This window comes from Chlorocebus sabaeus, chromosome 17 (genome assembly GCF_047675955.1).
Source record: "Chlorocebus sabaeus isolate Y175 chromosome 17, mChlSab1.0.hap1, whole genome shotgun sequence".
Taxonomy (NCBI): Eukaryota; Metazoa; Chordata; class Mammalia; order Primates; family Cercopithecidae; genus Chlorocebus; species Chlorocebus sabaeus.
This window is the reverse complement of record NC_132920.1, coordinates 103214-236340: the sequence shown is the minus strand read 5'-3', so window position 1 is coordinate 236340 and position 133127 is coordinate 103214. Positions and strand designations below refer to the sequence as shown.

Below are 133127 nucleotides of genomic sequence, written 5' to 3'. Positions count from 1 at the left end.
GCGTCACAGCAAGCTTGGTATCTAACGTGCAATCCTTACACGGACTCTGTGGAACCCACCGGCATGCCTGTGCCAAATTTATACACGGACAGTCGAAAGCCAGGCGGTGAACCGCTCCGGCCCCCAAGAGCAGGGGCCACCAACGGTAACGTGAGAAGCATCCGCGCTGCTGAACGTGCCACTCACCTCTCCCAGGATAAAGCACTCGGAGAATCTCCTGATTCTTATCACGGGCAAAGCATTCTCACTGAACTTTTCAAAACTACAGTTTGAATGACACGAGTTTAATGACCCTTTGATGTGCCCCTTTGCATTGGCAAAGCAGGACCACGTGTGGCATGGATTCTCAGATTCATGAAATGTGGCATCATAAACTGTAAAGACCAGTCCTTTCCACTTTCTGGGGGCAGGTCAGCCTCTTGCCGAGCTGTAAAATGCCAGTCCTGGCTCCCGGCTGTCTTTGGGATGTGAGAACAAGGAATCCAATTGAGTTTTCCTCACCTTTGGGAGACAGTCAGAAAAAAGCAAAGTTTAAAGCCAGCTGCAGAGTTCCAACTCTGATCCTGACCGCTTCCCTCGGGCACCAGCGGACCTTCTGGCCGCCACCCTCGCCTGGCACACATCCACTGCCTTCACGCCACTGTTCTTTACGAAGCACCTGCGATGCTGTGTTCCCTGCGAGGGCCTGGAGGGGCACAACAGCGGGTGGTGGGCAAGGCAGACGAACGTGCTCCTCTCGCTGAGTTTGCACTTTCTGTATCAATATGGGCTTGTGGGTGTTTATTTTGCTCTGGGGGTGAGAATGTAATGCTACATCTTTTTTTCTCAGCCTGCTCCAGCTCTTGCCTTGGGCTCCCTCAGGTGGCACTGGCGCCCCTCTATGGGCCCTGTCCTTTCCCAAGCACACCCTTCTTTTCTGGACGGGGAAATAAAGGACTGAGCCGCAATGACAGTAACAGGGAACCAGCATGTCTGAGCTGCAGGAGCCTTCACCACGCATGACTTAACCTGAGGTCCATGGAGGTGAGGGAGACAGGCCAGTGGGGTCGGGGTGGAAAGTGCAGAGGGGAGAGGGCACGGAGCCTTTGAGGAAGTGAAAGGAGGATGCAGGCTGCGTGCTGGTGGGGCATGCGGCCAGAGGAGGGCTGAGCAGTGGGCAGGCACCACGGCCAGGGGTTCCTGTGAGGCCAGTGAAGGGGGCTCAAATGCCATGGGGAACGGAAGCCATGAAGAGTGTTCAACAGGGCTCCTTCTAGTACTGAATGAAATAACACCTACTACAGTGTTTGCCACATAGGAGGTGCTCACAAAAGGGTGGCTGCTCCTGTTACTATTATTATTATTACTGCTGCTGCTGAGGCTCTACTGCTGCTGCGGCTATAGCCCTGCTCCTGCTCCTGCTCCTGCTCCTGCTACCTCGGCTGCTCCTGCTACCTCGGCTGCTCCTGCTACCTCGGCTGCTCCTGCTCCTGCTCCTGCTCCTGCTCCCTCGGCTGCTTCTGCTACTGCTACTGCTACTGCTCCTGCTCCTGCTCCTGCTACTGCTACCTCGGCTGCTCCTGCTCCTGCTCCTGCTACTGCTCCTGCTCCCTCGGCTGCTACTGCTCCTGCTACTGCTCCTGCTCCTGCTCCTGCTACTGCTCCTGCTACTGCTACTGCTCCTGCTACTGCTCCTGCTACTGCTACTGCTCCTGCTACTGCTCCTGCTCCTGCTCCTGCTACTGCTACTGCTCCTGCTACTGCTACTGCTCCTGCTACTGCTACTGCTCCTGCTACTGCTCCTGCTCCTGCTACTGCTACTGCTACTGCTCCTGCTACTGCTACTGCTACTGCTACTGCTCCTGCTACTGCTACTGCTCCTGCTACTGCTCCTGCTCCTGCTACTGCTCCTGCTACTGCTCCTGCTCCTGCTACTGCTACTGCTCCTGCTACTGCTACCTCGGCTGCTCCTGCTACTGCTCCTGCTCCTGCTCCTGCTCCTGCTCCTGCTCCTGCTCCTGCTACTGCTACTGCTACTGCTCCTGCTCCTCCTACTGCTACCTCGGCTGCTATTGCTACTGCTACTGCTACTGCTACTGCTCCTGCTCCTGCTACCTCGGCTGCTACTGCTCCTGCTCCTGCTACTGCTACTGCTACCTCGGCTGCTACTGCTACTGCTACTGCTACTGCTACTGCTACCACTACTATGGCAACCACTGGGACTACTCTTACCACTACTACTGCAACTGCTGCTGCTGCTACTACTGCAACTGCTGGTGCTGCTACTCCTCCTAACAATACTATGGCAACCGCTGGGACTACTCCTACCGAAGCTACTGCAACTGCTGATGCTACTCCTATCACCACTACGGCAACCGCTGGGACTACTCCTACCTCTACGAGTACACCTGCAACCGCTACTACTGCAACCACTGCTACAACCACTACTACTCCTGCCACTGCTCCTGCACTGCTGCTACTGCTACTGCTGTGACTTCTAATATGAGTACTACAGCTACTACTACTACAGCACTACTGCTGTTACTGCCACTGCTATTGCTACTGCTCTTGTAACTATTGCTATTACTACTTCTCTGTATCTTTGTCATTAACTCCCATTTGGGAAGCTATCATCAAAGTTCTTTTTTCAGTGAGCTCTTGACATATCTGAGGACCCCCAAACTGGATCCTGGCCCCTCCATAACCCTTCTGTTAATCTACAGCAAAGTTGTTCAGACTCGATGGATGTAGCGTGCCAGGGGGTCTGGGGCACTTCTCTGAGGCCCATCTGACCTGTAGGAAACTCCAGCATGGAGAGGACAGGCTCGGATGCACAGCCAACCATGAGTCTGTGACTCTGCATGTGTTTATTCCCTGCCACTGTGTCAGCCTTGGGTTCATGAGAAGGTGATTTCAACCCAAATGGCCTTGCTCCCTCTAAAGGCATATGCAGAGTGCCCACCCCGTGCCAAGCACTGCTCTGGGGTAAGCAGGGTAATGTGGCTCCAGGGTCCCCTCAGAGCCTACATTGGGGCAGGCAGAGCACGAGAAGGGTCTCCAAAATAACATGTCAGAACATCCGTCTTTACGTGTTTGCATCTAGAATATCAAAAATGAGCTGAAGCCACACTAAGCCCAGAGTGCCAGCCAGCAATGCTCATGTTATCACAAGTCACAGCAGCATGTGGGGAACCTCTCCGGTCGCTGCCACAGCCCATTGTGGGGAAACCCTTTACGTGGATGTGTAGGTTCTGGTTTTAAGCAGAAAACCCCCAAAAGAACTTTTAGCAACAAAACTGAAAGAAATATAATACAATAAAGAGCCAGCCAAAAAATGGTGAGCCAGGCCCCGGCCCAGCTCGGGTCTGGTCGGCTGCCTGTCCAGGCCCAGACCACGAAGTGCTAACCAGATCTGACCAGACATCAGCTTGTGCAGCAGAAATCCTCAGAATGGCTATTTGAATATGGATTTCTATCTTCAGTCCTCAATGCTGAGCCCCATGCTGGTGTGTTTCACCCTAAGGTCTTAGCCAATGCTATCAACCCTATCTCAGGGGATGGGTGCTCCCTGCCCACATGGAGGTGCGGTGTGTAGATGTTCGGAGGACAGGGACTCAGAGTCACCCAAACCCCACGCTCCCAGAATGAATCACTCCTTCAACAACATTTATGCGGCAGCATTTTGGAAGCTGACAGTCCTCCCCCGCAGTCTGCTCCCTTCACATCCCAGAGCCCGCAACCCAGAACTCTCTGCACCAGCCCCTCTGGGGAGGGCTTCCAGGGGCCCTCACGGCGCAGCAAGCCACAGAAAACCTGGGGTCTGCCAGGCAGGATCACACCGACAGCTTCAGGACCAGGGCTCTGTTTGCGACCTGGCAAGGCCGTTTCTAACTCCGTGACCCTCAGCAAGTTTCCCAGCAGTCTGAGGATGGAACTCGCAGCTTCAGCCTGACGCTGAAGGACATGAAGCTTGAAAGATCCTTGGCGAGTGGGCAGGCAGGGAGAGGGAGGTGGTAGCTGCTGCCCGCTTCTTCTAGTGGCCATCCTGCCCTCTGGAGTAAAAATGAGGCATATCTCCTTTTCCTTTCAGAAGCTGTGAAAAGCACTTCTTCCTAAGGACAACAGGATGAGGGTTAAAAAACTCATCAAAATGCTTCATGCAATGGTTAAATCAAGCTAATTAACATATTCATTGCCACACATACTTATATTTTAGTGGTGAGAATACTTCAAGTCCACTATTTTAGTAACTTGCAAGCATACAATACATTGTTATTGATTATACTCACTGCACTGCACAATGGATGCCTTGTACTTATTCTACAATGTTTACGCATTTCCAAAATATGTTGTACACCATAAACATATGCAATTTTTGTCCTTTAAAATCTGTTGACCTTAAGAAGAAATGAAATGCTTCGCGTTCATTGGTAGAGAAGGTGGCCAGTAAGTGTGGAATAGACTCACAGTTCAGTCACTCGGCCGTGCAGGAAGCCAGCGTCTGGCAAGGGCTGAGTGGCCTGAGGAATTTCACTGTTTTTAGGGCTGATGTCACTTTTCCCTGGCTGCACGCTAGGTCATAGCATGTCTCCAAAGTTGGGATAAACACTTCCTGAGTGCCAGAGTCCCCATTTAAAAAATAATAGTAATGGCCAGGCACGGTGCCTCACGCCTATAATCCCAGCACTTTGGGAGGTTGAGGCGGGCAGATCACGAGGTCAGGAGATCGAGACTATCCTGGCCAACATGGTGAAACCCCGTCTCTACTAAAAATGCAAAAATTAGGTTGGCGGTGGCACACGCCTGTGATCCCAGCTACTCGGGAGGCTGAGGCAGGAGAATCGCTTGAGCCAGGGAGTTGGAGGTTGCAGTGAGCAGAGATCATGACACTGCACTCCAGCCTGGCAACAGAGCGAGACTTCATCTCAAAGTAATAATAATAATAGCAATTGAAATCCTCAAATTTACAAAATAAAATGTCTCCAAAGAAGACCCAAGGATGAGAAGGCAATCACAGAAACAAAGAGAAGGGAAGTCCTGGGGGCTGTGAGCCCAGCTCTGCCCAGGGAGCCTGTGTGGGTTCAGGGAGCAGAGCTTGGGCGTTGAGTTCTCATAGGTAACAGCTTCTCACCGAGCTGGCGCTTCCTGCTCCTGGAGAGTCCGCAGGCCTCCATGAGCCGCAGACATTTCTGGGGGACAGAAAGTCACCTTCAGGGAAGAACACACACACTCCTGAGGGGACTGTAACAGCAACCACTTTCCACTCTCCTCCCTGGGATTCGCAGAGCTTCATCCGATCACCAGTTCTGGAGACAAAGATGTGCACAGAGAATTCAGAGCCCCTCCCATTGCCACCACCTCCAACAGCCAAAATGCAAACCGCTTATTCCTGGGATGGTTTAGAGAGACATGGTGTGGGGCGGGGGCTTCGCTTATGTCTCCTTTTCGGGGGGATGGATGGGGAAGAGAGAGAGGTTACGTCTATTATCACACTCCTGCGCTTCACGTTCAGGTGGAATTCCATGCCCTCGCTGAGTACAGCTGAGTGGTGCTCAGTGGTGCTGGGATGACTGGGCTGGAATACCCACATCTTTTTAAAGGGAATACTTCCTTTGTGCTGCTTCTCTTCGGAGTTCAGATTTGGAGAGAACGTGGTTTCGACCCAGGCTCTATCACTTACCTGCCGTGTGGCTCAGAGCAAATTATTTAACCGCTTTTAGCATCAGCTTCCTCCTCTGTAACACAGGACACAATATTGGTCTGGCAGTGATGAATAAAGAATGTGTCCAAGTGCCTGCAGTAACTCTGAAGAGTGTGTGTGTGTATGAGTCCTGTGTTAGTGTGCATACACACTCTGTATGTGTATGTGCATGAATTGTGTCTGCATGCATGGCATATATGTACATACGTGCACATGTTGTGTATGTGTAGGCATGCATCATGTATGTCGGCCTGCATGTACATGCACACGTATGTGGGTATGCATGTGTGGTGTGTGCACATGCTGTAAGTGTATGCATTCTGTGCATGTGGATGTATCTGTGCATATGTGTATCTGCGTGTATCGTGTCTGCGTGTGCATAGGCACACGTTGTATTGTATATGCATGTGTTGTGTGTACGTGTATATGTGCATGTGCGCACGTGTTTATGCATGCGTGCTGTGTGTGTGTGTGCGCTTTGCCCTCAGTTTACTCTCACCATATATTTTTGGTGCAGTTATTCTTTGTGTCAAAACAAAGAGGAGATGAGGGACCCGACGCTGCAGCAGAGCCCCTGGGGCAGGTCCCACGACCTCCCCGTGTCCTCGCAGGGCCGAGGCAGAGTTGCCCACTGGAGCAAAAGAGGGGTCAGGGAGCGGAGACTGCCTGGGCAGTTGAAACGCTGCCATTGTTTATTCGTCAAATCCCCAAAGGTACCCTCTGCCAGCTACAGTTTACCGACTACATCACAGCAGTCTCCTTTTACGTTATTAAGCTCCAAACAGAGTGCTTTGTTTCTGATTTATCAACACACAGAGCTCCAAAGAACTGAGAGATGGAATTTCATGTCTTGGCATCTCAGCCACCCCAGAGAAAAAGAAGTGAGCGGCCAGCGAGTCCCTGGTCTCAGATAAAACAAAGTGTTTTAATTCAGGCTGATTTCTTCTTGCTCCTAAAGGGATTTTATGCTGTGCCAAGTGCTGGATGATAAGAACTTCTTTAGTTTTGTTTCTTTAGATCTGTTTCCTTTTCACCTCTACTCCACTGTGAACTTTATTCCTTCATACGAACAGTGGAACCAGAATGTGGAACACTGGTCCTCACACCACAAAAACAAACGAAATGCAACTTGTTGCTGAATAAACTGAATGTGCTTTATTATATGATTTTACCGTAAGCTTCCCACCTGTTTCTGCAGCTTCATGGGATCTTAGCCTGCATCAGCCAAACCACTTGAGATTTTTCTACTTCTAAAACCAGGTTGTGTGGATGTCTCAACCAGGAGCCAAGGGTTGTACTGTTTTTCTCCTCATCTTCCTCTCGTGGACAGCGCACACTACCCCTAATATTTTAGGAGATTCCAGAATTTACCCAAATGGTAAGAAAAGTCATCAATTCCACAAGAGTTTATTTCAAATCTACGTAAAAATTAAACAAAAACTCCAGGACAGTGGCATGCAGCACTGTCAACGGGAAGGAGGCTGATGTCATGGACCACTGGGTTCTAGACAGGCGCCTGGATGGTGAGTGAAAATTCGGTGAGTCTAACACAGGATCCTCCACCTTGGCGCTCGTGATACTCGGGCGGGGTAACTCCCGGTGCGGAGCTGCCCTGTGCCTGGCAGGGGCTTAGCAGCGTCCCCATCTTCTTGATGTCAGGAGCGGCCCCCACCCCAGGTGTGGCAGCCAAAAATGTCTCCAGACAAATGCCCTGGGGGCACTCGGCCCCGGGGGAACCACTGGTCCGACTCACTGGCGATCGGTCCTGCACTCCAATAAGAAAGAAACCAGGCTGTTCAACCAAAAAGAAAGAACCGCCCAGACGTGCCCTGGGGGCTGAATCTGGGTGAAGAAAGCCAGACGTGAAAGGTTGCATGATTCTTTTATATGAAATGTCCTAAGAAGGCAAACTGGTAGAGACAAAAAGGAGACTGGCGGTTGTCAGTATGGGGAGCGGGAACGGGAAGCACACAGGCCGGGGATGTCACTGGGCAATGAAAATATTCTGAAACCGGATGGAGGAGATGGCTGCACACCACAGGAGAGTCACCAAACATCCTTGTACGCTGTAGATGGGTGATTTTTTTTTTTTTTTTTTGGAGATGGAGTTTCGCTCTTGTCACCCAGGCTGGAGTGCAATGACTTGATCTCGGCTCACTGCAACCTCTGCCTCCGGGGTTCAAGCAATTCTCCTGCCTCAGCCTCCCGAGTGGCTGGGACTACAGATGCCTGCCACCACGCCCAGCTAATTTTGTATTTTTCAGTAGAGACGGGGTTTCTCCTTGTTGGTCAGGCTGGTCTCGAACTCCTGACCTCAGGTGAATTTTATGATAGGTGAATCTTACCTCAATAAAGCTGCTTTCAAAAAGCGTGAAAAAAATTAGGAGAGGATGGTGTTCTGTAGGAGAAGAAAATCCAAATAGGAGTTAAAACCAATCCCAGTGACTTCCTTTAACTACGGGAAATAATCCTAAAAACAGAGAGATCAGATTCCCCACATTCTACCTAGCCACATGACCGTTACTGCAAGCCCACAATATTTTTGCTGGTCAGACAGCTGCAGTGTCTGTTAGCACCTGATGCAGCCCAGTGGGCTGTCTAATGAGCTCTGGTGTGTATCTTTCTGTGGAAAATAATGTGTATGCATGATCACCCAAGTTCAACACGGCCGGGGCGGGGCCGGGGTCAGCATGGGCGTGTCTCGGAAGGCAGTCTGCGTTGCCTGTTAGGATATAAAACAATTGGTATCAGCGATGAAACAGGCGCAGTGTGACCTGCTATCTAAAGAGGAAAAAGGCTTGAAACCACTCAGACACCCAGAATTCCCCATTGCCCACTCAAAACTCTACCATGGTAAAAAAAACAAAAAAAAAAAGGTTCTCTGTCCTTTGGTTTGCATTACAGGACAGCTGCTGTTGCCATTCAAAGAAATTCTGAGGACCCTTAGTGTAAATGGGGTAACCCATGTCTTCTTGGAGAATTAGCTGCTGTTAATTTACTGTAAAAAATATCCACTCTTTTAGAGACCTAGAGATTTTCAGGGGGTTCATGACCTGTCTGGAGAGCCACGAGGTGGGCATCTGTCTGCTCCTGGAGAGCCCTTTCCTGCCACATCATAAACACGAGGGAGGCGGCACGCACGGCCCGAGGGAGGCGGCACGCACGGCCCGAGGGAGGCGGCACGCACGGCCCGAGGGAGGAGGCACGCACGGCCCGAGGGAGGCGGCACGCACGGCCCGAGGGAGGAGGCACACACGGCCCGAGGGAGGCGGCACGCACGGCCCGAGGGAGGCGGCACGCACGGCCGGAGGGAGGAGGCACGCACGGCCGGAGGGAGGAGGCACGCACGGCCCGAGGGAGGCGGCACGCACGGCCGGAGGGAGGAGGCACGCACGGCCGGAGGGAGGAGGCACGCACGGCCCGAGGGAGGAGGCACGCACGGCCGGAGGGAGGAGGCACACACGGCCGGAGGGAGGCGGCACGCACAGCCGGAGGGAGGCGGCACGCACGGCCGGAGGGAGGAGGCACGCACGGCCCGAGGGAGGAGGCACACACGGCCGGAGGGAGGCGGCACGCACAGCCGGAGGGAGGCGGCATGCACGGCCGGAGGGAGGAGGCACGCACGGCCCCGAGGGAGGAGGCACGCACGGCCGGAGGGAGGCGGCACACACGGCCCAAGGGAGGCGGCACGCACGGCCCCAAGGGAGGCGGCACCTGCCATTCAAGGAATCCTCAGCTCTTCAGAGCCAAGCAATGCGAGAAATGGGCTAGAAACTGGGGTTTTGGGATAAATTATTCTGGGACCCCAATCTGGCAAAGTTTTGGATAAAGAAAGGTGACAATGGAAAATTCTATCATTTTCTAGACGTGTTGGCTGTGGCAACATTGAGGAGTGGAAACAGTTTTCATGATTCCAATTTCTCCCAAAGGCCACACATCGAAAAGACACTTCTTTTAATGACTCTCCATCTGATAGTTACAGAAGAGCAAACCTCCGAGAAATCCGGCTCCTACTCTACGGACTGGGACACTGTGGACTGGAGAGGCTGCGCTGAGCCTGAGTAGGAGGGCAGTGAAGCCGGTGACGAGTCCAGCAGCACCTGGCAACACTGCAGGAAGAGCCACCGAAGCTGTAAATCATTCTGAGTGGGAAGTCAGGATCCACCTGATCAAATCCCACTCATTTCCTAGAAAACGGCGTGCAGAACATTCTCTTTGGTTTTTGTTGGCCAGCAGGCACTGAAGCATCACAGGACAGCAGTGTGGTCCCTGCCTGTTCTGTGAAATACACATCGGGAATTTTACAGTGAGGTCTCCTTGAGTGAGATTTGAGCAACAAGCACACTAAGAACAAGGGTCCCATAAAATATGGAAATAAGAAAAAGGTGATGTCACTACAGAAGATAGTTTTTTGTTTGTTTTTACCTTAAATCTCACCTGCTTCCTTTTGGCACATAGATAAATAAAAATAAGCTTCAGAGGTCGTTTTGAGAAGTTTTCTTTCCACACATGAACATTTGTCTAGTGCTAGTATCAGATCACAAAGTATACAGCTGGGACAAAAGAAAATCTTTGCCACCCAAGTGATGCCAGTCAGGCTAATTTCCCAAATCTCAGGTTGTTTTTCACTTCCGAAGAATGTCACGGTTTTCTGCTTCCTAACCTTTGAGTCTGAACCTGGTAGACGTCGAAGAGGGTGGTGGTGGTGCTGACTCAGTTTAGTCCGGCTCAGAAAGTCAGGACACCCACCATCCCACTGAATCATCGTCTCTTTACACGGGTGGTTGTCACGGCCACTTTTTTTTTTTTTTTTTTGAGATGGAGTCTCGCTCTGTTGCCCAGGCTGGAGTGCAGTGGCCAGACCTCAGCTCACTGCAAGCTCTGCCTCCTGGGTTCACGCCATTCTCCTGCCTCAGCCTCCTGAGTAGCTGGGACTACAGGCGCCCGCCACCTCGCCCGGCTAGTTTTTTGTATTTTTTAGTAGAGACAGGGTTTCACCGTGTTCGCCAGGATGGTCTCGATCTCCTGACCTCATGATCCGCCCGCCTCGGCCTCCCAAAGTGCTGGGATTACAGGCTTGAGCCACCGCGCCCACACAGACACTTTTTAATCACCCCATTGCTTCTCTTCCCACTGAGATTTTTCTTTTTAAGATCATTCTTTTCCAAGGACTTGCAGGCTTTTTTTTTTTTTTTTTTTTTTTTTTGTAAAAGTTTTGGGGCAAAACAATTCTTACCTCTGGAGCAAGAGGACGTTGGTTGAACCACCTCAAAAGGATATTCGTTTGTGTTTGATGGTTTGAATTAGGCTGAGTAGCAGTCACTGGGTCAGAATTGCATTTCTTAGAACACATAATTCAGTGCTCAGTCTGTCCAACTATGGATGAAGCAACTCTGCCCACCTCAAGTGCTCCCCAGAGTGTGCCCTTCTGTTGAAGCACCTGCCCCTGCTCCCAGTCACCCAGGTCCAATTTCCTCCTCCCTGCTTGCTCAGTGCTTGAGCCACTAGCCTCATCCGCCCTCCCATGAAGCTTCTGGGGGCCTCTTGCTTCTTTTTGGTACCTTTGTCTTTCTTGAATCTTCCAAGAATTTGGGAGACTTTGGAATTGTCTTTGCCTCTTCCAGCAATGTCTCTTCCTGACAAATCCATGTCTACTCACTGCCATCTAATCACGATGGCGCCCAGCTGTGTGTCCAGACGTCCTCGATGGGATCCTACACACAGAGTCCACGCCTACTACTGGCCTCAAAGATGACTTCAAAGTCCTATAGCCTCAAGGCATATCCTCAAGGAAACCCATTTTCCTGCATGACTGTATTGAGTGGTGGCAACACTGTCCTGTAGATTGGGTAACTGTGGTCCCCTCCACTAGTTGTCTTTATTAACTTAAAAACAAATCCATTTCAAATCAATTATGTCATTTGTTTAGGCTATCTTGACATTTGCTTCTAACTTATTCTGAAAGGGCTTTGTTTTGCTACTTGGCGAGCTCGTTGTCCCTGGGTTCCAATGCGGTATAGGGCAGAGCCTTGGACCCAGAGTCGGGCCGCAGTGGTAGATTAGGCTCTGCTAATCTCAGAGCTAAATGTGTGCTAGTTATTTTACAGGTTTGTTGGGAAAAAGAGTTAATTTTTGTGAAAGTGCTCTGTAAGCGGAAAACATTTTGAAAGCATTCTAGAATTGGCCAAATACAAGTAGTTTCTGGATTCTGACATAGATGAAGGAACAATACTTTTTTTTTGTAATCTCAGAAAGAAACTACTGGACAGAAAATCTAAAGAATCTGTTTTTTTTTTTTTCCCTAAGAAACTACATAGAAGATGTTGCAAACTAAAACAGATTTGTAAACCTGGATGCCATGTGTGGTCCTGAAGTGTTCACAAAGGCACTGTGAAGTCCAGGCCGGGAGCCCACAGCAGGGATGTGGGGTGGTGGTCAGTCCAGTGGCTCGGGATTGATGGCTCAAGTCGTTCAGTGTTAACTTGGGCATTTTACAGAGCAGTGTGGGAGTCTGGTATCAGAAGCTGTGCATCTTTCAAAGAAAAGTTGCTTTAAACAACCGTTTCAACTGCTACAGTGAACTTTGTTCAGAGCTAGTTTCACAGCAAACAGTCAACATCAAACTCTTCCAAGAAATGAGCATTGTGAGAAAGGTAGTGAATGAAAAAATCCAGGAAATAGAGCAAGGCTATCAGATAGTAAGTGCAGGGATTTGAGTGAAAGGTGACAAGAATCAGGTCAATGATACGCTCAGAAAGAGATAATAATTTAAAGACCCAAACCAGAAGGTGAGTGAAGCTGGAGGGTGGAGCTGCAGGAGCAGTTCACACAGGCGGAGACGAAGGTGCTGGGCGCCAGGCTTCCCTTGCCTCCAAGTGCAGCCCCTCCCTCTCAGGTGGGTGCCTGGCGTCAGCTGGGTGGGGGCAGAGTGGGGCAACCGTAATTTTATCATCTGATTTAAATGCAGAAAAGGGAATGAACGTGTCAGAATGATTTTTTTTTAAGCTTAAGGAAGCAAAAAACAAAGCTTAAGAGGCTGAGAGTCAATTCCTCATTCTTCTTTTTTAACAGAAAGGCCCAGAAACAAATGACGTCGACACGTGGAGAAGCCTATGACGCTCCAGGTGGCCTAACGCTGGCCCTGCCTGTTCCACAAGCGTTCGAGGGTCCGTGGTGGGAGGTGACCCAGCGCCTAGTTGGGTCACCTACACTAGTAGAAGGGACTAGTGTCCCTTCTACGTAGCGGAAAAGCCCCAGGCCCTGCCCTCAAGAAGCTTAAGGTCTCTTGGCAGGAAGGCTGGAGCCCCACCTTAGAGAAATGCACATGGGGATTCTCTGCACAGAAAGAGGCACTGGCATGACTGGACCTCATCAAAAATTCATAAATACTTAAATTAGATCACATCATCAATAGAGGTGTTCTGGTTTTTTGTTTTTGGTTTTTTTTTTTTTGGTGCAGTAGAGGTAGTCTTAACAAGTTGTATCTACATAAAATGACTACAAATCTGACTCTGAAATGCACTCAGGGAAATGGTAATTTCAAGACACCCTAAAGGGTTTCTTTGACAAAGAGAAAGGGGGAAGCTTCTGCCTCTATCGGCCTCCGGTGAGATGTCGACTCTCCCAGGCCGAGTCTCTTAGTGGGAGGGATGCTACAGAACACACTCAGGAAAACAAAGCAGCTTTCTCATCCAGGGTCCTCAACAATCCCGGTCATCTTCAGTTACCTTTGAAGAAAGGACTAGAAAGAATGAAAGAAGCTGTGAAAAGTCAGATAATTTTCAAGACCTTTTCACTTCTGCTTCTGTAGAAAAAATGAAATGGAACCAGTTGGCAAGTGTCAGGTGTTAGGGAAATCTGATTAATGTCAGCCTTCTATGTGACAATCATTCATAATCATGGGATAAAATAAATAAGGGACAGAAAAAAGGCATGCAGCAAAACTTTTCTTTTATTGGACTTTATATTTATTGTATCAGTAAAAAAAATAGAAAATAAATATTACAGTAAAATAGGGGTATGAACGTGGTGATTCTTGGCACAGAAAGGGCACGCTGCATGACAAGTATTTCAATCAGATCACATTGCTAAACAGAGGTGCACTGTGGCTGCTTTTTGTTTTTGCAGTAGAGGTAGTGTGAGAGCGTGGTGGGTGCCCCTGAGCTCTGGCCTCTGCTGGCAGTACGTGCTACTCTGGTCACACCCAGGTGAGGTGGGGGCACAGGGCCGGGCACCTCTGCACCCTTCCCCAATCCTGGCTCCTCAGAAGGGCAGTCCCTGCCAGCAGCACCCATGGGGCAGGTGGAGATGAGGCGAGACTGAGCTGTAGTTGGAGGACCCAGTGGCCTCCTCCTCTTGTCACAGGTGTAAACCCCACAGTGTGCCGTCTGCACCCCTAATGCTGCTTCCGCTTCTGGAGAACCCAAAAGCTACCACAGCCAGTCACAACAAGGAGACGATGGCGATGGCCCCCACATGGTTGCCTCATTTGTTCAATCCTTCCATGGAGAGGCCCCTGAGGCATCCAGTCCAGGCAGTGGCTCCTGCCCACTTCCCTCCCAGCCACTAGCCCAGCCTCACCAGGCCTCAATCAAGCCCCAGGGCCTTCCACAGCCGCCCACAGCTCACAGCACAGGAGCCTCCTGGGCAGGCACCTGGAAACCAGCCCTTCCTGCTTCCAGTCTCTGGCCTCCCCAGGACAGGTCCTCAGCGTTTGCAAGTGAGATGCCAAGGCCATGCCAGTCCCGGGCCTTTCCCTGTAGGCCATTCACGCCCCCGTGCCGTCACCCCTCCTCCCAGACCCCCATCCCCGCCCAGGGTACCCCCTACTGCACACACAGGCAGTTCTATATTCCTGCGGCGGGCATCCCCGGGCCCAGGACACCCCCCACCACTGCACACACAGGCAGTTCTATATTCCTGCGGCGGGCATTCCCGGGGCCCAGGACACCCAGGGCCCAGGCGGCTAAAGCAGAAAGGTCTGGGCAGAGGCGTGCATCGTCGTCCTACTGCACACGCAACAAGCACCCTTTGGCTGCAAGAAGCAAGAAGTGAATCACGCTCTGCCACTCCCTACCTTCCTCCTTTACCTCCCCACACTCGACAAGGCCTCTAATCGAATGCACGCCCATCCTCGGAGAAGAACATGGTGGCATGATTGCCAGCAGTGCACGGGTTTCACCCTCCTCACCGTACTGGCACTTCAAAGGCACTGGGGTGACGTAGGCGCACCTTGCCTGTGACTGGGGTCAGACTGCTTGCATTCCAGTCCTGACCTGGCTGCCTCCTGGCTGACAGACTAGAGTTCAGTGTCTTCATCTGAAAGCAGGATCAGAGTAAAACCTGTCTCACAAGTTGGTCATGAGGACGTGATTTCAAAAGCAAAGGTCCTCTGCCGGTTCTCACCACGAATCAGTGCCCAACGGCTACTGGCCATGCCCAGGTCGACCACCCTGCCGTCTAATGGGAGGTCTTTGGGGAGAGAAGCGGCCTTCTCAGACACATCAAATGCCACCCAGAGAGGCTGGCTCTGGCCACATCAAATGCCACGAGACAGGGTGCTGTCTGCACCCCTCATCCCTTTAGGGAGTTTTTTTCATGGCAGTGGAGGGGAGAAGTTCCCCACATGAGTGTGTTGCCTCCTCGGGGACTTCCCCAAGGTATTCCAGAGAATCAGCATCCAACTGAACCTCAGGCAGGTCCGCCTGGCCCCAGCCACTTCAAGGCTTTCATCTGCTGATGCCACCTCCGCCCCAACCTGTGCACCTGGTGGTCCTGGGAGCTGGAGGGTCACGGTGATGGGAGGGCCTGGCAAGGCAGGGAGCGGGTTTCTTGCTGTGGAAGTGGCTTTCCAGGCATGAAACGATGGCAGCCCCCCCGCCACACCTGAACCTGCAAACAGCCGCTGCAACCAGCCAAGATTCGGCTCCTCTCCTCTCACGCCTTCCTGGCTCTCCCTGTGTCACCACACGGGCCCGGCCGAACACAAAACCCAGGAGAATCCCAGCAGCTGCCCCTGGCACATGACAGGCCTCTCCCAGGACACTGGCTCTGAGGAAGCTCTGTGGGGCTGGGCCCGTTGCCAGAAAGGGCACACCCTTTGTAAAGCAGAAGGTGGCATTTCTTGGGTGCATGTGTTGGAGTCTTCTGATTCTTGTTTTCCAAAAAGGCTGCCCATCAGTGTCTGGGGAAACCCAGCGCCGACTGAGAAGCAGCAAACCTGCTCACCAGCAAGGTGCACTCCTGTCTGAGCCGACGGGGCCACTGCTGGGGGTGGGTGCCCACGGCCCAGCGCAGAACGATGGACAATGTGCCTCTGAGGGAGAGAGGGGCCAACCCTTCCGCCACTGCTGGGCATCGTGGGGGCTGCTGTGTGGTGACGTGGCTCCTCGGGCCAAGCTGGGAAGGTGGCTCTTGCTGGGATTAGCACTTTTCCGTGCCCTGTCCTCCGTAACATTATTCCTTGAAGGAATTATTAACCCAAAAAGCATCTCCCTAACCTCACCCTCATCATCTAGCTTTTTTTTTTTCTTTCAGACGGAGTTTGGCTCTTATTGCCGAGGCTGGAGTACAATGGCGTGATCTCCGCTCACTGCAACCTCCACTTCCTGGGTTCAAGCGATTCTCCTGCCTCAGCTTCCCAAGTAGCTGGGATTACAGGCATGAGCCACCACACCTGGCTAAGTTTTTGTATTTTTAGTGGAGACAGGGTTTCACCATGTTGGCCAGGCTGGTCACGAACTCCTGACCTCAAGTGATCCACCCACCTCGGCCTCCCAAATTGCCGGGATTACAGGCGTGAGCCGCTGCACCCGGCCTATATGGCTTTTAAAATCAGGCCTGTGTACCCAGGACACGCACAGAAACGACCCCTTCCAAATGTCTTCTCTGCTAAACCTACCTCTAAACCAACAGCCGCCACCACACGCAATTAGAATATTGAACTCCCCGTACTTTCAGGCACCTGCTGAAATACATTTCTTCCAACACCAAGCTCTAAAAACTGAACTAGAAGCTTCAGGAAGGTTTGCTGTGAACTTCTACCTCTTTATGACCAACAGTTTGCATACAGATTTGGAGCCAAAATAAACCCAAACTTGCAGATGTTCAAACGCACACTGGCAAATCTTTCCCCCAATGGAAAGAAACGCATGCAGACCCAGCACTCGCACCCTTCAGTCAGATGGTAATTTAAGCTGGTTAAGTCCAAGCCACAAGAGAACAGTAATTGTGATACTGCAAGTCTCAAAGCAAGCTGGGCCTGAGGGCGGGAGGAGACCCGCTACAGGTAAGAAGGGAATTCAGCCTCCAAGTGGCAAGTCAGATGCAGGCTTGTTTCTTTTTCTCCCTTTCTCTGGGCGACGAAAAGGAAAGGGAAGAGGAACTGCCCGCTGCAGTCTTGGTGATTTCTTTTTAAGTACATATATAAATACAGCGTGTTGAAAGCATATTCTTAATAAAATTATTAATAACTCAGGATGGGAGGAGACATCTGATGTGGGATCACAGGGGTGTGATTCTTAGTGTGTTCCTTATTTTTATGACTAGAGGCTGGTGTGCGGAGCAGCACCGTGACCAGCTCTGGCTGCACGATCAGGGCTTGGCCATTTCCTTGAGCGTTTTCAGGTACCTGCTGCCTGAGCTACCTGAATGGCCAAGTACCTGAACTCAGCACGCTCCGAGACGCTGCACATCCTGGAGGCTAAGGTGTTCTTTGAAATAAAAATAAATAAAATTGAAACAATACAATACACATGGCCCACACACGCACACCCCAGTCAGCAGTATTTATGGCTGTCTTGTGTCCAAATAACATAAGGCAGCTCCAGAAGTTGGAAACAGGATTCTCTGCTGAGACTGAAACTAGAAAGAGCTGGCACCCAACAAACAAGAAAAGCCACTAGCAGGAACCCAGGGAAAGGCACAAATGGCGCTGAGATCTGGAAACACTCAAGTTTAAGGAAGGTGATCTGAGAAAAGAATCGCCTGGGGCAGACCAGGCGCAATGGCTCACACCTGCAATCCCAGCACTTTGGGAGGCTGAGGCAGGCAGATCATTTGCGGTCAGGCGTTCGAGACCAGCCTGGCCAACATGGTGAAACCCTGTCTCTACTGAAAATATAAAAATTAGCCAGGCATGGTGGCACACGCCTGATGTTCCAGTTACTTGGGAAGCCGAGGCAGGACAGTCACTTGAACCCGGGAGGCAGACGCTGCAGTGAGTTGAGACTGCGCCTCTGCACTCTGGCCTGGGCAACAGAGTGAGACTCTGTCACACACACAAAATAATCGTCATCATCACCATGGGCAGAGAGAGCAGGTGGCAGCAGGGGTCTGCCTGGGACCCAGAACGGCAGCCTCAGGAGCAGCAGCCCTGCTCTCGGACCACATGTGCCTCACCTGCTGCCCTCGCAGCGCCCCAGCCCGGGGACACGGCAGGCATGGACAGAGCCTTGGCTGCCAGCTTCAGGTCCTGACCACTCGTGCTCACCACACAATGCTCCGGAACTAAGGTAATCTCCCCAGATCTTGCTAACGACAGAAACAGAGCCAGCCTGACCAGGAGATAACATTAGTCTTTGGAGAACCAATATTTTATCCTTCACAGTAAAACAGGAAATTGGAAATTTGAATTCAACCTTCATTTTCATGAGTCTGGTCCCTGGGAATGTGTCCTGGATGATGTACAAACATGAGTATCTCACTCGCAGAGCCACGTTACACCCAAGCACAGCCCCACTTAAAGGCCCCTGATCTGGGATCCAGTCGGCCCCTTCTGTAGCATCTTCCTTAAACCCTTTTGCAGAGGCACGCACACCACACAGTCCAGGAAGATGCTGGGACAAAAGGGCCACTGCAGTTAGCAAGATCCCAGGGAGCGGGCAGGGCACTGGGCCCCCACTCCCCAACATGCAGTCAGTCACCCAGAAGAGCTGCGTGTCCTTCCCCGCCCTCCATCAAGCCCATGCTGGGCCCCTCTTCACCTCCACCACCATGACCCGTGGCAGGTTTGTTCTCACTGGGGTAGCCCTAGCAGCAGCCTCCTGACTGGCCCCACATGCAGCCCCACCCCACGTGGGCACCCGAGTAAGCCGCCTGCACCCCGTCACGTGTCTGGCTGGCTCAGCACCCTTCCGCAAGTTCCCCACTCCCCCACCATCGGCAGCACTTACAAGGCTACGGGCTCAGGAGTCAGACCTCTGAGAACATGGTAAGGTGCTGCCCCTCTGAGCCTGCCTCGCTCCAAGGGCTGGCCTAAAAAGCAAACCTGACTGGTCAGGCGTTGGCTGTGCTCACAGCCTTGCCGGCACGATTCCACTACTGCCCGGTCCTGGGAAGGCTGCTCTAGTCCTGCAGAGTGGCTGTCGTTCCTGACACCAAGGTCTTTCGTGCCCACATGCTGGGCCAGGCCTCCACCCGAACTCTCCCTCCTTCCCACCATGCCCAGCTCATTCCATGGCTTACGCTGCAGGTCTTAAATTAGGTACTGCGTTTTCTAAGACACTTCCCTTAAATGCGCCCACCTCCTCCAACTGGAACGTGTCTTCTCGCCCCTTTCCCCACACGTGGCACCAGGGCAGCTGCAATAGTCCTCACCACGCCGTACTGGAAGCCAGCGGTCCCCAAGCTTTTTGGTACCAGGGACCAGTTTCGTGGAGGACAATTGTTCCATGGACCGGAGTGGGGAAGTGGTGATTTCGAGAAACTGTTCCACCTCAGATCACTGGGCATTAATTAAATCATCAAGAGCTTGCAACCTGGATCCCTCGTGTGCGTAGCTCACGATAGGGTCTGTGCTCCTAGGAGCATCTGATGCGGATCTGACAGGAGGCGGGACTCAGGGGCGTGGACTCGCTCGCCCACGGCTCACCTCCTGCTGCGGCTCAGTTTGTAACAGGCCATGCACCAGTACCAGTCTGTGACCCAGGGGCTGGGGACCCCTGCTGTGACAGCTTTCCTAACCGCCAACCCCACCAGGCCACAGTCCTTCTGAGAATCAGGGGTGTGTCTGAGACCTGGCTGGGTCCCAGAGTGCCTGTTACGATGAATATAAATTTGTCAAGCGAATGAATGAATGAATGAACGAATGAATGAATGGAGAGGCAGCTGACCCAGTTAAGGCTCCTCTGCCTGTAGGTTGTAGTTCTGAGTTTCAGGCTAGAAAAGACCCGTGTTCAAAGAGATCGAAGGAAAAACAGCGTAACGGAAAGAGCCATGGCCCTCAGCCCACCTCACTGCACACGCCCAGGTCTCCACGGGGCTCAGAGGTGGCCAATTCCCATCTCCAGGGTGACCCACACAGCCTGGCCGGGTCGTGAACAGACCGGAATCTCGGGCCCTCAGCCCACCTCACTGCACACGCCCAGGTCTCCACGGGGCTCAGAGGTGGCCAATTCCCATCTCCAGGGTGACCCACACGGCCTGGCCGGGTCGTGAACAGACCGGAATCTCGGGCTCGTAACATCTAAGATGTTCAACACCACCTCGGCATGGCCCTGAGTTTCCAGACAGAGGTCCGGAATTGGCTGCCCCTGCTCGATGGACCAAAACAAAGTCTCAGAGTCTAGAGGGGGGCAGGCAAGGAGAGGTTCCTGATTTCAACACTTGTGCCAACAAGTGTTGGCATCTGGGGCCTGGGCCTGCCTCAGTGGAACCCTCCGGAGCCTATGAGGGACTCTGCTGAGCTTCTCCCAGCTGCTCCAGCAACAGCTGCCCTCGTGCCCACATTCCTTCCCTCCCCGCCCACCGATTTGGGACCAAAAGATCCAGCAGGTTCCAGTCCCAGCAACGTGGACATCTTCAGGCGCATCTCACGGCCCCTCTGAGCCTCAGGCGAGTGAAACACCTTCTCTGTCGGTTTACAAAGCTTAGGGGCAACAGTTCGTGACCTGCAGACCAGCTCGCCGTTATGAGATGGCGGGTGCTGGTGTCAGATAAATCCTGCGGTAAGACACGGCAGTGGGAAGTGGCACTGGCTGAGAGCCGGGTGACCCTGCAGACGGGCGCTGTTGCATGAAAACCTGTTTTCCTGCCTCACACTCCAGGAGACACACACAGGTCTTCCCGGGACTGTGCTGGGGCCTGGCTGCTGCCTCCCGAGCGGGCCCCACAGGAGACACATCCAGGGTTCGCTGGTCTGGCCCATGAAAACACTCAGAGGCACCGAGGACAGAGCTGCCTGTGCCACACCAGGTACGCACGCTGCTTCAGGATAAGCATCGTCACACCCGAGGTGTTTCTGTTGCCTGAAACTGCTCAGAGGGTCCCCTCACGCTCCTCGGGACTGCTCAGAGGCTACAAGCTCAGGAGTCAGACCTCTGGGAACCTGGCAAGGTGCCTCACCTCGCTTTGCCTCTCCTGTGGCCCCCAGCCGTTCCCCCAGCCACTGCCAGGAGCTTCCAGGCATCAGAATCTACATAAAGTCTGCCACCTACAGTCAATCAGCTCGTGAGTTCACTTGCCTTTAGATCAAGCCAAACTTCCCCTTGTAGAGTTAAATTTCCCTTTTCTCCCAACAAATCAGAGAAGGAAAATGTTACAAACTGACTTAAACTTCTCTTCAAGTCAGGTGACATTCCTTCAGATTAAGAGCTGAATATGGAATCAGAGTAACTGTATTCAGTGCTGTGCAGCCGACGTACACGGCAGGGCTGGCTGCACACTCCTGTGCACACACAACTCATTCCAGGCGCCAAACGTGCAGTTCCCACTCCGTGCAGGCAAAACCTAACTCTCACGTCCAAATTTCTTTCACCTCACAATGATGGGCCTTTTTTCCTTCTTGGAGACATGAATCCACCTTTTGTGGCATCTGCTTTAGCGCCTTCTGGAGGAAAACAAGAGCCTCTAAAATAAAACCAGGAGCTTCGATCGCGCAGGCCGAGGGGAGCGTGGTGGCTGCCCCTTGGCTCGGGAAGAACGCATTGCACATGACCTTAAACGTGGCTAAGTTGCCCTTTATTCATAAAAACATCGAGCTTTCGGTTAATTCCACCACGGAGAACACAAACCAGAGATAAAACCCACACCAAGGGCTACTTCCCAAGCCGGGGAATTGGAGAACACGCGGGCAGAGTTCACGCCACACAAGCACACGCGGCTGTCCCTGGGGGGCGTTCACAGGAAGGAATCACGAGCGCGCAGCCATCCACACGGCAGTGCAGCAAGGCTCCCGGGGTCCTCACAGGCATCCAAGCCGGGGACAGAAACCTCCACAGCAGTGGGGATAAGGGAAAAACATTTTCTCTTGCTAAAGAATATCCTTAGTTCTCAGCATAAACATGACTACATATATATTCAGCTTCAAATGAAAAACAAGTTTACAAATCACTACTGGATACTTAAAAATACAAACTCTACGTTGCTTTTCTTTTTGGCAGCACCAGCCTAAACTCTGCGGGTTTGCAACATTTCAGACACTTCAGGTACATTACAGTCTTCTCAGAAAGGCCCAGGACTTCAGAATTCCCGGAGCGGCTGTGAAGAAAGAACATTACTGGCAACAAATATTCAAACAACACTTCAAGAACTCCAAGAATACACTGAGAGGCTTGTAAAGATGCACATATTTAAGCGTTCAAGCTAATATCCTAAATCATTTTTCAGTTAACATATTTGTATCTATTTTTGGCTTAGGAAAAACATGTACTTTATTGGCAAATTGTTTAGCTGCAGCTGGACGGATGGTTCTACAGCCACATGCCCCTTTCTGGGTGTCCACCCAGGGCCTGCGCACGTGCGCGGAGTCCCCAGAACGCTCACCGCTGACACACCCTCCACGTGCGCGGGAAAACCGCTCTTCTCGTGCGGGGCTCTTTTTGGGGTGGAATTCAGAGAAACTGGGCCGCACCATCTTTTTAGGGAGAGGCCGAGTATGTTTTTCATCTGAGTGACTGCCTGCTTAAGGAATTTGAGTCGGTGTAAAGGACTAGACCACCGAATTGGGTGCAGCGTCCCAGGATGCCCGCAGCCCCCAAGTACAAACTGTAGATGCTCTCGTGGCCTGAATGTGGAATTTTACCCACCAGAAAGCATTGCTGGAGCCCAAACTGGCAACTTTAAATAGCTCAATGATATCGGTACCTTCTCCTCTGGTTTCAAACGCAATCATGACCAAACATTTTCAACTGTGAGGCAAAGGTGACTTGCACACCAAAACACCTTTCCAAAAACATTCAATGAGGTAGCTCAGGTCAATTATCAAACCCAAGTGAACACCAAGAAGCTTAATAAATGCTCAGGCATTTTAAAATGCAAATTGCTACAGTGCCTAATAAATGCTCTTTCTTCCCAGTTCTTGCAGGTGCGTGCAAACCTTGAGGAGGAACCCCTGCAACGTGAGCACAGCAAGAGGCTGGGAGTGAATGAAGCTGGCAAGGAGCAGAGAGCAGGGGCGCCCTGGTGCAGCCACCTTAGGCTAGTGCACCTGCCCACCACAGAGCTCAAGTGCAGTCAGTTCCAGAGAACAAACACCAAGGAGAACTCAGAGTTCGACGGGCTGGAAAGTGGCCCTGACTCGAGGTGCCAGGGAACGCTTAGCCTGGCGTATTCACACTGAGACTGCGGCAATCCAAGACACTTCCCTTAACTGCTGAGTTGGTGTAAAGTTCTGGCCCACCGGACCAGCTCAGGGCGGTCTCTCTCACTTTCCAGGGCCCCAGAGCCACCCTCCATCTAGGGGAGTCTGGCCCCTGCTGCCCCCACCACACCACCCTGGGCGGGTTCTGGGAGAGGCCACGCTTTCAGCCACTCGTCCCCTGAGTTCTCACGGTCTGCCCACAAGCACAGACTGCTCTTTGCTGGGTAGTTTTTCAGAGGTCGAGCTCCAATGCCTTCCATGTGGAGTCCTGGACAAAAGGAAAGGTGGCCACACCAACCCAGGCAGCAATATGCATTCTGTGACTTCCAGCAGTGAGAGAGTTCACACACACACATTCATGTGCACATACACACGTTCACAATGTACACACAGGTACACACTTAGGGTGCACAAACCCTCACACAGGCACACACATGCATCCATTCACTTACACTCACCCACGTGCACTCACACACCCACGTGCACTCACACACACCCACGTGCACTCACACCCACGTGCACTCACACACACCCACGTGCACTCACACCCACGTGCACTCACACCCACGTGCACTCACACACCCACATGCACTCACACCCACGTGCACTCACACACGTGCACTCACACACACCCACGTGCACTCACACACACACTCACGTGCACTCACACACACACACGTGCACAGCCACTGGGCGGCATCCCGGGGGCAGCAAGCTCAGGTGCACCAGGGTGGGGGTGGGCGGCGTGAAGCGGCCTCGAGCAGGCCTGGGCAGTGTTGCTTGGGAAGGAGCCCTGAGTGCCCCACCTCACCCTGGCGATCTCCCTCTCCTGTCCCCAGCGGCCACCACCACCGTATGGCCGCCCAGCCGGGCACACTGAAGACAAGCAGTGGGAAGGAAGGCAGCAGGTCCCTCGCGTTAGGTTTCCGTCGTGTAATTATCGTGGGCCAGCGGAGCCAGTGCCGGAAAACTGCTCCACCGCCTGGCGCCGGGCTGGGGCTCCACGCGCCCTTGCTCCTTATATTTACCCAGAATGTTTTTGGCTTCTTCTGCATCCTGCAAAGGGCTCTCTCCGTACTCTTCTCTCAGCCACTGCCGATACTGGAGAGGATGAAACAAACCCGACACGTCACACAGGTGCACACACAACCAGGGAAACAGCCGCGGGAGTCGGAGCTCTGTGGTTGGCTAGCCAGGGTCAAGCAAGAGAAGTAACTGCTCCTTCAAGGTGCCGGCCTCGGACATGAAAATAGGCCAGACCAAGGAAATGGTACGTCACCCAAAGGGAGAGAAACAAGCTAGTGGGGGTACCAGGCACAAGGAAAACAACAAAAGGTAGGCGCCTGTGGCTTCAGCAGGTGCACAAGGGATGTGTGATGACTTCTGAGGGGGCGCAGCTGGGCGCGCTGGGAGCCGATGTCCTCCGTGGGCCTTTCAACTCCAAACGCCATGATGCTGGCTGTGTACGGAGACTGTGGGCACTGCCCAGGGGCACCGGCCTGAATCTCTGATGTCCCCTAGGAATTGCTTACCTGATGGACCTCATGCTTCTCAAACTCCTGGAGCTGTCTCTGGAAGCCCACGTTGGGGTTGGCACAGGATCTCCCAGCACGCACGGTGTGCAGGGCGTCCTCCCAGCCAAAGTCGGTGACGGTCATGATGTACGCGATCACCAGCGTCACGCTCCTGGAGACCCCGGCCAGGCTGCGGGGCCAAGAGAAGCACACGTGTGAGGGCAGTTTCAGATCCCCGGGTCCATCGCCCAATCCACGTGGAGCGGGGGATTCTAAGGACCTTGTTTAGGAAGCCTTCCTGCCTTGGATGATATGTGGACAGCAAGCTCACCACCAGTAAGCCACTCAGCACTCAGCGCACCAGCTTCCTCTCCTTCCTGGCACCAGAATCGCACGCTTTCTTCCGCTGCCTGAGCTTTGTTTATTGGTTTTCTATGGGCTGTGGCTCCAGATGCCCCCCTGCTCCGAAGCCCCTCCTCAGGTCTCCCCATTTCCCCAGACAGATGACATAACTGAGGTATTCCAAGGGAACTTGAGGCTTCCAGGGTCTACACGACAAACCCATTTATAACCTACGTTTGTTTAGGGTGCTTCATGTTCCTTAGAGTCTAGTTTTCTTAGCTACACGACGGCTAGATCTGTAGTTTTTAAAGCCCACGACATACAGAAGCCCTTACCCAATCTTACTTTTGTGCTCTTTTTGACACAAACATGCAGAGCACACAGCAGGCACACTGTGTCTGCAGGGTGGGCGCGAGGCATCCTGCAGGCAGCAACGGTTAGGGTCAGTTACCTGGAGCGGCCGAGGGAGGCCCGTTTTACATGTACATGCAAATGAGGGTGGTCACAAGAAGGCTGTGCTTCATCAGACTTGGAGAGTTCTAGCAACAGGTTAAGATGGGGAAGTTTAGCAAATGTCTCGCTTTTAGAAAAACCTATCTTTAGAGGTACATAACTGTATGAAATATTAATTCCTAGAATATCAGGCCGACACATATTCAAATATAAACAATAATTTGAAAACCCCACTCTCAAGTAGTGGCTGTTCACTAGGGTTTTATAGCAGAACTGCTAGGAGAGATTTTAGAAGACAGATCCTCCTGGGCTGCAACCCTGGAGATTCACATTCACCAGGAGCCAGGAGAGGCCCAGCAGTGGGAGCTCCAGAATTCTGCTTTTACTGGCTCCCTGAACCCCCAAGGTATGTTAAAGCCAAACAGAAATGAACGTTAAAATCCTGCCATCTGTATTTATTACACTTTCTACTCTTAAACAAGATGAAAAATCATGTGATTTCAAGAACTGTAAGAAACTGCAGACACCATTCTGAAAACAACTGAACTATCAGCGTCCTCCCATGTCATGGGTTATTGGCCCTCAGAACACACTGCAGTTTACACAGGTGGCTTCTCTGGATGTCATGCGCTGGGTCCCTGCGTCCCCTCTGTCCTGGCAGGGCTGCCACCGACCTCAGCAGCAATATTCCCCAGGAGTTACCACTTCACAGACCTAACGAGCTTACAGTGCAAGAGTAACTGTTTCGGGGAATGTCAAAAGATTGTTAGGTTTTCAGTTAATTAATAACACACTTCATTCAAGACAGAGAGGGGACATGTCCGGCCCAGCACTTACAAAACAGAGCCTTGGCTCCAGAATTTTGGCTACTGGTTCCGTGAACAAATTAGCCATGTTATTAGTATGATTACGAGTGGTAATAAAAATGCCATCCCACTTTCACTAAGAACTCTCTCTGTGCCAGGCGCACGGCCAAGAGCTTCAAATGCATCATCCTCGGGTTAAATGTGATACAGCAGCTTTCCTTTCACTGTGTGTGTGTGTGTGTGTGTGTGTATCTACACAAAACATAGCAGAATGCAAACAGACACAAAACATAGCAGAATGCAAACAGACACAAAACAGCGGAATGCAAACAGACAGCTGTCACTGAACTGGGTCATTTTGGCGATACTGAAAATCCACGTTTACCATCAAGTCTCCTAAAGAAAAAACAGTGTCTCCAAAAAGCCACTGAGGTTTCAGGGATGAGCCTAGAGAATCTGTGTCATCTGTAAGAGGCTGTTCTGATGAAATGCTGGAGGCAAGCCAGCAAAGGGAAGTTTCTGTTGTCCAGTAACCTTCACAGTGCCTACAGAAATCCTAACAGTGGAAATGGAAAAAATAAAAACAAAAGCAAAATGAGTTAGGCTTCTCCTTCAACAGAAGGCAGCGGTGACTAACACACAGCACTGGACACGCGGAGCACACATGTGAGACTGAGTTTGCAGCAAACTGTTGGGAGGTGAAACCATTATTCACACACAGAAAAACACTTGACAGGAGGCCGAGCCGACCAGAACACGCTAAAGCGAGACACACGCACCAGTGTACGAGGCAGCTCTCACCACGCAGCCGGCACTCGTGAATGAATTTAATACTTTCTTTGAAATGTCTTGTCCTGGGAAAAGAAAAAAGAGAAACGACATTGTCTACTTTACTCAATATATGATGAAAAGAAATTTCTACCTGAGGCTTCTTTCTTAAAATGTTAATTGATTTTTATGTAAAATTGACACAAAATTCTACATATTTATGGGCTACAGTGTGACGCTTCAATGCGTGTATACATTGTATAAATGATCAAATCAGGATAATTACCTGATAAATGTTTAATCACTTTAAACATTTATCACTTTGTAGTGCTAACATTCAAAAGCTTCTCTTGTAGCTCTCTTGAAACACATCCAACATTATTATTTGCTATAACCAAATAATCCACCATGTAATGGAAACCATAACACGGCTGGGTGCGGTCGCTCACGCCTGTAATCCCAGCAACTTGGGAGGCTGAGGCAGGTGCATAACTTGAGGTCAGGAGTTCGAGACCTGCCTGGCCATCGTGGTGAAACCCCATCTCTACTAAACATACAAAAATTAGCTGGGTGTGGTGGCGCACCTGCAATCCCAGCTACCGGGGAGGCTGAGGCAGGAGAATTTCCTGAACCAGGAGGCACAGATTACAGTGAGCCGAGATCACGCGACTGCACTCCAGCCTGGGCAACAGAGCCAAAAAAAGAAACCAGAATTTATTCTTCCTGTAGTTTACTGAAAGCTCTCCCAGTCCCATACCATCCAAACCCGGTCATACTGTCTGCGGCTGGAGCGTCTCAGCCTTAGAAGCCGCCATTTACAATGCTGAGGCCTAGGGAAGGCTGTGGGTTGTTTGGAATTTCTCTGTAAGAAATCCCTGAAACTCACAGTGACCACGGACTGGGGTTGGGAGAGGTTCTGGGCAGCCCCCCCATGTTCAATCTGAGCCCCTCAAAGCCCCAGCAGCACACAGGGACCCTCACACTGGCTGTGGGTGGTGCAGGCCACCGTGACACGGGTGAGGAAGGTGCCCATGTCGTGTGGGCTTTCCAAGTCCTAAAAGCTAATTTACTCCTGGCACTCTGGAAAATCGAAAAGCATTCTCTCAGACTGGTCTCCCTGGACTTTGGTAGTCCTGTCTGCAGCTCAGTGGAGAGCTGTGGGGAGATGGAAATTCTGGCTCTAATCCCTCTTTGCCATTTACTGGACCATGTGGCCCTGGACAAGCCACTTATCTTCTCAGTTATCAAGTGGGGCTGGCATCTCACAGGGCGGATGAGGTAATACGTGCCAATATGCTCTGCAAACTAAGGTCCTAAATGGCCGGAATGCAGGGGCACACCTATCATCCCAGCACTTGGAGAGGCTGAGGTGGGCAGATCACTTGAGCTCAGGAATTCGAGACCAGCCTGGGCAAAATGTCGAAACTCATCTCTACAGAAAATACCAAAAAAAAAAAAAAAAAAAATTAGCTGGGTGTGGTGGTGCATGCCTGCAGTCCCGGCTACTTGGGAGGCTGAGGTGGGAGGATCTCTTGAGCCCAGGAGGTTGAGGCTGCAGTGAGCCGAGATCATGCCACTGCACTCCAGCCCGAGCGACAGAGCGAGGCCCTGTCTCAATAAATAATAAATAAATAATAGAAATAAGCTCTAAATGACGACGCATGCCTTAATCCTTTCTTCTTCTAACTCTTAGCTCTTCAGACTGCCCTTTTCTCTTGTCACTCAATCAGCCCCCAGCTGTCACTCATTCAGCAAGTAGTTCAGGGACTGCCTACTTGCACGGCCGTGTGCCAAGCCCGAGACACAAGGCCAGGCAGGACTCAAGCCCCACTTTGGTGCGCTCCCAAGCGGCATGTGTGTCCCGCGCCACTCAGACCTCATTCTGGACTGGTCTGTGGGTTAAGTGCAGATACCTCAGGGGACGGAGAGCACATGTACCTCTCCAGTGTCTTCTACCTTTGAATGGTTTATGAAGCAGCAAAAGTTGCCCATGGACTAAACTGACTTCTCTCTAAACACTGATTGAATATGGACAATTTGCCAGGGACTCTGATAAACTAAGACATTCAGAACGCCAGGGCACATGAATGTCGTAAGAATGAGAAATTCAGGCACGGCCCAACAAACTCAGCCAGTACCGACCGCAGAAGAAACTCAGCGGCCCCACGGTAGATGCTCAGCGAGATGAGGACAGCCGGGGAGCAGACGCAATTGTCCACGCGCAAACATGCACGCGCATGTTCTGCAACAACTCCAAGTGTCAGCAAAGCGCAAATCCCTAGGGGGCCAAATCAAGGACTCCAGACTCTGACCTGACATCCCTAACTAGCACATCTGCTTCTGTTAGCTGTTCCAGGGATAACTGCTCCCAGACGTAAACTCATAAGGTGGCTTGGTACACAGCAGGCAAGAAAGGATTCTTGCTTTCTTGCTGTAATCCCGAAATCTAAGGTATCAGTGCTGAAGGAGACTTCAGAGCAGACACCCACTACAGCCAGGCCGTGAAGCCAAGTACACAGCAGAGTGGGGCACCAAGGCGACTTCTTGGGCAGGAGCCTGGCCCCAGCAAAGAGCCAGGCAGCCAGGTGGGAGCTCCCCACCCCTTCAGCAGGACTAGCCACGTGGGGTTGGCAGGGAAGTCTGTGGTCTGCAGGTACTGGAACGGGAGCAACACACGTCCGTTGCACTGAGTTTGTCTGGGAAGGACATCCTCTCTTCCTGCAGCTCTGTCCACGCTGAAGTAACGGAAAGGCTGCGGGTAAGGACTTCTGGAAAACCTTTCCCTTCCTGAAGAGAGGAAAGTGGTTTATCTCTGCCCCTGACTTCCCGCCACGGAGCCGGGAGCGAGTGCCGTGCTCAGACCTGCACCACCTGCTGCCGAGTGTATCTCCCTTAGGACGCCGTGTGTCAGCCAGACGCTGTCCCGCCACTCGTGGCCAAATTCCTGCTACCTGATACTACGAACTAATTCAACAATGTTGAAAACCTTGAGCCAACTCATCTGGCCCAGACGTGGCTCCAGACTGCTGGTCTGCAACTTGCCTGGTGGTTCACACCAGGGGCCTCCCTCCTTGCAGGCCACTGCACACAGTAGACAGGCCAGGGCACAGGCTGGGGCAGCTGACTGGCTGGCTGCAGGGGTGCAGCTGGACGGCGCCCTCCTTGATGCCCCAGGCTGCTCACACTGCTGTGGCCCCCCAGGACGCCAAGACGCTGCCCCTGCGGCAGGACCTGCTCTGGTCTGTTCTGGGTGGGTCTCTTTCTGCTCAGAAGGAGCTGTGTCTGCAGGCACAGCAGCCAAAAAAGCAAAAGCAAATCTAGAAATGAATGACGACCGCCCGAGTAAATGAAAAACCACAGAGCACCTCAGAACACACGGCAAAGACCACACGGCAACATGAAAGCCAGCAGTGCCCCTCTGACTAGGGACAGGACCGGGTCACATTCAGTTCTGTGAACCTCACCAAGGTCTTGTAAAGATGACAACTGAATCCCTCCACTGAAACCTTGGAGTGGGAACCACTTCTTATATCTGGCTTTGACATCTGCACGTCCCCAACCACAAACACAGTGAAACCCGGCTTCTTACATATTGAGGGGTTGAACCTGGGTCCAAGAGGCAGCCTTGCCACATCTCAAAATAAAAGAGGGGTGTGTGCTCAGCCTGGCACCATCCAAATCCATCCGTGCCCAGGCAGCCGAGTGGGCACGGGAAGGAGCTGGGGAGGTTACGGAGAGGTGACCCCACTCGGCACCACCACCCCCGGTAGCTCGTTCCGTCTGTAGTAAGTTAGTCCAGTAGAGCCCACAGGACATAGCTCCTATCCACCACCGCGTTAGGGGCCTGGGCTGCAGAGCCCGTGCGGGCATCACGACAGGGCTACTCACGGCGCCACGCCAGGAGCCGGAAGGATGCCAACAAGGCGGCTGCTCAGAGCCCCACCGCGAAACCTGACTCATGGACACGATTCGGCACAAGGCCAAGCCAGAGGGATATTCCTAGAAATGCCTTTTCCAAGGAAAGCCCAGAGGCAGGCGAGCACTCTGCCACTCTGGGGCAGGACTGTGTGGGGTGTTATTTCCAGGGAAGCTGATGGCAGAAGCCCCAGCTCTGGTCATTAAACTCCCTCCTCCACAGCGGGAAACACCCACGGTCCCGGTCCTCCTATTGCTCAACTGCAGTGAGAAGCAGAAGCGCGCGTCTGAAGCACTAACCCACCGCAGGCTGTTTCGATGAACACAAGTTCCCTGTTCCGTCTCACTGGCGGTTCACCTTGACGTCCACGCACAGCCGTGTGGCACAGGCTCTGTCCACAGAGAGCCAGGGAAGGCACAGGAAGCACGGACCGGACCGCACTTGGTTAGAAACGCACCAAACAGCGCCTGGGGCTATCACGCCCGCTCCTGCCCCCGGTCCTTGGAGCACACCTCGGGCAGCAGGGGCACCTCCAGGGAGAGGGAGCTCGCAAACAGCCCAGGCACCCGCAGCTGTCTCCCTCCCTCCTCACGGACCAGCACCCTCTGCCTGGTTCCTTTCCTTTCTGCATCGAAGGCCAAGAGCCAGTGCCCAGACGGGCCCTACTGACCTACAGAGTCTAAGAAAAGATGGTGGGTGAGCCTGTAAGTCACACCACGTGGTGGTCACTTTTGAGGCTGGACAACGACTTCTCACTCCAGAACTGCAAGATCTGCAGGCCTCGATTCCCACTGTAGGATCTAAGGTGGCCCTGTCCTGCTCAAAAGGACCTTGCCTGTTGGAGTGGGAGCCCAGAGATCTGGCTGAGCACCCTGAATGGCAGCCGGTCCTACCCCGAAAGCCCGTGGGACCAGACCAGGCTGTAACAGCAGCCGAGGCCACAGGACCCCGGGGGGCTCCTCCTTCCTTCAAGTGATGCAAAAGTGTGTGTGCAAATGAAAGCAAAGGAGAAATCCAAAAAAGGCAAGCACCCTTATATATAAAAAAAAGTATATTTTTATACATTACGTATGTAAATATGTATGTTTTTGCTCAGAAAAAAATGTTTTTGTTTGTTTGTTTTCTAACAGCAAATGAGTAGAGTATTCTCTCTGGGTCCAGGCTCTGGAAGGTGGCTTCGCATCAGAGAGCTGCTTCCTCCCAGGGCAGAATCTGGCCGCAGCCCCCCACCCACAGGCCCTGCCCCAGCAGCTCTGCAGCAAAAGGCTGCCGGTGATGCCCCCGCTCCACCCCGAGGTAAGTGGGAAGGGCGTCCTCACCAGACAGGCACGGAGGAGCTGCCCCGTGAGCGCACAGCACTACACACAAAACCAGCCCACATTTCTATCAGTGATTCCCAACTTCGGTATTTCATGCACTGTCAACATTAAAAATAAAATTGGGGGACACATATATTGTACTTTTCGTTTTGCCAGACAAGGTCTTCTTAAAAGCAAACTAAAACAAGGAAAGACCTGTCTACTATTTACTGCAGCATCATCCCCCAGAAGAATATTTCAATATCAAAAAAGGACACAGTCTGATCGATAGTTCTTTAAGTTGAATAAATGAAGTCTTTAAAACTGAATGCCACTTTCAGCTCTCATTTCTTTCTCCTTGAGCAGGAGAACATCGCCACGGGCTGGCAGAGCCCTCAGGAACGGTCCGGAAGCAGGACCACAGTAGTCCAAGGGCCCATCTAGCTCTAATCTTGCAAAAGTGCTCCTTTATAATAAAATAAAGAAAAACATAAATGAGAGAAAAAGAGAGTTGAAAGTACAGAAGGTGTCAGTTAAAGAAAATACAGACAAAAAGATAGGGAGATAGAATAAGGCACGGACGTTTCACCGATGTTTTCAATACAGGCTCTCTGTATTGCTAATGCTGCTTCTCCCCACAAAAACCTCAAGAAATTTACAGACCTGCTAGATTCTAAAACCACTGAATGTCACGAAGGCGTTACTGCAATGATGCAGGCCCACCGACTCCACAGCCTGGCAGAGATCAAATGCCCTTGGACCTCACAGAAAAAGAAAAAAAAATCTATGATTACTTGCTTCATGATGTCAAACTACAAAATGCCAATGTAATATATTAAAACAGGATGAGTAAATAAGTTAATATGCATCTAACCATTCACTTTCAAAATACATTAATACTCTGTACTTGAATAGACAGAAAACACAATCATATTTTCAGAAATGCTTAGTGTTCATAAAAAACAATTTCACCGATATCATCCCACCTAACACTATAAAAGCCCCGTGAGACAGACGTTTCAGATAAGAGAAGAAAGGTTAAAATGACTTGCCTAAGAAATCCCAGAGAGAAAGCAAAAGCAAGTAAGTATTTCTAAAGCCCTTAATTCACTAACCCACACCACGCTGGCCACTCAGGGAACATGCAGTGTGCGTCTGATACAAACTCTAGGATGCCTCTAATTACAACAAAATCATGCAAAACACACCACAATAGGTCTGTGGGGTTATCACAACTCTGAGAACTTGAACTTTTACATTTCCTGACTTGGCAAGGCTAGCTGGTTGGGGAACTGTGAGCTGAAGTTCTAACGTGTTAATGTTATCTCAAACCAGGTTTCTGCATTTTAAGTTCCTGGAAGACCAGAGAGGGAGATTTGAGAGGATTAAGGCCAAGACAGAAAACTGACCTTTCTGGGCCGTTTGCAGCAGCTGAATGTCAAGTGACAACAGCTAGTCTCAAAGGTCACAAATCTCTTCCTAAGCATAAGTAGCCGGAATTCCTGTTAGTGCAGGGATTTGTGGGGAAAATTTAAGACATAAAGTGTGAAGTTACATCAAAACTGCCATTCCTTTTTAACATCTGTACGTAAGTTTAAAACAATGAGCAACATAGGCTTCCGGAATCTATTTTATCATTGTACAGAGAAACTCCGAGGCATCAAGAATTTTTAAGTGGCTAAAGAGCTACGATTTCTAGTCGTTTAGGTCCCGCAGAACACATTTTCCAAGTGGCAGGTAAGACTTCTTTCGCTTTTGTTAACTAGAGAATAACGAACATTTGCCATCTGACCATCCTCATTGGTTGACGATACAGAAAGCAAAAGTGGGTCGTCAGCACCTGATACTTGGTGAGTAATAAACACCCTAATAAATGCTGTGAGAGAGGTGGGTGATCTGCCTGCCAGCCTGAGGTGAATCACTTGATTACACTGTGAAAATACGCTCCCCATTAGAAAGTTCACTACGGCTTCCAGCAGAGCACCGTAACCAGTGAAAAGAAACGCAAGCTGCTCCATCGCCTGCCTCTTCACAAGCTGAGTCACGCCAAGTTCCAAAGTCAACTCCACCATTTCCACATCACTAGTACAGCAAGCAATATTTAGGGTTAGGGACACATGTGTGCTGAAGCCTGACTTATTCATAAGCTTTGCTGTTACTAATGGATTAAAAATAAACGTTTCCCCAAAACATCACACAAGAGCACGACTCCCAATAGCGGAGTGTCCACCTCTCCCCGCCTTTTCACGAGCTACGGTCCCGACTTCCTCCTCCAGTTGAAACAGAAGTCCTACTGTTGTAGCTTCACTGGGAAGTGCCGGGCACATCCTCCACACGTAGGCCCCACACACGGCACTGCTACACCTACCTAACCCCTAAGCCCACCTACCTTTATAGTTTGCCTTTGTAACTCTTTCTTTGTCATCCAGATACAAAGAACGAGTTACAAAGGCAAACCATAAACTTAACAGAACCTCTTTACATATTTGGGATGGGAGAGAAATAATTAAAAGGGTAGGAGGGAGGTGGGGGATGAAAAATTGCTTACAGAGTAAAACATTCACTATTCGGGTGATGGATGCACTAAAAGTCCAGACTTCGCCATTAAGCAATATATTCATGGAACAAAACTGCACCTGCACCCCCTAAATCTATGCGTATTTTAAAAAGAAAAAGTACGGGCTAGTCCTTCGGCACCAAAGGTGACTGCAACTAGGCTGGTTTTGACAGATGATCTGAACTGACCCACGAGACCTGGAACTCAGAAAAGAAGCTGGCGTATCTCTGTCTCCCCGTCCTTCCACGTCAGCACGTCTCTCAAGTAACGGAAGCTTCCTGGGCACCAAAGCTTGTTATCGCAAGATACGTTAATATACGCTGAGGAAAAACAGACTCACTCTTACAAGTGCCCAGAGTTCACAGAGAACACCTTCACATACATGACCTTGCCTCCCAAAATCCTGAGGGCAGGCATTTTCAGATGAGAGAACAGAGGTGTAGATGGTTAAAATGCCCAAGGTAGGGGTAACTGGCTTTACAGTTGAGCCTTTTTAACATCTATGTCGACTGCTTACGTGTCTATAGTGCGAGGGGCCACTCCACGCTTAGATCAGGTCACTGTCACAGACAAAGACGGCACTCAGCTCCAAGCAAAGCTGAGAAGCACTAGGGGCAGCTCAAGGACACGTAGCCACCTGCACTGACAACAGGTGTCCAGGTCACATCTGAGTTTTTCTTCTACAGAATCAAATTGCCAATCAGGTACTGACAAGTTCAACAGCATGTCAGAATCTCGGTTTGAGATAAGAGCAAAGCAACCATTCTAAAAATAGCCACCAAAACACGGGCAGAAGATTGCTATGGTCTTCAGAGAAAGGCAGTGGCTCACTTCCTTCCGTGTGCACCCTGCCTTCCAACCACTTCTGTTTCTTGACACGACTAGGAACCAAGGAAGTTCTCTAATGCTGCTTCTCCTCCTTCCAGGCCTAGAGCGCTACTCTGTTTTCCTAGGAAAACCCCTCCTCCACCATCCTCAATCTTAAAGGTCCACCTTTCTGTGAAGTATCAAGAGTGCATGTGGAAACACAGCCCCCGGGTAGCACACAGTGGCTCCAGCTTCCCACCTCCCATTCCCCTCCTCATCTACCACCTCACTTTTCCCATGTCAACCCATCTTACTCTAGCTCTATCTTTTTTCCCAAAAAGGTAGATCCCACAAAATTATTGCATAAACTGTGATTTCTCTGCTCTGCCCCAGTGAAGACTCAAGGTCGGCTGATGGCCAGCGTTTAGTAATTCCCAGAGTGGTGGAACACCTGGGATCCTGAACATCGGGGCACACGGCCTGCACTCCTGATTCGTAGGGTATGCATGCACCAGTGCTTGGGGCAGAAAAGGTGAATCCAGACAAGCCTGGGGACTCTCAAGTTCACAAACTTCACCACAGCCTACAACTTCCCTGTGAAATGCAGTAACACGTGGTTCCAGGAGGGTTGCTGTGTCTTTGACCTGTGTCGTACGGCACTGGGCCAACCTGAGAACCAGAGGCCGGACTCAGCGGCACAGGCTAAGTACTTCACTTCCAGCCCCAGCCTCTCAGCCTGCAAAAGTCACATTCGTGCTTCAGGAAAACTGTCATCTACTCCACACCATGGTACTTCCGGGTTCCTTCCAGACAGCCACGAGTGACTGCTAAAGCTGTAGCTGCCGTGGGTCTCCAGGGCTCTGCCCCTCTCTTGCCAAAACCTAATCCTACCCGTCTCCACAGGATTTCTTCAATACGGAAAAGGGGGCAATTACGAATCTCTCTCTAGGTGCAAACAGAGTTAAAACGACATCAAAGGTTTATTCGGCTATGAAGAAATAGAGGACCGGACTTTCCTAAGCCAGAACGACCTATTCGTTCAATCAGCCAGGCTTCAGCAGCCTGCTGTCCCACAAGGCAGCTGCCGGCCTCCTGGGGATCTCCAGCCCTGGAAATGCAGCTGGTCTGACCTGAGACGTGCGAAGTATGAAACAGCACACCAGAGTCCCCAGACTTTGTATGAAAGAAGGACATAAACTTGCTCATTAACTTTTTATACTGAGTACATATCAAAATAGTATTTTAGATATACTGGATTAAGTAAAATATATTATTAGAATTAATGTTGCCTGTTTCTGTTTGCTGTTTAAAATGTGGCTCCTAGAAAATTTAAAACTGCCCATTTGTGGCTTACTATCTACTTCTATTGGATGGTGCTGCTTTAGACAAAACCCAACAAATCCCTTACGGTTTTATTTCTAGAGGAAAGATGTGCACACTAAAGGTTTAAGGTACCCTTTTTAAACATCAGACCCTTCTTGTGGACATGCCGTGAGTCTCTCTGCATAACGGAAGGACCGCAAGGAGCCTCCTGCCACAGCTCATCCCAGCGTGCCCAGCATCGACTTCGCAGGCTCACAGCCTCTTCCCTGGGGCACCAGGCCTGCAGGGTCCACAAGGGTCCCACGGGCTCTGACGACTTCACAATCTTCTACTTCTTTGACTTTACAATCCTCTATTCATTTTTTTAAATGTCTCCAAATAAGACAGAAAAAAGAAACTTACAGGTTTTGAGATGGTGAATCCGCTGCTGGGATGCACAGGTATTTAACTCCCTGCAGAATAATAAAAAGTAAAAACATAAAAATAAAAACATGAAACTCAGTGGAGAAAAGTATTTAAGGAACTATTTACTCAGGTCAAAAAATAAAAAAATAAAAAGGAGAAGTTTTTCACTCATCTTTTGTTGCCAAGGAACTGCAGAAAAACTAATTAAAGTTCCTGGTTATTTTCCGTGACCGTGCGTACAAATAATCCTGCTTTGGTCTGCAAACAGCTTGTAGGTTTAGGCAAAACTCAAAGGACACGTCAAACAAGTGAAATACTGGAGTACTTTTCAGTAAGTTTCCATTACTTTCAAAACCAGCATCTCAGATGCTAGTTTATATATTCCCAATTTTTTATATATTTCATTTAGGAATCTGAATGTTCAAAAAGGAAGCACTATTTGTAAAAGCCTTAACATAATAAGTGAAAACTATAATGTCACATTACAGCTTTCTACATCAATTTTAGTATCATGACAGCTACAATTTCACGGATGCACCAACATGAGCTTTACCCTAGGGATTTGTTTCATTCTGCTTGCTTTTCAGGACAATAAAGGTTTATATATCAAACAAACATACTTTTTTCTTTTTTAAAGAATGACCAAATTTGAAAAAAATAAACTTCATATACTCCTCTATAACACTCAGAAAAAAGGTTTATGTAAATCCATGCTATAACAGGCATGCTAAATTTGAGATTTATTTTTTTAAAAAACTGGCTGTTTCTCTTTCGGAGGGACTGAAAGAATGTTTCAAAAGCTCTGCCAAGTAGAAACACAAAACATAAAAATCTGATATTCTCTTTGTAAGAGATTATAGCCTGATGAAGAATTAGATGAATTATTTTAAATTATTCCTCTCTTAATTGCCTAATCTCACAGAATCCTGCCACCACGTTACAAACAATACTAGGGGTGAGGGGAGCACATCGGAAACTGGAAAAGTAACCAACCCTGAAAAATAAAAGCACAGAGAGGGAGAAGAGTGACACAGACAAACAAGCTCAGGTTCCTCGGAAGATGCAGTTACAACGCCGCACATCTTCAATAATTATTCACAAATAATTTTTGCATTTTTAAATTAAACTTTTACCATTAACTCCTATTGTTAGGAATTTCTGTGCTGTATTTGCTAATAGGAACAACTAAATGTGTAGCTGCCCCAATCCTTCCACACCCCTTACACATTTAATAACTCCTGGCATTGTGAGTCCTCCTTTTCCAACACAGGCACCAGACACACTCATGTCCCAACCGCTCTTGTGATGAGGGACTCCCCACCTGGCTTCACGGACCCAAGGGTCCACCCTCAGAGTCAGATGGGGAGCTACCGAGTGGGATCTGGGAAGCACACGTGGGCTTCGCGGGCGCAGGGCGGGGACAGAGCACGTGCGCTTCGCTGGCGCAGGTGGGCACAGGTGGGCACAGGCGGGCACAGGTGGGCCGGCTCGTGGCAAGGTGGGCACGGAGCTTGGGGCCAGTTTTCTGGGAATCGCTCCTGAACTTCAGTCTAAAACCTGTTCTCCTTCCATTCCGAGGGAACCATGAGCTTTGACTCTCTCTTAGTAAGAGCTCAGCTTCCTGCTGAAACTGGGTCAGAGCAGGTCTGTTCACCGCAACTAAGACCTCAGTGAGAGGATCCCTGTGGCTCCTTCCACAGTGATGACGGTCGTAAGTGAGAGGATCTGCGGCCCCTTCCACAGTGACGAGGGGTCAGAAAACACTTTCCCCTCACAGTTTCTGTACAGTGTGAATCAAAAACATTTTTCCCCTCACAGTTTCTGTATATTTTGCTTCCCGCTTTGCATCAATCTTTACACTTTCCAGTAAAGGCCCTTCTGGGTCTTGAAGGAGAGGAGTTTTACTGCTGTTTATCCACATGGGAACATCTCCCTTAAGACCGAATGGGCCTCAGCCACGCCAAGGGTTAACTGAGGATCTGCTGGTGGAAGAGGAAAGTGAAGCAGCAGCTTCTCCCTCCTTTGCCTTCATTCTGTCATCCCCAGGTGCCTCCTCCTGTGTCTGTCCTCATTTCTCCCGGGCCCATGGGCTGTGCTCTGCCGGGAACACTGAGCAATTGTCTGAAACTCTAAAGTATCTTCAAACCCAGAGAGTATTACAGCTGGGACTTAAAGGGAAAGCAAACAGAAAAGGAAATATTGTTGTTAAAAGTAATTTCAGTCCTTTCCTTCATGGAGGTCAGACAAGCTTGTCGGTCTAGGTGCTCATACCTCCTGTAGCCACCGCTGAAATGACTCATTTACTTCTTTCCTTTTACTCTTAAGTGAGAGTTGGCAGTCGCTCAGTCCAGAAGCTTGTGAAATCCATTCCTCCCACGCTCTTCCTCCACCCTCCCTGGAGACCAGGACATCCAGACGGACCAGAAGGCGTCTCAAGTTCCCACCTTCCCTTCTAGTGCCATCTTCAGTGTCAGCGACTCCCATGTGGCAAGGAAGCTTCAGACGCGACGGAAATGCCCGCCTGTCACAGATGCTGACTGACAGCCACTTTATTCTAGCAGAATCTGAAATCAGCCTGGTCTACATATCGAGAGGAAAGAAAGACAAAAAGAAGGACAGGAGGAGAAGGGACAGAGGGTCTGCTGAATAGCTCTTTGCTGGCTGAGAGCATTCACTCTGAGTACCAGCCGTGGGACCGGACTGTGCTGTGCTTCCCACGGCCGTCCCCGTGTGTCGTCGCGTTCCCCTCGTGGACCCGATGCATAAAAGGAGCAAATCAGGTTGGTCCCATGAGGCAGGAGCACCTCGTCAGGTGGGCACGAGAATCTACCCGCAGGAGGACGGCAAAGGCGCTCTCTCCACCTGGGAACACCCTGGATGAGGGGGCAGCTCTTGGCCACGCTGGCCCTGCCCACATTTGCGGGGGTGGGCGTGTGGAGCTGCCGTTTCCCATCTGTGAATCCGCCACAGAGGAACAAAATGGCTCCCAGCCACAATTTGGGGACCCCCTGCAGTTAAGGCAGGACAGATAAAAATATAAAACCTAAGTCAAGATTATATTCTGTGGAAGAGGGAGTAACAACAGCAATGATAACAAACTTCCCTGCAAGGGAGCCCGGCACGTCACAGGCACCCGCTGAAACGTCCGTGGAGTGACGAGCGAGAGGATCAGGGAGCCCGGCACGTCACAGGCACTCGCTGAAACGTCCGTGGAGTGATGAGCGAGAGGATCAGGGTGCCCGGCACGTCGCAGGCACTCGCTGAAACGTCCGTGGAGTGATGAGCGAGAGGATGAGCACAACGAGCACAAAGGCCACACTGCGAGATGAGTGCAAGGAAAGAAAAACACTGCAAAGCACCATCCTCTGTCCTAGTGACCACAGACGAGAGCTGGGCTTCGGCCCACCCCGTGCAAAGGACAAGCCATCCACACATGCTCGAGGGACACCAGCGTCCCTCCCGGCCATGGGAACAGGACGTAGCTGAGAGCCAGTCGGCGTGATCCACAATAAGAACATGCAAAGTCGGTCCAGGAAGGAGTCAAAACTGTCAAAAAGGTCCAGCTGCTCGCCGCCCAGGAACACCTATTTATCTTGGTTTAGTTATTAACAAAGCATGAAAAGTCTCTTCCAAGCCACAGACTACAGAATGTGAGTTGCCTTAAAACAGCTTCAGATACCTGCACATGTGCACAATTCACGACAGTTAATTACTAATTCAGAAAGCAGCATGAGTCCCCCAGTGCCACAAGAAAGCTGGGCCCGCTTAACTACAGAAGTCAAGTTCTGCAAATGTTCTAACGTGATGTGGAATTGATGGTTTCACCACATAGGCCCTAAAGACAGGACCACTCTCCAGTTTTGAAATTTACAGAAATAGAAATAAAGGATATGTTTAGATAAGTTATGGAAAGTATAACAAACTTGGAGGTTTAAAAAAAGCAAAAATTCTAGAACAATCTGAAAAATGTGTAAGTAACAAAAATAGCAGCAATGTTTCCATTAGTACAGTGTTTGCTGTAAGGTGTTCACTCCTTCATGCTACTGCTACTATTTGAAAAAGTCAAGATAAAATGGGTTGTCTTCCTGTTGCAATAAAATTCTCACTAAATAAATAAGAATTCAGCACTTTCCATGATGTTCCAAAAAAGCGGACTGGTGGGAAGCCAATTAACATAAAGTTTTATGAGGCTATTAAATGTCAAGTTACAGGCTTCAATCTCGAGTGCACTGAAGTACAGAAACAGTTCAGAGAAAGGGGCTCTGTGTATGCTTCAAGACCGTCATGATTTCTGTGAGGACAAAGAAAGAGCAGCTGATGACGGCATTTTATGTGGCGTAACATGATGAAGTGAGCACCAGAGAGAGGAAAGGGGGAAGAAGAAACAGTCTCTACCTGTGTTGAGGCGACCACGTGTACACTGAATGTTACTAACGCCAAACAGCAAGTATAAACCATTAGTATAAAACAACTGGTATAAAACCAGGTGATGTCAAAATTAGGAAGATGCAGGCAAGAGGCAGGAGAGATGGGGGGTCTGCTAAGGAAAGCTTTCTAGTGGAGGTTTTGTGTTTAGGTTTTGAAAGAAACAACAGACGTCACTTGGAGGAGAAGAAAGCTCAGAAAGGATTCCAGCAGCTCTTCTGGAACCAGCGCCCAGAGCTGTCTACGTCCATCTTCTCAAAAGTTCTAATACTTCTCAGTTTTCTGTTTCAGCAAGTATAGTAACCACCAAAAGTAAGGTTTTTACCTTTCTTTGGGCCTGAAACTAAAGATTACACTTAAAACGATACGGAGGCAGGTCCCTGAAAAGCAGGGCCAAGGTTCTGATTTCACGACTGGTAAAGAAAGAGATCAAACTCTCGCTTGTTTCAAGTATGATTTCTAACACTCGCTGTTCTCTTCTTTCTGAGGCATCGTAAGGAGGAGAGTCTTCTTCAGAGCCCAGCTGACATTCTACTTTCCACAAGGAAGATAAGCCCTTCAGAAGCCACGTCCCTCTTCCTGCAAAGCCAACAGAACCCAGTTACAGGACAGAACTGGATCCCTGCAGGAGCCTGTTCAAAACACGAGGAGGAGGAAAGCAAGTTTCTAAGGGCCAGGATCAGGAAGTCACGCGATGGAAACGTTATTTTGGCTGCTAACAAGCATGTCACGACTAGAAGCCCCAGTTTCTCATCTCAGCCAGTACGGCAGCCGTGACAGCACGGGCGAGCCCAGGAGGGGTCCTCCTCCAGCAATGGTGTCTGTTATTTGACCGTGAGTCCCGTGAGGGAGGCGTCGGGTGCCCTGCTGCACCGGCCTGTGCACACTGTATTCACATGGACCCTCCACCACAATTAACAACTGAGTGAAACCAGCCAGGGACCCCTCAAGAGCTACTTTCACCACATTCCCAGAAGCTTGACCCCGAAAAAAAATAGAATTAAAAGCCAAATTTAAATTTGAACCACCCTCCCCTGATCAGAAGCAAGGTCACAGCGTATAACACGATGATGAGAACACACAGCAGCAGACTCTCATTGGAGAGAAGCTCTCTCTGCACTATTTTGTGGTAAAATACACGTAAGATTTATCATCGTAGGCTGGGCACTGTGGTGGCTCGTGCCTGTAAACCCAGCACTTTGGGAGGCCAAGGCAGGTGGATCATGAGGTGAGGAGTTTGAGACCAGCCTGGCCAACATGGTAAAACCTCGTCTCTACTAAAAAATACAAAAATTAGCCAGGCGTGGTGGCAGGCACCTGTAATCCCAGCTACTCAGGAGGCTGAGGCAGGAGAATCGCTTGAACCTGGGAGGTGGAGGTTGCAGTGAGCTGAGATCGCACCACTGCACTCCAGCCTGGGACACAGCGAGACTCTGCCTCAAAAAAAAAAAAAAAAGATTTACCATTGTAACCATTTAAGGTATACAGTTCGGTGGCCCTAAGTACACTCACACTGTTGTGCGACCATCACCACCACCCATCTCCGGGACTTTCTCATTCTCCTAAAGTAAAACCCTGCAACTATTAAGTAATAACTCGCCATTCCTCATAGCCCCTGACAACCACCTTTCTCCTTTCTACCGCTACGAACCTGACTACTACACTGTCATATAAACCTGACGGCCAGCAAACTGTGAAAACCGTCTGGCCACACTCGAAGATCGCACACCCAGGAGATGGCAAACATGAACTTGAAATTGCTTTCGATGCACACTGAGGTGGGATGAGCTGTCTCCTCTTTGCAAGGTGTCTTTACTCCACAGAAAGCACGTGAAAATGCTCACTTACGTGTGTGGAAGCCCAACTCGGTGCCTGGCACATGCATTTTGATTATTTCTCCTCCAGGTATTATGTTCACATAGCCCATAACATTTGCAGAAATTACGTAAGGTTAAAGGGAAAAAGCAGAATTGGAGATCCCGTCCCAAGGATGATCACACCTGGAAAAACTCACATGTGCCTGTGGACTAAGTACTGGAAGTCAACACAAAAAAGTAAAATAGGCAAGGTCCAGCAGACAAGACCTCTCCTCTTTTTTGTTTGCATCACAGCAAAAGTTCCAAATAAATTACTGTAGAAAGCTGCCATGGCAGATAAATATGCTCCTTTAGTTAGGCTGCATTACTCATGTTTTAAGTCCGGGTTCTAAGCTGAACATGTATTTTCTTAAAGCACCCATTTGCCACTGATTCTTCCTGCATTCGCTAAATTTAGGAAACGGTACTACAAATAACAACTTCCAAGAACTCTGTGGTACTGATGGGCGGGGAGGGAGGAGGGGGTCAGAGTGGAGAGACAAGATTTAGCCTCTGGTTTGATTCTGTGCGACAACATGCAAATGTGAAACCTCCAACACCTGTGACTTCTTTCAGGTTAGTCAAAAACCGACATACATTTGACTTGTCAGATCAACAGATGAGCACTCAAAAGCTTATTTTTGTTCAAGATATTTCAGTGCAAGGCTAAAGCGGGCACAGTCAGAATGCTGGATTTCCTCCAGCCAGTACGGGCTGGGTTATGGGAAGGCGGCGAGGGAGATTCACTCTAGCTCCATCTCACCACTGAAAGCCCTATCAGGTGCTTTCGGTTCAGCTGGAGGACGTGCTGATGTACACAATTGTGACTCATGAAAACTGGGCCAGTTTCAGCAGTCACTGGCATTCCGTGGCATTACTTAATGAAGGTGAATCCTGAACAACCCATATCAAAAACTTGCCATGAGTGAAAGCTGCTGCTTAGAAATCAGCAGTAGGTATTTCTAGGAGCATTCTCTGTATGTATCATTAGGGAAAAATTTATCTTTTACAAACATTACCTGATCACACATCTCAGCTGCTGAAAAATATTCAGGGGCTCTCTCCGCAAAGTAGAGAAGACCCATTTTCACAGTGTTTCAGCATCTGTCCACCCCCTTCCTGACCTCACATCCACGACATCTCCCGCCTATCACCCCTGCCTCCCCGAACGCCAGCAACCCTGGGCTGCCGTGAGTCTCCCAACACGTTCTGTGCTTTCCTGCCCCCGGCCGTCCTGCCAAAGCCCTGTGGTTTTCTCTCTCTGGAACAGGCTTTCTGTGTGGCTTCTTCTCCCTGACATACCCACCAGGCTCTCTGTGGAGCCTTCCCTCACCTCCTCAGCCTCCCCCTTAGCGGACTTCAGCCCCATGCTGGGCACCCCACACCACCAGCAGCGCACGGCGCACGGCGCTGGCAGAGAGGACTGGCACTGTGTGAAGAGCCAGTCTCTCTCACTAGATCCCCGGATTCCTCCAATGCCCAGGGCTGTGGTCATCATCCATCAGTCTCCTGGCACCTCTCCTGCAAACGGTTCCAAGTGAAGAAAGGAATGCACGAGGAGGGGCATGCCGTTCCAGAATTTTTAACATGGGGCCACCAACCCAATGTGCCCCAACGGCACTGTTCCCAGGCTGGCCACGGCACCTGCAGGCAGCTCCGCAGTCACCGTCCAGTGCAGGCCGACCAGTCCAGGGCGCTGTCAGGCCCGCGCCTCCACCTTCGCTCTCCTCCATCCTGTAAGTGGGGCTCTGCTGCAGCATCTAGGGAGAGCGGTGAGCGTGGAAAACCACGACAGGCAAAGACAAGGCAAAGATGCTGGGCATTTTGGGGGCTGCATTAAACTGGGGGTTACCCAGCCCCAAGCTTCAGACCTGGCTGGGCTCCCGGAAGCCCTTCGTTTCCTCTCAGTAATGCTCCTGCTGCCCAACAGCAAAGCCCAGGGTGGGTGAACTAGGGCCCATGTTCACAGGGGCACAGCTGTGCCTGCCGATGTACGCTATTGTCTGTGGCTCCTCACCTCATGGTGGCGGCTACAGTAGCTGCAGCTGAAGTCCCCAGAGCCCCAGATACTATCTGGGCCTTGACAGACAAAGCGTGCCAAGCCCTGGTCTGGACAGTCCCATTGCACGAGTCACTCTCGTGGCTGACAGCTTGTTTTTCATGTCCCATTTGTCTTCGACATTTAGACGACATCTGCTGCAGCACACTACCTTCTTAGAATTGCAACATTCCTAATCGGCAGTTGAGCTCAGTTCTCCTTTAATGCAGAGAGGGAGAGAAGGATTTCCCTTGAACACAGGACTTGACACAAGGAAAGTCAATGTGACACGTGAAAAATACTGAGTGCGGTGCCAGAACACAGTAGGTGCTCAATAAACGGCAGCTGACAGGACTGTCGCCAGTGACTCTCCCTCAAGGGCAATCCCATCTACACAGTTACCAGCAGATACGGCACTGCACACGCCAGGACGCAGAAGCCCAGGGCAGGTGACTCTCCAGGCCCCAGCAGGGAGAGGACCACACTGCTCTTCAAGCTGTGTGCTGTGCCGACCGCCCTGAGCCAGGCTCCCGCTCCCGGCAGGACGCAGCGGCCGTAGACACAGCTCCCTCGTCGGGGAGGCGCAGAGCACTGCTGGGAACGCTGTGCCTGCTTTGCAGTCGGCTAAGCCAGTGAGCCCTCGGAGCCCCTCGCTGGTGACGGAATGGGTCCATCAGCTGCCGACGGGTTACGGGCGTTGCAGACCGCCGCGTGTCTTCAGGCTTGGGCACAATGTGCAGCATCTAGGAAGCCCTTTTTGAACAGCACGGACGAACCCTCCGGCTGAACCCCACGTCCTCCCTCTGGGATCACACTCTCACACTCTAGAAGCTGTTTGGAAGGAGGCAAACGCTGGCCCAGAGCAGGGTGCTGCCCTCCAGGGCTGGCCAGTTCTGCACAGGCAGGGCTGAGGCTCAGGACGTGCAAAGGCTGGACGTGGTGAGGGCCACGGGAGCTCAGGGCAGAAAGAATGTCCATGGGTTGGGAGAGTGGAGAGAAGTGAGAACAGCAGCTCTTCTGTTTCTCCTCCACACTGGGAGGGACACCCCTCTGTTACGGAGTGAGTGAGTCTGAGAGACGTGCTGCATTCCCGCTCACTGCCTGGTGCTCACACGGCAGGTGCGGGTGGGAGGGCGTCTTCCTTGCTCTGCTTAAGGACCAGCAGCTCACTGCTCCCGGGCCTCCCCTGCCCTTCTCCACGCCCTCCACCCTCTCCATGCCTGCCATTGCTAGCAGTCTGATGGGCAATTTTTATTTGACAGCTGCATCCTCTTGCACCACGGCACAGGAGGAGGCCCTAGGTCACCTCGGTCAGAGCCCACATGTGGAAGCACAGGGAAGAGAGTGCCCCGGTCACCAAGGAGGCCAGAGGACACTCACTGGGGCAGCCGTGCGGCTGGAAGCCCACTGCCGACGTAGGAGCAGCTGCAGAGGGTTCATCAGAAACCTCAGCCTAAAGGACAGTATTAAAAACCAAAAGGCAAAAACCAAACACACTTGGAAACGTTACCCTCCTCTGCTAGCTATGAGATCTTTTTTTCTTCAGGGCATAGGGTGGAGCCATTCCATAATGCAATTTAACTGCAGCCTAGATCTACTCTCACTGACAATCATTTAGAGGAGATTTCGAACTGCTTCCCATTTGGGTGCTGCGGGGCGGATCCGGAACGAGGTATTTCATAAAACAGATATATTTGATTTGTACCTATTCTACCCTGGCTAGGCTCTGCCTCCTCCCAGGTCAGTACAGCTGAAATGATCCTTGAACTACTCTGCTCAGGAATAATTTCCAAGAGGAGGAGTCTCAAGCTAAGGTCTGAGCTCTGCTCTGTTCACCCGAGTTGCAAATTGACAGGGAAGTCTGTGCCTTTGCAGCCATCCTAAGATGGCAAAGGGAAGCCCCACAAGCCACTTCCCCCGCGTCCTCTCCTGGCACCAACAGTGGCTGCGCCTCTCACGGAAGGAGCCAAGGGCCTTGTGGATTAACCTCCACTAGCTGGGGAAAATCTGAGAACGAAAAGTTGGACCTCAAGAGAAAGAGGCTCTAACTCAGATTTCAGATGCACCTACTCCCTTCCCATGCCCAGAACCTTCACCATGCATTTCACTCGCTTTCCCATGGGAAAAGGCGGCCAGAGCTAGCTGGTGATGCCCCTGCCCAGTGATGAATGCTGAAACCTGACGCTGGCAGTAGTTGTGGTGATAACTGAAAGGAGATAAATAATATTTCAGTCCAAACCTAGGGTTTGATACTGTCCACCCCAACACACGCACACATGTGCACGCGCACGCGCACACACACACACGTCTTTAAAACATCCCAGGGAGTCTGGCCACACCGAGGGGAACACATTTTTAAAAGCATGGACAGAGCTCGCTCACAGCCTGTAATAAGGTGATGAAACTAGCTAGGTGCTATTGCTTCACTCTCAGAGTTTTAAAATAAGGTTGGATCACTTCCCTTGCAGGTGTGGGCAGACGCGAGGTCCACCTGCATTGCCTAGCAGGCAACGATTATTCAGGGCACCTGAAAACAGCAGATTTGCTTAAACCAGTCTTTGGTAAACTAGGGCATATTTTCTTATGGCTAAAAACAACAATGGTGTCCAGAGAGCCCTTTAACCCGGCTCTGGGTCTTAGCCAACCCCCCTTTAACTTCCCATTTACACTTCGGACTGCAGACTCGAAGGCCCTCCCCACCAAGCAGCCACAACCCACGGAATCTCCATGGAGTAGGTGTCCTCGTCCATCACCACCACCGCCACGAAGCTTAAGCTTTCTCTCAGCCACACACACACACAGTGCTGTCCTGACCCAGAACCAGCCACACACACACACACACGGTGCTGTCCTGACCCAGAACCAGACACACACACACACACACACGGTGCTGTCCTGACCCAGAACCAGCCACACACACACACACACACACAGTGCTGTCCTGACCCAGAACCAGCCACACACACACACACACGGTGCTGTCCTGACCCAGAACCAGCCACACACACACACACACACGGTGCTGTCCTCACCCAGAACCAGCCACACACACACACACACACGGTGCTGTCCTGACCCAGAACCAGACACACACACGGTGCTGTCCTGACCCAGAACCAGCCGCACCTTTCCCTCCGCGGATGCCCTCCAAGGACATTCCCCTCTGTCGTTTCCAACAAACTGAGCCTGTCTTCTCTTTCAAACTCCTTCCAGAATTGCATCTCCTCTGAAAGCATCCCGGACTTACTATTCATGTCACCTAGCCTCCCCTTTCCAGTGTCCACAGCACCTAAAACAGCCAAACATGAGGGTCTTCTCGGGTTGGGGTCTGTGAAGGAGAAGCTGCAGCATCTCAGCATGGGCGAAGCAAAACACAAGCTCTTCACTGGCGCCAGAGGGCCCCGAGGCACCCCGCAGGGAACCCCAAGGACTGTACTCAGAAGAGCTGAGGCTAAGTAGAACCCACACAGCGGGTCACAGGAGTGACAAAGATGTGTCTGTCTCACAAGGTCATGTGCTCACAGGCTGTGAAGTCCATCACATAACACCACATAAAAGCAAGACGCTGGAGGACGGCCCACCGTCATTCCCGTCATGCTGTCCTAGCATTTTCCTGCATGGTTTTATTCAAGAGCAAGGGCTTAGCTTCCTACGTGCATACATGCGATACTGTGATGCTCAAACCTTCAAGTCCAGCCTAGACCTCTCTCCTGAGCCCTGGACCTGTATTTCTATCCACTGATGAATATCACACGAACATCCCACCCACGGCTGAGCTTGGTCCCTTTCTTCCACCTGGCTCTGCTTCCTGAAGCACTCACATCCCCGGGAGGCAGAGCCACGGGTACTTACGGCTCACTGGCTGTGCCCGCAGGCATCCCTGACTCCCCAGCCTGAGAAATGACTTTCTGTCTGTATTTTGAAGATGTCCGATGAGGTGCCTGAGTTTATGGCTGTTGTAACTTCTTAATGGATTGTTCCTTTATTTATGTAGTTTCCCTCTTTACCCTAATCATTATTAATTTTTCTTTTGCTTTCAATTCCATTTTATCTCATAAAAACTATCGCTATGCCATCTTCCTTTTGCTTGATTCTTGCCAGAGAATCTTTACCCTTCTTTCATTTTCAAGCTTGCTATGTCACTTTATGGAAGATTTTCAGATCAAATCTGATCCTTTCACTTCTAAAAAAAAATCCAGTCCCCAGCATCCCAGTTCAGACCCTCATCACTTCTAACGAGGATTACTTCAAGAGCTTTCGAGGGTCTCTGGGGTACCCACCTCCCTCACTCCACTCCATCCTCGAGGCAACATCCTGCAAAAGAAATCTGAATGTGTCACCTGGCTTCATTCACGAATCTTTGCCAGGTCTCTGCTTACCGCAAGATGAAGTTCAGACTCCACAGCTTAACAAACAGAGTCTCTGCTAATCTGCTCTGAGCCGGCTTTTCCAGGCTGGCCACGCCGGTGAGCTCTCAAGAGTGCCAGGACACACCTTCTCCTTGCACGCCCCATCCCTCAGTGTGCGCTGTGCCTCTGCACGTGCTGCTTTCTCTACCCAGAATCCCACCTCCACTCAACTGCCATCTCCATCACCGCCTAGCAAACCTGTTTTCATTTAGGACCCAATTTTCACCTCTGTTGAAGCCTTGCTGTCTGCCCTGCAGTGTTAGCTGCTTCTCCTGGGTTCGCAGGGCCCTTGCCTCTGGTATGCATTTTTAAGGATTTACACGCCTGTCTCTCCTTAATGCTGGGACACATTCCGCTTCTCTTTGTATTTTATCCCCAATCCCTGCTACGAGGTAGGCGCTCAATAAATGTCTGCTGAGTCTGAAGGGATAACAACTTCCAACGCAGCCAAAAGGAGAACTGAAGACAGCACCACCCTCACCCGTGCTGACCACTGTCGCCACTCTATCATCAGGTGGGGCCCCTCTCCCCGTCCCTGACCTGCCCTGAAGCACTAAAACTACGGAGGACATGCCCCTCGCCCCCTCCCCACTGAGTCAAACCACACCCGTCCTGCGAGGCTGCCTCAACACCCCTCTCCTGACAAAGTGCCATCTACGAGAGGCACTTTGGCTGCAGTGGCGTCTCTGCACTACATGCTTCTCCCAAAACCTGGGTTTGGAGATCCTGGCAGACCTCGCCCCTCACACTTTCCCCACCGTGGACAGGGTGAGATGCAAACCAGGAAACCCACTCCGAGAACGCAGTCCTCCACACACCCGTGCAGGTGATTGCTCAAGCAGAGCGGTCAGGAGGAAACGTTCAGACTCCGGGACTTAACACGAAGGCAAAATCTAGAAAGAGTGTTCTGAAAAGTCTTCAGCTGTAGGGAGAGGCTGGTCAGTGAGTGTGAGCCCGAGAGAGAAGGTTCCCAGCTGAAGGACAGGGTACCTCTAGGAAGCCAGGCCAAAAGAGCTCTTTGATTTAGAAATTTAAAAAACCGTTTCCTCCCTAGACTCAGTTAAGTACCGGAAGATCTCAAGCCCTCTGAGTCCAGCCATGCAGGGGTTCTAGGGCTCCATTTGCAAGTGAGTCTGTGGCAGCAGGACCAGCAGGCCGAGGGGCCGCCCTCACACACCTGACTGCCACACAAGAAACCCAGATGCAGCTTCAAGAAGCAGCGATTACTAGACAGTTTTCGATCCCTGCTATAATCATTTCTATTTGAGTCATATCTATTTAAATCTGGGGTTGGCTTCAAACAAATTTGCCTCAACACATGAAAGCTGCTGTAGCTTCTGGTACAGCAAGTACCACTGATTCTGGGCGGCTTCAAAGAGGTTTTCCTAGAGAGGTGAAACAACTGAGGTGTGCTGGAAACAACTGTCAATCTGAAAACCATTCCAGGTCAAACAGCAACTGGTTTTCAAAAGACTTGGACCTTTCTAGCAACTTGACACCCACGGTGTTTTTCGGTAAGATAGCTGAATTCACCCACGCTGGAAACAATGGCCAACGTGAATAGGAAATCTTGCCCAGTGCTTCAAGCTGTGTCCCCCGGGGATCTGTGAGTCCTGAAAAGGGGCACAGATTCATTCTGTGTCCAATCAATCAGGCAGAAATAGAGCACACAGGAAATAAAGTCTAGACCATTAAAGAAGTATCTTGGGCCATCTTCTCCCTTTGAAGATTAAGATGACTGAAACGAAGTGGATGACATACTTGCTTTGGACCAATTGGCCATGGACAGCAGGATGTAGCCAAACACAGACTGCCTTCCAGTCAGGCCTGAACATTCAAATGAAATCTACCTGTCACTACCAGACACACAGAGCATGGCCCACAGACGCCCTTCCCTTCTCTCTCTCCCTCTCTTCACTCAAATAGATACTTGGACATGATCTTATTTTGACAAATAAATTCAAGAATTTTTTTTCTTTTTTAAATAGAGGAAAAAGTGGGAACCATCCGTTCCTCCCTCCCTTCCCATCCATCCCTCCCTCCCTTCCCATTCTAGTTCTCTAGGAAATAACCATTTTGAGGAGTCTGGCATGCTCCTTTCCGGCCCTTATCTGTGCATCATCATGCATATAAATGTAACAGAGAAATACACCACTGACTTTAAATTTTACATTGATGTGATTATATTATGGGTATCATCCTATAACTTGCTTCTTTTTCTTAACAGTGGACTTAACCCTGTGAACACACCGACGTCTTCCTTTTCTTGTTGAATTGCTGCCAAGTATTCCTGAATACGGATGGCCCATCACTGACCACTCCCCTTTGGCCGAATATGGGGGTTGGCTCCAATCTGTTGCCGTTACCAACAGGGCTGCCATGAAAGGCCGCACACCTGAACGTCCGCACTCATCTGTGTGTACGAGACGTGTGGCTTTGGGGCGTTATCCTACTCGTGCCTGGAGAAGTACAACCTATAGCTTCTGTGACTTGCAGGTTCTGGACAGGAAAGGCCCTGGGGTCCTGAGAGCTGAGGCCTGCTGTGGTCACCTGGTGGAAGGTGGAGCTGGAGGTGACGGCCTGCATGGCAGCCTCAGTGGCCACAGAAAATGAGGCTCTCCCTTGACGAGAACACAAGTCCCTGTGCCCTGAGCGTCCTCTCAGCTTTTCCCAATGATGATAAGCTCTACGAAGTCTGTGACGGCGTTTCCACAGCTGCGTCCCCACCCTGGCATGGGCTTGACCACGGCAAAGCCACTTTAATTGGCTGTCACTGTCTGTGTTTTGGATGCACGGTCCTCCTTGCAGAGCCGAGCTTTTAATGCCAACCAAAGGTAGCTCTCTAGAGATCAGTCAGAAAGTCACAGGAGCTGTGCAGGTGATTATTGGTTGTTAATAACTTAGGAAAGGATCATTCCGAACCAGAGGCCACAGCAGCTCTACAGAGCAGGACATCCGCGGGCACCGCTGCTTACCAGAGAAAGGAGGAACTACACAGACAGCCCAGTTCTAGAAGCCAGGCTGCACTGGACTAACCGATCCTCTGGCTTCACAAACTGCTCATGATAAAGAACTCATTCTTGACCCAACTCTACTTTCATACCCTAATGAACCACCAGTGACCAAAGACACGACAAGACATGATTTCTCACTTTGGAATGGGGCTAAAAAGGTGCACATCTCGCCTTTCATTAGCAGACGTCTGCAGAGGGGCCCGTGTGTGCTGGATCCATGCTGAGTGCTCTAAGGAGAGCAGAGAAACCCCAGCACGGCGGCTGCCTGTGTGGGCTCGCAGGCCAGCTCAGGAGCCCGATGTGGGCCATGAACACTTAGGTCATCAAGCACAGGTTAAATGGATGCTTAATACCCTACAGAAGTAGTGACAGTGCACACATAACTCATGGCCCAACTGAGAGTACAAACTGAAGATATTACAGAAAGGGGGCAGAAGTCCTGAGCTCAGAGGGCCCTGACGGTGTCCCTTTCGGAGGAAGGAGAGCTGGGGCTGAGCTCCAAGGGAGGACCCTGACAGTGTCCCTTTCGGAGGAAGGAGAGCTGGGGCTGAGCTCCGAGGGCCCTGACGGTGTCCCTCTCGGAGGAAGGAGAGCTGGGGCTGACTCAGAGGCAGGGGAGAATTCATGTGGGCAGGAGAGGGTGGGAAGAGAGGAAAGAGAATACACACATGCCTTCTTCAGCTTTAAACACCCTTTATCGTCTTGCTTCTGGCTTGCTTTACATTTGGGGAGCCAACAAAACTTCTGTTCAAGAGAAACAGGTGGATCAGCAAGAGGAACATGTAACAGGAAACCAGGGTCCCCCCAGGAGCCCTCAGCCTCAGGGCCACGTGGCTGCGGGGCAATGACCCAGGGAAAGAGGATGGGGCCATCCAAGCAGACTGGGCATCTCACCTTGGGGAGTTTGCTCATCAGTAAGCAGGTAAATAAAGACAGAAGTACGGGCATACAGGTAACAACCCGAGGCAGACGCCAACCACAAACTAGCACAATTGAAGTCCTGGCACCAACACTTCCAAAACTGTCTTCAGTGTTAAAAGAAATAGAAACAGAATCACCAAGAATAAATGTCTGCATATGAAAACATCCCATTCTTTTAAAAATACCACAAATGGTTCACACTGAAGACAGAAAATACCCAAGCTGAACTCTAGCTCATAAAATCTACCTGGTATACAAACAATCCCCAGTCTTCACGGATGAGTATAAATCACTTTTTCTCCACCTGATCCTCACAATACGTGTTATTTTTAAAAAGGTCAGGTTCTTCACGTTAGAAGCTTAGTGAAGGCGTGATAATATTTCTTAAAACATTTTTTTTGTTAATAGTGAGAAACAGTTTTGTTTCCTGCAGGTGCTCTGGTTAAATACACAAAATGAAAAATGAAACACCGAAATTTTTACATTAGAAAGAGTTCTGTTTCTTTTTTTCAGGGGAAGGGAGAAACCTTTCATTGCCCAATATTATTTTCTCAGCAACTACAAACAATATCGGGTTTCTGATTTGAAAAATCACTGTCTTTGCAACCGGAGTTTTCACCAACCCTCAAACCTGGAACCATCAGCAGATGCTGAAGACGCTGCCCCCGCCCAGCCCCACAAATAAGGAGACACTTCTGAGCAGACACGAGCAACCCCCTGACAAAGTCCGAAGCATGGAAACAGGTGAAGGAGGATTTTGTTTTTTCCTCTTAAACAGGTCTGGGCTTACTTTCTATTGAAATTAATATATGTGGCAATGATTTTCCGCCATTTTACCAGCATCATGTGCTCCAAAGTTTCGATACCAAAAGTGGACTCCTGAAAGGCTATGGCTGGCTGCAAAACCCTTGCCTCTGTAGTGAGAAGGCCTCGGTTCCAGCCCTGGCCCTGCCACTCGCTGACAGATGATGAGAAGTCGCCCAGCCTAGGTGAGCCACAGAGGCACCAAAATAACACCATCCACCTCGCTGGACTCAGCGTTCTCAGAGGAAGTCATGTCCTGGCATTCTCTACCAGCTGGAAGGCCAGGAATCACGTTTTCTGAATTCCTAGGCATTGCCAAAGGCCCAGTCAGATGACTCCGGATTCAGCGGCAGAAGAGGGACCTCATTCTCTGGGCTTCCACCGGTTCCGTTCCTATGGGATTTGCACCTGCTCCAAGCCACGGCTCTTCTCTCACTGTCATTAATGTTTATAAAGCATCTACAACGCTTATCTTGTGCATATACCAAAGGCTCTGCCAGGGAAGATCTTGGGATGAACTCACTTCTGTTACCCACAGTACCTGTCCCAAGGCCTGGAACGTAGTGGGGGCTCAAGAAATGAATAAATTAGTAACCCTTTGTCTTCAAAGGGAAGAACTATCTGGAAAGGGACGAGATGTGTGAAGAAGGTATTTGCAGCAAATAACAGCAAAAATCTTGCTAATTAGAAGTAAAGAAGAGCAAAGCTCTGTGCTGGTGATGGCGTGGGGGGGGAAGGCACTTTCATACATTGCTAGAACAAGCACAAATCGCACAACCTTTTTCAAAGGTGATCTGGTAAGATCTACCAATACCACTAAGGGTATCAGAAACGTCGGTAGTGCCAGGAGAGAACGGAGGCAGCAAGGCACGCCGGGAAAACCCCCGGTCTGAACGAGGACTCCCGGCTTCCATCAGGCTATCCAGACAGCCGTGGGAATGAATCCCAGGCAAGCCCTTTCATGTCTCCCATCGTCCAGGTTTCCAGGTTTCTGTCCACCCAGAGACGGAGCTGGGCTTGCTGATCTCTAGACCCTGCTTAGCTGGGACTTCTGTCTCAGACAGACAGCGGTGGGGCACAGAAACGGGCCAGAGCTCCTCAGAATCTCAGATGTGACTTTAGGGCGGACCAGAAAGCCTGGAAGTCCCCAGGTATCTATTACGTTTCTAAGATCTTCATTCTGGAAGGTCTACTCCTCAGCCACTCTTCTGAAGAGGTAGAAATTGGAGACACAGGCCTTTTTCCCTTGGCTGACCACCTCATCCCTCACGGTCCAGGGGATAAACACACCTTGTCTCATCCACCCAAGATGCATCAGAGACCATCCAGCCGCTCCCTGACCACAGGCAAGGCACAGCCACTCTGAAGGCCTGAGAACAGACCTTCCAGGTTATTTTTCCAGCCAGGCTGGCGGAAGAGTACAAGATGCTGTGAATGCTATTTTGGGAAACCCCAAACCCCAGCAAATTACCCAAATAATGGAGTCTGATCTAATCCAACCAAAAGCAACCAAGTCCCAAGTCCCTCAGTTCCTTCCTACGTAAACTCAGTAAGTGTATAAGGACTAAAACTGTCTTCATCAGATCTCTCGTAGTGGGTGCATTTCATAGACAGTCGTTGGTTGGGAGTTGTGACAGGTGACAGATCATAACCTCCAGAGAGGATGCAACAGGCTCAAAAACTGTATATCCTTCCATTCTGCCTACGGCAGGTTCTCACAACAAACCACGTAAACCAGGATTGAAAGGCAGCAGCCTGTATGGAGGCAGCCTCAGCCAGCAACAAGCCCAGAGTGGCACCCTCCCCTCCCACCCAGGTGCCTCGGCCCAGCTGCTGCGCAAGCAACCCTGTGGACCAGTGCTCACCCCAGAGGCTCCCATGGGGGCCTCCTTATTTGGATCCCCTGGATTTCACAGGAAATATTCCAGGGGGGGTCTCAGTAGGAGGCGCGTCACATAAGCAAGCGCACACAAGGTTTCCCGGCTCACAAAGGCTGATATGTCTGCACAACAGGGCTCTGACTGGGCTCTGACTGGAGACCTCTGACTGGGCCTTTGGCAATGCCTAGGAATTCAGAAAACGTGATCCCTGGCCTTCCAGCTGGTAGAAAATGCCAGGACATGACTTCCTCTGAGAACGCTGAGTCCAGCAAGGTGGATGGTGTTATTTTGGTGCCTCTGTGGCTCACCTAGGCTGGGCGACTTCTCATCATCTGTCAGCGAGTGGCAGGGCCAGGGCTGGAACCGAGGCCTTCTCACTACAGAGGCAAGGGTTTATTCTGACTACACGACCGCAAACCTTCCAGAGGGGAACAAAGTGTGCTAAGTTTTCTAAACTTGCATGACCACATCCAACAACACGAATACCCTCCCTCACGTGGTCTCCATCACAATAAACGTAGAACTAGAGTAGAAACTCTGAGAAAAAAGCCCTTTGTAATGGATGCTAAGTACCCCAGAGCTTTAAACTCACTGAGACGTTCGTTGGAAATGACCCAAAGAAGCATCCACAGCGTAGTGCCCAGTACGCGGCTTCACAGCAGCAGGGCTCGCAGGACACCTGCACGGACGTAGTAAGACCAAAACCCTTCCATTTTAGACAGGAGCTACCCTCCCACTTCCTACCAAGCCCCAGCCCGGGCTGCCCAGAGAAGCTAGCGGCCATCAATAAACACGTGTGGTTTTGACGATCTCAGAAAATAGAGGAGGCCCAGCTTTCTCCTCGCCTACCATTTATCCCGTCACCCTCACTTAGGGGCTCTCACCAACCGGGGGGTCAGCGCACTGCATTTGCTTGGCCCCGCAGTCTCCCCGCTCACCTTCATCCCTGCCCTGTTTCTCTCCCGGGATCAGGGCCGGCAGAACACGGAGCTGCCGAGGCATCAAACCCATCCATTAATTCCCCACCGACTGCAAACACGTCATTTCCCTGACTCATCTCGGGCTGCGTGAGGACACAGCTTCTGGATCTGGATTTGAAACCCAAGACAGAAGGCTGCCTTTATGCCCCAGGCAGACAGCTAAACAAAGATTTGAAACTTCTAAGAGTATAACTTAATGTGGGCACTACCAATTCAAATAACTTTTGGTGCCTCACTTTTCCCCACTGTGCAATCAGAGGCTGTTGTTTTAATTTTTAAAATAAGAATAGATCATGCATTACTTGCGAACTTAAAGATTAATAAAATGCTAAGGGGGCAACACTAAACTACACTATGCTACAAAACAGTGGTATAACACTTAATAAATATAAAATCACATGGAAGTACTTATTATGAAGCTAAGATAGTAACAGCACCCAGAGACCACAACAGGATGTCTCCAAGTAAAAGCCAACCCAGTGAAGAAAAAGGGCAAAAGGGCAGCACTTCTCTCTCTTTTTAATGGCAAAATTTGTCCTTACAGACTGAGCTACAAAGGGAATAAAAAAGCATCTCCAGTGTGTTGTGCTGGGAACACAGTTTGCCCGCAGCTCTGAGGTTTTACACAATCAGTGGGCTTTTTATACCTGAGTTACAACCCCCCCTGCTTCCCTCGCCAGCCTGTGGCTTCCCGAGTGACAAGGGCTGGAGCTTTGATTTCTAACACTGGCAGATCTCCTGTCTACACAGAGGTTACAATGGGAGCAGATTTAAGGGTCATGTGCACACACGACAGTGTGTTCCATTAAATGGAGTATAAAGCAGGGAGGCAGGCCTGGGGGCTGAGGGTGGAGAGGGCATCTCTGCAATTTATTAAAATAAAGGAAACCTCAAGCCTCATCTTGTGATTTAAGAGGAAGTCAATCATGACCAGTTTGCAGTTTAACTTACCATCTTGGCCATAGCTTGGCTGTATTTTAAATACAAACTACTGTTGACAGATTAAAAAATGGCTATTTTCAAAGGAACTGTTAGGCTCCAAAAACTGTTTTGTTGTTGTTGTTATTTCCAATAAAATCACACTGGAACACAAATTACGGCACCTTACCAAAAAAATTTATGAGCTAAACAATACAAGGAAGTAGGAGCTCGGCGATCTGGAGAAATTAATTGAGGTTTGTTCACCATCTATGGTTCTCTGGTACTACAATGTTTAGTAGAATCATTTATTATTCTACATTCTCACTAGTTTTAGCTTGCTTTATACTAACTAAAATCTGGCAGCCCTTATGGCTAAAGAGAATAGATACAATTAAAAAACATTACCTACTCTTGCCTAATAGAAATCTAAATGAAAACAGCCTGAACCAGGATTCTTTCTTTCAGAACAAGTCACCCCTCCCTTTCCAACACCCCACCCTAAAATAGAAAAACACAGACACATCGCAACCACACAGCATTATTTTCTAAAAGGAGGTAACTTGGGCTCTGTCAAGGCCAATAAACATAAATAGATTTTACCTCTAGCCAACAGCTCAAACCGTCCATTAGGGTAAATTTAAAGATGTTTTTGGAATTAGTGCACAAGCAGACACACCCTGTTTACCCTGAAAACCTAAAACACAACAGCTTCTACACGAGAGTCTCCAGGTTACAGGGCCCTGGGAAACCTCCAGGCACAATTTACCTTCTGTTTTCTTTTACCCCTGAATGCCAATGGTGGCTATTTCAGCTTAAATGGGACAAAATCAGGAAATGAGCAGGCTGGAGTGTTTTGGATTTTAAAACCAGAGATAACTCTGAAAGGAACGAAAATGGGCTTTAAATGTCCATAAGGTCCAGTGGGAAATGCAGCATCAGCTTATTGCTAGGCATTTAGCCAAGAAAGCCAAAGTGGCAACGCAGCAGGAGGGTGATCAGAAAAAGCACACCCCCTTGCACCACGCCACAGACAGTGCGGTAACGTAAATACGGCCTGGGCACAATGGGAACACCGTCAGAGACCACAGGAGCAGGTTCGCACGGAGAGAACGTGGTTGCCTTCATGAACGTCACACGCACTCCCACGGAATACAAACGAAGACACCCACACACGCCCCCCGGTGCTCTCTTACCTCCAACAGAGGCCTGGCACTATCGTGGACAGACAGAATATGTGTCACCTTGTTCTTGCTCAACTGTTCCGCATCCCGGGCATCTGTCAGAGAAGAAAGGAGATTGACATTTTGATATCTTTGCAAGTTAATTACTCCTAAACTCTAGCCAGAAAAAAAAAAAAAAAACCACAAAATGACTTGCATATTTCTTTCCTGAAACTTCATAACTGACCATACACGTAGGGAATTTCGGGCTACTGCTTTCATACCTTTTGTCTAGCTTTATTTCTGATTGTCTCATCTTCTGACCCAAAGTGACAAAGAAAAAAACTTTCTATGAGGAACAAGAGTCCCTTGAAATGATCAGGCACAGAAAGGCCTCTGGAATATAACAGCAGCCTCCGCTCACTCCCGCTTGGCTAAATGGCTACCTCGAACCATCTGCTATGTGGTCCCTAGACTGATGCCACGGAGCCGTAAGATGCTGCACATCGCAGTTCAATATCGTCTAGCCAGTCACTAACCAACGTTACTTCCACAAACCAATGAGAATTCCTGCTCAACAAGTTTTTGTAATCACCGCTCTCCTGATTTGCCTTTTTTTCTTTAAAAACTTGAGCCTCTATTTTATTCTCCGGAGCACTCCCCAAGGCACCTTGAAAGTGTGTTTCAGGCGACAGTCCTCAAGCTTGGCCCAAATAAACTCTCTGTATTAATTTTGCCTCAGCTTCTTCCTTTTAGGCAAAAAAAGTATTAATCTAGAACTTGAAGTGCACTTGGATTAATCAACGTTGTAATCATGATGGATTACATCATCAAGAAGCTAAATTTACGAGGCCATTTTGTAGTCAGCATTTGTAAGAGGCGACCTTAGGCCAGTCTTTTTGCATGAGACACACAATATTAAGGATATTTAAAATATATATTTTTTAAATTCAATGACCTCTTAATGATTAGAATTCTTAAAAAGCTAAATACAAAAGAACCACCAACTCTGGACGACAAAGGAACCTGTGCATTACTTCTTTCCCCAGATGTCAAAAGCATGGACAGTTCTGGATTCAGATAGGCCTGGGGTTTACATCATCTATATTCACTTTAAAGCACAATTAGAAAATGAAACTCATTCTGGAAATTCCAAACAGAATTGTCCATCAGCTCTCAGCTGGCTATTAAATTATCTCCACATGAAACTAAGAAGAAAACAAAATTATATTCCCTTCCAATGTTCCCACCTGCAAAAAGAAGACTGAATGGTGTGATCCCCTGAATTGGAACCTTCTACTAATCTAGAAAACGGGGGCCAGCAGGAAATGAGGAGGTCCACTGCCCTGCGCCCCCATCCCAGCCTGGCCAAGCTTTTCAAAATGATACAGGAGAAATGGATTGAAAGGCAAATGTTTAGGCCGGGTGTGGTGACTCGCGCCTGTAATCCTGGAACTTTGGGAGGCCGAGACAGGCGGATCACCTGAGGTCAGGAGTGTGAGACCAGCCTGGCCAACATGACGAAACCACGTCTCTACTAAAATTACAAAAATTATCTGGGCGTGGTGGTGTGCACCTGTAATCCCCACTACTAGGGAGGCTGAAGTAGGAGGATCGCTTGAACTCAGGAGGCGGAGGTTGCCGTGAGCCGAGATCGCCCCACTGAACTCCAGCCTGGTGACAGAGTGAGTCCACCGCAAACAAAACAAAACAACAACAACAAAGAAAGGCAAATGTTTAACTGTCATGGTTCTGGAGACCATTTCATGGCATGGGAAAATGCTCAGGGTATAATGTGAACCATGGATGTGACACAAACCCAATGTAGAAAAGCACAGAGACAAACACAGCAGGGAGCATGGCGGGACTGGTACAAAGGCAGCCCCAGCTCAGAGACGGAATTACAAGTGGTTTTCTCCTTCCTTATCGTTTACGTGTGTGTGTGTGTGTGTGTGTGTGTTCTACATGAGTGGCTCCGAAGTCTAACACCCTGGGAACTACCAAGAGGCTGAGTTAGAAAGGCGGAGGCCAGAGCTTAGTTCCTGATCCAGTCCGGGGCTGAGGAATCTCCATTTCTAACAAGCCTTGATGAGGACGCAGAAATCAAGAAACGTTGTTCTAAACATTCAGCAATGTCAGGAAAAAAATTTAACTAATATCAAAATACCAGTTTCATTTTAAGACTCTTTTCATTGCTCCAACCTCTCAGGCTTCACATTCCAGGCTACTGCTTTCCCAGATTCAAATTCTCGAGCTTCCAATTTACGGCTATTGCTTTCAAGTATGTTCCCTAAGTTTCTCTCTGACCAGCTCATCTTTTGACCCAAAGTGAGAAAGAAAAAACCTTTTTATATGAGGAACACGAGCCCTTTATCAGGCTCAGAAAGGCATCCATCATGTAGGAAGTCACCTCTCACTCCCGCTTGAGCTAAAGAGTTACCTCGAAGCCCCCTGCTATGGATGGAGCCATCTACACAGCACACGCGGACTCACTGCCAACCCCCCACCCCTCACAGGTTGGGGTACCAGCAGCGCTAGCTTAGAATTAATTAGGCAGAAGCTAGAATCGTTTTGGAAGCCACAGGCAGCCAGTCCCACATTCACACCAAAATGGGATTTTCCAATCGCCACCAGCATGGACATTTTAGACAAGCAGTGAAACAGACAAAGCCAGGGCTTCGGCGCTCCCCGAACCCGCAGCAGGTGGGACAGGCACCCAGCAGACGTGGGGCAGCCCGACGGGGCCAGCTCATCTCACCCTCCCACCTGGCTCCTCCAGACACCCATTCCGCCTGGCGTGTGAATTTTAACAATCCGTATTTGTTTCGATCTACTTTTCTCCTTTCACAGCAGCTTTAATGAGAGATAATTCACATACCATAAAATGGACTCTGATCAAGTCCATGATTCAGTGGTTTCATACGTTCACAAGGCTGCGTAACCGTCACAGATCATAACTTTAGAACATTCTCTTCACCCAGGAAAATGCCTTTATAATACAAATACACAGTGAATCTTTTTAAAGTGGCCTGGGGAAAAAAAAAAAGTATACATTTCTGAATACAGAAGACCACTCGGTATCACACAACAGCCAACGGACTGCTGGACTCCAAAGCAAAGGGAAGCACTCCAGGGCCAGCGCTTCTCCTCTTCCTCACTGCACGCTCGCACCATGTCCGCTGATGCATCCCTTCCCATGAGGCACAGGCTCTGCCCACTTACTTGAGTGCATAAAATGCTTAATGAAACCCGCTGGGTGATGACACTGGAACTTTATTTCTTATGGACTTCACATTATTGATTGTCCTGGAAGGCCAGTGAGCAGTGAGGTCACGAGCTGGGAATCCAGCTGTAAGGCCCAGGGTGGCGCTTCCTCGGGGCACAGACACAAGCTTGTAAATTTCCAGCACGCTCCTCCTGAGCACAGACCTACAGGGGCAGAACTTAGCATGCTGGTGCTCAGCACGGGGTCCTCCAACCCGCAGCACAGCATCACCTGGAGCTGACTCCACGCCGGGTCTACTTGATCAGAACGTGCACTTTAGCAAGAACCCCAGAAGGCCACGTGCACCCTAACAGCGAGCCCCAGAGGGAGCGGACTTCAGCCTGGTGCCAGTGGGCCCTCCCCAACTGCCAATCACAAATGCAACAGGCTAATAACTCATAAAGCCAACAGGAAGGTAACCAGTTGGAATTCATGTGGAAAAAATAAGTCTGGACGGACACACGCTGACCTATCGAGCCTGGTTATCTTGTCTCAGCGAGCGGACAGCAGACTACCTCTGACCAGGCTGGCCTTGTCCAAACAGCTGGGTACCCACCAGGACTGTCTGTCTCACTGGCAGACACAAAACACAAGCTCTAGACTGCGAACGTGGTCTCAACGCGCACCACCGGCAAACACACCGTACCGAAGAGCGTTCCCTCTTTTCTAGAATCTGTGGACATCTTCAAACAACGAGGGCTTCCTGTGTCAGCTGACATCCACTGTTGCTGGTGCCCAGTTGGAAGGAAGCCACGGACCCACCCTCTGGCCCAGGGAGGGGCTGCTCTCTCTGGCTTCCTGCCTGGCGTGTGGGCAGCCCCAACAGAGAGGCTCTCACCAAAGCGTCTAACCCAAAGACCGGGCTCAGAGCTGGGTCTGTTTGTGGGTCTTCTCCAGGAGGAAAAGTCACCAGGTGCTGGAAAACCATTTGTTGATTCGTTACAAAGCTTTTTTTTTTTTTTTTTTAAGGGTTGCAGAGTGACATGTGAGGGATCCCACTGAAAGGAAGGAGGGAAGAGGAGAAGGAAGGAAGGGAGGGAGAGGAAAAGGAGGGAAGTGGGGAGGGAAGAGAGGAAATGGGAAGGGGAAGAGAAGGGAGCGGAGGAAGGAGAAGGGACAGAAGAAGGGAGTGATTGTCCACGTTCCTTTCCACTTTACTGGTTCCTGTGTTACAAGAGGTACGTATTACTTGTGATTTTAAAAGAGCAAGATAAATGACTATATGAGATGCCAGGCGAGAGCCCAGATGACAGCTGGATTCACCGCCCAGGAAAAAAGAAAGAGGCCACATTCCACACAGGTTTCCACCCTTGCCAGCTAACGCCACCCAGCTGCCTACTGCAGACCTGGCATCTATCGGGCCCAGGGCAGTAGCAGTGAATATGTGGGTGTTTATTTCTCAGGGCACCAGGTATTGGGCACTGAGCCCACCAAGGGCATCACCCATCGTCTGGGTCAGCCCCGCGACAGCCCTGTGAGGCAGACACCATCTTCCCAGTCCACACCCCCAGGTGTGTAACTCGTCTGAGGACACACACTGGCCCCTGCCTGTTCTGCACCTGCTGTTGGACTCTGACAGCCTGAGGACAGGGACGCTGGTCCACATCCAACTCCCAGCACACTGTGTGCTCCCGACGAGCTTGTGCAATGAACAAGTGAATTCACAGCACAACAGGGGAAAATACTTCCTCTCCTTCCAGCCCTATTGCCAATTCACTGCACTCTCCTTCCTTTCTTTCAGACAAGCCTTGTACCTGGAAAGCGTTTAATAAACGTTTGGCTAACGAGTGAATAAAACACAATCTCAGGCCAACACCAGAATAACTCAAGGTAGTAACACAGCATCCACCCGATGAACAAGGAGAGGAGGTGGGCTGTCCACAGCACTCTCAGAGACTAAACCACAAAGCACGAGACCCAGGAACCCGGAAGGAGTCCTATGTCACGGAATATTTAGAAAACAGGTGTAGCGTGTAGTATGAAAAGAATTTTAAATATTTTCTTAAAGCCATCCTTCCAGAAAAGGTAACCTTTCATGATTAAGGCTGAAACTCTCACATACTATTGTCAGAAGTATTGAATTTGGTTCATATTTATTAAAATGTTCAATTTCAAACCTTTCATCCAGCAATTCTACTTCTAAGAACTTATCCTAAACTCTGTTCTCAAAGACACTCCCTTTCCCCATGAAAACAGTTAATACCTCACTAAATAACTCTGACATTCGCTTCACGAATGTCCCCCGGCCTGCCCCCCACAACGGGTTTGCTGCTTTTTCAGAACTACAACGCTTACTAATTTAGCAAGCCCAGTACTATTTTTAACATGCTGTACAATTAGCAGCTGTCAGCTCTGTGCTTAATTCTCCTGGAGGCCAATGAGTGAGCTGGAGGGAGATGGGGTTGGAGGTGTGTGGAAATAAACATCAGACAGAGTGCAGAGAAATAATAAAGATTATTTGCACAATCAGTTTGAATCTGAACTCGGAAATTTCAGTAGCATCCAGAAAGCCGACAGGAGTGGCCAAGTTCCGGCTTGTGAGGGAAGGGAGGAGCAGGAGCTGCCGACGACACGGTCTGGCTCTGTCCAGCCTAACATGGTGGGGCCTTGTCTGCAAGCTTCCCAAGCCCCTCCCAGCCTATGAAGGGCCCCTCATCTCTATCCTCCCACCTCATCTCAGTGATTCACTTACAGAAACTCTGAATGTCACCTGGGGCAGGCGGACTTGGCCCCTCCCTGGAAGCCGATAGGCCCAGGGACCACCGAGCTCTAGAGCCGAGTGAAAATAGAGTCAGTAGCCGACAGTGAATCAATCAGTACCGAACAAGGGGCAGGAAATGTGTGAGAAGAGCAGCAGCAGCAGACGAGGAGAATCTGCCAGAAATGAAATTGTCACTCTTGTTTCCCGGGTGACTTAAAAAGAACAGGCTTCTGAAAATTTCTCAACAGTAACTAAAAAATGAAAGTGGTCAAAGGTTATAAGTAAGTCACATGATTGCTGAATGTGCCTGTTGTCCACCATCTTTTGATGATAATGTCCCAACGGGTGTGGAGAGTTAAAAGGAGCACCTGAGGCAGAGCTGGAGCCTCACAGCCTCACCCCACTCCATCAGGGGACGGGCAAGGGGTTGGGGTGCACCCAGCAAGGGGCTTGGGTGCAAGTGGTGGCCACTCCCAGAACAGACTGTAGCCTGAGCCTACACTTTGCCTGTCAGTCTCACCCATGAGAATTCTCAAGCTGATCTTTTAGAAAGTGAACTCACTTTTGGTGGAAACAGCCCAAATGTCCACGAACAAATAAATGGAAGCAAAATGAGGCCTATGCACACCATGGAATACTATTCGGCTTTAAGAAGGAAGGCCATTCTGACACTTGCTACGACATGGATGAACTGTGACACTGTACTCAGTAAAATAAGCCCATCTCAAAAGCACAAACACTGTGTGATTCCACTAGGAGGAGGCTCTGAGAGTCGTCAGATTCTTAGAGGCAGAAAGCAGAACGGTGGCTGCCCGGGGCTGGGAGGAGCGGAATGGGGAGTTAGTGTTTAACAGGGACACAGTTTCAGTTTGGGAACGGGAAATGTCCTGCAGAAGGATGTTGGTGACGGCTGCACAGCAATGCAAATTACTTAAAGCCACTGACCTATACACTTTAAAATGGTCAAGATGACACATTTCATGTTATGTGTATTTTACCACAACAATAAAAAAGCAAGAACTCACCTTTGAAGTTGCCGATGTACAGGCCGGGCAGGATCTAGGAGGAAGACAGACACAGACGTGAGCCCGGCAGACTCCAAGTGGGTGGCGTTGCAGAAGGGGCCTCATCCAGAAGCAGGATCCCTGCAAAGGCCAGGCGCTTCCCCAGTACAGCCCCTCCCTGACAGACACGTGGGCGACCCAGCACCCCCAGCAGCCTGTGGAAGGCTGCAGGTGGTGCCCATCGCCTCGCTGGGTTGAGGGCCCGGCTTGGACCCCGTCATCCTCATTTGCAGCCCTGCAGTGCTGGTGGGCATTCTGAGGGCCCAAGTCCCCTGCCCCGCCTGCCCACCCTGGCCCCGCAGCCCCGGCTCTGCTGCACGAGGCCACTGCACACACGGTGCCCACTGCAGGCGGTTACACTCCCGCCCACCTCACCCTTGGCCTGTCCTGAGCCCTGAGTCCAGGGTTGGCCCCCGACTCAGCCCCCGACTCAGTGCTGGCAGCCCTCTGTGTCCCCTGGGTGGCGATGCTGCTGCGAGGGCATGACCAGGTGAAGGCCCATCTGTCTGTCGGGGAAAACTACTTGGGCAGCAAACAAATCGTGTCGCTCACTGCTGCCTCCTGAGCCCCAGGCCAGGACGACAGTCAACAAGGGGTTGTTAAATAACTAAATACATGATCCAACCTGCAAATATATGCAAGTTAATAAGAACACATCTTTGTTGCAAAATGTCCAAGGCAGTGGTTCTCAAACCAAACTCCCCATCCGAACTCCAGACTCTGTTGAAAACACAGATTTCTGGGCAGGCCCCCTCTCCACCTCCAGCCCCCAGATGGAATGATTTAGCAGATCAGCAATGAGAACTGGGGGTGGTTTCTCTCACACCCATGATTTGCGAAATAGGAAGCAAATTCTTGTCTTGCCAGCACTTTGCATGGACACTCTGAAATAAGGACACAGGACCACTCATTAAAATGTGCTCACTGTATCACTCACCATGATTTCCAAGCACGTACAACCAGCGGTTTTGGTGACACTTCACCACAGATCCCCGGATGTCCCAGCCTCACCCTCCTGTCTGCCACTCCCATCCCCGCAGCTCCCCTATCTTCCTTCACTCCCACTGAGAAAGTCGACAGAGCCTGTAGTACGGTTCTTCATGTTTGCTGATTTCTTCAAGAATCTTCCTGACCACCGGCTGCCTCGCTAAAAACTGACGGCTCATGTCTAGTCATTGCAGGGGATCTATCGTGGCTCACATCAGGGCAGCAGTGCTAGGCCCACAGTTAGTCTCTCTGCAGAGGGACAACTAGCCAAGGGGCCACGTCATGTATCAACCAAACTGGGACAGTCCAAGAATGAAAACAGGCTCTGCTAATCATTACTCCAGGACAACAGGCAAAAACCAGCAGTGCCCCGGGCACAGGGCTGTGCAATCACCCTGGCTGACTCAATACCCAGAGCGGTAAGGATGCAAAATTAGCTTGGAGAGTGCCCCATGGGACGGAGCTCGGTTATGTCCATGACTGAAGTCACCGATGGAGGCAGGTCGGGTTAGCCCCGTAACCAGGAGCATGTGAGATGATGTCTCAGAGGACAATGCCAGCACCCACTGCCAGGAGCTGAAACACCTGACAGGTCTTTCTGGAAGCATAATCAGTCTTTAGGATTCTCCTGGGAGGAAGGGTGGAGTCTATACTTTATCATTCCTATTTTGAAACACAGGAACAATGCAAGTTCACCCTGGATGTGGATCCCACTGACGTTCTCCGGCGATGCTTGGCTGCACAGAGCTTTGCTGTGTGTAGTCTCTCATTCCCAAGGGTCTCTCCTGTCTTTTTCAGGATGTGGCAGTAGATACTAAAGAGCATCATTGCCACGTGGCTCCTTTGGCTGGCAATGCAATGACCCCTCCTTGACCAAACTTTAGCCAGGTTCCTGAGTCCTTTTCTCAAGAAGGCCCGGTCCTTGGCGAGCAGAGACCTGCTGAGTGTATCCCCTAAGACCCCACCAAGCGCCCCTTCCTCCACCCCGATGTCTAATCCAGTTCCCCTGAGTGGCGTTCCACCCACTCCCTCACCCTGCCCTCGGCTTTCCATCCACCCTTGTCCCTGCCACACTGGAGTCGAGTCCTCCCCTGTTGCAATAGTCTTGAATGGAGTCTTCCTTGCTGGCTTAAACAAGTGTCAGAAACACTTTCCTTTTACAGCAGTGACTGCAAATGGCTCCATATCTCTACAGTTATAATCACTGGGTGATTTTCTAGATCAAAATGTTTCCAGACCATAAGCATGTTTATCTGCCCAAAGTCAGAGAACATATTGCCGTGGATAAAGTTCCTCGGGCACAACGCTGCACACTCGGGGTACCGGTGTGACTGAGAGACAGGGCCCTGCCCTCACGGAGCAGCTCATGTAGGGAAAGTGGAGGTGACCTGATGACTCTGGGGTCACAGAGGGCTTCCTGGGGACAGTGACACTCAGGGGAACTGCAGCCCAAGAGGAGCGGGCAGTCAGGTTGGGGACAGAACAGTCAGCCTGGAGAAAGGGTCCTGTCTCTACTGGGGAGGAGTGCGAGAGAGGTGGAGAGAAGGCAGGGGCCAGTGCAAGGAGATGGCCCCGCACAGCAGACACTGTGGCCACTGGCCGCTATCCAGACTCCGAGTTATATGCCATGAAATGAAATACTACTAAGATGCCTAAGATGTGTGGGACTGTGAGGAAGACAATCTCATGCATTTTAACTTAATACATCTTGAAAATGGTATGAAAAACAGGAAAGGTACAGCTGTGTGCAGCACACTCCCGTCGTCACCATGCGCACCTCGGTGACGGCGACGGCGATGGCAGGGTCCCGGAGGGGGGCTTCTGCATTTCTCTCTGAGCTTGCCTACACCATCTGACGCTCTAGTCCTGGGCGTGCACTATGCCAATTTATGGTGGTTTTTTTTTTTTTTTTTTTTTTTTAAATCAAGAGGGATTATTTGGAAAACAGATTACGGCCCATTTTTGCTTCTTTTTTTTGTACATCTACTGTCTTTTCTACTAAGCACAAACTAATAAATTTTATATTATCTTTAAAATTAAATGAGGGCATGAGAGTAGACCATCTCCACATTCTAATGTTGTAGAACCATGATTTTCTGACTCCTAAATTCACCGTCTGGAGCCCGGTTTGCTGCAGAACCATCTCGAGCAAACCACTCTTTTCCCACCCCCATGTCGAGTCCTCCTGCCCCGATGATGCCACCTTCTCCCAGTCACCCCGAATGGAAAACCTGGGGCTCCCACCGCTGTGGCACCTCTCTCAATTCTCCGCTCCCCTCCTCCCGGCAATTAGAAGGCCCCTCACAGTATCCCTCCTCGGCCTTGCCCAGAGCCTCAATTCCCACGGGGGTTACAGTAGTAAACACTGAACTCACTCCTCTGCCCTATCAAATTAATTTTCTAAAGTCATATTCTTCCTGGGTGATTTTCTACCTCAAAATGTTCAGTGACAACCCTTTTACTTAAAAAATCAAGGCCAAACATTCAATAAATATTCAGCATGGTTTTCGCACGTTGGCTCCAACGTATCTCTGAAGGGTTCCCCTAACTTCCTTCTCACGTCCAGCCGAGCCAGGTCACCCCCACTCTCCCAATACCCCTTACTGGTCCCACCTTGCAATAGCACTTTCTTTGCCCCAAATAATCGTTCTAAACAGAGAAGAAGTTCCCACTGTGTGGGGTCCTTTATCCCCTGGGTATGCTCGAAAATCACAAACCCTGTAATGGCCATTTATTTTATTGGTTTTCCAGTCTCTGAAACCCTTTCCTAGGTTTGGGGATATCCTGGGCCCAGGGAGTCTGGGTGGGAAGCAGAGCCCGGTTCCTAGTACAGAAGCTGCCAAAGCCGGACACCTGCTCACATGAGCCTTTGCTGCTACACGGGTGCGCCCCGTGTGTGACAAGTCTGCTCGCCGACTGCGGGGACAGCCCGGAGTGTCCTCTTTGGCAACAGAGGCAGCAGGGCTGTTGGCACCTTCAGTGTCCACTGGCTGCAGCATCAGCATCCTGCAGTCGCCCCAGAAATGCTCTCAGTGACCAGTTACAGCGTCTGCTCCTGCCAAGGTTGCCCCGAGTCTGGCTCTCCAGCCACCAGGCTGTCTGCTCTGCTCTTTTCCACCCAAGGTAACCACGTTTGGATGCTGTTGGTTACCACCACGGACCCTGATGTGGGCTTTCAACCTGGAAATCACAAAAATGTTGACCCATCTACTTTCACGATATTTTTGTTGCTGGTAATCCCTGCGTACAGAGAAAGAGAACATGAAATAAAATCGAGTAACCTTCCAGCAGAGGAGACCTGGGAAAAACAAGGTGTGCGTCTGGTACAACCCGGCTGACCAGTCAGCCCATGCAGGAGCTGAGCTCAAGCCAGAAGCAAGAAACTCAGAGAGAAAATGAAATCATGACCATCTGGTAGAAAGCCAGGTCAAGTCGGAAAAAAGAGTTTGTAAACGCAACTCGGGAATGTCCCACTACGCTAAAGTAAAAAGCACAGAATTGATGCTAATCCTCTTCGGGCCTCTGAAACTGTCCTTTCCCTGTGCTGGGGACGCTGGTCCTGAGCAGCCTCCCACAAGATGACCATTTCCAGGGAGGTCTCTCCTGACCACCAAACTCCCCGGCACTCTCGCCTTGTTTTATTTTCTTCACCACAGTTATCAGTGGCTAAATGGCTTTATTCATTTCCTGACTTTCGGATTGATCTTGCAGCAGGGGCTGCATCTGTCTTGTCTCCCAATGTGTCCCTAAAACCTGCCCAGAGTCGAACACACTGAGAGGAAGTCAGTGAACAAACGGTGATGAAACAGCACAGGCCACAGAGGAAGATGGTCTCTGGCATTCTGCAGGTCAGAGATTCCTGTTTTCTGTTACAAGACTGTCTGGGCATAGATAATATAGGCAGAACCCTTCTGCAGAAATGCTTTGAAATCATCCTGAAGATTCCCCATGCTTGATGGTTCCTCTTGACGGACAGCTTCACACCCACAGGTTACACTGTGCTAACTCCAGCTTCACAGAAATGCAAAAACACAAATCCTCAGCCACAAAAACGCACTTAAGCACAAAAGAATACTGCTTCTAAGGCAGGAAATATTTTGAGTTTATTTTTTAAACATTTCTTTTAGTCCTTCAGGATGCATGGAATCTAAGAACCCCACCCAAGCTGATGTTGAGAAGTAAATTCCTGAGCAAGCAGCCGCACAAGGCCGTGTGTGGGGTGGGGTGGCGGTGGAATCTTAATTCTTTCTATGTCAGAAAGGACTTTCTGGGTTTCAAAGCCAGGGATGAAGGGGAAAAACTCTGGTGGATTCCTTGAAGGGTTAAATGTCACCGACACTTTTTAAATGCCATTTGGCCATGGACTTAACCAGTTTGCATATAAAAAGGGAAGAATATGAGGATATTCTCCTGGGCCCTTAGAACACTGCCTTTAACATCTGCTCTTCAACATGAGACAAAAATGTAACATTAAATGGAGAAAAGAGAGCCCTGGGGGGGTGGTGCAGAGGAAAGGAACCAGAGCCCGCCAGCACGTGGCCATCTGTCTGTCAGTCCTGCAGCAGCGGCCGAGAGTTCACTTCCCACGGGAGGCTCCTCTCCAAGCTGCCTGGGACTAATCTGCACGGCAGCGTCTTCGTGTCTTTCATATTAACAACCCACTATAGGATCTAACAAGTGCCTTGACAATAGCAGGTGTTCAATAATAATATCATGAACAGGTGAATGGATGGATGACTGGACTATGCAGGCAACCAAGTCACCTGCCGCCAGGTGGAAACACATGAATTTAGCAGCACAAAAGTGCCTGACCTTCCAGCCCCTTCCTGTATGAAAACACAGCTTCTCAGCCCTGTAGCCCTACTCCACCTTTTGATAACTCTCCAGTTCCAGACCACACAGGCCTCAGGAAATTCTGAGAGGAAGAACCCTCAATAGTGGTTCTCAGCTGGGGATGAGTTCACTCCCCGGGGATATCTGCCAACGTCAGGGACATTTTTGGTTGTCATAGGTGGGGAGCAGGTGCTACTGGCAACTACTGGGTGAAGATCTGAGATCTGCTAAACCTCTCATAATCCACAGGGCAGTCGCACAAGTAATTTTCCTGAAAAGTCTGCAGGAGCAGCCGTTGAGGAACACCGGTCTGTGCCTAGAGGGAACATATTCCCCTTGAGTTATAATCCTTTCCCAACTATACTCCCTCATCTTCCTAACAGGGCAAAAGCCATCCTCAAACAAGTGTCAGTCACATCCAAGAATACTCAAAACAGACTGTATTTGAACTTTACAGTTTGGAAAACTGTGTTCTAATAAATTCCCATTTGCTTCTCCCAATAACTCAAGTAGTAACTGGGGAAGGAATCATTACCCTCATTTTAGAGCCAGGGAGGAGGAGATTGGATTAGCTAACCTCCTAAGGTCTTTCAGTTCTACACATCTACGAATCCAGGAAGGAAAACAATCCTGACACTGAGAAACATCTAAGTGACTTGTTCAAGATCACAGCCGTGAAGCAGCAGGGAGGCGGAGGTTCCCCAGGTCAGGCTTTTTGGTAGCCGGCCCCTCTCAGCAACAGTGGGCTCCCCAAGGGAACAAGACACACCCACTGAAGTGAGGCCTCCCAGCACCATGAGAGGCTTCCCGAGAAGAACAGGACGGCAGCCATTCCCACCAGGCAGGGAGAAGAACAGGACGGCGGCCATTCCCACCAGGCAGGGAGAAGTATGGGATGGCAGCCATTCCCACCAGGCAGGGAGTACAGGACGGCGGCCATTCCCACCAGGCAGGGAGAAGTACGGGATGGCAGCCATTCCCACCAGGCAGGGAGTACAGGACGGCAGCCATTCCCACCAGGCAGGGAGAAGAACAGGACGGCAGCCATTCCCACCAGGCAGGGAGAAGTACAGGACGGCGGCCATTCCCACCAGGCAGGGAGAAGTACGGGATGGCAGCCATTCCCACCAGGCAGGGAGTACAGGACGGCAGCCATTCCCACCAGGCAGGGAGAAGAACAGGACGGCGGCCATTCCCACCAGGCAGGGAGAAGTACAGGACGGCGGCCATTCCCACCAGGCAGGGTGCTTTCAGAGGACACACAGCAGGGAGGAAGGAAGAGGCCACAAGAGCAGGCAGGCCGGATGCTTGATGAGCTGAACGAACCCTGGCAGCCAGTGGAGGGCAAGATGCCAACCAGAGGGTCCTCGTATCCTGCCCCAGAACGCAAGGCTTCAGCCCACTTTGAGGCTGATCAAGATAAAGACTGCTGGCACGTGAGAAGCATTTCGGGCAGCCTCCTCTGACATAATGTTTGGCTAGAGACTAGTCGTTGTTTTGTTTTTAATGGGGTATTGTAGTACTGAAGACTAATAAGTAGACAGTGAGGACAGGAGTTTTGTTTACAGGCTCTCCCCCAAAAGATTTGAGGGTTCAGACTCGAGAGAACTTTGAGTCAACCAGGAGTTTTCAAAGGCTCCACAGGAACACGACATTTGCATGCAACACCCTGCTTAGCTTAACCCTAAACTTACAGAGACATTTACTAGACGAACATCTCAGCAGACGACTATCTCAGAGGCACTCTGCATTGCGGCCGAGCCACTGTGGCTTTGAGTCCCGGCTCTGCTACCCACCAGCTGGGTGACCCTGGCAGTTCCCTAACCTCTGTGTACATCGAGAAAACAGCCACGGAAATAACAGGATCTGCTTCATGGCGTTGTGGCTTACTCTACGTGGTAACGTACTCAAAACACACCATAAACTCACTGGCGATTATAATTTTGGCCAGCGTGGGGCATCTACCTAGGAATTGCACACACAAACAAACAAAAACAATAGCAAAATAGTTTTAGTTTTGCTGCCTTTTACCCCCTTCCTTATCAATGTTAAACATGAAGGAAGAGAGGAGGTGATTTTGGCTATTTGACAAGTAATCGAAGCTATGAGGAGCTTTTCAAATTACTTTTTAGGAACTTTTAAACTGACTTGGGATGAATTGGCACCCAGCTCAAAGGACAGACTTTTCCTATCCTCAAAATCAGTAGAGACTGGGGTCCAAACCCAGTTCCGCCCTGCCTAGCATTGGACCTTATGTTACCTAACCTCTCCAAATCTCCATTCCCCAATCTGGGCAAATATAAGGTCGTTTGACCTTATAGGGCTATTGTGAGGCTGAGATTTTATAAAGTGTTAAAAAAAACAAATGGTTCACAATGGTGTTGCTTTTTTTTTTTTGAAACGGGGTCTCGCTCTGCTGCTCAGGGCTGGGGTGCTGTGGTACAATCACGACTCGCTCCAGCCTAGACTTCCCTGGCTCAGGTGATTCTCCCACCTCAGCCTCCCAAGCAGCTGGGACTACAGATGCGAGCCACCACACACTGAGCTGATTTTGTTTGTTTGTTTGTTTGTATTTTCGAGAGAAACAGGGTTTCGCCATGTTGCCCAGGCTGGTCTTAAACTCCTGGACTCAAGCAGTCCACCTGCCTCAACCTCCCAAAGTGCTATGATTACAGGCACGAGCCACTGCACCCGGTCCTGCCTTCATTTCCTCATCTTTAATTTTCTAGAATACAAAAGCCTTTTTCCCTTCCATCTTCTGATAATCTGCTGTGTATACCTAATGGAAATCGGCACAGTATTTTGCCATACAGGAGACCGGAATGTACTGACAAGAAGAGCCATCATGGGGATGTGAAATGATAGAAGCTGCTCTCCCAAAGCAGTCAGAATGGAGCCTGCACTGTTTAGACCAGAAATGTTCTTTTGCCAAAAATGACCAATGCGTATGAGATTGGAAAGAAACCTTGTCCCAGTAACCTCAGGGCACACACATTCCAAGTTACGTCAGTTCCCGAGGCATTGCACATATTTATAAATGTTCTTAGAAAAGGATTTCTAGGGGTAGCACCTTCCACTGATTCTGCAAATCAACATTCTTCTTTTTTTACAGATGGGAAAAATACAAAGCCTCGTTCCAAGTCACACAGTAATATATGGAAAAGTTCTAGTTAAGGTTCTTAAGTCACTGGCCTCCAGCAATCTACTTTGCCACGAACGAACCTTGTGATTTGGGGTAGTTCCTCCTGATCTCACGGAAACATGTTCCTGCAGCAGGATTCCTGGCCTGGGCTGAAAGCCTCTTCTAGGTCACTTTCATCCCATCTTCTGCTTTCCCCACTTTCCTGAAATTGCCTGTGTTATCCTCCGGAGCCTCTACTCCTCCCCACCTTGTGTTCTCTCTCTCTCTCTCACTCCCACACATACACACCCTGTGTTGTGCAACACAGCAGCCATCAGCCACAGTGACTACTGAGTACTTCAAATGCGGCTAGTCCAAAATGAGACGTGATTTAGGTATAAAACACATGCTAGGCTTTGAATATATAAGTGATCTGGGGATCCCGACATTTTTCCTTTCACAAAGACATAGTAAAAAACATGAAATCTTCCACGAATAACTTTATATATTGGTTACATGTTGAAACAATAGTTTTAACATATTGTTAGATAAAATATATTATTAAAATTAATTTCACCAGTTTATTTTTTAATGTGGCTCCTGGAACATTTTAAGTTATATACATGGCTCGCATCACATCAGTGCTGGACAAGTGTTGATCTATACTGAAGGTTCTGTGAAGGATTTTTGGGTCATTTACCACCGCACTCCCTTTTCCTGCCTCCCCACCCACTAGCACCACACCTGGCTCATAGTATGTACATAATAAACAAGCGTTGAAGCACAGAAGTCTCTAAATCTCTCTATACATATATTTCTTCATTTATACACTGTGAGTCTCTATTCACAAGATATTAAAAGTCAAGCAATTTATTACCCATTTTGAAAGGTAGAAAGTGTATGAATATTACTGCTTTTGTCGAAAAGCATGAAAATAACGTTGATCCCTTAGGCAACCATATGTATTCCTAAATATATTTTTTGAATTGTATTACACAAATAGTATAAATTTAATGCTGAAAACGGTGGAGAGTGAACAGCTCCAGTGGGAAAAACTGTAGAAATAACCAAAGGAAAGCTGAGATACCGCCGTCATCAATGGCAAGGCAAACGGAGCCCACAAACTTACGATGACCATCTTTATTGTTGTTTTAATTTAAAAAGCAGAAGGCTCGTGGTGCCGATGGATTCCAGTGCTCATGGGAATATAATACAGGTATTTATCCGAGAGAGAGAGTCTGTTTCCAAACTTGATCACTCGCCAAAAAAAAAAAGTGAATACAATTCTGTTTATCAAAATACCTCAGTATTGGTATGCAGGCCCCAAACACACAATAGTTCTTTCACAAGCTGAGTAACCAGGACACAATAAACATGACACGGGCACGTGAAGTTAGGTTTTCCCTGGACTGACTCCCCACTGCATCTCCCCTTCCCTACCGGGGATCCGCATTTGCAACACCCCAGCCCAGACTCCCAAACCACTGCCGACCCCGTGTTGAGGGACACGGAAGAAAACACGGCCGCACTGCCATCCCCACCCAGTGTGGACGCCGACAGCGTGCAGAGCTGCGCGTGGGCGGAGCGCAAAGGAAAAGCGAAGCAGAAAGACGACTCATCCAATCCAGGACCGTTCAAAGACCTGCCAAAAGGTACAGTCTTTGTTGTGGGCTCTGCAAAGTCTGGTGACTCCTTCCTTGAAACCAGCCCAGCACCAAGTAACAAAACCCTCAACCTCGTGGTTCACACGGACACACCCCGGCAACTCCCAGCCGCCGGAGCTGGAATCTGGACGCGGACAGGAAAGGGGTCCCACGGGCTGGGACGCGAGGTGCGGGGCCCAGCAGGACACAGGGCGGGGCCCAGACACGGACGGGACGAAGGGAGCAGCGCAGACTTTCCAGAAGGCCCCGTGGGGCAGGTCCCCAGCAACAAGGTGCCCCCGTCGCAGAGTCACACAACCTAACCCGCTCCGAACCTCTCCTCCGCTTCCCACTCATCTAGAAACAGCTCGGGGCTGAGGACTCTGCTAACTTCTCTGTCCACAGATCAACCATCTGCGCCCACGGGCGGCCGCACAGACTCTGAGGGGAAGGAGGAAATGACAGCGGACGCCCGTTTACTAACGACGCGTGGGGGGTGACGCCTCAGGAGCGCAGTTCGGGAGCGAAGAGGAGGGAAAAAGAAACCACATCCACTCGGCTGATCTCCCGGCGGAACAAGTGTCCACGCTCTCGAAGCGCGCGGCTCGCTCCAGCTCAGACACGCACCTGCCAGGCGGCGGCCCGGGCTGCCCACCCGGAAGCCGGGAGGGCGGGGGCGGGCACCCTCCGAACCCCGATCCGCAGCCGCCGCCCCGCCCCTCCCTCCGCGCCCGTCCCCCCGCGGGCAGGGGCGCCCCGGGCTCCAGTCGCCGGGCAGCCAGGACGGGGGGCCGGCACCCGCCGCAGAGGAGGCTGCAGCGCGGAGCACACCCAGCGCGAACGCGGGGAGACGTTACCTTGTTCATCCCATTCCCCATGGTGGCTGAAGGCGAACCCTAGCGCCCTGGCCGTGTGCGCGCGGCTCACTATGGCATGTTACGGGGAGGAGCGGCGGCGGCGGGGAGGAGGCGCGGGCGGGACTGAGCGCGCGCAGTGTCCACAAGTCGGCGGCGGGGACCGGCCGGGCCACCCGGCGCGCTCCCGAGGCCGGCGCGGAAGGCTGGGCTTTCCGTCCGCGGCCTGGAACTTCCCGGCGGGAGCAGCGCAGGGGTCCCGGGGCCTGTGCCGGGCAGTGGTCCCGCCTGGCCGGTCCCCGCCCCGTGCGCACCGGGCAGGCCCAGCGTCCCTCCTCGGTCCGCCCGCCCGCACCCTGGGACTTGTAGTCGGGCTCCCGCTCCGCCTTCGCGGACCCCGGCTCGCGGCCGCCGGGCGGGGGAGGCTCGGGCTCGGGCTCGGGCTCTCGGGCGGCCCCAAGCCCACAGCGCGTGCGCGGCCCGAGCCGCCCGCGGGGCGCCCGAGACCGGGGGCGGGGCCTGGCGGACGCGCAGGCGCTGCCCTGACCCGGCGGCTGCGCTGGCCTCGAGCCCGCTGCAAGGTCGGGGGTGCCCAGAGCCCCTTGGCCTTTTCCCCCGGGGCGACTCCGGGGGCCGGTTACCAGCAGTCGCTACCCTGCCTTGGCTGCCGCCGTGAATCAGGTGCTAATCAGAGGCCTGGTCTCTGGGGGCTCCCCTGCCTGGGTTTTCTGAGGGCGACAGATTTAGGCCGGGGGATTTCCTGCGGCCCTGCCCGGTGCACCGAGAGCGAGAAGGCTCGCGGGTGGGGAGAGGTGGGCTGCGTGACTCACCCCCGGGAGGCCTGACCTCCCTACGCTGGGGGAGCAGATGGCTGGATCTCTGACCGCAGACCCCACGGCCTTGGACGATGTGTGCCCCTGAATGTCTGCATCGTGCTTCTGTCTGGAACGGATCAATTTCTCACCTGTAGCAGAATTGTTCTGGGCATTCTATCAACGTTCGTAAATTCTTAAGTTTCTCTCCGGGGACAGAATCCTTGAGCCAGTATTTTTTCTTTTTAATGTGTGTATCCTCAACAATGTCCTGAACATAGTAGGTGCTTAATAAATATTTGCTGAATGAGTACCTGCATCAATCTGATGTGCCCTGGCTCACTCCTGCTGACCTCATTTTATCTTCTTGCCGAGCGAGTTACAGACATGCTGGTCTCCTGTGTGTTCCTTGAACCTGTCAGGCTTGCTGGGCTGTGCTCCCTATCCAGACACCTGGATCCCCAGGTCTCTGCATAGCTGCCTCTTATCTCTGAGGTATCGGCCCAAATGCCATCTCTCCTAAGAGGCTTTTCCTAACCACCCAGTTCCAGGTGGGTCCTCCAGTCACTATCATATTACTCAGTGTTATTGATCGGAAAATATATGTATTTGCTTTCTTTTTATCTGTCTCACTAGCCAGCAACTTTCAGATTTACAAAGAAAAAAAAAGTTGTCTAAGTCAATACTACAGCCATGTGGCCTGGGACAGAACCTAGCACAAAATAGTGATTTTGTAAATATCTGTGAAATGAATTAATAATTTATCGTGGCCGAGAAAACAGGTGAAGTTCTGAGGAATGTGAACGTTTGGAAAGAGCTTGTAGACTCCATCTGTCGCCATTTCCGTGCTTGTACACCGTATCTTCTGGGCAAGAAATGGTATCAAAACCCTCCGTGGAGAAAGCCCTCACTCAGTATGCTGCTTGCATGTTTTCTGTGGGCGGAATGGACCAGACCCAGAGTGCCCTTTCTGCCTCTTGTTTTGGGAGCGTGTTCCTTCTTCACTGCCTTCACTTCCTCTTCTCCCGCCTGCTTCTCAGTCACCTGGACAGCCTGCTTTCCCCTCTGCCACACACTGCCATTAAGTAACTGTTTTTACCGCCTTCCTGCTTAGAGACAACACCGAGTAGTTAGTGGACTGCCTGGGGAATCCCGTAATCAGCCTCTATTTCTGATTCTTAAGGAGGTCTTGAGCAAGATGATCAACTTTTCTCATCTAGCTTTTTTTTTTCCTCTCTTTAAAACAAGACCATTAAACTGTGAATTTTTGAAGCTTCTATCCAGCAACCAATGAATTACTTCTGCAGCCCTCTGCCCTCCTTGGGCTGTTCATCCAACAGTCAGATGAATGTTTAAGAACACGACCAGTTCATAAACTGGTACTTGACCATGAATGACAAATTCATACCGATTTTTTTCTTCTGTCATCCGCTTGGAATATTTCTTCTCTTATTCATACTCTTCTTATAGATATATTTCTCCAGCTTGGACCATGTGCTTGGCAATTCCCCCTAAACTCAGAACCTGCCATGGCTTCCTCCTTACAGTCAAAATCAGCATTCAGTATGGTCCTAAAAGGTCCAAATGCCCAGAGTTGCTATCAAAATCTCAAATTTTTCTTTTTGGTTAAATGAGAAAAGAGGAGACTGTTAACACCAGAAGTCAGACGAGGAAGATTTTTTTAAAAAAATGTATTGGTTTTGGCTGGGCATGGTGGCTCACGCCTGCAATCCCAGCACTTTGGGAGGCCGAGGTGGGTGGATCACCTAAGGTCAGCAGTTCTCGACCAGCCTGGTCAACATGGCAAAATCCTGTCTCTGCTAAAAATACAAAAATTAGCCAGGCGTGGTGGGGTGTGCCTGTAATCCCAGCTACTCGGGAGGCTGAGGCAGGAGTATCGCTGGAACCCAGGAGGCAGAGGCTGCAGTGAGCCAAGACTGTGCCACTGCACTTCTGTGTGGGCAACAGAGCAAGACTGCGTCTCAAAAAAAAAAAAAAAAAGTTACTGATTTTGTGGGGTTGGGGAGTTTCCCACAAGAGACTCCCTGTACTCTCCTCCACCCTAACCCTGGAACACCTCTCTTTATTATAATAATAATTCCCGATGTTCACGTCTTGCAGTTCTGTAACTTTCACTCTCTAGCTCTTGATGATGGAAAGAAAGGAAGAGAGGAAACTCTTCAACAAAGCCGACATTTTTCACATCCAAAGTAGAATCTTTATTCATTTGTGCTTTATCTCACTCATAAAAATTTTAAGGCATCACAAGCCCAGTGGATTTTCATACTGCGTAAGATTTTTACTTCCACTTTTCTTCTTGTTATTTTCTTCCTCTCAGTACTACCAACATCACAAATTTTGGCAACAACTCCAAAACAGGTAAAGCCTTCATGTGTGCACAATGAGGAATGGTCTACAAAGTGTGTAGGACAGCTGAGTCCGTACTTACACATGGTTAAGGATAACTGGTTAATGGTGTGTTTAGTGAGCAGTAACCTTAAACTTTAAGGTGGTGGTGTATAAAAGCCCACAAACAGAAGCTCAACCATTAGAGTTAGCCAAATCATTGTAGGTGTTAGTGATAATTTCAGAGCATTGAGATTAACCTCTACCCAACAGAGAAGTAATTATGTAATCTTCATTGGCCTCTTGAACATATTGCAGTCCAGGGTTTCTCAACTTTAGCAAAACTGACTTTTGAGGCTGGATAAATTTTTGTTCTAGAAGACTGTCCTGTGCACTGCAGAATATTCAGAAGCATCCCTGACTTCTGCTCATTGCATTCTAGTAGCACCCTCTCAGTCATGACAGTCAGAAATGTCTCCAACCCCCTCTCTTCAATAACCTGCTAAATCTACACTAATAGATCATGTTAGTTCTCTGCAGAATTCTTATTTTTTTTATTTTTTTTTGAGACGGAGTCTCGCTCTGTCGCCCAGGCTGGAGTGCAGTGGCCGGATCTCAGCTCACTGCAAGCTCCGCCTCCCGGGTTCACGCCATTCTCCTGCCTCAGCCTCCCGAGTAGCTGGGACTACAGGCGCCCGCCACCTCACCCGGCTAGGTTTTTTGTATTTTTAGTAGAGACGGGGTTTCACCATGTTAGCCAGGATGGTCTCGATCTTCTGACCTCGTGATCCGCCCGTCTCGGCCTCCCAAAGTGCTGGGATTACAGGCTTGAGCCACCGCGCCCGGCCTAGTTTTTTGTATTTTTTAGTAGAGACGGGGTTTCACCATGTTAACCAGGATGGTCTCGATCTCCTGACCTTGGGATCCGCCCGTCTCAGTCTCCCAAAGTGCTGGGATTACAGGCGTGAGCCACCGCGCCTGGCCTCTGCAGAATTCTTAAGCCACAATTGTTCATTATTAACAAATTCAGAACGAGAAGCTAAAATGAGGAGCTAATCTAGCCAAAGCATGACTAAAAGTAAAAGAAAGCTAGAATCTGATGAATTGTGGAAAGAAGAAAAAAGGTGGAACCTGGAATTACAGAAGCAAAAGCACAAAACATTTTCTCTGTTTCTCCAGCACTGTCCAGACAGAAGCGGCCCAGTTGAATACCTGAGTTCTCAGGGCCATGCAGAGCAGCCTGACCATGAGGATGGGCCCCTGTGGTGTACGACCTCAGCTCTTCAAAGGTCACAATTTCCAGTCTTCCAAGCAGTCTTCTGATTACGAACATGGTTTTTTCCTTTCACTTAAGAGATTTGGGGGGCTCAGATCTCAGCACAGATATCTGGAGAGTGTGGGGTCAGGGAAGAGCAGCAAGAGGAATGGATGTCCAGGTAAGTGAGCAGGAGGGCAGAGAATCTGGGAGAGGTAAAGGGAAAATGTTGTCAGGCATTTAGTTGGGAGTCAACAAAAGTCTGTGGACAGAGTTCCTGGGAGGATTGGCAGAGGCTTGCAGGAATGAAGTTATCAGGCAGATTATAAAACAGTGTCAAGCAAAGGGGAAATAAGACAGAGCCCTGGTTCCTAAAACTTGGAGGTCACATTATCAGCCTGCAGGTCAGAACATGTATGCCTGTGTATTCTCAGGACAACTATTGTTTTCCCCCAAATGGTAGCTGCCTGAGGGCAGGGATAGTTCCTAGTGTGAGGGGAACCATGTAGATGTTTGTCCATTTAGGAAAGAAACACATCTGGGAGGCTGTTGAATTTGTCCAGGCATAAGGATCACAAATAATTCATCCTTTGATATGCCAGAGACTCCATCAATGCTGCCATCTCCTCATGTTTCCTTTTCTTGAGCAATGTAGTTTCCATGTGAGACGGCTCTCTAGGAGAAACCAGAATCCTGTTGTCTTTTGTTTCTGAAACAGATATAGGGCACACTCAACAGAGAGAGAGAGAGAGAGAGACGAGAGAGAGGGAGAGAAGAGAGAGAGAAAGAAGATGAGAAGAGAGAGGAGAGAGAAGATGAGAAGAGAGAGAGAGAGAAGAGAAGAGAGAGGAGAGAGAAGATGAGACGAGAGAGAGAGAGAGAAAGAGAGAGAGAAGATGAGAAGGGAAGAGAGAGGAGAGAGAAGATGAGAAGGGAAGAGAGAGGAGGGAGCCATCGCACAAAATGCTTCCACATATTGCTGTACTCCACCCCTTGGTCTGCAGCCACAGCCGTACTTGGCAGAGCACAATACTCTCTGTGGTTCTGTCTCTTGGCATCATGTTGTTCTTTGATCTTTGGTTAAGAAACCATGCCTGACTTACGCATGGCCATGATGGAAGTTGCTTACATTCATTTTCCATGTGTGGAATGGTGTGACTTGGCCCATGTACTTCCCTGTCTCTACAAAGGAAGCTCTACCTGGGACAACAAACTAGGCCCTTAAAACTTTCCATGGTTTAAAAACGAAACAAAACAAAAACAACATTTTATGGTTAATGACTCCAGTCCAAAACAATTAACAAAAGCTGAACCACGAATGCCTTTTTAATCTCAGGAGAATAACCATCATTTTCATCAGTGTCTGGCAGGACTCCTGTGAGGCAGAGCTTGGGCATTGCTTTCTCAGCCTAACTCGCCTGGGCAGAAGGAGACATGGCCGGAAGGTCTTACCATTTGCCTTGGATGTGGTACTCTTTCTGAGGTCTCCGACTCTCTTAAAATCCTGTTCAAAATGGTCATGTGGACTGCAGTCTCGTGGACAGCAGGAAATGGACCCGAGGGGTCTGCACAGAAAGTCCTAACCATCTGTGCTTGCTGCACCTGCACCGTCAGCCACCCTCCTGAGGCACACTTCTGCTTCTTCAAATGCCTGCAGGGACCAGGGGGCAGTCCAGAAGTGAAGACAGAAGGGAGGACAGCAAGGGAAGCCCCAGCTCAAAGAAGTGACTGGGCTAGGGTGGCCCTCCTCAGAGATGCTTCTGCCTGCCTGCCTGCCGCGTGTCACTGTTGAGCTCTTCCCCAGTGCAGAGCTTTACCCTGCTTTTGTTTGTTTTCGTTATTCACTCTTTCATGCAAAACTGAAATTGAAGTGGGTCTGAAGACACTAAAAAATGTCTGGGTAGGGGGCTGCAGGGAGCAGGGGTTTTCCTGAGAGAATGGAATGTCCCATGAGAAATTTCACTTACCATGAGAGGGGAAGTCCGTTTCGTATGACACGATATAACACTGTCATTATAAACTCTCCATTGGGTTTCATGTGTTAATATTTTTCATTCTTTTGATTAGTTATTCATCAAGAAAACCCTGTGAATTCTGAGAAAATCATCACGTATCGAGGGCCCCTCAGGCTAGATGATGGACCCAGAATCCTTTTCTCTATTCTTTACAACAGAGACCTTGCTGTTTTGTTGTTTTGTTTTGTTTGTACCAAACACCACTTGGCCTGCAGGCGAGGAGCTGTCCTTGCCCAGATGAGACAATCTCATCTGAAGCGACATCCTGGTACCAGGATATCACGTTTCCTCGTGAGAATACCAGTGACCATCGGCCTTCAAGTGAAGGTTGACCTGTGCATTTTTTTTTTTAAGACAGAGTCTCACTCTGTCCCCCAGGCTGGAGTGAAGTGGTACGGTCTTGGTTCACTGCAACCTCTGCCTCCTGGGTTCAAGTGATTCTCGTGCCTCAGTCTCCCCAGTAGCTGGGATTACAGGAGCATGCCAACACTCCCTGCTAATTTTTTATATTTTTAGTAGAGACAGGGTTTCACTATGTTGCCCAGGCTGCTCTCAAACTCCTGAGCTCAGGCAATCCACCCCCCTTGGCCTCCCAAAGTGCTGGGATTACAGATGTGAGCACTGCGCCCAGTCTGACCTGTGCTTTTCACCTTCTCTGCATACCTGTGTGCCCTTTCTGCATGGGGCCTCAACTCCAGACCCTGCAAACAACAACTAACATGAGGACAACTGTGGGAAGAGGCTCAAGCCATTGCAGCATGATCACACAAGGCTGGGATAGATTTATGTCTCATCTCTCATATGCCCCTTGCAAAAAAATAGGGGGGTAGAAAGGTCTGGGGCTAAGCTTGCCCTGTTTCATCCATGCACAGTTCGCATTACTGAAGAGACTACAACAATGTGTCAATCTAAAATCATTTATATTTGGCTTAAATGACAACAGTTTATCTGCCCTCCTTCCCCAAAATACAAAGCAGTACCTATCTTACCTCTGATGTGATTAAAGTGTCCACGATGGTAATTTTTCCCAAGCAAAGCCACAGTCTGTCTTAAAGGTGAGATGAGATCTTTATCTCTACAGACAGAAAACGTAACTTTTAAATGGCAGTTCCCCTCCTGCTTGTCGAGGTTTTTACAGCTTCACAGGTGCAGTGACGGGCAGAGAGAGAACTGACATGTAAAACAGATACGTGGACATCTTACTGTGGTGCTTTTAAAAATATGTACAATTTAAAATAAACGTTTGCTTTCAGAATTTCACTGTTTTTGTTGCTGTGATAACCACCAAGCCAAAGGGGCAGGAAGCTCTCGGCATTGTTGGCGTTTTACCCGAGCCACGGTACGAAGCTTCTTTTTGGTCTAAAAGTATGTTTTTTAGTAATAGCAACTCTAGAACTTCCGAGTCCGTGTGAGTGTTGATTCTAATTGGTAACATTACATATCTGAGTATCACAGGGCCGTGGAAGTAAGACGTCTGATCAAGTGCTCGTAGAACAGCTCCTTGGAAACAGAACATGCTTTCTTCTAGTTGTGGATTAAGTGCGACTCTGTCACGGACTTAACATTCGTAATCCCTTGGCCGCCTTTTTCTGTTTTCTTAAATGTATGGTTTTAGTTGTGTCGGTTACTTTTTTCTTATTTCTAAAATGTTTAGTCACCACATTAAAAGGGGGCATAATTTGGTTCTTCCGTGTGCTATAAAAGCCTCTGTGCTATGGATCACCAACGTGTCCTGGTTTGCCCAGGATTTTCCTGATTCTGAAACTGAAAGTTCTGTGTCTCAGGAACCCCTTTAGTCATGAGCAATCTGGGACAGTTGGTAACCCTATAACTGTGGTATATTTTGGTGAAATATACTTTAGCTTTAACGAGAAAAAGACAGCTATGATTTAAACCCCATCCTCTTTAGGTACAAATAATTCCCTGTGTGAGAGGTTGAAGGAGGGCAGCTGCCTCCCATTGCCTCGCAGGGCCAGGCACCCTCAGCTGCTTGGAACACATGGCAGGAACGAATTTCTACTCAAGGCTTGGACTAGGCAATTGATGCTTTCCAGAAGGGAAATACTGGCTGAGGAAACTTCAATGTCAATATTTCTTCATGGAGAAAAACACATTTTGATCTTTTCCTCAACCGAGTCAATAAGGTATCAGGTTCTATTTGAATATTTTCTCTGGAAAACATCTTACAATAACTATGAGAGTCTAATAACTTTTTCTTATAACATTAAATTGAGTCAATCCCAAGGCTTCAAACAGTATTTATTTAAAAGGAGGTGGACAGCCTCCTAAAAGTTGTTAGATTTTCATAAAATGGAGAGGCTGAGTGCATCAATGCGTTGGTAATTAATCACTTTTAATTTCCCCTCTTAAGTCTCCTCCTCCATACTGTCCCTCAGCCCCGGTAGCTCCCCAGGTAACAGGGTTTCACAAGCCCTGTGCGCATTCTTTATCTCCAAGCGTTAAGGGCCCTTTTTAATTCATTCAACCAACATTTATTGAGAACCTCGTATGTTCTAGGCATTGTGCTAGTAACTGGGGATACAGAAATGAAAACCTGCCCCACTCTTAACTCAGTGTTGCTTTATAACTCCATGGGAAACAAGGACCCACACGTAAATGATTTCCGTGTCATGAAGTCTACTCTGAATTTGTAGCATTTGCTTTGGGAGCTTAGAGGAAGGCATGCTTGGAACTGGCTCAGCTGGCTCTTCCTTTCCGTGAAAACAAGCATCCTTCCCTTTCTGTACTTCCGTGAAGTTATTTCAAACATACATACTTCTGTGTGTTTCCAGATGAACAACTTTTGTTGTTTAGGGCAAAGAATATAAGATTGGCCTGTCTTGGTCAGTTCTGGAGCTCTGGTTTACGAAGCGTCGCCTCCAAAGGGGCCATATGTAAGGAGGGATGCAGGCGCCGTATGCCAAGTGGAAGGGCCGTAGGGCTGTGCTCCTGCTTCTAAGCCACAGCTGATTTGGTGAATTTCTGGCTGTCACTGTCCCCACGCCTTCCCTGCTCTTTTATATGGGGTGCTCACAAGTACCGTTTCTGAGAAAAGCCTTTGAATTTAGAAAGGCTACAAATCTATAAAAGTGGCATAATTCTATGAATACAGGTTTGGGAACGTTTTAGCCCGTGAAAGGAAACCTTTTCTTCTTGAGGAAAACTCAGCATTGCGAGATGGATGGTTGGTAATGAGCTAAATCAGCAAGTCAAAGTTGACGTGTGTTGAAGAAATTCAAACTGTAGAGCTTGAAAGGTCCTTGAGGATCACGAGACGCTAGTCTAAGCTACTGAGCAACTGAGGCATTAGGTGATTTTTCACGGCCACACAAAGTGACAGAATCAGAAAATATGTGCTGTCCAGATTCCCTCCTCTGGGGCTCCCCTACCTTTCCACTGTAAGCAACTAACAGGACCTTAAACCCCACTCCTGCTCCAAGCTGTTTTGTGTTTGGTCGGTGTCCATGGTTTCGTGGTATTTGGAGCATATCCCCCGGAAGGTTGAGTTCAATTCCTGCAGGAGGTGCGGAGAGCAGCCACTGCTTCTGGTGGGAGGAGGGACGTGAGCAGCCACACAAAGGCTGGAGTCCGGGGATGTGCTGGAAAGTGGGAGGTGGTGGTTGCCGTCACAGCAGGAGCAGGAGAAACTGAAGGTGGTTTGAGGCTGAGTCAGGATGCCTTGCTTCGCAGGTCTCTCTGAGCATCATGAGATGAACCGGAGCAGGACTGTAGGGGAAGAAGTGGGAGCAGGAGATCCCCGGGGGCTGTTTCCTAGTCCACAACACTCAGTGCTCAGGAGGCTGGAGAGAGTGCTGGGGAGAGTGGCGCCAGAAACCATCGTCAGTGATGGCATTGAACCAAACACCCGGCACCCACTCTACATACATCAGACCCCGGGCAAGGTCCTGAGGGTGTACAAAGAGCAAGAATGGTTTCTACCCCAAGGAAGTTGCATCTCCACAGGGAGCACAGAGCTGCACGCCTAGGTCTTCAGGGCGGGAGAAAGAAAGTGGCCCAAGGTACTCACGGCCAAGGCACCATCAGGTGTCCCAGCAGCAGCAAACAAAACTCCAGTCAGTCAGTGGAAGCACCTTCAGTGAGAGTCACTTCATGAACAGCATGGCAGGGTGGAGAGAACCCAGAGGAGCCCTGGGCTTGGAGACCAGACAGTGAGAAGCTGTGACCATCGCGGGCCTGAAGGGGTAGAGGAAGAACAGCGTGGTTGGAGCCCAGTGACCACTGGAGCCGCGGCTGAGGGGCCACCTGTGGAGTAGGTGGGAATCACTAGGGGCTGAGTTGGGTCCCCCTTCCCCAAATTCCTATGAAGCCCTGACTCCCAGCACCTCAGAACGTGAGTGCATTTGGAGATCGGGCCTTTCAGAAGGTCAGTCAGGTCAGATGAGGCCATCGGGGTGGCCTGGATCCAATCCCACTAACGTCCTTACAAGAAGAAGACGTGGGGACACAGAGACACAGAGGGAAGCCCATGTGAGGACACCGGGAGAATGAGCCAAGGACAGAGGCCTCAGAGGAAATGCACTCTGTGCACACCTGCATCTTGAGTTTCCAGCGTCCAGTCTCACAGACTGTGCGTAAATAATGGTTGGTTATGCCACCGAGTCTGTAGTGCTTCACCGCAGCCCTCACAAACTAAGACAGGGAGGGACACACCCGCTGCCACAAACACAGCTTGATCTCGGACAGCATGGGGAGGAAACACCCTGAACTTTCTCAACCTTATCCAAACGCCACACCCACCTGGAAGCCAGCAAAGGAGTCCAACTGGTGTGTTCCGTATGCACCAAGCTCCCAGGACACCTGTGGGGCAAAGAGAGAGGGAACGTGAACAGGTAGGGAAAAAGTAATCAGCAAAGGCGTCCAGTCAGGTATTGAGAAATCAAGACAGACTGCACGGAGGAGGTGAATCATGAAGGAAGTCTGGAGTAACGGATGAGTTAATACGAGGAAGACACTCAGAATCCTGCTTGGCCTACAATAAGAGGTATCTGTGTTGTTTTTACCACATACTGATATTTATTACTATTTCTAATTCCTCCTAGAAATACTGGAAGGCTGGTATTATTTTCTCCTTTTACAGATAGGAACGTTAGACTGAGGGAGGCTGAGCAAATGGCTAAGCCGGGATCCACACTCAGGCCTGCCTGGCTCCAGAGCCACCAGTCCAGGCTGCATCCCACGAGGAGAAAGCCCTCAGCCAGAGGAGGAAGCCTGGGTGAAGGGCAGTTCCAGAGCAGGGTGTTGCAGACCGAAAGGCGTGCTGGCGAGAGACGGGCACCTCTGGGGACCCGAGGTGGTGCACCAGGGTGGGGCTGGAGAGTGCAGTGTGGAGAGAGGCAGGAAGCGAGCAGAAGGGAGGCAGGGACAGATGAAGATCGTCCTCTCCTGCCTGGCCAGAAGCTGAGTCTCCTCCCAGGGAGCTTGGGAAGGCTTCCAGGGATTCAGATTTTAGATTGAACATCTCGAGGGCAGTTTAGAGGATGTCATATTCTAGCAGTAAGACTGCTAGTAAGACTGAAGGCGGGGCAATCAGTTAGAAGACTTACAGAAAGCCAGGTGAAAAATAATGAGGAACTTAACCAAAGATGGGCCGTGGGGAAGCAGGGACTGAAGGGTGCTGGTGGGAAAAGCCGCAGACTGTGAGATGTGCAGGACTTGAAACTCATTGGATTTGGGAAATGGGGAGGAGGAAGACGCAAAGGGTGCCTCTGGGTTCCTGGCTTAGGGAACTTCATGGATGGCGGCGCCCTTCCCAAAGGCTGGGAGCAGAGGAGGAGGAACCTGTTCAGTGGGAAAATGATGATTGCTGCCCAGACACCTGAGTTTCAGGTGCCTCTGGGTTACCCAAGCAGAAAAGACAGAGCCAAATTCCATGAGAAAACACAGCAAACCCAACAACTTAAATTTTGTTAAGTATCTTACAGCAAAATCACAAGATTTTGATCACTCTGAAAGTGGTCACTTGTCCCACCTTTGGGAGCAGTGAAAGCACATGCCACCATGAAAGCACATAACACGCTACAAGCATGTTATTTTAATAATTTTAAAAGTAGCTGAGTTCTAATTTTGCAAAAAATACTTAAATAAGCATTGGAAGATAAAAAGGTAAGAGTGAAGGATGAGTAAGACGAGTCTTCCAGGAAGAGCTGATGGTGGAGTCACAAAACTGAAACAAAGGTAGCTAAAGAGGACGGAGTGCTGAGGCCGGGCACGGTGGCTCAGCCTGTAATCCCAGCACTTTAGGAGGCTGAGGCGGGCGGATCACGAAGTCAGGAGATTGAGACCATCCTGGTTAACACGGTGAAACTCCGTCTCTACTAAAAAATACAAAAAAAAAAAAAAAAATTAGCCAGGTGTAGTGGTGGGCACCTGTAGTCTCAGGAGACTGAAGCAGGAGAATGGCATGAACCTGGAAGGCAGAGCTTGCAGTGAGTCGAGATTGCACCACTGCACTCCAGCCTGGGCTACAGAGCGAGACTCCATCTCAAAAAAAAAAAAAAATAGGATGGAGTGCTGAATGCAGAATCAACATGGACATGGTAGATACCGAGGTTCCCACCTGAACACCCATATGATGGTGACGGCTACTTCTGGTAAGTCAGGTCGAATGAGGCCATCAGGGTGGCCTGGATCCAATCTGACTCATCTGACTAATGTCCTTACAAGAAGAAGAGGTGAGGACACAGAGACACAGAGGGAAGCCCATGTGAGGACACAGGGAGAATGAGCCAAGGACAGAGGCCTCAGAGGAAACGCGCTCTGCGCACACCTGCATCTTGAACCTCCAGCCTCCAGCCTCACAGGCCGCCTCTCTGAGAGCCACTGTCAGTCCTGCTGTCAGCAGTGGAAGGTAACGCTGGGCATAAAGGCCGGATGAAGGCAACAACTCTTAAATTTGACTGGCAGAGTGAATCATACATGTCAAGCAGCAGGCCTCTTTCTGATCTATCATTTCAAATTTGTCAGCTTAAATAGGCAACGGATATTGAGGAAGTGAACTATGCAATGTCCTAAATTGTAAAGATAATTTTTAAAAGTCAGTGTGTGCTAAATAAGTAACCTCAAAGATGGTTTTATGAGATCTTAACTTGCAATAATTTATTTTATCATGCACCTCATTTCCAGTCGTTTGGTAGTTCTGGCAACCCCAGTTGTGCTCAGCAGATAGCCTTAGGAATGAAACAGTTTGAAAGAGAGACAAGGTCGTAGAGAGATGGCTCTCAGGCCTCCTGAAAGTTCCTTACAATAACATCCTTGCAGTTATACTGTTGGTCAAATAATGTCCCTAACATATATTTAGAGAATATTAAAGATAAGGCACTATCTTTATTATTTATTACAACAGAGGAACCTATGCGCTTTGCAAGATCAATTAAAGAACATTCTAATGCATACATTTAAAGCTCTGTTTTATGATGTCTTTATTGAGATTTCCACTCATAAAGAAAGACAGATAAGGAGTTGAAAATATACAGAAAGGCAAGAGTATTGCCCCCACTCTAACAAGTAAAAACTAGATATACCATAGAATTACTTTTCCTGAGCTCCGCAAACACCTGAGGTCATAGAGCAATCAAAGAGTTCCAAATCCAAAAAAGACAATTCCTTCCAAGGGTAGAAAGGATTTGAGCGTTTGCCTACCAGTGGTAAATGGGAGATACAGAACCCCAGCTACCATACAAGTAGGCAAGAAGATAAACCTTCAAGACAGATTTCTAGAAACCAAGAATGAGCTAGTATGAGAGAAAGCCACTTCCAGGCTCTCCCCACAGCCTTCCACCAGATTCTCACGAGAGCCACTTCCAGGCTCTTCTCCACGGGCTTCCACCAGATTCTCACGAGAGCCACTTCCAGGCTCTTCTCCACGGGCTTCCACCAGATTCTCACGAGAGCCACTTCCAGGCTCTTCTCCACGGGCTTCCACCAGATTCTCACGAGAGCCACTTCCAGGCTCTTCTCCACGGGCTTCCACCAGATTCCCGTGAGAGCCACTTCCAGGCTCTTCTCCACGGGCTTCCACCAGATTCCCGTGAGAGCCACTTCCAGGCTCTTCTCCACGGGCTTCCACCAGATTCTCATGAGAGCCACTTCCAGGCTCTTCTCCACGGGCTTCCACCAGATTCTCACGAGAGCCACTTCCAGGCTCTTCTCCACGGGCTTCCACCAGATTCCCGTGAGAGCCACTTCCAGGCTCTTCTCCACGGGCTTCCACCAGATTCTCACGAGAGCCACTTCCAGGCTCTTCTCCACGGGCTTCCACCAGATTCCCGTGAGAGCCACTTCCAGGCTCTTCTCCACGGGCTTCCACCAGATTCCCGTGAGAGCCACTTCCAGGCTCTTCTCCACGGGCTTCCACCAGATTCTCATGAGAGCCACTTCCAGGCTCTTCTCCACGGGCTTCCACCAGATTCCCGTGAGAGAGATTTCAGGGCTGCAGCTGGAGGGTTAGAAAGAGCCTCACGGTGGTGCAGATATGGACTGGGAAAGCGCTGTCACTGCAGGATACTCGTGAGTCCCACCCAGACCCTCTCTTCTGTGGAACTAAAGCTTTAATTCACTTTGAGGAGCAGGAAACATTCAGTCCCAGGGCACAGGTGAACATGCATATGTCTGAGGAAGAATTTTTTCAAGAAACCCTCTAACCTTTGCGGAAGAGAAGAAAACAATCCTGGTCCCAGAGCCCTACTGGGCCTCCTACTTCTTGGGGAGGGTAGAAAACACCAAACATCTAGGGTTACCAGATTTAGCAAATAAAAATCCTGTTAAATTTGAATTTTGTGGAACAATAAATAATTTTTACTATAAGTATATTCCAATATTTGGGACATAGTGATGTTAACAAACTCTTCATTGTTTACATGAAATTTAAATTTAAGTGGGAATCCTGTATTTTACCTGACAACCCTAGGCACACAAGCTCTGCCAAAGATATGCAGGATAATTCAGCTCCAAGGGAAGGAGCGGAAACCCCAACCCTTAAGTCCCAGACACACAGGGCCTGCCTGAAGCTGAGAACAAAGAATTCTCCTGCTTCCCACCACAAGGATTGTTTGTAGCAGGTAAGAAGAAACAGTCGAATTTTGTCAAAAGCCTTTTCTGCATCTATTGAGATAATCATGTGGTTCTTGTCTTTGGTTCTGTTTATGTGCTGGATTATGTTTATTGATTTGCGAATGTTGAACCAGCCTTGCATCCCAGGGACGAAGCCCACTTGATCATGGTGGATAAGCTTTTTTGATGTGTTGCTGAATCCGGTTTGCCAGTATTTTATTGAGGATTTTTGCATCGATGTTCATCAGGGATATTGATCTAAAATTCTCTTTTTTTGTTGTGTCTCTGCCAGGCTTTGGTATCAGGATGATGTTGGCCTCATAAAATGAGTTAGGGAGGATTCCCTCTTTTTCTATTGATTGGAATAGTTTCAGAAGGAATAGTACCAAGTCCTCCTTGTACCTCTGGTAGAATTCAGCTGTGAATCCATCTGGTCCTGGACTTTTTTTGGTTGCTAGGCTATAAATTATTGCCTCAATTTCAGAGCCTGCTATTGGTCTATTCAGGGATTCAACTTCTTCCTGGTTTAGTCTTGGAAGAGTGTAAGTGTCCAGGAAATTATCCATTTCTTCTAGATTTTCCAGTTTATTTGCATAGAGGTGTTTATAGTATTCTCTGATGGTAGTTTGTAAACCTAGGTAGTACCATTCAGGACATAGGCGTGGGCAAAGACTTCATGTCTAAAACACCAAAAGCAACGGCAGCAAAAGCCAAAATTGACAAATGGGATCTCATTAAACTAAAGAGCTTCTGCACAGCAAAAGAAACTACCATCAGAGTGAACAGGAAACCTACAGAATGGGAGAAAATTTTTGCAATCTACTCATCTGACAAAGGGCTAATATCCAGAACCTACAAAGAACTCAAACAAATTTACAAGAAAAAAACAAACAACCCCATCAAAAAGTGGGCAAAGAATATGAGCAGACATTTCTCAAAAGAAGACATTCATACAGCCAACAGACACATGAAAAAATGCTCATCATCACTCGCCATCAGAGAAATGCAAATCAAAACCACAATGAGATACCATCTCACACCAGTTAGAATGGCGATCATTCAAAAGTCAGGAAACAACAGGTGCTGGAGACGATGTGGAGAAATAGGAACACTTTTACACTGTTGGTGGGATTGTAAACTAGTTCAACCATTATGGAAAACAGTATGGCGATTCCTCAAGGATCTAGAACTAGATGTACCATATGACCCAGCCATCCCATTACTGGGTATATACCCAAAGGATTATAAAGACACATGCACACGTATGTTTATTGCGGCACTATTCACAATAGCAAAGACTTGGAATCAACCCAAATGTCCATCAGAGACAGACTGGATTAAGAAAATGTGGCACATATACACCATGGAATACTATGCAGCCATAAAAAAGGATGAGTTTGTGTCCTTTGTAGGGACATGGATGCAGCTGGAAACCATCATTCTTAGCAAACTATCACAAGAACAGAAAACCAAACACTGCATGTTCTCACTCATAGGCGGGAACTGAACAATGAGATCACTTGGACTCGGGAAGGGGAACATTACACACCGGGGCCTATCATGGGGAGGGGGGAGGGGGGAGGGATTGCATTGGGAGTTATACCTGATGTAAATGACAAGTTGATGGGTGCTGACGAGTTGATGGGTGCAGCACACCAACATGGCACAAGTATACATATGTAACAAACCTGCACATTATGCACATGTACCCTAGAACTCAAAGTATAATAATAATTTTTTTTTAAAAAGGCACTTATTAAAAAAAAAAAAAGAAGAAGAAGAAACAGTCTACCACTGGGAGGTGGCAAGAGCACAGAGGGAGAAAATGTCTGTGGTGCAGGAGTACCAAGGAGGCCAAAGCTGAGGATGAAGCAGGAACATTGAGGAAAACGCTCCAGGACCTGAGCAGCCATCCTAAGCACAAAGGAACACCGGAGACCACTGAAGCCAGTGGTGCACTGAAGTGAACCAGAGCAGCAACAGACGCCCAGCTGAACTCAACTCCTGACCAAATTGAGTCAAGTTCCCAAATAAACTACCTAGAAGAAGAGTTATAACCATTTCCAGGGATAGATGCTGTATACCTCAGTATATCACAACAAAATTGAAGGCAGGAACTCAAAAAAATACTTCAGGCCAAATTTCCTAGGAGAAAAAGATGGAAGCAATCCAAATGTCTATCAACAGATGAATGGATAGACAAAACATAGACAACATGCAATGGAATATTAATCAGCTTTAAAAACTAATGAAGTTCTGATACTTGAATGAATCTTGAAAACATTATGCCAAGTAAAATAAGCTAGAACAAAAGGAAAATTAGTGTATAATTCCACAGTAATTATCCAAGAGGTACCAAGAGTTGTCAAACTCATATAGACAGAAGTACAATAGAGGTTACCAGGAGCTTGGGGGAGGTAAAAGTGAGGAATTATTATTTGGGGTGATAAAAAGTTATAGAAATGGATGGTGCTTACGGTTGCATGTATTGTGAATGTACTTGATGCCACCGAATTGGACATCTAAAAGTAGTTAAAATGGGCTAGGCACCATGACTCACACCTGTAATCCTAGCAGTTTGGGAGGCTGAAGCAAGTGGATCATTTAAGGTCAGGAGCTTGAGGCCAGCCTGGCCAACGTGGTGAAACCCCATCTCTACTAAAAATACAAAAATTAGCTGGGTGTGGTGACAGGCGCTTATAATCCCAGTTACTTGGGAGGCTGAGGCAGGAGCCACCCAGGAGGTGGAGGTTGCAGTGAGCCGAGATCACACCACTGCACTCCAGTCTGGGCGACAAAGCAAGACTCTGTCTCAAAAAATAAAAATTAAAAAAAATAGTGAAAATGCTAAATTTTATATTATATTACATATGTTTTACAATTTTTAAAATAACATTTTTTAAAGAGTTCATAAAAATCTCCAGGCTCAGATAGCTTCACGGGCAGATATACCAAACATTTAAGAAAGAAATAGTGCCAATTTTACACAAACTTAGCATAGTAATTTTCTTTCACTTAGTGTAATGTTTTCAAGGTTCACTCATGTATCAGAATTTTATTCCTTTTCAAAGCTTTCAGATAATTGAGAAAGAACAGTTATCCATTCATTCTGTGAAGTTAGCATTGCCTTGGTGCCAAAACCAGATGAAAACATTACAAGAAGAGAAATCTACAGGCCAATTCCCATCATTAATATAGGTGCAAAAATCCTCAACAAAGGATTAGCAAGTCAAATAAACAACATATAAAAGTATAATAAATCATGACCAAGTGGAATTTATTCCATGAATGCAATGCTGGTTCAAATATTAGAAAATTAAACAATGTAATTCACCATATCAATAGAGTACAGAAAATAAATTATCATTTGACTAGATTCAGAAAAACCACTTGACAAAATCCAAAATCCATTTTTGATAAAAACTCTCAGCAAACTAGGAATATGAGGGAACTTCCTCCAAGTGAGCGTCTACCAAAACTTTGCCAACATCACACTTAATGGTGAGAAACTAAATGTTTTCCCCTTATGATCAGGAACAAGACAAGGATACCCACTTTCACCAACCCTATTCAACCTCATATTAGAGATCCCAGCCAAAACACTGAAGTGAGGTGGGGAAGAGAATACACATTGAAAGAAAGAGATAAAACTATCTCTATTTGCATATGACATGATTACCTACTTAGAAAATCTCAAATAATACATAAAAATGGCTAGAACTACCAAATGAATTTAATAAGGCCAGAGGATACGAGGTCAGTGCTAAAATATCAATAGTTTTATTATATAATACCAATAAAAAGTAATAATTGAAATTTTAAAAAACTGTATTATTTACAATTGCACCAATAAACAGAAAACACTTAGATATAAACCTAATAGAGTTTATATGAGGTCTATGTGTTTGGAAATAATAAAACACTGAGATGAGAAATCAAAGATCTAAATAAATGGATATATACCACGTATGCCATGTTCATGGATTGAAAGACGCAATATTTCCAAAGTGCCAGTTTTCCCCCAAGTTGATCTGTGGATTCAGTGCTATCCCAGTTATAATCCCTGAAGGATTATTTGTAGAAATCAATAAGCCTGTTCTAAAATTTGTATGGAAGGCAAAGAAACTGTAATCGTTGGGTAAACAATAAATATCATTAAGGCTTAAGTCACATTTAGCTGAGTTTTATGTTGTAGTGAAAAGCATCCTAACCAATAAGAAATCAACTGTTTTGGCAACGATGTTGCTTGATATCTGAAGGTAAAATTCAGAATAATGAATCAGAATAATGAATCAGCCCATTGAAAATACTTGAAATAGCCACTTTAAATGTTCTTCATATTTATTGAATAGTAATAATAATTTTTATTATGATAATAATAGAATATATTAAGCATTTTCTATGGGCCAGAACTCATCTAAGTAATTTAAATACATTAACTCATTTAATACTTACAGTTCTATAAATCAGGTACTATATTTATCCTCATTTCAATGGATCAAAAACTGAAGAGAGGGTAAGCCTTCAAAATGATGTGCTAAGTGGAAAGAGTGGTATTTTCACTCAGGTAGTGTGGCTTCAGAGGAGAACACTTGACTGCTAGTCTGCTACGTGAACTCCCTCCATCTTTCTTATGCACACTCATTCACTATGACGTATTCCACTAGAGATAATCACAGAACAACCCTACCCAAAATCCTAATCATTACTTTTAAAACAAATAATAAAGTTATTTTAATTCTTAATAGCATCATTAAAGTTCCCATAGATTAAACCGATTAGCAGACTCACAGGTGAGAACTTTTTGTTTTTATTTCATATACGTATATTTCTTAACTGCTGTAATTCTAATTCTGCTAAAAGAAGAACATCTGCTAACTATTTGTCTTTGCTTGGCTGAGTTTATCCAAGTTGGTAGAGGAAGCAACAACAATAACAACACAAAACAAAACTTCAGATCTAATTCTGAAGAAAAATCAATGGCAGTGTAGAAATGTCTTTGTCTTCATAGATTATGGACTAACAAAGGGAAGATAACACTGAGCACATCGAGGCACATATCACAGGTTTTAGGAAAACACATTTTCTTTCTAATTCAGGGAATATATGGATTTAATCTTAAATTCTTAAATAACCAAAGATTCTTTTGGTTTTAGCAGAAAGAAATTGAATTTACTAGAATAATACTGGATGTATGTATTAGTTTTCTATTGCTGCTATAATAAATTACCACAATTTTAACAGCATAAAACAACACAAATTTATTAGCTTACAGTTCTGTAACTGTAACATCTGTCAGAAGTCAGACATGGGCTGGGTGCAGTGGCTCACACCTTTAATTCCAGCACTTTGGGAGGCCAACACAGGCATATCACTTGAGGTCAGGAGTTTGAGACCAGCCTGGCCCAAAGTGGTGAAACCTCATCTCTACTGAAAATACAAAATTAGCCATGTGTGGCGGTGCATGCCTGTAATCCCACCTACGTGGGAGGCTGAGCCAGGAGAATCACTTGAACTCAGAGGCAGAGGTTGCCGTGAGCCAAGATTGCACTACTGCACTCCAATCTGAGTTACAGAGTGAGACTCTGTCTCAAAAAACAACAACAACAACAAAAAACCAAAAAGAAGTCAGACATGGGTTTTGTTGGACTAAAATCAAAGTTTCAGCACATTGCATTCCTTTCTGGAGATTGTAGGGGAGAACTTTTCCTCCCCATATGATCTGTTGGAAGAATTCAGTTTCTTGCAGCTCTAGAACATAGGCCCATGTTTTCTTATTTGCTGTAAATTGAGGCCAGAGGTCACAGGATTCCTTGATCATGGCCCCTTTCCTCCATCTTCAAACAATGGTGGCTTGAATCCTTCACACATTGCATCACTCTGACCCACTCTTCTTTCACTGTCTTCCACTTTTAACGACTCATCTTCAGGCTGAGTGTGCATATTACATATACATATACATATATATATACACACACACATATATATATATGCACACATACCTACAGAGGAATGTCAAGGAAGATGGCCAAGTAGGAAGCTCCAAGAATTGTTCTCTCTGCCTAGTCAACAATGGTATTGCCGGAACCTGACTGATGTAATGAGTTTTGGAACTCTGGAGTCTCTTTGAAGGTGTCTAGCTTCCAGAAAGAGGCTTGGCTGAGATTTAAGGATTAGGACATTCAAAAGAAATTGCTTATATGAGGAAATTTAGAAAGTCAGTATGCATGTCTACGGAAAGATACAGACTCAGAAAAGACCTGAGGTATCCTTAAGTTTACATCTCAGACTGATCCCCAGTATAGAATATATATATATATTTAAAAACAGCAAACTCTGGTAAACAGAGATAATTTGATTTCCAAAGCTACTACATTGTAAGCTCCAAATGTCCAGTTTTCAACAATGACAATAACAAAAATCACAAAGCATACAAAGAAATAGGAAATAGTTGCCTATTCAGAGTAACAAACTAAATGGACAGAAACCATACCTGAGGAAGACCAGGTGTCAGACTTACTACACAAAGACTTTAAAACAGCTGTCTTAAAGATGCTCTAAGAGCTAAAGGAAGACATGGACAAATACGTGGACAAATTCATGAAAATTAGGTATGAATGAATAGAAATATCAGTAAAGACAGAAAACAGAAATTATGGAGCTGAAAAGTACAATAACAAATACAAAATTTACTTTGGTGAAGTTTTGAAACTCTAGTTTCAAAAGCAGATTTGAGCAGGCAGAAGAAAGAATCAGCAGACTTGAAGATAGGACAATGGAAATTACTGAATCAGAGAAACAGAAAAAGACTGAAGAAAAGTAAACAGAGTCCAAGGGACCCATGGGATACTGTCAAGCAGACAAACATATGTGTTGTGTCAGTTCAAGAAGAACAGAGAAAGAAAGAGATTTAAATATATAGTGGCTATAAATGTAAAACATGCTAAAGGAAGATTTTCAGGTTGAAATGAAAGGATGCTAGACAGAAACTCAAAGCCATATGAAGAAATAAAGACAGCCAATAGAGGATTTACATGGGCAATTATAAAAGTTAATATAATTGTAATTTTGTGTTGTAACTCCCCTTTTATTTTCTGATTTAAAAGACAAATACATAGAGAAACAATTTTTAGTCATTGTTTTTGATCATGTGTAATTTATGACATCAATAATTAAAAGGTAAAGACAGAACTGTAAGCTTGTGTGAGTTCAAATTAGACTGTTATAAATATGAGATGTTAAATGTAAATCCCATGGAAACCACAAAGAAAATAGCTATTACATTTACACCAAAAGAAATGAAAAAGCAATTAAAATGTTTCACTACAAAAACTCAAACACAAAGTAAGACAGTAATGTAAAAGATGAAAACAAAAGGCAAAATGGAGAACAAATAGCAAAATGGCAGAAATAAGTTTCTCCTTACTAGTGAATATTTTAAATATAAATGAATTCAATCATCAAACAAAAAGACAGAGATTGATGAATAAATTTTTAAAAATAATTCAACTATGTGCTGTCTACAAGAGACTCACTTTAGATCCAAAGACACAAAAAGGTTGAAAGTAAAAGGGTGATAGAAGATACTTCATGCAAATAGTAACCAAAAGAGAGCTGAGGAAGGGATAGAAATATTATACAAAATAGAGTTAAGTTAAAAAAAAATGTTGAAAAGAGACAAGGAAGGACATTAGATAGTAATAAAAGTTTTAATACAGCAAGGTGATGTAACAGTCATAAACATTTACACACCTAATAACAGACCCATGAAATACATGAGACAAATATGGACAGAAGTAAAGAAAGAAATGGACGGTTCTACAATGATAGTTGCAGACTTCCATAATCAATAGAACAACCAGACAGAAAATCAGCAAGGAAATGGAGGACTTGAAAAACACAATAAATCAACTACATCCAACAGACATATAAAACGTCCCACCCCACAAAAACAGAATACATATTCTTCTCAAATGCAGATGGGACATTCTCCAGGATGGAACATATGTTAGGCTACAAAACTAGTGTCTATACATTTTTAAAAGATTCATATTATTTTTATAAAAGTATCTTCTCTGAATATAGCAAGTTGAAGTTAAAAATCAATAACAAAAAGAGAGAAAACTGAAAAATTCACAATATGTGATAATTAAACAACATGTTCTTACACAATCAATGGATCAAAGAAGATATCACAAGGGAAATTAGAAATTACTTATAGATAAGTGAAAATTAAAACAATATACCCAAATTTATAGGATGCAGTGAAAACACTGCTACGAGGGAAATTTAAAGCTGTAAATGCTCACATTAAAAAAGAAGAAAGATCTCAAATCAACAACCTAAATTTACACTTTAAGGAACTTGAAAAAGAAGAACAAACTAACCCCAAAGCTGCAGAAGGAAGGAAATCATAAAGATTAGAGCAGAGATAAATGAAATAGAGAATAGAAAAACAATAGAGAAACTCAGTGAAGCCAAAAGTTGGTTCTTCAAAAAGATCAACAAAATTGAGAAACTTTAGCAAGATTGACTAAGACAAAAAGAGAAACGACTCAGATTACTAAAATCAGAAATGAAAGTGGAGACATTACTACCAATTTTTCAGAAATATGAAGGATTATAAGAGAGTACCGTGAATAATTGTATGCCAATAAATTAGATAACCTAGACAAAATGGCCAAAATTCTAGAGACACAAAATCTACCAAGACTGAGTCATAAAGAAATGAAACATTTTTTGGGAGGCCAAGGCAGGCGGATCAACTGAGGTCAGGAGTTCGAGACCAGCCTGGCCAATATGGTGAAACCTTGTCTCTACTAAAAATACAAAAATTAGCTGGGCGTGGTGGCAGGTGCCTGTAATCCCAGCTACTCTGGAGGCAGAGGCAGGAAAATTGCTTGACCCCGGGAGGCGGAGGTTGCAGTGAGCCGAGATCGCACCACTGCACTCCAGCCTGAGCAACAGAACAAGACTGCATTTCTGGGGGAAAAAAAAAAAAAAAGAAAAAAGAAATAAAACATTTTAGTAGACCTATAACTTGTGAGAAGATTGAATCAATAATAAAAAAACTTAAATAAATAAATAAATAACTTCCAATCAAAGAAAAGCCCAGGACCAGATGGATTTACTGATATATTCTACCAGATATTAAAAGCAGGAAAAGCACCAATCCTTTCCTGACTCTTTCAGAAAATTCAGGAGCAAGAAACATTCCCAACTTATTCAGAAGACAGCAGTGCTCTGATACCAAAACCAGGCAAGAACGTGACACAAAAGCTATAGATGAATATCCATTATAAATATTGATGTAAAAATCATCAAGAAAATACTACCAAACCAAATTCAGCAGCATATTGCAAGGATCATACACAGTGAGCAAATGGAACTGTGTCCTGTAATGCAAAGATGCTTCAACATATGGCAATCAATCATGTAATACATGACATTAACAGAATGAAGGAAATAGAGAATAGAAGTAAGTTATCTTCTTCTTCATCAATAATTTCCATTGATGCAGAAAAAGCATTTGACAAAGTTTAACTCTTTTTCATGGATAAGCAACACCTCTAATTACTATCTCAATTCAGATTAGGGCCTCAACAAATGCATTTGGGGAGGATACAACACTTATTCCATAGCATAGCCACAGAACTTAGGCAGGAAAAAGAAATAAAAAGCATTTAATTTGGAGAGGAATAGGTAAAATTCTTTCTATTTGTAGATGACATGATCTTATATCACATAAAACCTGAAAGATTATACACACACACACACACACAACTAATATAAAAATTCAGTAAAGTTGCAGAATGCAAAATCAACCACAAAAATTATTTGCTTTTCTAAACACAATGAACAATTCAAAATTAATACCTAAAAATTCCATTTATAATAGCGTTTAAAAAAGAATAAAATCTTTAGGAATTAACCAAAGATGTGTACACCAAAAACTATAAAGCTTTGTTGAAAATAAATTAGGGATAAATAAATGGAAAGACATCCCATATTTATGGATTGTGACTTAATATTGTTAAGGTATCAACACTACCCCCAAGTGATAATCCACAGATTTCATGACATCTCTATCAAAATCCTAACATTGTTTTATGTTGAGAAATAGAAAACTCCTACAGTTCATATTGGAACTTAAGGGATCCTGAATAGTCAACAAAAATCTTAAAAAAAAGAAATATCAAGTTGGAGTATTCACACTTCTTGATTTCAAAACTTACTACAAAGCTACGGGTAATCAATACAATGTGGTAGTGACATGAAAACTGACATATAGACCCATGGAGTATAAAGAAAGCCCAGAAACAAACCCTCATACATACAGACATATGATTTTTGTCATGGATGCCAAAAGCATTCAAGGGGAAAATAAATCTTTTCAACAAATGGTGTTGGGACCATGAACATCCGTATTGTAAAAAAATGAAGTTGCACCCTTACCTAACACCATGGGCAAAAATTAACTCAAAATGAATCAAAGACCTAAACATAAAAGCTGAAACTATAAAATTAAGAAAACGTATGGGAAAGATTTCATGACATTGGATTTGGTAAATATTTCTTAGATATGACACCAAAATCATGGGCAACAAAAGAAAAACATAAACATATTTGTTTGAAGTACAAACAAATTGTACTTCATCAAAATTAAAAAACGTTTGCCCAGAAAACACTATAACCACAGTTAAAAGGGCAACCCATTTAATGAGAGAAAATGTTTGCACATCTAATGGTGTTTAATACCCAGACTATATAAAGAACATTAGCAAAAATCACACAGCTCAATTTTAAAATGAGCCAAGGACTAAACAGACATTTCTCCAAAGAAGATATGCAGATGGTTGATAAGCACATAAAAAGATGCTCAACTTCACTAATTATTAGAGAATTTCACTCGAAAACCACAAAGAAACACTATTTCCCACTCAGTATGATGGCTATTATAAAAAATATAAAAGCAATAGACAACAAAAGCAGGTGTTGACAAGGATGCAGAGAAATGAGGATTCTTGTGCGTTGCCGGTGGGAATATAAAATGACGCAGCCGCTGTGGAAAACAGCGTGGCAGTTCCTCAACAAATTACACAGAACATTACCATATGACACAGAAATTCTGCTTCTGCACAGATACACAAAAGGATTGGAAGCAACGACAGAAACAGATATTTTTATAACCATGTTTATAGCAGTATCACTCAAAATTAGTCAAGAATAGAAGTAACCCAAAGGCACATTGATGAATAAATGAGGAAAGAGAACGTGGTGTGCTCTGCATTTTGGGACCAAATCATCCAGCAAAGCCCCACATGCACGAGTGGGCAGAGGCGGGGAGGGAGGACGAAGCACATCTCCTGGAGGGCAAGGTATTACACAAATTATTTGTAATCCTTCCATATGAAAGATTTGTCTGTTCTCATCTATTTACATATTTATTTGTTTATGCAGTTTATATTCGTATAGACTCGTGATGTTTATTTTACACTTTGGGTTATAATTCAATCCTATGTTCGCTATTTTCTTGTTCAAATGGTTTCAGCTTTGGCTGTTGGGAGCTCTTCCAAGTTGGCTCCTGTGTCCCTTGTTCACATCCCAATTGCTTTGTTTCTTGGTACTTCTTTTCTTGCTGGCACTGCAAGACACTCCGGGTCTATGCTGTATTTTCCCTGTCAGTCCCATAGTCAGCCAATTCTCCAAGGAACCCTGGCTCCTTTTGTTGAAGAATGATTAGAAATTAAGACCTTGGTCCTGGGGGTGCCCATTGCCACTGGGGGCTCACTGACTCAAGGCCCTCTCATTGGGCAGACCTAGGATGTACATTGTATACAAACTCACGGACACACGCGGCTAAAATTATTCTATATCCATCTGTATTAAGCTAACCTGAATTCATATTGATGTCTCCAACTCTAATACAGTACCACCAGTACCACAGAGTTCATTCTAGCCTTCCCAAGGAGTGATATGTTGAAACTTTTTCCCCAGAAATATCAGCTTATGAATGCAGTTTTACATTTAATTCCAGAGAGCCCTAAAACATAGCACCATGGGCAAGACCTTCCAGTGGCTCCCCCACTGCAGACAGACTCCGTACCAACTCTTTTTTTTTTTTTTTTTTGAGACAGGATCTCACTCTGTTGCCCAGGCTGGAGTACAATGGCACGGTCTCTAGGCACTGCAGCCTCCGCCTCCTGGGTTCAAGCGATTCTCCTGCCCCAGTCACTCAAGTAGATGGGATTACAGCCATGTGCCGCCATGCCCAGCTAATTTTTTGGGTATTTTTAGTAGAGACAGGTTTTCACCATGTTGCCCAGGCTGGTCTGGAACTCCTAAGCTCAAGTGATCCATCCACCTGGGCCTCCCAAAGTGCTGGGATTACAGGCGTGAGCCATTGCACCCAGCCGACTCCATACCAACTCTTGAGTATTTTGTATTTTCTGGAGTTTATATAAATGGAATAATGTACTTTGTTCACTCTTTTTGTCTGCCTGCTTTTACATAGCATAGTTATTCTGAGATTTATTCATGTTGCTGCATGCATTAATACTTAATTCATTTTTATGGTAGAGCAGTATGAATACTCCTTTGTATGTGTCTGGACATACTACAATTTATTTATCCATGCGGTTGTTAATGGACATTTAAGTAGTTTCTAATTTATGGTGATTACACATAAAGTTGCCATATATATTTATGTACACATTTTATGCTTTTGTTTCTCTTAGGTAAATAACTAGAAGTTCAATGCCTGGATCATGTAGCAGGTTTGTATTTGACTATGTTTAACTTACATTCCCTCCAGTAATCAGTGGGAGTTCCAGCTATTCTACATCCTCACCAATACTTGGCTTGGTCAGCATCTATAATTTGAGATATCCTAATTAGTATCAAGTGGTGTCTTATTCCCCAATGACATATAATGTTGAATATCTTTTTCTGTGCTTATTTGCCATTCATATGATCGTCTTTGTTCATATGTCTGTAAAAACTTACCATTTTTAATGGTTGTTTGTTTTCTTATAAATGGACTTTAAGAGTTCTTTATATATAGCAGATACAAGTTCTTTATCATGTATGTGATTTAAAAATATTTTCTTCTAGATGGGTAGCACATCATAATAGGAATAGAAAACAGACATACAACTCAGTAGATAAATGGTTGATCTTGGGGTGGTCTTACAGCAGATTACGATAGGGCTGCATTCCTCATTCATTAAAAAAAAAAGCAAACCTAATGGCACCTAACAGGTTTTCAAGGCAGTGGCCCACTGAAAGCTGTAAAAAGATACAACATTGAAATGAAGTGCAGATAAAGTCCAGGTTGTAGCAAGCCCATTTCCCAGCCTGGAACAGAAGGTTAAATGGAATATTCAGGAATACTGACTTGTTGACAAATTATCTGCCCTGCTGACCTAGGAACCCTTAGATGTCTTTTCTACTAAGGACAGATTTGGAAACAAAATACGGGACCAGCTGCATTGCCTTACATTAGAAAATTCTCTGGTAAGTGGAAGTCGGCTTCGGCAGATGCAACACATTGTTTTCACAATTAGATCACATCAGAGCTAATTGATCATACCTGTTACTATATAGTTCGGGATAACTAGAAACCCACCCACAGAGGTGAGTGAATAGAGATCCCTCCCTCACACTTCGTATCAGCACACATTCTGAAGAAATTAATAATAGGTAAAAAAAAATGAAAAAAAGAAATGAGAAAAGTACTAAAATCATTTAAGGAAAAATGTTTCAAAACACCCTTTGAATGAAGAATCATTGGCTATTATACAACTCAGAAAACTTGTATAAATTCAGATACATGAAAGTCAAGTATTTCTGCATGGCAAAAGCCATTATGAACAAGTCAAGGAACAAATGGCATACTGGGAAATTAATATTTACAAAGTACATTGGCATTAAGAAGTAACTTTTCTAGTAAATTAAGATAACATAATTATGTTATTATAACAATAGCACAAAATAATTGTTATGTGTAACAATAATTTTAAAATAAAAAATGAGCTAAGGCTATGAGCCTTAAGTTTATAGAAAAAGGAAAAAAATGACTTTTAATCTTGTGAAAAGATGCTCAATTGCACTCAATAATGAAAATTCAAGAACCAAGAACATTAGCAGAGATGCAAATATTTGATAGCAAGACTTGTATTGGGAAAAGTGTAGGCATACATTCATTTAAAAAGATATAGCAATTATAAACACATATGCATAAAAAACAGGGCCTCAAAATCTACGAAGCAAACTAATGGAATTGAAGGGAGACAGAATTCTATAATAACAGTTGGAGATTTTAACACCCACTCTCAGGAATAGATAGAACAAGTTGGCAAAAGATAAACACAGAACTTGAACAACATAATAAACAATTAGATCTACTCGACATGTACAGAGCATTCCACCCAATTCCACCCAACAGAAACAGAATACGAGTCTTCCGAAATGCTGGTGGAACATTTTCCAGGATGGATCATATGTTGAGTCAAAACAAGTTTCAGCAAATTTTAAAAGAAAGTGTACAAAGTATGTCCTTCCACCAGGAACAGAAACTAGGAACAGAAGGAAAAATGGAAAAGTCACAAATATGTGGACATTAGATTACATGCTTTCAAACAACCAATGATCAAAGAAATAATCACAAGGGAAATTAGCAAATATACTGAGATGATTAAAAACTTAAGTATTACATACAAAAACTTATGAATGCAACAAAAGCAATGCTTACAAGGAAATCTACAGCTGTAAATGCTTACCTTTTTTTATTTTTTTGTTTGTTTGTTTATTTTGAGATGGAGTCTCACTCTGTCACCCAGGCTGGAGTGCAGTGGTGTGATCTCGGCTCACTGCAACCACTGCCTCTTGGGTTCAAGCAATTCTCCTGCCTCAGCCTCCTAAGTAGCTGGGATCACAGGTGGACGCCACCATGCCCAGCTAATTTTTGCATTTTTAGTAAAGACAGGGTGTCACCACGTTGGCCAGGCTGGTCATGAACTCCTGACCTCAGGTGATCCTCCCGCCTCAGCCTCCCAAAGTGCTGGGATTACAGGTGTGAGCCACTGTGCCTGGCCAATGCCTACCTTTAAAAGGAAGAAAGATTTCAAATCAATAAACCTAACTTTACATCTTGAGGATCTAAAGAAGAGGAAAACTAAACTTCTTTCTGTAAAGTTGGAAGGAAATAAAGATTAGAATGGAGATAAATATAATTGAGAATGAAAAAAATAAGCTGGGCACGGTGGCTTGCGCCTGTAGTCCCAGCACTTTGGGAGCCAAGGCGGGTGGATCACAAGGTCAAGAAATGGAGACCATCCTGGCCAACACGGTGAAACCCTGTCTCTACTAAAAATATAAAAGTTAGCTAGGTGTGGTGGTGCACACCTGTAGTCCCAGCTACTCAGGAGGCCGAGGCAGGAGAATCGCTTGAACCCAGGAGGCAGAGGTTGCAGTGAGTCAAGATCGCGCCTTTGCACTCCAGCCTGGTGACAGAGCGAGTCTGTTTCAAAAATAAAAATAAAAAATAGAGACTCAATAAACCCAAACGTTGGCTTGTTTAAAAAGTGCAACAAAATTGGCAAGTGTTCAGCTAAAGTAGCAAACCAAAAAGAGAGAAGACACACATAACTAAAATCAGAAATCAAAGTGGAGGCATTCACACAGACTTTACAGAAATAAAAATTATAAGAGAATCCCATGAACAACTGTATGCCAAAAAATTAGATAACCTAGATGGAACTGATGAATTTCTGGAAACACACAAATTACCTGAAGTGACTCATGAAGAAACAGAAAATCTCAACAAAAATAAAACAGGAGATTGAATCAGTAATCAAAACCTCCTAACAAAGATATGTCCAAGACCAGATGGCTTCACTGGTAAATTATACTAAACATTTAAAAAATTAACACCAATTCTCTATGAACTCTTCCTCCCATCCTTGAAATAGAGGAGGGAATACTTTTTATGGGAACTCATATTATAAGGCCATCATCGTAACCCAGATGTCAAACTAGAAAAAGACATCAAAGAAAAGTATAGACCAATATCCCATATGAATAGAGATGCAAAAACTTCAACAAAATACCAGCGAACCAAATCAAAGGACACATTAAAAGAATTATACACCGTGACTCTGTAGGATTTAACCCAGGATGCAAAGGTGGCTCAAAAATTTTTTAAACATCAATGTAACAGATCAATTAAATTACTAGAACAAAGAGAAAAGATGCATGCTCATCTCAATTGATGCAGAAAAGGCATTTTCAATCCCCTTTCATGATTTTTTTTAAGCCCAGAAAACTAGGAATAGAAAGGAGCTGCCTAAATATGATAAAAGGCAATTATAAAAACCCACAGCTGACACCATACTCAATAGTGAAGCTTTTTCTCCTTTAAGATTTTTTAAATTTCCTCCTAACAAGACAAGGATGCCCACTTTCATTCCTTCTGTTCAATATTATAAGTTCTAGCCAGAAAAATTAAACAAGAAAAAGAAGGAAAGGCATTCAAATGAAAAAGGAAAAAGTAGTACTATCTCTATTTGTGAGGACATGATCCTATATATAGAAAATTCCAAAGAGTCGACAGGAATACAAATCCAGCAAAATTACAGGCTACAAGACTAATGCAAAAAATTTAGTTTGTGTTATACCAGAAATATATATATATACATATACACACACATATATAGTATATAATATACTATATGCCAGCAATTAATCAAAAAAAATTAAAATAAAGCAATTCCATTTATAACAACTTCTAAAAGAATAAACACCTAGAGATAAATTTAACTAAGGGGGTGAAAGAATTGTACAGTGAAAACTATAAAACTTTGCTGTAGGAAACTGAAGACAGAAATTAAAGAAATAAATGGAAAGACATTTTGTGTTCACAGATTAGAAGACTTAATACTGTTAAGATGTTAATACTACCTGAAGCAATACACAGATTCAATAAAATCCCTTTCAAAATTCCAACAGCTGTTGCTGCAGAAATGAAAAAGTCAATCCTCAAACTCACAGGCAATTGCAAGGGCCCTGGAATAGTCAAACCAATCTTTAAAAAGAAAAACAAATTTGGAGGAGTCACACTTTCTGATTTCAAAGCTCACAAAGTTACAAAAAGCGAAACAATGTGGTACTGGCCTAGGTATAAACATATAAACCAATGTGACAGAATGAGAGTTCAGAAATAAACCCAGGTATCTATAGCCATTTTGTTTTATTTTATTTTATTTTATTTATTTTTGAGACCGAGTCTTGCTCTGTCACCCAGGCTGGAGTGCCCTGGCGCGATCTCAGCTTGCTGCAAGCTCCACCTCCTGGGTTCACAGAATTCTTCTGCCTCAGCCTCCCAAGTAGCTGGGACTACAGGTGTCCGCTACCACAGTTGGCTAATTTTTTTGTATTTTTAGTAGAGATGGGGTTTCACCGTGTTAGCCAGGATGGTCTCAATCTCCTGACCTCGTGATCTGCTCGCCTCGGCCTCCCAAAGTGCTGGGATTACAGGCGTGAGCCACCGTGCCCAGTATGGCCAATTTATTTTTCACATATATGCCAAGTTCATTCAATGAGGAAGTAATAGTCTTTTCCACAAACAGTGCAAAGACAATTGGATTTCCATATGCAAGAGAATGAAGCTGGACCCCTACCTCACATGATACATAAAAGTTAACTCATGGGTTGATGACCATAAAATCTTTGAAGACACAGAAGATTTTTTTTTAGGGCAGTGAAAAGATTCTGTGAAATACTGCAATGATGGATACATTTGTTCAAACCTGTAGAATATGCAACACGAGAGTTGTATTCTAAGGTGAACTGCGAACTTGGGGTGGTTATGGGGTGACTACGGGGTGTTAAGGTAGGTTCATTAATTGTATGAACAGCTCTCATGAGAGATTTTGATAGTGGGGGAGGCTGTGCATACGTAGGATAAAAGGCACACGGGAAGTTTTTGTATCTTCCACCTAATTTTGCTGTGAACCTAAAACTCCTCTAAAATTATAAAGTCGTAAAACTCTTAGAAGACAACATAGGAATAAGCTGTTATAATCTTGAGATCAGTAGTAGCCACTCAGGACACCAAAAGCACAAGAAACAAAAGAAAGATTAGATCAATTTGTCTTCAGCAATATATTTGTATATCAAAGGACATTACCAAGAAAGTAAAAGACAACTACAGAATGGGAGAAAATATTTGCAAATCATATATCTGGAATGGGATTAATATCCAGAATATATAAACAACTCCTAGAACTCAACAACAAAAATACAAAACATGTAACCCAATAAATAAGAAGGAGAAAGGACCTGAATAGACACTTCTCCAAAGAAGATTTGCAAATAGCACATTGGCCATTAATCTCAACATTATTAATCATTATAAAAATGCCAATCAAAACCACGACAAGACACCAGTTTACAGCTGCTAAGATGACCATAATTTTAAAAACACAAAATAAATGTTTACAAGGGTGTAGAGAAATTGAAACCCTTGTACATTGTTAGCAGGCATTTAAAATGGCGCAGTCATTGTGGAAAACAGTTTGGTTTGGGTCCTTCAAAAGTTAAGTGTAAAATTGCCACATGACCCAGCAATTCCATTCTTACGTGCGTAACCAAAAAACTGAAAGTGGGGACTCAGCTACTTGTATGATAGTGTTTATTGCAGATTTATTCTCAATAGCCAAACGATGGAAACACCCCGTATCCATCGGTATATGAATGTATAAACAAAATGTGGTATACGCATGCAATGGAATATCATTCAGCCTTGAAAAGGAATAAAATTCTGATACATGCTACATATGGTTGAACCTTGAAGACGTTATGCTAAGTGGAATAAACTAGTCACAAAAAGACAAATACTGTACAATTCCTCTTATGTGAGGCACCTGTGTTAGGCAAATTCATAGACAGAAAGCAGAATGGTCATTGTTAGGGGCAAGAATGTGGAGGGAAGGAGGAGTTATTGTTTATTAGTTAGAGTTTCAGTTCAGAAAGATGAAAAAAGTCCTGGCAATGGAGAGTTGTGATGGCTGCACTACAATGTGAATGCAATTAATACCACTGAACTGCACACTTAAAAATTGTTAAAATGGTATATTTTATGTTATGTGTCTTTTACCACAGTAAAATTTATCTAAACTTTCATTTTTGCTTTTTAGCTACCTGGTTAAAACAAAACAAAGATGTGAGTTTGGGGTTTATTTTTGACCATGAAAGAGCAATCAGTTTGTGGTTGTAACATGCTTCCTGCGATGTAGTAAGCCTTAAAATGAAAGTGTCTCTTGCATAGCCTAGATGATCAATAAGTTCTTTGTGTAAATCTTGTTGGTGTCTGTGATTTGTCACCTATGCCCTCTTATATGTCCCCTGAAGAACTGTCTCAATGAGAATCCTCAAAGTAAGTGTAATGTGCCTTATTGATATGTTGATTCATGCAGAAGTGTCCCATCTTTTGACTTCCCTAGACCACACTAGAAGAAGAATTGTCTCGGGGCACACATGAAATACACTAATTATAACTGACGAGCTAAAAAAAAATTGCAAAAAAAATTTAAAATCTCACGATGTTTTAAGAAAGTTTACAAGTTTGTGTTGGGCCACATTGAAAGCCACCCAGGGCCGCACGTGGCCCGTGGGCCGTGGGTTGGACAAGCTGGATTTATGTGGACACACACAAGAGGCAAATGCACACATACGTGAGATTCTCTCCAAAGATTAATTACTTGATCACTGCAGTTTCTTTCCACCAGAATGTACATTCTATTTCGTTTAGTACTGCATGCCTAGCTACTAGAATAGCATATAGTAAGTGCTCAATAAATAACTGTTGAAAGAATTCTAACACTAATTTGAAAGAAATCCTTCTGTCTTCAGCTTCTTAGCCTGTAATTTTGATGTTAGGGACAAGCAGCATGGAAAAACTCCCAAAACAAAAGAGGCACCAGTGTCAGCAGCAGGGAAAGGGAAGAGGGGAGGAGGACGCGATTGCCTGCCCCCATGCCCACAGAGGGGTACTGGGTCCCTGGTCCTGTTCAGCTTTGCTGGTGCCTATCCTGGTCTGAGGTTGGAGCTCAGCTCTTTGCCTCTGTTGGTGGGACCATGCTGGCCGTACTGGGAACAGAGTGTTTACTGAAGAGGTGAGATATAATGGCTTTCACAGAGTTTTCAAACGATCATTTAAAACTTCATCACAGCCCAATTCACAATGGCAAAGACATAGAATCAGCCTAGGTGCCCATCAACTGTGGAGCAGATTTTAAAAATGTGGTACATATACTGTGTGGAGTATTATGTAGCCATAAAAAAGAATGAACTTGGCCAGGTGCAATGGTTCATACCTGTAATCCCAGCATTTTGGGAGGTCAAGGTGAAAGAACCACTTGGGGCCAAGAGCTTGAGAGAAGCCTGGACAACATAGCAAGACCCTGTCACTACAAAAGTAAAAAACAAAAGCTTAGGCAAGTGTGGTGGCATGCACCTGTAGTCTCAGCTACTCAAGAGGCTGAGGCAGGAGAGTTGCTTGAGCCCAGGAGGTCAAGGCTGCAGTGCGCGACAGAGCACAATCTTACCTCTACCAAAAAAAATAAATAAATAAAATGGCCTTTGCAGCTGGAGGTCATTATCCTAAGTGAATTAATTAACACAGGAATAGAAAACCAAACATTGCGTGTTCTCACTTATAGGTGGGAGCTAAGCACTGGTCGTTGGGTACACATGGACATAAGATGGGAACAGTAGACCCTGAGGACTACGAGAGGCAAGAGAGAGGGATGGGGACAAGGCTGAAAAACTAAGTTGGGTACTATGCTCACTACTTGGGTGATGGAATGATTCACACCCCCAAGCCTTAGCATCATGCAATAAACCCGTGTAACAAACATGCACATGTACGTCTTGAATCTAAAATACAAGTTGAAATTATAAAATAAAACTTTTTCTGGGCTTTCAAATTTTGATGCCGTATGGACAAAGCTACTCTTGGCAAAGCCTAGTGTGCATGGCAGCATTTGCAGTGACCCACTGGAGTGGCCAACCACAGGGAGACCTATTCTCTTGTCCCCACCTGCTCCTGCCTCTGCCAAGGAAATGCCTGACCTTTCAGACATCGGAAAGAACTTTTTTCTTCTCCTTACCCCTTTCTAACTCTTCAGTACGGATGACTAATTCTGCTGCTCATTAAGGGTTGGGGTCACTGTGTAAAGTTCACCACTCCTCTCCCCTTGGTGTGCTTTCTCTCTCTCTCTCACCATTTTTTAGAACAGCCTGGTCACAGGATGCACCTGCCCTCCTCCCCTCCATGGGGTGCGCCCAAGGAGCCAGGTGCAGCCCTTGAAGGGGGAGGCCCACAGCTGTCCTGCCTGTGGGTGGGTGGGTCTGGTTAAGTTCATTGGGACCTTGGGTCCAAGTGGAGATTTTTTAACTCAGCCTTGCCAGAAATAAAGCTAATACGCTGACTTGTATCTGCTTTCTGTACCCGGTCTTAAAGCTGTAACTGGCAGAGGTGTAGTAAATTTACCTTCTCAAACCCCAGCAACAATGGGTTTGATTTTCCTTAGGCACGAAAGACGTTTAAAAGTCAGCAAATAAAGATTAGCCAGTACCCTTCCATAATAGTTCGCAGGGCTTTGGCAAGACTGAAATCAAGGTTTAGTTCTGGAGGCGTGGAGCACTCGGATGCTTGTCAGTGCGGGTGTCTTCGTGGAGGCCCTAATTAGCACTTCCCGTTCCCACCTGAGGCTCGAACTAAGCCATCAGCCCAATGAGTAGTGACGAAGGTATTCTGGGCTTCCCTCCTAAGCTTATCAAATCCAGCAGCAGTTTTCATCTTTAAACATTACAAAGTTAACTTCTAAAACTTAAAAACTCCAATTGTGAGGAGATGTTCTTCCAGGGAAGTGATTATCTGTCTGAGGCACTGACTTCCTCTTAAAGAGAAATTGGAAGCTTTCTTTTCCCCATGGAGACAGCGTCAGAATTAGAATTACCGCATCAAGGGGAGATTTCTCATGATTAGTCAACCAAAGGCAGTCAGAAAAAGATAAAATTATTTCAAAAAGGAAACCGCTTCTCCAGGAAGTATTTTTTTCTAGCACACATTTAGTGTTTTAGGGGAAAATGTGTTGACTTTGTAAATGGATATGTTGTCCTTCAATAACATGAGTCATGTTATTGAACATGACAACATCATATAGACAACATCATTGTCATGCTTAGAAATTTCTTACAGACTTTATTCTTCAAGGAATTTTAGATCTAAGTTAAAATTTTAGACTATTGATTTAAGATCATGATCAGCTTACATTTTTTTTAATGTCAAAGATTCCTTTCTTTAAAAAGTCCCCATGAGATATGAAATAGATAAATTATGGAAAGTATAACACTGTCACAAAAGTGTGTATAATGTATGTTAAATATAATTTAATATTGAACAAAATTATGGAATAAATTTATAGAAGTATATGTCAAATAAATACAATCTGACATAAAATATAACAGCTCTTGACCGGGCACGGAGGCTCACGCCTGTAATCCCAGCACTTTGGGAGGCCGAGGTGGGACGATCACCTGAGGTCAGGAGTTTGAGACCAGCCTGGCCAACATGGTGAAACCCCAACTCCACTAAAATACAAAAATTAGTCCGGTGTGACCGTGCACGCCTGTAATCCCAGCAACTTGGGACGCTAAGGCAGGAGAATCGCTTGAACCCGGGAAGCGGACGTTGCGGTGAGCCCAGATCACACCACTGCACTCCAACCTGGGCAACAAGAACAGGACTCTCTCAAAAAAAAAAAAAAAAAAAAAAAAGGCCGCTCTCCCACCACTGTGTCTCCATGTGCTACCTGCTTGGCAGACAGTGTCAGTGTAAACCTGTGACCTCTCTGGGGCCCTGACTCTGGGCTGGCAAGGCTCAGACCCACGCATCCTGACTTTGATGTAGCACGTGTTAGCCAGGCCTGGGAGAATGAGGTGTTCACGCACAAAACAGGCAAAGCTTTCGATGTCATCCACACACGGCTTTGGTGACAACTGAAGCTCGCGATTCTCCAAAACACTGAGCCAGGGGTCCCCTCTGTCTCTAGCTGGCAGAAGGTAGTTTAACCACCTTTGTAAAATTAGGGCAAAGAAAGAGATGCTGGGACAGGCTCACTTTAGCTCTAAAATGCCTCGATTCTCCATTAGAAACGTTCTTTGGATTTCAGGGTCACGGCTACGAGAAGGCAAACGGGCCTCTCTGTCCGCACCGGTCGTTCTTTGTTGATATCAGTATTTTGAAATGGACATGAAAAGCTCTAAGGAAGACTTCTAAGTCGCTGAAAACTCGAAAGAAATGTCATTCCGTCATCACTTCCTACTTGTTTGATACCTCGTAAGAAAACACACTTGCGTTCTCTCTGTTGCACGATAGTAACACGCGGCTGTAAACTGTGAATGCACAGTGTCGCGTGTCAAGTTTCACGCCTTCCAGGAAGCGCTGTTTCAAAATTGTGTGGCTTATTCTCTTCCGCTAATACTCGTTTAACTTCCTTTTAAAGCCAAGAGCGGGGTTCACTTGGCATGTTTTTCTTTACCTGCAATTTCACTCTTAGTTGATTATATTTACACGTTCATTCATTCAGAATGCAGGTTCTGAGTACCCGTTCTGAGCTAGCACCAGGCACAGAGAGATGAGCAAACCAGCCCTGATCACAGGCCCTGCCAGAGCCGGAGGACACGAAACCTTCCCAGGCGTGTCTTTCCCTCCCATCCTCATGGGGGAAGGATGAAAGGCCATTGTTTGACCTTAACCTGCCCAACCTCCCCGCCAGCCAAGGGAACCACAATTATTCCCTAGGAATTCAGAATGGAGACGAGAGAGAGTTTGTCTCCTTCTGTATAAAATACTGCGGTTGTTGAGGCTATTTTCCATGAAGTAGCCACTACGGCGAAAGTGAAGAATGAAGCAGGCTGCCAAAAAGACTTGGAAACGGAAATGGAGGGGTGACTTTCTGGTTCCCCTCCACATTCAGGGTGGCGTCTCTAGCCTTTTACTGAGGCCCAGTTGTGGTCCTGCTTACGACTTTTATGAAATACTCCAAATCCTGTCGTCTTCCAGCAAATCTACCTCTTTGCTTAAGTTAATCCCAGTAGCTTCTGTTGGTCACAGTCGAGGCTTGACAGTGTCCTTGCTCATAAACAGATCTCAACTTAGTAAGACAGACTGGAAAATACACTGCAGGACACTGAACTTCACTGAGGGGTAGGACCCAGTTCCTGCACCCCCGACACGTTGTAGGAACCCAATGGCATGTGTGTTGACTCCACAACCAAATGAATGAAGGAAGCACAGTGAGGCCCTGACTCATTCTTTCCCCAAGGTCCTTCTCTGGTAGGACCCTTAGAAATCATCTGGGGCTGGGCGCGGCGGCTCACATCTGTAAATCTAGCATTTTGGGAGGCCGAGGTGGGAGGACTGCTTGAGCCCAGGAGCTCAAGACCAGCCTGGACAACATAGTGAGACCCTGTTTCTACAAAAATTAAATGGCTGGGCATGATGGTGTGTGTGTGTCTGTAGTCCCAGCTACTTGAGGCCAAGACGGGAAGACAGCTTGAACCCAGGAGGTCAAGGGCCGGATTGTACCAGTGTATTCCAGCCTGGGCAACAGAGCAAGACACTCTCTCAAAAACAAAACAAACAAACAAACAAGAAATAATTTGGTTCAAATGTGTATTCTACAGAAGAGGAAGCTGAGTCCAGTGAGGTAGAAATCATTTGCTCAAGGTCACACAGCTACTTGCAGCAGAACTGAAACTATAATTCACGTCTCTAAGCTCGAAATCCGATGTCCTCTCCCCTACACTGGGATGCCCCCTTCCCGCCAAACCAACTTTTATTGACCTCAAGAAAGCAAAAAGCCCCCAAAGTCAGCCTCCCCTCTTTAAAACCTCCTTAATACAGATTCATAATTTCATAATTCAGCTCTCATGCAGAAAAGCACTCAGAAAGGAAACTCCTGATGCTGCTCACCATGGGCTTGGCCAGCCACAGACACGATCCAGCCCACGGAGGAGGAGCCGCCCAGGGCTGGCGTGTCATGAAGAGACCTGTATGAGGCAACCGAGACAGCCCACAAAGGACTTCTTGGTTTTACGGTCCCTCGAGATGGGATTGTTCTCTGCCCTTGCCGGTTTGTGAGCTCTTAAACCCTGTTTGAATAAATGAAGAATTAAGTATGAATAAATGAGGAATTAATTTCCCCAAGATGGAGGAGCCAAGCCATTCCCTCTAATACAAAAATGTGAAAGGCGTATCTGAGTGGGATCTGGGAGGGACTTAAAACTAAAACAAAATAAATCAACTTGTTAATCCAGGGATACAAAGTGAAAACCCCGTGTTAAACAGGGAGGCAAGGGAATGATAGACAAGCATTTAGGGTCACAGTTACCAGCCTACAAGTCAGGTGGGGTGGAGCAGGGATAGAAGATCGCAAAGGAGCAGAAAATCTGAGTTAAATTGTCATTGTCACGGTGACTCACACCTGTAATCCCAGCACTTTGGGAGGTTAAGGTGGGTGGATCACCTGATGTCAGGAGTTCAAGACCAGCCTGGCCAACATGGTGAAATCCCATCTCTACTAAAAATACAAAAATTAGCCGGGTGTGGTGGTGCACACCTGTAATCCCAGCTACTCGGGAGGCTGAGGCAGGAGAATTGCTTGAGCCTGGGAGGCAGAGGTTGCAGTGAGCCGAGGTCATGCCACTGCCCTCCAGCCTGGGTGACAGAGCGAGACTCTGTCTCAAAAAAAAAAAAAAATCGTAGTCCTGGCTTATGGATCAGCGGTGATGGGTGGTGGGTTCGTGGGGTTTTTTTGTATTACTAGAAATAAATAAATGAGTAAATTAATAGAAAAGGGCCATGCATGGATCAGTGGGGAAATTGTGTGGTGAAACAAGAATTATGAATCATCTGATTCTGTGCAACTGAGGTCCATGAATGAAAAAGGAAAACAAAACATAATTACGGTGTGAGCATAATTTCCTCTCCAACTGGAAAATAAACTTTTCATACCTTTCCTAAGAGTTTTGGATTTATTACGATTTTACCTGTTGAGATAAATAATCTGTCAGTGTAGGTAGAAACTGAAAGTCTTTTTGGTTTGTTTAATGTCTGTGTTAAGCTTTCATACATACTTGTCAGCTGTAATTTATAGAATAATAGAAACAGTAAAGCCTGGCTTACCATTCTAGAATAAGACGCTCTACATTGACCTTGGGCTTCCTGTGTATGGCTTACAATATCAGACTGACATGCTAAAATTTGTTTTCGTTTTAGTTATGAAATAATTAAGGACAGACTTTTCCAGGTCCTTCAGTGTTGTTTAAATGAATAAGAAGGTATGTTTCTTTGACTTTCTGAAACAGGGTTTAAAAAGCATGCAAAACTTAGAAGGAAAACAAGAACAAAGTGACTAGGAAAGTGCTGACTGTCTGCCACTTGATGGAATGGGAATCCGTGTTCCATAATCCATCCTAGAGATCACGGCTTTATTAAAAACATTAATCTAGAGAAGGCAAATCTGTTAAAATATTAACATCTGGCGATTCTGGGCATAGGAAATGTAAGGATCCTATGTACTATTTCTACAATTATTCTATAAGTCTGAAATTATTTCAAAATAACAAGTTTATAAGTAAAGAAATAGAGCCAAAAATCAATATAGGCATTGGAATGCCAGTGGAGCAAGACTGGTAATGTTTAAAAGGCTCATTTAAAAACATTTCTATCAGTGATCAAGTGTTATTTTTATAGAGAAAAAGAATATCAGCTTTTATGAGAAGATAAGAAAAAGTCTAGAATTGAGATTAAATTATTACCTCAAGGTTCTGCAGAGAGTTAATTGCAAAATCACAAGCTAGAGTCCAGTTTGTGGAGACACTTTGGTCTTCCTTTCATAACCCAATAGTTGTGTGAGGGTAAGAAGCATTTTGAATGAGTTCAGGTGCAGCGAAATCCTTCAGTGAGCAACTATTAGATCATTTCTGTGCAATCACATCTTCTAGACTGAATAAAGATAAGCCAGCTTCATCTTAGAGAAAAAGAAACTTTTTGATACATAAAATATCACAATGCAGAGGTAGATAAGGGAGAGTTCAAGAGAATGGTTTGCAGAAGAGGCTGTCGAATCCCTAAAAATAACAAGGCACTGCCACAGTCATTGGAAAACTCAAATCCTAAGGTGAGGTAATACTAGGAAAATGCTAAGTTAACTAAAATAGTTTTTCCACTGCAGTTTACACACAAGTTTAGAGAGTGTTTGTGTTGTTGATGGTGGTTGGTTTTTGTTTTTTAAAGTACATTAAAGGAAAAATAATTCATCTCCTTCTAATTACAACAAAATTGAGACCTCTGTTGCAAGGATGAAATGATGGATTATCTCCTCTCTTTATCAAATCATCACTCTGGAATTCATATAAGAATCATAATCTTATTTACCTAGCTCTGTGTGAAAGTGGTCATCTATCAATACATGTGACATTTGATTCAGTAAGAAAGGAAAGAAACTTGCAACTAGCTTTCAGGGAAGAAATAACATTTCCTCTGAACAATTCAGGAGGAAGGCAATGTAGAGTTTCATGTTCTCAATTCTGCAGAAGATATGAATCATCACACCTTTGCTAGCAGTTACACACTGTGAGGGCTTTGAGATGCCAAGTGAGTCAAACCCGTTTGTGACATTTGATAGGCCTACTTTCATCCATGCGGCACTACAGAATGGATTCAAATCTCACTACAGCAATCTTTCTCTTTCTCTCGTTCAGTTTTTTTCTTCTGTTTTTCTAGAGTTGAGAAGTTTTAAAGAAGAGGGGCTAGGTGACCAAACGTATCAAAAGAAGTCACAGGGGAGCAAAATCCAAAGGAATCTGTCACATGTACAGAGATGATATTTTTGCTTTCTTGTTTTTCCTATAGTTGCTGTCAGGGAGATGAGCCCAATAAGGAGAATAGGTAGATGACAGGGATGGGGAGAAATTTCAAATTAACATTTTTATTTTAACATGTGTATACAAGACACAAACTATCAAAGCTGAGAGAAGAGTAAATAAGAAATACGAATAGACATGTAGCAGGTAAGGAGATTGAATTAGTAATTAAAAACTTCCTACCAAAAAGCTCCGTCTCACACGGCTTCATTCGTGAATTCTATCAAATGACTCACACGGCTTCATTGGTGAATTCTATCATATGCAGAGTTAGCACCAAACTCTCATAAACCTTTTTTTTTTTTTCCTTAGACAGAGTTTTGCTCTTGTCGCCCAGGCTGGAGTGCAATGGCGCGATCTCAGCTCACTGCAACCTCTGCCTCCCGAGGTCAAATGATTCTCCTGCCTCAGCCTCCTGAGTAGCTGGGATTACAGGCATACACCACCATGCCCGGCTAATTTTGTATTTTTAGTAGAGATGGGTTTTCTCCATGTTGGTCAGGCTGGTCTCAAGCTCTCAGCCCCAAGTGATCTGCCCACCTTGGCCTCCCAAAGTGCTGGGATTACAGGTGTGAGTCACCGGATCCAGACCCTCTCATAAACTCTTAAAAAGAGAAGAGGAAGAAGTACTTTTCACCTTATTCTATGTCGCCAGTATTACGCTGATATCAAAACTAGACTAAGATATCATAAGGAAAGTACAAACCAATATCCCTTATAAAAATCAATACAAACATCCTCAACAAAACACAAACTGAATCCAGTGAGATTCATCCAAGGAATATAAGGATGCTTTAACTTTGAAAAATCAGTCAATGTAATGCACTGCATGACAACAAAACCACAGAGTCATCTGAAGAGATAGAGAAAAAAGCATTTTACAAAATCTAACAATCTTTCATAATACAAACACACAAAAGCTAAGAACAGAAGGGAACTTCCTCCACCTGATCAAGGGAATCTACAAACAATCCACACCTAACGTTCCGTGTGTGGTAAAAGGCGGAATGTTTTCGCCCTAAGAAAGTCCACTCTCACCACTTCCATTCAATGTCGTAGTGGAGGATCAAGCTAGGACAATTAGACAAGAAAGAGAAGTGAAAGACATCAGATGGGGAAGAAAGAAGTAAAACTATCTCTGTTTGTAGATGACATGATCTAATATTAAAAATTCTAAGCATGCCACAAAATAAACTATTAGGACTACAAAATGAGTTCCTTAAGGTTGCCAGGTAGCAGATCAATATACAAAAGTCGGTTGGTTCTATACACTAGCAATGAACAATCTGAAAATAAAAGTAAGAAAATAGTTCCATTTATAATAGTATCAAAAAGAATAAAATATCTTAAGGATAGATTTTGCCAAAATATTCAAGACTTCTACACTGAAAACTACAGTACAAAACATCATTGGAAGAATTACAGAGGATCTAAGTTAGCGGAAGACATCTCATGAACATAGACTGGAATACTCGATATTTACTGTTAAGACGGCAGTACTCCCCAGATTGATCTACAGATTCGATATAATTCCTAGCATTACCCCAGCTGGCTTTTTTTTTTTTTTTTTTTGGCAGAAACTGGCAAGCTCATTATACAATTCATATGGAAAGGCAAGGCACCAAGAATAACCAGAACAATCCTGAAGAATAAAAACAAAGTTGAAAGACTCACACTTCCTGATTTTAAACTTACTGCAAAGTGACAGTGAGGAAGACAGTGTGGTGCTAGTCAGACGTGTAGACCAATGGAGAATTCAGAGTCCAGAAATAAATCCTTATGTTTGTGGCCAATCAATTTTGACAAATAGAGCTACCCTAGAATCCAGCAATCCCACTGCTAGGTATATACCCAAAAGAAAGAAAATCACCGTACTGAAGAGACGTCTGCATGCCCATGTTTAGTGCAGCACTATTCACAATAGCCGAAATCTGGAAGCAACCTAAGTATCCATCCGTAGATGAATGGACAAAGGATGCGTGGTGCAGACACTCGATGAAGTGCTGTTCCGCCATAGAAAAGAATTAGATCCTGTAACATGGACGGGACTGGAGGTCGTCATGTCGAGTGAGATAAGCCAGGCACTGACTGACAAACTTTGCGTGTTCTCACTCATTTGTGAAAGCTAAAAATTAAAACAATTGAATTTATGGAGATACGGAAGGGAACGACGGTTCCCAGAAGTTAGTAAGGGTTGGGGTGGGGAGAGTAGAAGGATGGTTAATGGGTACAAAAATATAGTTAGAATGGGTGGGTGCAGTGGCTCATGCCTGTAATCCCAGCACTTTTGGAGGCTGAGGCAGGTGGATCACTTGAGGTCAGCAGTTTGAAACCAGCCTGATCAATATGGTGAAACCCTGTCTCTACTAAAAATACAAAAATTAGCTGGGCATGGTGGCGTGCGTCTGTAGTCCCAGCTACTTGGGAGGCTGAGGCAAAAGAATCACTTGAACCTGGGAGGCGGAGGTTGCAGTGAGCTAAGATCATGCCACTGCACTCCAGCCTGGGTGGCAGAGTGAGACTCCATCTAAAAAACAAAAAGATGTATATATGTGTGTGTATATATATATACTTCTTTTCTATTATATATGTATATGTAGGAATTAAAATACATATGTATATATTATAGTATATGCATATATATTAGAATGAATAAGATCTTATATTTGATATCATAACAGGGTGACTACAGTCAACCATAATTTATTATACATTTAAAAATATGTAACATATTATAATTGGATTGTTTGTAACACAAAGCTAGGACAAATGCTTTATGAGATGGATACCCCGTTTACCCTGATATGATTATTATACATTATATGCCTGTATCAAAATGTCTCATGTACTCCATAAATACATACACCTACTATGTACCCACAAAATTAAAAATTAAAATATTTTTTAAAATTATAAAATTATTAGACTCATAGATATAATTTTAAATTAGAAATTAGAAAATCAAGCACTGGTGGTTTTATGAGTAGGTCCAGTATCACCCTCCTCTCTTTAGATCTTTTTAACAAATGGTACTGGGAAAACTGAATATAGACATGCAAAAGAATAAAGTTGGACTCCTTTGTTACATACACAAAAATTAAATCCATATGAGTCATAAACCTTAATGTGAGAGCTAAAACTATACACTCTTGGAAGAAGTACTAAGGGTAAATTTTAATGTCCTTGAGTTAGGTAAAGTCTTCCTAGATAAAACGACAAAGCACAAGTAGCAAATGAAAAAAATAGATTGATTGGACATGATCAAATTTAAAAACTGTTGTTCTGCAAAAGACACCATCAAGCGAAAAAAACAACCCACAAAATGGGAAAAATATTTGCAAATCAAATATATTCAGAATAGAAGGGTAACTTGCTTCTAGAATAAGTACAGAACATCTGCAACTCAATAATAAAAATAAAAATAAACTATTTTTTTAAAATGCACAAAGGATCTGAACAGACATTACTCTAAGAAAGATATATAAATGGCCAATTAGAATATGAAAAGATGCCCAAAAATTATCCACCATTAGGGAAGTGAAAATCAAAACCACAATGAGATATCACTTCACACCCATGAGGATGGCTATAATTAGACAAATAATAGTAAGTATTGGCCCGGCGCGGTGGCTCACACCTGTAATCCCAGCACTTTGGGAGGCCGAGGCAGGCAGACCACGAGGTCAGGAGTTTGTGACCAGCCTGACCAACATGGTGAAACCCCGTCTCTACTAAAATACAAAAATTAACCGGGCATGGTGGTATGTGCCTGTAATCCCAGCTACTCAGGAGGCTGAAGCAGGAGAATCGCTTGAACCAGGGAGGCAGAGGTTGCAGTGAGCTGAGATCACGCCCTTGCACTCCAAATAGAGCGAGACTCCATCTCAAAAAAAAACAGGAAGTATTGGCAAGGACACAGAAAAATTGGAACCCTCTTAGTTTACCGTGGGAATGTAAAACGGTGCAGCCACTTTGGAAAACAGTGTGTCAGTTACTCACAATATTAAACAGAGTTCTTGTATTACCTAAAAATTCTACTCCGGGGTGTATGCCCTAGAGAAATCAAAACATACGTCTACATAACATTTGTACATAAATGTTCATAGTAGCAGCATTTTTTGTAATAGCCAAAGAGTAGAAACAACCCAAATGTCTATCAACTGATGAGTGACTGAACAAAACGTGGTCTATCCATACAAGAGACTATTAGCCACAAAAGCAAATGAAGTTCTTATCCATGGCACAGCACTGATGACCCCCGAAGACCTTGAAAATGTGAAGTGAAAGAAGCCAGGTGCAAAAGACCACATGCTGTATCAGACCATGGATGTGAAATGTCTGAAAAAGGAAAATCCACAGAGCTAGAAACCAAATTAGTGATCGCCAGGGGCTGGAAGGAAGAGAAAATAGGGAGTGACTGCTAATAGATGTGGGATTTTTTTTTTTTTTTGAAGGGTGATAAAAATGTTCTAAATTACATAGTCATGATGGTTACACAGCTCTTCAAGCATATTAAAAAACACTGAATTTCACACTTTAAAAGAGTGATTTTATGGTATGAATTATACCTCTAAAAAGCTATTATGTAAAAAAGTGTGTATTATTTCTCTTTTGTCTCCCTCACCCTGTTCCATATATATACATATACATATAAAATATTTTTCATGTATTTCTCTATGTCTCTCCAACAGTCACTCCATTAAGAAGCATGTTTTACTTACCACTAATAACTGGAGAAAATTCAAGTTCCTCTGTACACAATAGTAAACTTCACCAATTATAACTCATGCCAACACGTGGTAATTCCTTCTCTTCCCTTTCTCTGGAGACAGATTTTACGGGCTGACGTATTTATTTCTTTTTTCTTTTTCTTTTTCTTTTTTGTTTTTGTTTTTTGAGACAGAGTCGCTCTGTCACCCAGGCTAGAGTGCAGTGGTGTGATTTCGGGTCACTGCAACCTCTGCCTCCCGGGTTCATGCCACTCTCCTGCCTCAGCCTCCCGAGTAGCTGGGACTACAGGCACCTGCCACCACATCCGGTAATTTTTGTATTTTTATTAGAAACGGGGTTTCACCGTGTTGGCCAGATGGACTGACATATTTCTAAGGGCTAGGGCCTGTGCTGGAAGGTCACACACATTACAGAGGAGAAGGTGAGAACATGAAGATGACTCAACACAAGCCTTTCCCATAACTAGAAAACCAACCACGAGTGGTTCCATGAGGGCATCTAGTGTCACCCTCCTCTGGTGCATGAGTCAGTAGCGTCATGTTGGCACCTTCACCATGGTGGACATGGGAGAGTGTAGGTTTGTGAATCACGAGGATGTGTTCTGCAAAATGTGGAGAGCCAAACTCAGAATCACTGGATTCCTGCCGAATGGAATCTCAACCACATTTTGTGTTTGCTGCTCTCTTAGTTTGGTAGAAAGAGGCCAATCAGGGGAAAAAAAAGGTTATATCAGGAAATATTTTTCTTCAAAACTGGAGGAAACAAAACAAAAGGAAAACATACTTTTAAGCTTCAACTCAACCCAATCTCCTATCCATTCTGGGTCCTCAGGAAAAAACACATGAGTCCCTGTAAAACCCTTCAGAATCCAAGAAAAAGGTACTAAAGTAATGTCCACTAAAGGGATGGATACATCTTAGAGCAAGTGAGGCTGTAGGTTTCCTGATTCCTGGCCTCAAAAGTTTCCCACAATACAGTACAGACCCCTCTCCCCATTTCACGTGAACTTCCAGAAATTAGAGTTTAAAGGAACAGAAACACATTCATCAAGAAACATGACTTTCTGCTTACACCTAAATCAGCCCAGAACTTCCGCTCATGATGTAGTTTTACTCTGTATGAATGCGTACTTTGTGTATCTCTGCATACACATCCATGTGAGTGTTATAATTGCATACATATCTGTTAGGTCAAACCATGTGGATTTGCTGATGTTGAACATTTTAACCTACAGAGCAGCAATTTCATGTGGTTCAACCTAACATACCTACACAACTGTAAAATTTATCCAAGGGGAGTATATATATTGGATGACTTCAAACCATTACCAAGACTGGGTTTCCAGATTGCTCATAATGAAGACAATCACTTTATGACATCTGTCTAATGTGATGTCCTTTCTTTTTTGCCAGAGGATCTGGGCCATCGTGAGCCTGTGATTTGCAGACCTTGTTTCAGGGTTTGCTTCATGTCAGAAGGTGATGTGGCTTTATGAAGGAGGGAAGAGTGAACTCAAGAGTAGTGATGAAATGTGTTAAAGGGTGATTTGCAGACTCTTACGCAAATATAAAATGAACACATGTCAAAGATGTTATTTCACTCTTTAATTAAATGTTACAATGGGTTCAACAGAGAATTCTGAGAACCATACATTTATATACAAGGGATAAGGAATTGTAAAATGAATTTACAAATAGCCATAAAACTGCTCTTCCATAGGGCAATGGTCAATTGTATCCCATTGGGGACAAATTAATTTGCATTTCTATGAACAAGAGTAATTCACGTTATTATCCATTTTCTACAACTTATAGAGGTAAAAGAATAGTGAGGATAACTTCAGTGGGTGAGATGTACAGACATAGATGTACGGTTGATCCTCAAGTAATGCAAAAGTCAGGGTGCAGATCCCTGTGCAGTGAAAAATCTTGTTTGTTTTTTTTAATTTTTAATTTTATGGGTACATAACAGGTATATGTATTTATGGAGTACATGAGATATTTTGATACGGGCATACAATGTGTAGCAATCACATCAGGGTAAATAGGGTATCCATCTCCTCAAGCATTTATCATATCTTTGTGTTACAAGCAATCCAATTATAATATTTAATTATTAACAACATATAAATTATTGTTGACTATAGTCACCCTGTTATGCTATCAAATACTAGATCTTATTTATTCTAACTATATATTTGTACCCATTAACCATCCCTCCTACTCCTCTCACCCCCCACTACCCTTCCCAGCCTCTGGGAACCATCCTTCTACTCTCTATCTCTATGAGTTCAGTTGTTTTAAGTTTTAGTTCTCACAAATAAGTGAGAATATATAAACTTTGTCTCTCTGTGCCTGGCTTATTTCACTTTACATAATGACCTCCAGTCCCAACCACATTGCTGCAAATTGCAGGATCTCATTCTTTTTTATGGCTGAATAGTACTCCATTCTGTATATGCACCACATCTTCTTTATCTGTTCATCTATTGATGGACACTTTGGTTGCTTCCAAATCTTGGCTAGTGTGAATAGTGCTGAAATAAATATGAGAGTGCAGACATCTCTTCAGTATAGTGATTTCCTTTCTTTTGGATATATATCTATCAGTGGGACTGGATTGCTGGATCCTATGGCACTCTATTATTAGTTTTTTGAGGAATCTCCAGATGGTTCTCCATAGTGGTTGTTCTAATTTACATTTCTACCAACAGTGTATGAGGTTTCTCTTTTCTCCACATCCTCACCAGCATTCGTTATTATGTGTCTTTTGCATATAAGCTATTATTATTGCATATAAGTTATTATGTGTCTTTTGCATATTGCATATAACTGGGGTGAGAGGATATCTCATTGTAGTTTTGATTTGCGTTTATCTGATGATCAGTGATGTTCAGGACTTTTTCATATACCTATATGTCATTTAAATGTCTTCTTTTGAGAAACATCTATTCAGATTTTTTGCCCATTTTTAAAATTAGATCATTGGATTTTGTTCCTATAGAGTTGTTTGAGCTCCTTATGTATTCTGGTTATTAGTCCCTTGTCAGATGGATAGTTTCAAATATTTTATCCCATTCTGTGTGTTGTCTCTTCACTTTGTTGATTTTTTCCTTTACTGTGCAAAAGCTTTTTAACTTGATGTCATCTTTTTTGTCCATTTTTGCTTTGATTGCCTGTTCTTGTAGGGTGTTACTCAAGAAATGTTTGTACAGACCAATGTCCTGGAGAGTTTCCCCAATGTTTTCTTTTACTAGTTTCATAGTTTGAAATCTTAGATTTAAGTATTCGATTCAGTTTGAGTTTTGTATAAGGCAAGAGATGGGCAATAGTTTCATTATTCTGCATATGGATATCTGGTTTTCCCAGCACCATTTATTGAAGAGACTATCCTTTCCCCAATGTATGTTCTTGGCAACTTTGTTGAAAATGAGTTCACTGTAGATGTATGGATTTGTTTCTGGGTTCTCTATTCTGTTCCATTGGTCTATGTGTCTGTTTTTATGCCAGTACCATGCTGTTTTGGTTCCTATAGCTTTGTAGTATAATTTGAAGTCAGTAAATGTGGTTCCTCAAGTTTTGTTCTTTTTGTTTAGGATAGCTTTGGCTATTCTGGGTCTTTTGTGATTACATATAAATTTTATAATTAGTTTTTCTATTTTTGTGAAGAATGTAATTGGTATTTTGATAGGTATTACATCAAATCTGTAGATTGCTTTAGGCAATATGGACATTTTAACAATATTAATTCTTCCAGTCCATGAACATGGAATATCTTTCCATTGTTTTGTGTCCTTTTCAGTTTATTTCATCAATGTGTTATAGTTTTCATTGTAGTAATCTTTTACCTCTTTGGTTAAGTTAATTTCTGGGTATTTTATTTTATTCATAGCTACTGTAAATGAGATTAGTATCTTGATTTCTTTTCCAAATTGTTCACTGTTGGCATATAGAAATGCTACTAATTTTTGTATGTTGATTTTGTATCCTGCAACTTTATTCAATTTGCTTATTAGTTCTAATAGTTTTATGGTGAAGGTTTTAGGTTTTTCCAAATATAAAATCATATCATCTGGAAACAAGGATAATTTGACTTCTTCCTTTCCAATTTGGATGCCCTTTATTTCATTCTCTTGTCTGATTGTTCTAGCTGAGACTTCCAGTACTGTGTTGAATAACAGTGGTGAAAGTGGGCATCCTTGTCATGTTCCAGATCTTAGAGGAAAGGCTTTCAGTTTTCTCCCATTCAGTGTGATACTAGCTGTGGATCTGTCACATATGGCTTTTATTGTGTTGGGGTATGTTCCTTCTACACCCAGTCTTTTGAGGGTTTTTATCTGTGAAAGGATGTTGAATTTTATCAAATGCTATTTCAGGATCAGATGAAATGATCATATCATTTTTGTCCTTCTTTCTGTTGATATGAGGGATCACATTGGCCAATTTGTTTATGTTGCATCATCTTTGCATCCCTGGGGTAAACCCCACATGATCATGATGAATGATCCTTTCAATGTGTTGTTGAATTCGGTTTGCTAATATTTTGTTGAGGGTTTTGCATCAATGCTTATCAGGGATATTGGCCTGCAGTTTTCTTTTTTTTGATATGTCTTTGTCTGGTTTTGTTATCAGGATAATATTGGCCTCATAGAATGATTTTGTAAGTATTCCCTCCTTCTCTGTTTTTCAAAATAGTTTGAGTAGGACTGGTATTACTTTTTCTTTAAATGTTTGGTAAAATTCAGCATCCCTCAAAACTTTACTAATACCCTACTGTTGACTGGAAGTGTTACCAACAACATAAACAGTTGATTAAAAAATATTTTTATGTTATATGTATTATGTACTGTATTCTTAGCAAAAAGTAAGCTGGAGAATAGAAAATGTTATTAAGAACATCATGAAGAAGAGAAAAAATACATTCACTATTCATTAAGTGGAAGTGAATCATCATAAAGCTCTTCATCCTCATCATCTTCACAACAGCTGAGGAGGAGGAGGAAAAGGAGGGGTTGGTCTTGCTGTCTCAGGAGTAGCACAGGCAGAAGAGGTAGAGGAGGTGGAAGAGAAGGCAAGAGAGTCAGGCACAGTCAGTGTAACTCCCATGGAAAAAAATTCGTGTGTAAGTGGAATTGCATAGTTCAAATCCATGTTGTTCAAGGGTCAACTGTAGATACATAGATTTATAGACATCACTCACATTTTCTTTCACATTTCAACATCCTTCACAATTTTTCATGACAAATGAGTAAAGCAGGTCCCAGATATCATAGGATGCATCAGTCTTGGTTGTTTTACCATTAATTGAAACATATATTCCTCCTCCATCACTCAGGGATGGAATAACACTTTCCTTCAGTGCATTTTTTAAAAGATGCCCAAGGTGGTTTATTCTGGGCGGTAGCTTGTGTGTGTGCAACAGTGGGGGCACTGTGAGGCTATTTGGAGGGAGTGGCGGTCACCAGAGAGAAGTTTCAGTGCTGCTGTGCACATGTTGACCAGAGCAGAGGGAGTGCCGTACAGAGAGAGAAAAGTTAGCTGAGACAGAGGAAACCTGATCTTGCTAATGACTGTGCCCTTAACCAGTGGCTTGTCTCTAATTTCAGAAGCAACAAATCCAAGAGTCTGTGCAGACAGGAAATGCTGCAGACCAATCTCCCAGGAAAAGGAGGGAGGTGAGGGAGGGATGAGGGGATGCTCTCTTTTATACATGTGATCTCTGTCCGTCCTCACAGTAGCCCTGGGCAATCCTTATTCTAGAGAGAAGGAAACAGAGGTCCTGGGAACTCAGGACGGCATGAAGAAGCAGGAGCTGCCCGCAGCTCATCTGGTTCTGATGGAGCCGACTTTGCACTCTGGCACAGGAGGCATGGCGCCTGGGGCCCGGCTGCATTTGGAAGCCTTAGAAATGCTCAGTCTTGGTTGGGCACAGTGGCTCAAGCCTGTAATCCCAGCACCTTGAGAGGCCAAGGTGAGTGGATCGCCTGAGGTCGGGAGTTAGAGACCAGCCTGACCAACATGGGGAAACCCCGACTCTACTAAAAATACAAAATTAGCCGGGCGTGGTGGTGCATGCCTGTAATCCCAGCTACTCAGGAGGCTGAGGCAGAAGAATCGCTTGAACCTGGGAGGTGGAGGCTGCAGTGAGCTAAGATTGTGCCACTGCACTCCAGCCTGAGCAACAAGAGCGAAACTCTGTCCCCCCCCCCAAAAAAAAGCTTAATCTTTATTTCTTTAAAATCAGAAGAAAAATATACATAATAATCATGAATATATAATAATGAATCTCATCTCAATTACATCTGTCATTTCATCAGTGCAGCAGTAAAATACTTTTAAATATTTTTTATAGAGAAAGGGGCCTGCAGGAGCGGTGGTAGCTCGGCTGCATCTCAGCGGTTGCCCCTCCCTGTTCTGGAGTGCATGCCCCGGACCTGCACCAGCCCCAGGTTTCCAGGAGTGGGAAACTGATCGTCCACTCTACTCAGGTCACATTGATTCCCCCAATTCCCTGCTGTGGAAAACACAGCTCCCGGAACTTGGTCCAAGAATAAGAATAGTTGGTCTGTCTTAAATGTTAT

At 46.5% G+C, this 133127-nt stretch overlaps 2 protein-coding genes across 15 annotated transcripts; one reads left to right on the top strand and one right to left on the bottom strand.

The window, feature by feature from the left end:
• Window positions 1–21610: 21610 nt before the first annotated feature.
• On the bottom strand, window positions 21611–78438 carry DUSP22 (dual specificity phosphatase 22). Of its 8 annotated transcripts, none has more exons than XM_007973890.3 (8): window positions 78327–78436; window positions 66847–66880; window positions 59889–59971; window positions 37445–37494; window positions 27153–27227; window positions 24791–24962; window positions 24287–24359; window positions 21611–22156 (listed from the first exon to the last, which is right to left on the bottom strand). In XM_007973890.3, the coding sequence occupies exons 1-8, from the start codon at window positions 78345–78347 to the stop codon at window positions 22110–22112; spliced, it is 555 nt and encodes a 184-aa protein (XP_007972081.1). In that variant the 5' UTR covers window positions 78348–78436; the 3' UTR covers window positions 21611–22109. The 8 variants fall into 8 exon arrangements, with proteins under 8 accessions (XP_007972081.1, XP_037861620.1, XP_072861707.1 ...); XM_038005692.2 differs by adding an exon at window positions 62734–62844 and having other exon boundaries at window positions 21611–24359; window positions 78327–78397; XM_073005606.1 differs by lacking the exon at window positions 66847–66880 and adding an exon at window positions 27726–27822 and having other exon boundaries at window positions 21611–24359; window positions 78327–78438.
• Window positions 78398–89715, top strand: LOC119626772 (uncharacterized). Of its 7 annotated transcripts, none has more exons than XR_005242900.2 (3): window positions 78398–79004; window positions 82661–82770; window positions 83455–89715. XR_005242900.2 is itself a non-coding variant. In XM_038005691.2 (2 exons), exons 1-2 carry the CDS (start codon window positions 78398–78400, stop codon window positions 82687–82689), a joined length of 636 nt encoding a protein of 211 aa, XP_037861619.2. In that variant the 3' UTR covers window positions 82690–89715. The 7 variants fall into 7 exon arrangements, 1 of the variants encoding a protein (XP_037861619.2); XR_005242899.2 differs by having other exon boundaries at window positions 78398–79320; XR_005242897.2 differs by having other exon boundaries at window positions 78398–79686.
• Window positions 89716–133127: the final 43412 nt, after the last annotated feature.

Coding starts and splice junctions, on each gene's coding strand:
- DUSP22 (XM_007973888.3), bottom strand. CDS start 78,347: ATGGGGAATGGGATGAACAAG. Junction 37,495..59,888: donor GTGCCAGGCCTCTGTTGGAG/GTAAGAGAGCAC, acceptor ATTATTCTGCAG/GGAGTTAAATACCTGTGCAT. Junction 27,228..37,444: donor GATTCACCATCTCAAAACCT/GTAAGTTTCTTT, acceptor TTCTTTTCCCAG/GACAAGACATTTCAAAGAAA.
- LOC119626772 (XM_038005691.2), top strand. CDS start 78,398: ATGGCATGTTACGGGGAGGAGCGGCGGCGGCGGGGAGGAGGCGCGGGC. Junction 79,005..82,660: donor TGGCTGCCGCCGTGAATCAG/GTGCTAATCAGA, acceptor CTGTTTCTCCAG/CACTGTCCAGACAGAAGCGG.